General features: G+C 43.8%; 1 long non-coding RNA gene across 1 annotated transcript; it reads left to right on the top strand.

The window, feature by feature from the left end:
• Nucleotides 1-54,001: 54,001 nt before the first annotated feature.
• Nucleotides 54,002-111,741, top strand: LOC144381519 (uncharacterized). The gene is made up of 5 exons (XR_013446786.1): nucleotides 54,002-54,049; nucleotides 67,610-67,776; nucleotides 109,682-109,856; nucleotides 110,947-111,194; nucleotides 111,364-111,741. It is a non-coding gene; the product is annotated as an uncharacterized LOC144381519 (long non-coding RNA).
• Nucleotides 111,742-112,020: the final 279 nt, after the last annotated feature.

Here is a 112,020-nt window from a genome sequence, read left to right as displayed (position 1 = left end):
GAATTGCCCTGAAAAACTGCTGGTTCATTCCTAAATATCATTTCTAAATATCATAGCCCTTTCAAATCTGGTGTCTGGATTTTCCTCTAAACTGAGAGTCTTCTACAATTTTAAGTCCCTTTCTAAAAGTGTTTTCCTTAATTTTTTACGTGCTGCATTATGGTGAATTTAGAAAAAACAAACCCGGTGGTGGTGGGGGGGGATTATTCCTTTTATCTTTACCCCAATCAATCTAAATGTACAGTTACTTGAAATTGGATCAACCTGGGTTGAAATCCGAGAACTCTTCCTTTTTACTGGCTGTGTGATCTTGAGACACTTGCTTAACCTCCCTGAGAATTAAGTTCTTCATCTGCCATGTGGGACTGCTGTTATTTCACTGGGTGGTCGTGAGTATTTAGTGTGATACGTGCTTAGCAGGAGCTTGGCACATTGCCAGGATACTTCTTAATATTCACTCGCTATCAAAATGGTAATAATAGGCAGACCCAAAGAGGTGTTGACTTATTACTCTGGAACCGGGCTGATGTATTCAAGGGGAGAGAGAGACTCGGAAGTAAGAGTCAGGAGTCCCAGTTCTACCGCTGACTTCCCTGCCAGCTTGGCGAGTCACATCACCTCCCTCAGCCTCATGTCCTCCCCTAGAAAAATGGCTGTCGTCAGGATGAAATGAGGTGATATCCGTAGAAGCAGGTGGCTCTGTGCTTGGGACTTGGTGGCGCTCCATTTCAAAGACTGGGGAAAAGCTGTGAAGCTAACTTCTTGTTCCTTCTCTCGACCCCATTCACCTCCCCCCTTTCCTGCGGATGGAGGCCCCCTAGGAGCACCACCTTCTGTGCGATTCTAACTTAGTCCTCACCACCTGGGAGGTGCTTACTATTCCAGGTTACTCCTGAGGAAAACGCCCTGGGCCTGTATGCGATAATGTCCCACAGGACATCTCCACCACGTGTCACGCTCCTGAGATGCCCAGATCGGTGGATTTTGGCAGAAGAGCCTTGAGAGTTTTAAGCAGTTTGAAGCATGTGGGGGAAGAAGGTCTTAAGAAGGTGCTTTAGAAGGTGTCCTGCTTTTCCATGGGAGGTGTTTGGCTAAGTGAACTGGTGCCTGTAACAGGACCAGGGTCCTGCTGAACCACGGGCCACTTGACTTAACTCTCTGAGGAAGTGGACTCGGGTCGAAGTCCGGTATGAGAATCTCCATCCATATTCAGACTCTTTCCCTCCGCTTCCTCTCAGATGCTCGCTGAGGCCCGACCCACACTGATTCACACTGAGATACAATCGATCGTATTCATGCATAAACCCGGCCACAGCATCTTTCATTTTAACTTCTGAAGGAAGCCTCACCTTACAGGAATGCCTCTCTAATAAGTGAACCTTAGAAGTGAATTTTAGGCACTCTTCAGTGAAAGAAGTATTATTTCAGGCAACGAAACCCTAAAATTGCCCCAGCAATTCTAAAGGCTGGCCTTGTAGACATGAATGCCTTTTATTCTGAAATCTTCAACGAGATGACTGGTGACAGTAAGTATTGGTACTGTGTGCGTCCAGGACAGGCTTTTGGGAGAAAGTCCATCAAAGAGAGATTCACTCTTCAGATGGAGAAAGTCAGTGGCAGGTCCCAGGCCACCATTTCCAACAGGTGAGCCCTCCTCCACTGGGCTGAGGAACAGGTCTGGGGGTGAGGGGACCTCTTCTTTTTTTTTTTTTCTCTGGGCTGTCAGTTCCAAGGTTGTGGTCAGATGGCTTGTGCCAAGTCCTACTTGGGTCCCACATGTGGCCGCCCCTGCGGGCAGCTGGGGGGACCTCTTTTGTAGGGTCTTTTCTCTGTACACAGTTTAGTTTAGTGTTCCATGGGTTCCATGAAAGAAGTCATGGAGTTAAGAGTAGAGAAGGAACGAAGAAACAGTTCGGCTGATAAAATGGATGGAAATGGATGGTAGAATAAAAAGCAAGCATATATGGTAAATTGAATTTCCATTAAAGACAAAGAGGAAATGAAGGCGAAGTCAGGAGCCCTGTGATATAACCATCAAGTAGGGCAAACTGTTGCACTCTCCAAATGCGAATAACCAGTATCCCTGACAGCAGGAGGAAATGCTACCAAGGAGGGGACAGAGGGAAGAAAGGGGCCGTTGCAGACACACCACGGGTGGCAGAATAATGGCGCCTCAAAGATGTCCACGTCCTAATCCCTGGAATCTCTGAATATACTATGTTACCTGGCAATGAGGAATTAAGGTTGCTCATCAGCTGACCTTTCAATAGGGAGATTATCCTCGATTATAAAGATGGGCCCAAGGCAATCACAAAGGTCCTTTAAGTGTGGAGGAGGGAGGCTGAAGGTCAGGGTAAGAGAGGGACTGGGAGACGCTATGCTGCTGGCTTTGAAGATGGGGGAAGGGGCCCTGAGCCAAGGAATGCAGGCAAGCTCTAGAAGTTAGAAGGCAAGGAAACGGCATGTCCTGTCGAGCCTCCAGAAAGTAATGCAGCCCTGCTGACTAGCACCTCCCTTTTAGCCCAGAGAGACCCATGTTAGTCTTCTGACCTCCACAGCTGTAAGATAATAAATCCACATGTTTTGAAGCACCACTTTTGTGGTAATTTGTTACAGTGGTAAAAGGAAACGAATACACACATACACACACATACACGTGTGCGCATGCACATGCACATGCACACACACTTTCATGAGCTCACTGTTTTGCTCAGGCCCCTCACTGAGAATGTTGACGTCAGTCATTTACATATGCCCTCCTTGTAAAGTCCTAATTACTTCCACTGAAAAATGGGGTGGGTCCTCTGATGTTTTGAGCTTCAGTGAAATACATAATACTAAAACAAGCCCATTGGTAATATTTCTTTGCTAATTTAGAAGGCACTGGCGGTTCTAGATGTCCCTGGATCCCCGTTAAGAGCATTGATAGCCAGTGGGGCAAGCCTGCCAGCTCACAGAAGTTTCTTTTTGAAGGGATGCCAGCCGAGCCGACATGCATGCCACTGATTCAACCTTCCACGCAAGAGTGACAAACACACAGAGAAAGTGGCCACTGGGTCCCTTGCCTTGGAGCCCAAGCTCTGGGAAGCCAAGCTCATCATCTCCCGTGTCTCTTGAGACAAAGCCACCAAGTGGCAGAGATGCTTATTCAAGTGTTCATCAAACTTTCAAGAAGCAGATCCGCGTTTCCAAAAACAGGCCTCTGAAAGGGCTTCCCTTTCATACGTATCCCTTGATTTATGGAGGAGACGGGCGCATTAATCGGGGCTGGGACTGAGGGTGCCCCCCTTCCCCACCCCATGCTAACGCTCTTCCACGGGGCCACATTCAGCCCGGGTTTTTAAATACACATTTCCTCCTGCGTGAGTGAATTACTGGCTGACCTGTTAATTAGTCCTCTGGTCCTGCTAAGTCTTTTAGTTACAGGCCAGAATCTCTATTAGCGCTCCCAGAACGGTAGTCGCTCATTTTGCCCATTATGTTTTGCTGTGGAAGAAAAAGCATACTTTTTTTGCCATATCTTTTTAAAGGAAAGGAAAAGAAAAAAAAGCACACACACAAAGAGTGCAGCTCTGGGTGTCAGCTGTGGCCCATGTCTTGGAAAACTTGATTAGGTCCAGGGGATGAGCGACGTTCTCTCATGAAATGATTGTAAAAACTTCTTCTGCTAGAGCTTTCCCTCTGGGGACTTGTTGGCAGGGAGAATGCGGTTTCTCAGCAATAATACATTTCGAAGTTATTATGGGAGTGTAGGAAAAATACCGGGATTTGAGAGAATGTTTTTATGACAGGCCAAAGTGCTAAAAAATAACTAAACTAGCACAATCTCCAGACACAGTCCACATTTCCGAGTTTGCTGAAAGTTGGTTGATTGCAGAATAACTTGCTTGCCTGGGTTGTATCCTAAGATAAGGGGAGTAAATGATGCACTTTCACACCCGGGGACAGAGGGGGCAGAGACAAAACCTTTCTGAGACAATCGTGGTTCTCTACAATGTACAGAAAGTTTTGCCATGTTTATTTCTCATTGGCACCTGCTTACTATCTCCTTATTTTTAAGATGAGATTAATTGTCAAAATCAGTGAATCACTGTGTTGCTGGGAGGTCAAAGTGTGGGGTTTGGGGAATTTCCTTGAGCAAAGAGAAGGACCTGGCAGAGTGGAAGGACCCTCAGTGAAGGCTCAGTAGATCAGACTCCGCAGGGATGGCATGGTTTGGAAAATGGGTGTGTGCGTCCATCCACAGGGTGGGAAAGCAATGGATCCGAGTGATCGCCGAGCCTGAAGTAGGGGCGCTGTGCGGCAGAGCCTTCCTGTTGAGGGGCATCTGAAGGAAATCTCTCAGGACCTTGCTACCTGGCTCTGGAGTTGGGTCATTGACTCATTTGACCTTTTCTGGGGTCAGGATGTAAGGTTGGTTAGTTTTATTGAACAGTTCATTAGCTGTTGCTGAGGACTTAATTAGTGTCAACCGAGTCAAGGCTGTGCTTAGCAAGAAGGATGAAAACACTTGAGGAGTGTGCTCCTGATTTTCTTTGGCACCACAGAATCAAATCCTTTGTGGCCTTACACTCTCGATTCATTTGTTCATCCATTCATTCATGCATGCCGGTATGCATTCATTCGACAAACATTTCCTTTTGCACTGCAAATCTTGGGTTACAGTGGTACTCAATTGCTGAGCAGTCTAAACACTTCAGAAAATGGGCTTGCTGTTGAATTAGGTACAAGAGCTTAGCACAGGAGCAGGAAGAAGACATTCTGAAAGGCATGGAATTATGTGGCTGGTCTCCATTATGTAGATGCAGTGTTTCAGATGGGATTTCAATTAGAAGTGTTGTCAGTGACATTAGGCACTGAACCTTATCCTAAGCACTTTGGATGAACAAAAAAGTTATTGTGACCTAATGAATGGGAACAAGATGTTTCCCCCACCACCGGGGGATGTGATTAAACAGTCATCATCATTAATAAGGCATGCAAGGAGCAGGGAATGAGCACCTTCCCTGCTAGGGGGTTAAAATACATCTATTTCCTTCAGCTCAATATATTTTAATTTTTCACTGCACCTGTTACCTGGTCATGTTCTAGTCTTTTTACCTAGTTTTTTTTTTGGTAGCGGGGGGAGGAGTGGAATGAAGGTGTAGGTATATTTGTAGGAATGCGTTCTCTAGGGCTAGACAACACTGAAACCTAACATTTGTGGGGTTTGTACTGGGTTCCAGGGACTGTGTGAGGTCATCAGCTGTCTTTCAACCGGGATATGTATGCCTCTGGGAGTCCGTGGAAACTTTATAGGGGCAGGGATAGCTGTAAGGGCCTAGAATTCTGGAACCCAAGTTCCATAATCCTCCGTGCTAACCCAGCTCTACGAAGTCTGTCTGTGCTCTGCCAGGTTCTTGACTTTCTTTTTCTAATCACCTTCTCCCCACATTATAAAAGAAAAAAATTCCTCTCACCAATCTTAGATTTTATGATGGTGTATTTTCTCGGGAGATAGAATACCCCCAGGACAACCCTTAAAACGGAAAATTTAGTAGCATATTGCTGTTGAGCGTAGGCTCTCATGAGACCAATGCAAAAAAGAGTTTTCTTAAGAAAATATTGAAGGTGGGGCGCCTGGGTGGCTCAGCCATTAAGCGTCTGCCTTCGGCTCGGGTCGTGATCCCAGGATCCTGGGATCGAGCCCTGCATCGGGCTCCCTGCTCTGCGGGAAGCCTGCTTCTCCCTCTCCCACTCCCCCTGCTTGTGTTCCCTCTCTCGCTGTGTCTCTCTCTGTCAAATAAATAAATAAAATCTTTAATAAATAAATAAATAAATAAAATCTTTTAAAAAAAGAAATATTGAAGGAATATTTGCACACCCACATTCATTGTAGCATTATTTACAATTGCCGAGAGGTAGAAGGAACTCGAATGTTCATCAGTGGATGCGTGGGTAAAGAAAATGTGGTATATACATACAATGGGATATTATTCAGTCTTAAAAAAGAAGGAAATACTGTCACAGGCTACAACATGGATGAAACTTGAGGACGTTATGCTAAGTGAAATAAACCAGCCACAAATCAATAAATACTGCATGATTCCACTTATATGAGGGACCTGAAGTAGTCAGACTTACAGAAAAAGAGTAGAATTATGGTTGTCAGAGGCAGGGGGGAGGGGAAACAGGGAGTTGTTATTCGCTCAGTATAGAGTTTCAGTTTTGCAAGATGACAAATTTCTAGAGATCTGTTGTGTAACAATGTGAATGTGGTTAAGTATAGAACTGTACACTTAAAAATGGTTAAGGTGGTACAGGTCTGTGATTCAACAGTCTTACACAATTCACAGTGCTCACCATAGCACATACCCTCCCCAATGTCTATCACCCAGCCACCCCATCCCTCCCACCCCCCATCACTCCAGCAACTCTCAGGAAACAAACTGAGGGATCATGTGATACATGTCTTTCTCTGATTGACTTATTTCACTCAGCATAATACCCTCCAGTTCTATCCACGTCGTTGCAGATGGGTATTAAAGAGGGCATGTATTGAATGGAGCACTGGGTGTTATACGCAAACAATGAATCATGGAACACTACATCAAAAACTAATGATGTAATGTATGGTGACTAACATAACATAATAAAAAAAAAGAATAAAAAATGGTTAAGGTGGTAAATTTTATGTAATGTGCTGTTTGCCACAATTAAAAAAAAAAAGAAATATTGAGGGAGAGGACACCTTATTTCATCCAGGTGATAAACTCGTGGTAGGGCTCTAATCTATTCACCTACCCACCATGCATCCATTTTGGAATTAGATCCAGAACAAAGGAAATAGTCATGGGATCCTGTATTAACACATTTGTTTGAGTTAACAAGGTAAAATTAGACTTTTTTCTGACTTACAGTGAGTTTGACTTGATAACTGGTTTGACAATAAGATCTAGTTTTTCTAAACAGTTTAGATGAGAGACATTTTCCACAAATTGGACTTAAATTCTTAGCTCCAAGATTATGATTAAAACATATTTAAAGTATGCTTCTAATATACTGGAAAACATATCTTTTACAACTATTTAAATAATATAATAAAAATTCAAGGTATTAATTTAATGACATGAAAGAGGAAAATCAAATCTAGACCATGACTTAGAGGGGAAATATATTGGTCCTTCCCATGATCTGCCTCCTCATTTAGTAATTTAGCTAAGAGTTGAGAGAATCTTCTTTAAACCTATAAGAATTTTGCAAATATTTCTAATATATGAACATTTCCAAGTATAGCAACAATGATTTGAGGTTAAAGTCCATTACTTTTATCAACAGAAAACACTAATGAGGTAGCCCCTACTGATAATGGAAGTAAAAGATACTTGTTGTTCCGTCTCCTGTCTCCCAGTCCGTAGTTACCGTGTTTAGCAAGGCGACCCGTAAGCTGCTTATGGTTGTCCTCCTTAGCCTGAGGGCTTATCCTTTTGGCCATGAAATGTGAATTCAGGTCTGAGGGAGCCTCTGGCCAACTTAGAGTGAATCCCGTTTGTTCAGTAATATTTGGTGTTGGTTGAATGGCAGCGTACCTAGGGGCTTATTACCCAGACCCTGCCCAGTTGCTCATGGGCACCGTCTCCATTTGGAAGACATGTTAGTAGGGTGCAGAGCAAGAAATCAGATACCAAATCTGAAAGGCAGAATCTAAATCAGGAGGAACATTCCTAGACATCCCCAGCTTCACTGTACCCTCCCTGGGATCCTGTGCGGGCATGGTGGTCATGAACCCTGGGGCTCCTGTGTTCCAACCCCAGCCCCTCCACTTTCTACCTGTAGATCCCGGGGCACGAGAGGTACACATATTTGATTCTGCCCTCCGTTCATGGAAGTAAGTGTAAAGATTTATACATGAGGCTAGACTTTCTGGGATCGCCAGGATTTTGAAGATGTAGGCAGAGAGCATGCTCTAGGTCTAGAATGGTCTAAGCTCATGAATGATTTCTTGAACGGTAATTCAGCAATGCAAATGCCACAAACCCATCCATCATTTTGTTTCTTATTTATGTCAGGAGAACAGGGAAACAATGGGGGAGATAGGGATGGGGAAAATGGTAGATTCTGGGTACAGAAACAGAAAAGGTGTAGAGAACATTTTGAGACAGTTATGGTGAGTGCACACGCCGGTGTCTCTCAGCCATTAGAGGACTGAAGACACGTGGGGTACTTAGAGTAATATCGGGGAGCATGAATTCAAGTAATAATAAAAATGGCCCAAAGGTCTTTTTTCCTTTTGTCTCTTGATGAAAGTTCTTCTTCAGGGTCAGTCCCCACAGGAAACTGTGAAGTTGAGGTTTTGTCTTCTTGCCAGAGCCCCTGCCCGTGGCTGTGCAGCTTGCGTACCCCTAAAGGGGGCCTGGCTGAGGAGAAGAGTGGGAGCTGATGGCCAAGCTGAACGCCCTGCTGTGGCTCTGAGTTCGCCAGGAGGAAGGCGTGCTTCTCCCCATTCCACAAAATTGCCCTCTGGTCTCCCAGTGTAGCTCCCTGGACTGTGGCCTGAGCACCTGTCCAAATCTGGGTAGAGCCTCCACACAGAGCTGCAGGGACCCCACTCCTGACCTCCATTTCTGTTGCTCTTAGTTCACATTGCATCCTTAAATCTTCTTGATTTCTCCTTTGCTGAAGAATTTGCAAGTATTACACATGCTAATGAGCAAGGGATTCGCCATATACCTTCTTCTAGGAGGAACGTGTGGGGAAAGGCCATTCTCAACACACAGAGGTGAATTGATGCATCATGGGGAGGTTTTGTCTTGTTTTGTTTTGTTTTTGAGGGGCAGACCTTCCTTTTCTGCATTTCTTTGAGACTACCAAATGCTGTCTAGAAGACAAGGCCTGTGTCCTAGCCTTAAAAGGGTGTGTTCTCTGTAGACATGTGCAAAAACGTAGGATGAGAAGAATTCTCTAACAAAGGCAATGTGTTTATGTCCATAGCTTCCTGGAGACTTTGGATCTTTTCTTCTTTTGGCTCCGGCTGTTGCTTTTCCATCCCTCTCTCCCTTCTCTTCTTTCCTGGGAGTCCCTGAAGGAATATTGTGGCAGGGTTAGCACTGCCATCTTCCACTCTTGGTGAAATGGAAGCCTCCTTTATTTCCACGATGAACAGATGCGATCAAGAAGGGACTGAGCGGTTTCAAGTTCTCCAAGGGATGGATGAAGCCCTCTGTTTCCTCCAGTTCCAGTGAGTGAAGAAATTAATGTTAATTTTTGAATTCAATTCTGAATTTCATGTCATATTTTTAAACTGCAGAGAATATCACCTTTGTTCTTACGATCTGTTTAGCTTATAATAAGGATTTGTTCTGTGAATCAAAAGGTAAACATTTGGTGAATTTGGGAGTTTCCATAGCATAGACCATGTTCATCTCTGTTCTGTGCTAAGATTAGATTTCGTTATTGTATTAACCCCGGATCCTTACATACTGTTATTCTAAATCACATGTTAGGGAAGGAGAGAACTGCTAACATGCCGAGTGGTATAAAATATAGCTCTATCCTAACCGAATCCTTCTTGGGATGCATAGATAAAGGGTTTGGGGAAAATAGCCTGTGCTGTTTGGGGCTTGTCAGGCAAATCCATGTTCTGTGTAACAGTTGGATGAGAGTCCCAGGAGAGGCTTCACGGCTGCTGAGCCTCCCCCAAGTGTGACATTGGAAGAGAAACTGGGCCTGGCTCCTGATCAAAATGGCCATCCAACTGGCAGCCACTGAAATCTGCTTCTGGAGGGGACTTCCTGCCTGACCCAGAGGGTCCTGAGGGAGCACGTGCTGTGGGCTCTCTGGCTTTGAGTAATAAACATGGTTAATGACCTGGCTGGCTGGTTAGTGCCAACCCAGCAGAAATAAAACAGGGTAGGCTGAACTATCACCAGGAAAAGAAAGCTGTCTAATTCTATCAATTGTATTGAGCTGTTTGAAACAGAGAATGGATCAGAAAGCCCCCCACCCACCCCCCACCCACCGCCAACACCCCCACCCTTGGCTGCGTCTCAGGGCAGAGAGAACTCTTGTGACTCATAAGTGACCAAGCCTGTCACTGAAGGCTGGTGAGCTCACGTTCATGGTTGTGACTGCATTCTTAACCTTCAACAGGGGTGGAAAAATCATGATGTCTCCTCCCCATAATGGAGCAATCAAGTTACAGAGAGTGTGTGTGTTTATGTGTCTCGGAGATTTAGAGGGAGAGCAAACGCATGCATGACTTATATGCAGGCAGGGAGGCAGGCCAGAGAGAGGGAAGCTTAATAGCTATTTAACCGTTTTTAAACAAACCATAAAATCATATTGACCAAAGGCCTTCTGGGCATTCTCCACATCTGAGCATCGTCTAGCGAGGCTGTTTCCCTAACGGAGAATTGTTAGCAAAGACTCACCCATCGAAGTTGTCAGAGTCGGTGGGCTCGACATAAGCGTGTGATTTCACATTGGCCCTTGTTAATATGCTTATGTAACTTCCTCTGACAACAGCTGTCTGGGGTTTCTACCACAGAATCTTGAAGTGTTTCATGCTCTGTGCTCTGAGATTCCCTGGGCCCCTAACAGAGGGGTAGCTGGCTGGTCGCTGGAGGGTGATATACTATCCCTGTTGTTAACACAGGCAACCTCGAGATACGTGGGAAAGAATTTTCAGAGACACCAGGGTAAGGAACGAGCCACATCTACTTCTCATCTTGGCAGCAGGAGTGTTCCTGAAACAGTTTGTGTTGCACAAAATTGTAGTTTATGGAGAGCATTTTGTTGATTCAGCCATAAAAATTGACCTGCAATATGTTTGTTGAGGGGAATGAGCTCTGTTTCTTTTTTCTATTGAAGAACATACTCTTCGTGTTTGAACCCAGCTTCTAAAAGAAGTCTTCTGTGAAATTCTGGTCACTTCTTTATCAGGGACTGAGGAAGTGGTTCCTACAGAGTCTTATCTCACTGTTTAGAACGTGTTAACTTATAAAATCAGCTGACAGTGGACGCCCGTGTCTTAGGAGTAAGAGTCAAGGTTGGTTGTTGGAGTTGACTGAACAATGGCTCAGGAAGAGCAGGTTCTAGTCCCTGGAATGTGCTACCTTATTTGGCAAAAGGGTCTTTGCAGATGTGATTAAGTGAAGGATGTTGACCGGTGACATTATCCTGGATTATCTGGGTGGACCCTAAAAGTCATCACCAGTGTCCTGTAAGAGAGAGGCCAACAAACCTGGAAAAGGCAATGTGGAGGTGGAGGCAGAGATTGGAGTGAGGCACTCACAAACCAAGGGAAGTGGGCAGACACCAGCTCTTCAGCTGGAAGAGGCAAAGAATGGATTCTTTCCCAGAGCCTCTAGCGGGAGCGGCCGACACCTTAATTTTGGCCTAGTGACGATGACTTCAGACCGCTGGCCTCCAGAACTGTAAAAGAAGAAATTTCAGTTGTTTTGAGCCACCAACGTTGTGGTGATTTGCTCCTGCAGCCACAGGAAACCCTATTCGTTCATTGCATTTATGTGAGATACAGCTCGACATATGTAGGTGTGAATATAAACATAAATATGAATATAAATATTAATAGAAATAAAAAGAAATCTTTACAAAAGACTGGGTGTCTGTGTGTGGGTTGTGTTTGTGACTGTAGGCAGGCACGCTGCGAGGACTTGGGGAGCTGTTCTCCTTAGGACCTTCCGTCTAGCACCTTGGTTAAATGCAAGGGTCTCTCGAACTTACGTGCAAATCTGTGACTTATGAGCTTTGTGATCTTAGAAAAGTTAAATAACTTCTTTGGGACTTAGACAGTTCTTTGAAGATTCAGTGCACTGATCCATGTGGAAGCAGAGTGTCTGTCCCGAAGTTACCTCCAATGTCAGACGTCGGTGATGGCTTGATGGCTCTCTAGATTGCTTGAGCTACAGTCAAGGCAGAATCAGACATCTTCCATATTTATGGACTGAATAAAGTGCTTTAAGAAAAGAAAGGGAAAGAGATCACTTTTGGTTGGGGGATTAATGGAAGCATTAAGGACAAGGGGCATTTAGGTCTAGACTTGGAGGATGGGCAGGTTTACAATAGGCAAAGATCGGTGAGGTGGGGCCTCCAGAGACCATCTAGGTAAAAGAGACACTGTGGAAAAGGGGTCTGAGTGACAAAAAGCCCAGGATGTGGTCATGGTCTGGAAGGATGTATCGAGGGACAGAGGAGGTCAGGCAGGTAAGACAGGTCAGGCCTGGTAGGGAAGGGTCTTTGAAGACTCAGAATATGTGCAGCTCTACACAACAACAGCATGACTGATGAAGTCCCAAGTAATTAAACCTCTGGCTGGAAGCATGAGCAAATTCTTGGCATAGGTTGCTTGTGGAGTGGGAGGGGAAAAAGAGTCTTCCACTTGTAAAGTGTCGGGCTAAGGAATGGCCAGACACTCCCCACCAGTCTGGATAAAGGATTGCTCTGGGCCTGGCAATTTGTGGCCAGGTTTACAGTCATTGGAATGGCGCCTTCCTTATCTGCAAGGGAATCATTTTGCCCTGCCTTCAGCCATAGCTTTGGAATTTGTGCTGTTTAATGCATGAAACTCTGCCCATTAACTAGGTAAGTTTTATGCTAGGAGTTCTGGAAAAACACATGGAGGATAAATGGACTTTTTACAAAGCAAATAGCAAACCCAGTGTCTCTCAAAGGGCTAGCGGCAGGTTGGACTTCTCACCGCAGTCAACCTTCTGGGATTTAGGCGCTTGCACATGCAGAAGTCAAGGAGGGAAGACATTACACATTTAAGGGTTTCAAAGAGGCAACTGGGGCACGAGAGCCAGCTATTCTGGGCTGAAAGGATTGACTCTGGAAAAGCAACAGCCTACGAGCTGACACGGTGCTTGCCCCTGGAGCTCAGCTGTTTTAGCAAAGAGAAATATACCTGTATAGTCCTTTCATTATAGAGAATAAGACACGGAAGTAGCATCCCACTTGAAAAGGCATCGGTCCTGGGCTACCTGGATGACGTATTGAAATCAGCTTGCATTATAATCAGTGGGTAATGTCCCCTGGTTGGGTTGAGGTCTCGGAGATGTGGTGGGGGAGGCAGATGAAGCCAGGCATTGGGACCCTTATGTGGGAACCCTGAAAAGGAAATATTTGTCTCAAGTCACAGTGGATTCAAAATTCTAAACCCAGAATCAGTGGGGTTTCCAGTGAGACGTTTGAGTGGGAGGTAATTTCACTCTTTCTTGCTCAGCCGAAGGTAGGTGATAAAAAAAAAAAAAGGCTTTATTTATAGTGGAGGTGAGATATTTGGAAGAAGAGCAAAGTAAGTACTTGCAGTGACAGATGAAGATGAATTGGTGACAGTGGGTCTTGGGGAAGCACAGTGGGGGAGAGAGTTAGAGACAGAAGGAAATTCAGGAGCTATTTCCAGCTCTTTTTCTCTGTTCTCTTAGCTGTTTATCTCCACTTGTGATTTGTTCCTTTCCGGTTCTGAATCTTTCCTTATGGTGGGTTTCCTGTTGATATCAGGGTTGCTAATTCTAGAACAAATCTAGACAGTCTGTGTTATAATATATTATAAGAACCCAATCTTTTCCAATTTTTAGGATGCCCTCAAACTTTCAAGATAAGAATTTTAAAACTCTTAGCCTTAAATAAACTATTAACACGTGTGACAACATGTATGGAGCTCAGAATAATGAAGCTGGGTGAAAGAAGTCAGCGAACAAGAGTACATGTGGTATCATTCCAATATAAAATTTTAGAAAATGAGAACTAATCTATAGTAATAGAAAGAAGATCACTGGTTGCCTGAGAAATAGGCTGGAAGAAGGGGGGCAGCGGCTAACACAGGAGAATGGGGAAACTTTGGGAGCTAATGAATATGTTCACTGTCTTGATTGTGGTGATGGTTTTGTGGGTGAAAAAAAAAAGTATCTGTTTACCAAAATTGTACACTTCAAACACGTGCGATATCGTATGTCAGTTATAACTCAATCAAGCGATTAAAAAAATCCCAACCTTAGCTTTAGAAGATCAGCGGCTTACACATGGGGGAAAGCAAGGATCAGAGAAATAACCAGGAGGTCATAATGCGGCGTGGGGAGTGCTGGGGCAGAGCCACCGTGTGCAGAGAGGCGCCTCCAATGCAGCTTTGTGGGGACAGAGGGTGAGCTCACACACACTAGTGTGCCTGTGATTTAGGATCGTTTTCCCCTTCTTGCTGAACACACTGTTCTCTCTGGCCAGGTCCACATTCTCCATGGAAAGAAGGGAAAAAATTCACAAGCCAGGAAGCAGTGCTCGTTGGCTCGGAACCAGTAGTGACCCTTATGGTCTGTTCCCTTCTAACTGGTTCGTACATACTGACAGCCCATATGCTCCTGAGAGAGTGAACAGGCCCGCAGTGCTGGGCCTTATGTAGTCTCTTCGTTTTGCTGAGCACCGGTGCTCATAGTCTGAGGAATGAGGAAAACAGAGGGTTAATCTCTGGAGTTCTTGGTCCTGCTGTAACAGACCCTGGTAGAAAACTATGGGCACAGACTTTTGATGTCCTAAGACTTTTTCATTTATTTCAAAAATCTTTGTTGAGTATATATTATGTGCTAACATCCAGGCTTATAATCAGCAGTAAGGTGGCAAATAAGATGGACAGGGTCTCTCATGGCGCTTAATGCTTAAGGCTACGGAGATGACAAAAAAATAACCAGGGGATTACAATATGGGCTCTTTGTATCTAGAGAGGGCTAGGGAAGAATGGAGAAGACACCCGAGATTTGAGGGGTCGGAGGGAATTTCTTAGTGTATGACTCTGAGAAAATACTTAAATTTTTCTTTCTTTCTTTTTTTTAAAAATATTTTATTTATTTATTTGACAGAGAGATAGAGAGAGCACAAGTAGGCAGAGAGGCAGGCCGAGGGAGAGGGAGAAGCAGGCTCCCCGCTGAGCAGGGAGCCCAATGCGGGGCTCGATCCCAGGACCCTGGGATCATGACCTGAACCGAAAGCAGCTGCTTAACCAACTGAGCCACCCAGGCGCCCCTTAAATTTTTCTTTATGAAAATATGATGGGCGACCTTTTACAAGGAAAGCAACTGAGTCCCCTAGTAACACTTAAGAACTTGGAACAAAGACATGGAGCAGAGTGGCGTTCACCGGCCTTTGAGGATGCAGCCAAGTCCTGGGAGGATGGACCCCTCAGGTAGGGCCCACCGCGGGTACTGGACCGAATGACCTAGGGCGACTGTGCTGCAGCCCACTGAGGCTGGACCCGTAGGGTAGGACAGGCAGTACAAACATCCCAGTGCAATGGATCTGAGACCTCGTGACAAGGAGATGGACGCCCAGGTGACCCAAAGGAGGCATGAACACACACTCCCTTCTCCCAAGTGGAATTGTGAAAAAGTCTCAGGAAAAAACAAAAGGCTTGGCCAAGATAGGAAATCAACTGTGATAACACGGGCCATAGGCTGTCGTGGGGGAAAGAAGTCACAACTCAGCCGGTTTTTAGATCTGTCATTGACGAGCAGTTGAGCTGGGGGGATGCACAGTCCACACGGTCCCTCCTCCAAGTGTGGCTGCATCCAGGGCATTCAGCACGATCCGGGTGGCCCACGGAGGCCTCTGGGGCTGCCCCCGAGGAGGTGGGTGTTCTACAGTTTTCCATAAGCTGCTTTTTCTGTTATCAGGATGGTCACTCTCTGGCTAATGAAAAACATCTCTCTGGTCCAAACATGACCTTGAGGTTTATCTAAATCGTTTGTTGCTCAGCAGAACAACATATATCAGAAGTGAAATATATGCCAAAAGACACTTCTAATGTACCATTTATCTTTTCTGTAATTGATTCTCATGCAGGACAAATACCCGGTGGGGATTCACAGAGGGCTTAACACACTTTGCCATTATGATGACATCATCTCACATAAAGCAGCCCTTCTGGATGCCTGATAGATGACAGGGATCTTTTTTTCTTATTTAAGTGCTGCTCACAGCACTACATTTAACCGTGGGACTACAAGGAGCAACTGTTCCTATCATACTTTCCACCCTTCATTTTCTGCCCGCACAGTCAGGCTAGTCCCACACTCCAATCAAAATGAAATTATTTCAAAATCCATACCCAATTGATTGCTCTTGCCAAAAGAAAGTAGGTAACAATACATAGCCATCGACTTTCAGTTCTGGCCGGTGTTGAGATTTATTGTCTCTAGGCAAATATTGAGCTGGGTGAAGTTTCGGTCAGTTATGTCTTTCTCAGTCAATAAATAAGTGTTGACTTTGGGAGGAGTCAATGGCCACAATCAAGCATTTGTGTAGACTGATGCCTTTAAAGACTGTGAAGGTGATGGAGAGCCATGCGACCTAGTTCAAAACTTTCCAGGATCTGTGGGTTTTCAAGAAAGGACTTCAAGATGTACAGTAAAACTTATAAACCAGGCTGCTGAAGGATGCTCCTGAATGTCATACAGGTAGAACAAGGAACCTCCTTGCTCTGAAGGATAGCCAAGGAAGAAAAGGTCTCCAGCTCTGAAAACCATTATATGCAGTTATACATCATGATAATATTAATTACATAATCATTGCAAATGGCCCTCCAGGATGTCGTCCTCTGACCCCGAGGGCTGCTCCACACAAGGCTGTTGAGTAGTAATTGGTAGTTTCTCTAGATCTGTTAAGTGGAGGGGGTGGGAGGCAGAACCTTGCTGCTGAAATTGAGGTCTTCCAGTGGGCAGGGGGCCTGGAGAGATGCTAGCAAATACATTATAGCAGCTGGGTTTCATAGGTTCGTTGCAGACTGCGAGAATATCACTCAGCTGAGCATATTTGTTCTTTGAAACTTAAGCATTCTGTTTCAAGTCCTAAAATTGCATTAAACTATTCTTTTCAAGTTCTGAAGGAAGGAGGGGGAAAGGAGCATATTGCTAAGGCATGCAGAGACTCCGCTAAGGCAGAGTCCACATGTACCCTGTGTTAGTCAGGCTAGGCTGGGCCCTATGGCAGTAACAAATACATCTCCCCACCCAAGCAGCTTGGTTCAACTGTTTATTTCTCAGTCTGGTGTGATCCGAGTGGCTTTCCTTGGTAGGCTCCTCCATGCAGGGACTCAGGGATAAACACTCTTCCTAGCTTGTGTTCCTAGCATGTCGAGAGTTTAGCTCAGCTACTCCACGGTATTGCTGCCTTGCCATCCATTTTATTTGGCCCAGTGACCTGCAGGAACCTTAACCTGCCGCTAGTCCCTTCTGCAAGCACGTGCCCAGACAGTAGCCCGAGTGTCACAAACACACGTAAGTTTCTGCTGTGAATTCCTCGACCGTCCTTGTGATCAGCGGTCTCCCTACCCCCAGCATCTGCTTGCCTTACGCTTACTAAAACCCGACTCTTTTGATTTGAGTTGACTGATCTGGGAACCCCGGCCGGGGAACCCCGAAGCACTCTACCTGTGGGCCCTCGCGAAGGAATGTGCCCCAGGTGCCCTTGCTCCCTTTCTGTCTCCCCTCTGCCTTGACCTCCCCGTGTGGCCCCTCAAGGTGCGCCGTGTACTTCCTTCAGGAAATGTGAATATGAACATCTCTATTTCAGTTTCTCTTATGATCTGTGGTCGAACCGCAGCTCCTCATCCGGCACCCTGTGCTCCACCTGACACGTTAATTTAACAAAGTCACAACATGCCATTTAAAACACATGGCCTGCAAGGTAGTCGAGGAAGGCAAAACGAGAACTGGTGGACCACCCCGGATGTTTTGAAGGGCCAGGCTGGAAGGGACTTAGGTCACTTCTTTCTATATTCTCCTGGGCAGAACTTAGTCCAGTGGTAACCCCTTCCCCAACTTAGTTGTGAATGAGGTGGCTTAACGACAAGGGAGCTGGGGACGTGTGGTCTTCCAGTGTGCTTGAGGAGAGGTGGTATGGCGAGCACAGAGCCTTGTCTCTGCCACAGTGTTTTCAAAGGGAAGCTTGCCTCCAGTGGGGCAGGTGGTACGCTGCTGATGCCTGGCTCCCGGGCCCTTGGCCCACCTCCGTGTTCCCCTGCAGGGGAGAGGCAGTGCCCGTGCACACTAAGGGCTCCACACTCACATGCCCTGGTCTTGCTTCTCTGTCTGAGGCTCTGTCAGCCCAAGCACAGGGCAGACCCCAGGGGTCCCGGACTTACTGCCCTCCGGGGACGTTCTTAGCCAAAGGGTTAGGAATTGGTGGGTAAAGACTCCAACTTCCTTGGCCTCCCCAGAGACAACTGCAAGATGTACTCTCTACAGTTCTATGGTGAGTTCAAGCTCCAGAGTCCTCCCAGGGTAGCTCACTCACCAGCTGGCTCTTTATTGCATGTGTCCCCACGTTCTCCACTGGCTCACTTGTTCATCTGGGCATCATTCCCCAGAACCCCTTCCTTCTCAAGTCCTTGTCCCAGTGTCTGCTTCCAAGAGAACCCAAACTTGGGGTGGATGGGAAGAATTTAAAAGCTGATTGAAAGTGTAATCCTATGGGGAAGAGACCCCCAAGTGGATTCGTGCTGGTATCTCTTTATTGTGTTTCTCTTCGCCAGGAGAAGAACATGGTTCGGGGAGCAGGGAGTTCAGTGGGAAGGCTGGGATGGAGAGGCCAGGGGAGCTTCCCATCAGGGATCGGGTTGACAGGGTGGGAATACGAAGGGCTCTCTGGGCATATCACATGATTAAAGGGCTCTCTGGGCATATCACATGATTGAAGGCTCCCCATGGGGAAGGGATCCGAATGGTGAGCCTTGGCAAGTGCTGCTAATGTGGTACACTATCCAGGGACTTTTCCAAAATGCAAACATTTTGCTCAAAGTTCTTCACCTGCAAGACAAAAATGAAAACTCCAGCTTCCGCGACATGGCATACAGGGCCCTTCACGACCCAATCTCTGCTTCCGTGGCCTTCCCTGTAGCGTCCAGTCACACCACCTGCCTGCTCCCCCAGCATTCCAAGCAGACCCTCTTCTCCCACGAGGGACGTTTGTACTTTCTTCAAGAAACAATTTCTTCAAGACTAAGTTCAATCTAATGTCTTCTATGAAGCTTTCCCCGACTTCTCCAGAAAGACTTTCATTATTTATTCATTCAACAAATATTCGTTAAGTGCCTAAAATGATGCCAGGCACTGTTCGGTATGGAGGGAAAAAACTGACGAATATCCCTGCCCTTGTGAGGTTTGCATGATGGTGTGTGGAATTAGAAAGAAGCAGCTGTCTTTTCCTGGCCTTTAAGCCCCTCTCGGGCAATGGCCACAGCTTTCCATCCACTTATTCCCAGTGTCCAGCAGAGTGCTCAATACAGCTGCGTCCCGAACGTGTCCTCAGTGCTGGTCACGGAAGAGCTGAGCAGCGAGAACAGTTGTACTTAGTAGGAAACAATATTCATACCTTGTTGCCTAGATTTCCTTTAAATCAGTCTCCGTATTTTATTTTATTTTTTGTTTATTCATTTCTTAGGAAAAGCTGTTAACCTATTTAAAGTTATTTTATTAAGAAGAGATTTTAAAATTAAAAAAGTGTGACCGCACAACACTGTGCATGTACCTAATGCCCTGAATTGCACACTTTAAAATGGTTAAGCTGGTCAGTTTTAGGTTCTGTGTATTTTACCATAATAAAAGATAACAAAAATGAGACTCTGCATTTCATTTCACAGAGAGACACCCACTATGGACCAGGCGCTGCTCTCGGTTTGGGAAATAGAAAGGCAAGTAAGACGTGGTCCCCGTCCTCGAGGGACTCACACGTGTCGCAGCAGGAGACAGGCGCATGAGCCACAGGGACAATCAAGAGCTGTTTGCTTGCCTGGGGACAGCTCTCTGTCCAGCCCACAGCACCTAAGTCACTGGTGACGGCCACTGGATTTGGAGACACCGTGAGTGCCAGAATGCCATAGAGGAATTAATCAGTCTTTCAGGGCTAACTTTGTGTTTTCAAAAATGCCAAGTAATGGAAACATGATGGAACATTCATAAGAGCAGTTTTCCAAGCTATCAGTTCAGTGGTAAACTGAGGATCTAGCCCAGTGTATTCTCATGTGACAAAGCCACTTGATAGTAAGGCACGTCTTGGAGCCGTCGGACGCCGCCCAGGGAGGCACCGGCAAATTGCACGTGTCAGGAATATTTAGGAAAGGGGCAGCTGGTTTTGAGAAAATTGTCAGACTGACATCCGATTGAGAGAGATGCGGTGTGGAGAGCAGTCAAGGAATCACACCGACTCTTGGCTTGAGGCCAAGGAAGGCTCTCCCCCACCGGCTGCATTACGCTGCCTCTTAGCAACGCACATAGGGGCTGAGCGCAGTGGGCCGGCGTCCGGAGTCCTCCCACAGAGAGGGGTGCGTGCGGGCTGATGGGAGCAGGTTACTCCGGAGTTCATAGGGCCAGCCAGGAAGAGAAAACCAGATGCATATCAACGCCCTGTGGGGACTGCGCCTTGCCTGGGGGGTGAGGTGGCCGAGAAAGGGGGAAATTACAGAGAATGCCTTTAACAGAAGACAGATACATCATAATTGAGTAGTGTATTGGCTTTTCGTTCCCAAACCCAAGAAATACTGATGGTGCCCTTTTGATCGGCCCAGTGACGCTTCTATTTTTTGTAAAGAGAGATTATTAGCGAAGGACCATTGCAGGGTAGTTCTTCAGTGTGACAGAGTGGGAAGGGCTCTGAGTGTGCGTGGGACGTTTAATGCAATGTTTGCTGCTGTTCCTGTGTTCCTTTTGGATGACACTATGTGACTTGTCCCCTTTGGGGATGGTTTTTCTTCAGGTTGATTCTTACAGGTACCTCAACTTGCTAGGGCCTCAGTTTCTACATCTGTAAAATGGACCAGTTGGACCAGTTGATTTCCTGGGTGACTCTGGCTTTGCCTTTCAGTGATTAGCTCTATATAGATAATCCCAATTATATGCCCAACTGGTGACTTGTGTCTATAATTACATTAATGAAGCCCCAGAGGCTGAGACAAATAGTGAGAACACCAACTGTGGGATCACTTGGAACCAGGAAGATAATGATATGTTGTATGGATGTGTTTTGTACACACACATCAACTCTGGAAATTTGTTCAAGTCCTAAGAGGGTTAATGAAGCTCCAAGTTGCTGCTAATGTTGATAAATATGAGTAACACCAGAACACTAAACACTTCTAGTTTTGAAACAAATACTTTGGATTTTATGATCGTTAGCACTTTCTCTTTCATTGTTTTTTATTCTATATTTATTAGTTCAACAAACATTTACTGAGCATCTTCCATGTGTCAGGCACTCGTCCAGGTCCTGGGAATAGTGTGGTGAACGAGACAGACAAAAGTCCTTGACCTCATGGAGATTACATCAGAGCAGGGGAGAGAGCTGTAAAACGAGTTTCAACTATTCATAACTGCCATACCAGCAATAACAAAAAAGGGCATAAAATAGAGTAAAATGGAAAGGAGTGACTGGGATGAAGGAGATGAACAATAAACACACAGGTCAAGGAAGGCCTCCCTGAGGAGGCAACCTTCGAGCTGAGCTCTCCATGAGGGAAATACGTCTAGGCAGAGGGCATGGCAAGGTCAACGGTCCCACGAATCAGGTGGGACATAGATGGTCCCTCAATGTACACACGAAAAGGCTGAGGCTCAAATGGATTTTCTGAGTCCTTGTTCCTTGTTCTTCAAACGTTACCATGTTGGGTCGGATCAGCACAGATGTTTGACTATCAGCAAACATTTATGGAGAATTGATTAAATAGTAGGCTCTCTTTTCGGGGATACGGCAGAACAACACAAACAAAATCCCTGTCGGTATGGAGCTCATATTGCTAATACTCCAGGGCAACCCACGCAGGACAAAGCTTTCCATGTGAATTTGTCTTGGGATCGTCCAGCTAACGTAGGGAAGGCGGGTGAACCACTGGGTGGGCCATTTGGGTTTCCCTCTGCCGCTGCCTCGCTGGGGGGCTTGGAGTTAACTGACAAATCTCTCTGGGGCTCGATTTCTTCATCTGAAGTTGGCCCTTCTGGGAGTTAGATACCATCCAAGGCCCCCACCCACTTTGAACAACGTGGAGATGTAGTTTGGGATGGGGAGGAAGGTTTTAGGTGCCTTAGGCCTACTGAGGGCTTCTCAGCTGTGCACATGGGGACGTTCAGAACGGACTGCTTTGTGTTTCCATGGAGGCGACCGTTTCCCGGGCCATTCCACGTAGGTAGTTTGTGGGCTATTTTGAGGCGGGCCCAAGCGAATGTTTTCCTCAACCTTTCTATGGGGATGCCTGGTTACTGCATAAAAAGGCCAGCCACAGGCATTCAGACGGTTGAGATGTGTGGAGACAAATCTCCCTAAACAGAAGCCGTGAGTTTAATGAGTGGAATTAAAAATGCAAATGAAGGGCACGATTGCTGGGTAATTACATGATTAGAGCGGCCCCGTCAGACTGGGGCTCCAATGGTCTGTTTGTGGATCCGTGTCCTGTTTATGTCTAGGCAACTAGCTTGAGGCCTCCCCTTGCCTTGGGCTTGCCGTGTGGGGGGACCCGCTCACCACCTACCTCCTTCCCAGGGGGCTTATGGGACTAATGAGGGAGCCTTTGAGAGTCACTGATGAAAGGCACTGTAAAAGTACAAAGTCTCATTACGCTCTTAGGAAACCACATTTCGGCATCTGTTCTCCACCAACTCCAGAGTGAAACTCGACAGCCTTTCAGCCCATTTGTCAAGTGCCAGTACTTCCCGTCTCGGCACAGGTGAAACAACAATAAATAGAAATTGAATGTGTATCCCAGGTATTTTAATAAAGTCGATAAAACACAGTTGTGCTGGCCCTTTCGGCTCTTGCCAACCCTCGCTCATAAACAGAAACCCCTGTGGGGATATTCACTGGCTGGGGTGGGTGCATGCAAGGTGCATGCTCAGATCCCGAGCTCACTATTTCATTTGGAGGAAAGTGCTTGGTGGATGCGCTTGGGTTACCATGGCGACCGAGGGACATTGCTCTTGGGCGTGCAGACCCCATGTTTGCAGCATTATGCTTCAGAAGGGGGATTTAGAGATGCAGAACAAAACATAATAAAGAAGCGTCAAACCTAATAAGACTAGGGACTGAAAGAAAGCCAGGGACTTCTGTTTAGACACCACAGCGTTCTCGCGTTGTGGGTCTGGGAACCGATCCAAGACTGAAGCTTGTTCATTATACCTCCCAGGCCGCAGGCATTCAGAAGGGCTCTCTGCATTGAAATTGCAACTTTTTCTCACCTGGCTGCAAAGAGAACCCACTGAGTTTAGAACAGTACACGAAGGAAGAGATTTTCTCATTTAAACAACATCCTTTTGTACCTGGTCGATAAGATAGAAGGAAAAAAAAAAGCCCAGCTTGACTATTGAGCAAGTTGCCAAAATTGAGCCCGGAACAACCCCATAGTGTCTTTATCGGGTAACATAAATATCATTCTTGGATATAACCTCATTAATCAAAGCCACAAATGCTCCACGAGTTCTGATGGAAAGGATGTAGCAAAAGGTGGCTTTCATCATTTACATAATTAAAAAAAAATCCTGGATTCTTGTCCCTTGTTTGATGCCTCTGGGTTATGGACAGCTGACACCTGCTTTCTGGGTGCACATTGTTTCTTCCTATAACTTCTCTTTTCTTATCAAGGAGTGGGCCCCACACTGCCTTGTAGGGAAGGGAAAGTTAAAACAAAACAGCGCATTGAATGGGAAGTACATTAATCAAGGAAGCATGTGGGTAGAGAAAAGAGATTAGGAAGTCAGGACACCTGATTTCTAGTCCCTTTACAGTCATTCGTTTGGTGCGCACAACTTTGGTCAAATCATGGAACCTCAGAGTCTTGGTGTTGCTCATCATATGAGGCTGGGAAGCTGATGCTACTCAAATGCAAGCTCTCTGATGATCACTGTTACTCTTTTGTCTCACGTTGTACATGGTCAGCAAGATCTAACTGTGTCTTGAATGGTTGAATACCCAAGATTCTGCCCGTTTTCTATAAGATGCTTGCCCAGAGTTGACCAATAGAAGTCATTTGGCACCATCCTGTTTGGGTGGGCAGTGAATGACGTTTCCCATGGACCTCCATCATCTGAAGCTGCTTCAGAGGCTCCTCAGGGCAGATGCAAATGGAGACAACTGAAGTTTGACCTTAGAACCTTAAAACCAGTATTTAAATATTGAATTCCATCTTGGAGACCCTGGCTCCCCCTCTGGTTCGTGTAACAAATTGCTGATGGAGCTTGGGCAGGGTGGTATTGGGGTTTTAGGAGTAGACTTCAAGTTATTCCTTCAGCAGGACCCTCCCAATATTTTAATTCTGAAACTTTCCTTATTATATCTCCCTCTAGTATTTGCTGATTGAGAAAGTCTACAAAGTGGTAGGTTGCATTCATGTTCATGATGTTCCTTCTCATAAGAGGCTTATTTTTTTTAAAAGATTTTATTTTCATTCTTATTTATTTATCTGTCAGAAAGAGAGAGAGAGCGAGCACAAGTGTGGGGGAGCGGCAGGCAGAGGAAGAAGCATGCTCCCCACTGAGCAAGGAGCCCGGTTCAGGACTCGATCCCAGGACCCTGGGATCATGACCTGAGCCGAAGGCCGACGCCTAACCGACTGAACCACCCAGGCGTCCCCTTGTAAGAGGCTTATACGTTCCTGCCCTTCCTGTGCCTTCTGTGAGGGCTGTGGATGCTTGCACTCCACGGTTGCGCCAGATGTGACCGTATAACTTGACTAGGTCTCTTGCAGCTTGTTATAGTCAGGGCTGCTCCTTCAGCCCAACTCCCAGAATGAGGAGACGCACGGAACGGAGCAGAACTCAGCCTCAACCAACCTGCAGCCCACGGGTAGTCCGAGTAAGAAATACATGTTGGTTGTTGTAAGCCACTGAAATTTGGGGGTTGCTTGTTACCACAGCAGCCAAGCAACACTAGAAAGCAACAATACAATGAACTGTATCTTAATCATCTTAACATCTACAGGTGTTTGAAAAATAGTGGGATGGCAGTTGGACTGATGAATGAATGGATGATTCTGTAAGTCAGTCATACTTTTGTCTTTCCAAGTGTTTGGACCATGCTTGATGTCCCATCTGAATTAGATTTCTTGCCATAACTTGTCTGTATTCTTTGCCATAACTGGGTTTCTGACTCCCTCGTTTGGGAATATCCATTCTAGAGCAATTATTCTCCTTCAGATTTCTGGCAATTTGGAAAGAGAATGGATATTTGAGACAGTGGATGTGGGTTTGGGTCCTGGCTCTCTCACGTATTTCCTGTGTGAACTTGGGCATGACCCTTGGCTTTTCTGAGCCCCTGTGTTCACTTAAAACTCTTACGTACAGGGCTGTTTGGAGCATCAAATGGAACAAGCCTTGTCGATCCTTCTAATGTGAATTGTAGGTGTTATTCTTGGAGTAAGTAACCCAAGGATAAAAGAGCTCCTAACACCTTCACTCCTCCTCCTGTCCTCCCCAACTCCCTTCTCATGTACCCCCCAAGCCACCAGCTGTGTGCTCCCACACATCTGAGTTTGAAAGATGGCATTGAGGAAACTGAAAGTCCTTATCAAAGGCACGGCGGCATTGGCAGCTCTGGTTAGAGCAGGGCAGACCTTTTGTTTGAGATGAAAGTTAATTCAGAATCTGACATCAAAGGAAATACCCAACTTCGTATTACCCCCCATGAAAGTCCCCTACAAGTTGACTAGTGGTGGCTTTCTCCTTCTCTGCCCCTGCTCCTCCCCAACCGTCATGACTCCCCACTCTTTGGACATGGCTCTCTCAATATCCAGTGCAATGGAACTTAGAGCAACTGAGTTAATTAGGACCGAGGGAAGAACCACAACCAGGCTGCTTAAATTACAGTCTCTGTGCCTTCCATTCAGTGGGAGGCACCTGCCTACAAGCCTGTGTCCAGGGTGAGCTGCTGAAGGGAGGGATCAGGGTTCCTGTCCTGACGTCAGCTCTCTGGGGTCAAGAGGTGAATCCTGCAGGGCTCAGATTCAGGGGAGAAGTTCTGCCTTATGAAAGTGATTTGGTGAGGTCAGAAGGGTCCTGGGTATGTGTGCGTGGGGGAGATGTCGGGAAGTGGCTTTAAAATGACAAAAGGGAGGCGGGGACCAACCTTTGGTAATGCTGTGTTTCGAGAGCCTTCAGCACCATTCTGAGGCTTCTCATCTCAGTCCACCTCGGCCTCCCTCATAGGCCCCCATGCCTTCCTGCAGCCTCCGCTCCCCCACTTTCCACCATTATAGCCCAGTCTGTGAAATGGGGATAAAATCGCCTTGAGGTTGAGGGAGCCCTGGCCACCCGCCAGCACTGTGCTGAGCACTTCCCACGCACAGGTTGAACCCCGAGAAATAGCCGGTATTTGCCCATTTTTGACCTGCATCAACAGCAATGTCATACAGTGCCATCATATTTCATTTCTCCGCCATCTTGGGAAGTATAATGACATCTCCACTTTACAGATGAAGAAATTGAGACATTGAGTCACTGGCTCTAAATCGTACATTAGTAAACCACAGAGTGAGGATGTCTGTTCAGCGTCCTGACTCCAGGCCCAGCCCAGAACCATCACACTCTGCTGATAAACACATTTATATTAATATCTAATTGATTAGTAACAGCTTCTAAAGTCACCTCGTCCGCGGGACTGGGCTGGTTCATTAGGGAGTTGTTCTAACGCTGGCACCGGAAGCTCTTGGAAACGAGGGGTACTTTTTGCAACCAGCTTGAACTTCCCAGGATGTCTCTGATTTGGTTTTCCAGGGTCTGCCTGGCCCACCTGGCCCATGAGATATGTGCTGGAAAGGGGCTGTGGGGGCGGGGGGAGGCGGGATGGCAGGGCTAGCGCAGAAACTCATTTCCTTTAAAAAATTTACTGTTTTTCTGATTTAAGGAGTAATACCCATTCAGTGTAGAAAATGCAAAAATAAAATAAAATAAAACAAAAATGACCAGCAGTCTTCACCTAGAGGTAGTCCCAATGTCTATGATTGTTGTGTATCTTGCTCTTCTCTCTCTTTTTCTCTCCACATGCATATATAAATTTTGGAATGAGGGATCTATTGTAAACATTATTTCCCTTATTTATTCTCTATTTTCTTCCAGCAAAGATTTAACATGGTTGACAAGGATGCACAAAATGTGACATGATAGCACAAATTAAAAGTGGGGTGAGGAAAGAAAAATCCATAACATGACATATTCAGATGTGTATTTTTTCCAGCTTTATTGAGATAATAATTGACATAATATCATGTACAACACATTGATTTGATACATTTATATACTGCAAAATGATGACCGGTATAGCATTACGACTTCTTTTCTGTGGCGAGAACATTTAAGATCTGCTCTCTTAGCAACATTCAGGTATATAATACAGTATATAATATGGTGTGGATTCAAGTATATAATACAGATTGGTAATTTTTAAAGAAAATTTTTATTAGGTAAGATAGATTTATTTATTTATTTATTTATTTTTAAGTAATCTCTACACCCAACAGGGGGCTCAAACTCATGAGCCTGAGATTAAGAGTCACATGCCCTATCGACTGAGCCAGCCAGGCACCCCAGATTTGCATTTTAAAAATTTAACATAGCACCCAGAATATTTGCCTATGCCATTAAATATTCCACAGCATCATTTTAAAATTAATCCGTTTAAAGTAAGTAGGACATATCAACACAGAAAAGTACACAGATTAGAAGCAAATGGCTTGATACAGTTTCATTCTTAATGATTCTGTGCCATTCCACTGATTGGTGACATGGCTCTTTACTTGATCACTTCACTCCCATTGTCCCTTTAGTCTGTTTCCAAAATTTCCATATTATAAATAAAGCCGCAAAGAAGGTACATTTCTAGGACGGTTTTCAGCAGCACCAGAAGCCATGGAGGTATCGCTAGATCTGAATCCGTCTTTGAAATGAATACCATCTTCTGGGGCATGAATCCAGTGGTTGCCCCAACTTCTTTCTGCCCAAGTATGAACACTTTTTATCCTCAGCCACGTCAGCTCCCTTCCCATCTCTGTGCCATTTCCTGCAGGATGCCCATTCCCTCTGCCAACTCCTGTCCCTGCCAGATCGCCCTCTGTGGGGTGTGCGGCTACAGGCAACCCTCTCTGTTGGGTGTGGTAGGGAAAGAGAGTCAGGTACTTGCAGCAGGTGAATGAGGTTGGTGAGGGAAATCGCCAGCCCTTTCCTTAATTCTGTTTGATCCTCACCAAGTTTTCTAAAACGAAGACGCTTCAGATTCCTCTTTCTTAATTGCTGAAAAGAAAAGTGTGTCCCTGGTAGTAAAAAAGCAACGGGACTCCAAAGATCTACAGCGCCAGTAACTCAATGACCCACAAGATGGCGCTGCTCCTCCATCGCAAAGGACTTGGGCGGGTCCTGGCGTCGCCGGCCCGAGGGGGCTCCTGATTTAGCGCGTGGTGAGGGGAGGTGGCCAGAGGTTGTGGGTGGGCAGGGGGCCATGTTTGTCTTTTCTGTCATTCTCTTCCTTCTCAAAGCTTTTCCTCTTTCTCAGTGACTCCACCCCTCACATTTTTTTCTTGGGTATCTCTGGGACGCCGCAGGGTCAGCCCGGCCCCATCTGCAGCTCCATCTCTTTGTTCTAGGCGTTTGTCCCTCCTTCCTGTGGATTTCTTTCCCCTTTCATCCTTAAGTGGCTATAATCAAAATATATTATCATACAAAAGGCATTATTATAAAAATAGTATAGTCTTGTTTGTGTACCTAATGTAAGTTTTAGGTGCCCTTCTAAAATTTTAAAAAGTAGGAAAATTGATCTCTTTGTATTCCTTTATTCGTTTTTCCTCTGTGAACAGAGACACACAAAACCGAGATTAAGTTTTTCCCTCTTATGTGAGGTCCCTGGTTGCTTGTTATTTTTATATTTATTTATTTATTGTGGCTCCGTGGAGCTGAGGGGAAAACGGATGAGAAATATAACCAATAGTCAGTAGGTTCTTGGTCTTGGATTCATCACAGTAAGGGCTGTAAGCACATCTGCATGTGGGTGGAAATAAGGCGGTGAACTAATTCACAAAGCACAGCTGGGGTGTATGGAGTGAAGCGTGTGACTGTCTTCTCCCGTGGTCCCCGCCCTCCAGGTGAGGACCAGGAGGCTCCGTGAGTGGGAAGGGCTTGGCCAGGGGGGCCTGGACGAGAAGGGGGTGCAGCTGGGATTTGATGCCAGGTCCCTGCGGCTTCCACGCCTGTCCCCTGGGTGGCTCCGGAAACAACCCGGGAGGCCAGGCCGGTGCTCAGACCTGGGCAGTGAGTCCGGCCCGGGAGGTCTGGGAGTCCCCTTGAGATTGGAGCAAAGTAAGGAAAAGGGTGGTTCTGACGTAGGTCGCACACCTGCAGTCGAGGCCCGTTTCAAGCAGGAAATCCTGATTTCCTGACTCAGCCCATTCCCTGCCTCCTTCTCCTCCTCCTCTGGGAATGGGGGCATGATTGCATCTCATGTGCGGATCAGAGAGGGCTAGGAAGCTATAAACAGCCAGCAACCCAAAGAAGATTTGGGGTCGCTCCTGTGGGACGTTAAGGTCCAAGAGGACCCAGGTGAGTCCAAGGCTTTGGTTCCTTTTGGAGGCTATGCCGCAGAGGGAATCCAGGTGATGCCTTTGTTGGAGTTAAGAGAGCTGTTCTCAGTACTAGCGCCATTCCTGTGAGCGCAGGGCATCGGGCACCCAGCGGCGGACTGACGGCGGGGAGACAGGGGACAAGGGAATCAACCCACGGGACCCCGAGGGTTGTCTGTGGGGCAGGACTTAGGAAGGAGGACTAAGCTACTAAATAGTGGACCCCTCGATGGAAAAGCCCCCTCCCAGAGCACCCCACTAAGATCCTTGATGTTTACACCACGGTGTGAGAATGGAGACTTGTCCCCCCTCACCTCTGGTCCAGAACTTTGCATCTTAAGCTTTATCTCATTGAAATGAGAGTTCCTATCCTTAGTTCAAAGCGTTTCTGGCAACTTCAGGAGGCTCAGGAGCTCTTTCCGGGACCCTTGAGCTGGTGCTGTGGAGGTAGCTGTGTGACTTCACGGCTCTCCTCAAAGTGAGAGTCGTGACCTGGTCACACACGCAATTCATATCCACTATAGAAAATTTGGAAAATACCGAAAAGCACAAAGAGGGAAATAAATTACAACTCTTTTCAGCTTAACATCTTGAGTTTCTCCAAAACAGGGAGTGTAGCAAGAAGGCATTAAGCTAAAGATGATTCACATAACAGAAAAGCCTCCAACTCCTCTCTAGCTGGGCTAGGGCCTGGAGCCCAGTCTCTCGCTTGAGACAAGTCACTGCCCACCAATGATATTTTCTGAGACTGAAAAAAAATATTCCCTCATTGGCAAACGTTGTCACAGGGCATGGGGGCACAGAGATGGGAACATTTTTGTTTTTGACCACTACAGTCTACATTTTTCGTTTTGTTTCATTACATTCCATTTGTTTCCAAAAATAATGCTTTCCTGCTTTGCTGTATTTGATAAAGTACACTCATATTTGAAAAAAAAATTTTTTTATAAGCATTTTCATGAGTTGTTGCATACACATTCCTCAGAATCCGTCTTCACAGAGAGAAGACCTTCTTCCAGACTGCCTGGAATGCAAGCAGAGAAGGAAAGGTGGGCGTGAGCCTGAGCCCCTCGCTGGGGTGAGAAGAGGCTTGGAGGGTGCAGGCCCCCGGGGAGCGGGTTGGCAGCAGGGTGCTAAGAAAAGCCTTCCTATCCTCTTAGTTATTCCCAAAAGTTGCTCAGCCGTTCTGAAAAATGGCATTAAGTTCTTTCAAGGCACCATTTCAAAATATGTAAATCACATTTATTAACCAAGAGATTATTGTAGCTATTCTTCCCAACTGCCCAGAGATGACTGCTCATAATATTTTAGTAAATCTACAGCATCTTTGTTATATAGAATATTAAAAATTCCCCTCTGTTCTGAAGCCAGCTTCTTAAACTTTAAAATATGTTGTGAGCCTTGTCTCATGGATGTTCTTACAACCTAATTGCCAATGACTGCAGAGGATTCTGTCATCCCTTCTTTAATTCCCATTGTTGGATATTTAGACGCCCTTCTCTTCAATTTTTGCTAATTATTTACAATGTTGCTGTTAACATACTTGGGTGTATGTCTTGGCACATGTCCATAATTATTTCCTTAGGTACCTTCTTGTAAGTGAAAGGGTATGTATGCTTTGAAGGTCATTAATAGGAGTTGCCTTAATTTGCTTCCGATAGTTTGCATCAATGTATGGTCCTATCCTTGTATGAAGGCTATGCAGACAGGCTGCGTCCAAGAACCCAGGGGAGGGTCCCACAGGACCAGCCAGGAGGGCCCGTGGTTTCCCGCAGGATAGAAATCAAATGAGAGCCGGAGGAAGTGAGAGCAGAGTTTATTGAATGGGGTGAGTGACAGAGAAGAGCAGTCAGAGGGTCTGGGAGACTCAGAAAAGAAAGGAGAGTGAGTCTCGTCATTGCTTAGGGCTGGGCCTTTATATTGGGAAAGGGTCTAGGGTACACGTTCCTTCAGGAATCCAGGGTAGGGTCCGATCAAAGGAGAGTGTCGGTGAACAATAGGTGTTATTCCATAAATTGCCAAAGGTAGGTGATATTGATATCAGTGCCAGCCGAGGTTTGTTTGGAGCTGATGTCCTGGAACACGATCTGGCTCTTCTTAGCTGTTATCCAGTATCTGGGACCTAGAACAAACCTCGCAGAATGATTCGCTTTCCTGCTTCCTTCTTGAAGTGGGAATATAGCTTCTTTGGCTTATTCAGAGGCAAAATGTGGACCATGAGTAAATGGGGCCTGGCACAAAACAGCAGAGATGGAGCCTTTCTAAAATGGAGTCCCCTCAGCTTTCCTACGTCAAAAGGACCACTTCTCAGCAATACTAGGAATTAGACATTTATTAGTGTCTGTCAATGGCAGTAGATAAAAAAATAGTATCTCATTGGTTCAGTTTCGATTTCTAGATAAATATGGAATCTATTTTTAAGCCATGTCTGCACCACTTTTAACCCCTAGGGGGCACCATCCTCATTGCTAATGTTTATTGAACATTTACTTTGCGTCAAGCACTAGGAGGTATCGCTTCCGTTATGTCTTGGAGGAGGCATTATAGAGATTGCCCTAGGTTACAGAGGTGGTAAAAGGCAAATCTGGAAATTGGATCCACGTTTGTCTAATATTCTTTTTAATTTTTTCAGCCTGCACCCAATTTCCTTGGGGGTTTGATTCTTATTCTTAACCACCTTGCCGGCCTCCCTTCCTGCTAGAATTTGCCAGGCTAAACCTTGGGTCTTGTGTTGAGCTCAAATAGTGTCAACCTGAGAGGAGAGAGAGCTGAATGATAGAGAAATGGAACCAGGAAGCAGAAACAAGATATGGTGAATATGTGTCTCTCTTGTCCCTTCTCAAGCATAGCTTGTGGCCATGATTAGCGAATCGCAGTGTGTGGGTGGAATTAGGCAGAACCTTCCATGACTTGCGGCTGCAGAGTAAGATGGGTGGGGCCATGAACAAACCCAGGAGGAGGATGAAGAACACCTACATCTATTTCTAAATACTTTGTGTATTTGCTTCTATTTTAAGTGGTATTTATTTATTTTTTTAAAAGATTTTTATTTATTTGACAGGGACAGACAGCGAGAGACAGGGAACACAAGCAGGGGGAGTGGGAGAGGGAGAAGCAGTCCCCCCGTGAAGCAGGGAGCCCGATGTGGGGCTCGATCCCAGGACCCCGGGATCATGACCTGAGCCGAAGGCAGATGCCCAATGACTGAGCCACCCAGGCGCCCCTAAATGGTATTTAAAATTCAAACTATTTTTTTCTCTGTTCTGGATATGAAGAAATACAATGATTTTTGCATTTTGATTTGTGTGTCCAGAAACACTGTTAAATTTTCTTGTTTTAATAATTTTAATACATAAATTATTTCAATAAATAAATCTCAGTAATTTATGTATAACATCTTTTGAGGGTTTTTATGTAGACAATTATATTAACCAAATGATGACAGTTAAATTTCTTCCTCTCTCACTCAGGTATTTATTCTTTTTCTTGCCTTAGTGCTCTGGCCGAGACTCCCAACACAGTGTTGTACAACCTCGGTAATAATGGGCATGCTTTTACTGTTTCACCCTTGAGGACAGTGTTTCCTATAGATGTTTTACAGATACCTTTTGTCAGTTAGAGAAACCCACTTCTATTCCTAGTTTGCCTTTATGCTTTATCATGAATGGGGTTCATTTTATTTATTTTTTTATTATTATTTTTTTTAACTATCAGATTTTTTTTTCATTTTAAAAATATATATATATTTCGCTATGTTTTCTTTTGTCATTGTACTTTTTTTTTTTTTATGAATGGGTGAATGGGTGTTACATTTTGTCAAAATATTTTTCCATCTTACTTAGGAGGCTTTTTCTTCCTGGGTTTGTGAATGTGATTAAATGGTATTGTTTTCTGCATATACTTTTTTTTTTCATTTTCTCAATCTTTTTAAAAAAGACTTATATATTTATTTATTTGAGAGAGAGAGAGTGTGCATGCGTGAACACACCAGCAGGTGGGGGGTGGCAGGAGGGCAGAGGGAGAGGGAGAAGCAGACTCTCCACTGAGCAGGCAGCCCGACGCAGAGCTCGATCTCACAACCCTGAGATCATGACCTGAGCTGAAGACAGATAACCATCTGAGCACCCAGGCGCCCCCATTTTCCCAACTTTTTAAAGATCAGTATTAACCTCCCTTTGCAGATGAGAAAATTGAGGTGCAGAGAGGTTAAATCATTTCCCAAGGGCTTGAAGCTGTAAGTGGGTAGGTTTAGATTTGGAGTCTAGCCCTGGTCACCCCAAACTTTGTGGTCTTTATAGATACTCTTCAGCGGAGGGCACGTGGTGTCATCTCAGGGCTTGGAGAAGGTGCCTCTGCAGGATGGACTGTGGGTTCAGGTGCCCTCAAAGGCTTTAATGCTATTCGACTGGCAGTGGCTGCCAGATGAGGGGGAGGAGAAAAAAAGATTTGCAAATATTAACAAGAAAAGAGGGTGAAAGAAGTGCCGAGGAAAAGAAGAAAGCAAAGGGTTATCTACTCTGCACTCCAAGGTGGCTTTCCAGCTCACTGAAAAGTACGAGTGCTGAAGCGTTCCAGGTATGGTGGGCCCTACGTTTGCCACTCTGCGTCCTCCCTGCTAGAGTCAGGCTACTCAATGTCTGCCTTCACTCCCTAGGACCTCAAACAGGGTTTTGGTGCACTATCTTCTGGAGCTGCAGTAAAGACGTTCGCTTGAGGTAGTTTGGGGATGGGCGTTGGACAGTCAGTGGAGTCCCCCATCACAGGGGACCATCCAGCAGGGACAGGCAGATGTCTCATGGCGGGTAAAGGGTGGCATGAAAGATGTTCAATGGGAGGTGTGACTAGTTCACCTCTCAGGTGCTTCCTATGCCAAGATTTTCTGATTCTAGTGAAAATTGGTAGCATTTTCTATTTTCAGTGAAAACATATAGAGATTAGAAATAATGAGACTTAAACATTTCCCCAAAGTGGGGGGCAACATATGTTAACCATACATTAACAGTGGGAGGTTGGTCCTTGCCCTTGAAGGTCTTGCTCCCTTCCCGAACCCTATCCGTGGGCTTAGTGAGGAGGACTTGGCAATGAAAGGTAGAATGTGCTCTGTCATTCTAGGCCCTGGGAGTGACCACACCCCTCTGGGGTGCCAGGCAGCTGTGATAACTCAGCTGAACAATTAACATAAAGTGGGAAGTTGATTTGCTGCTCAGTGCAGAGGTGGCCCCTTGCCAATGTCCCAGTCGGCAGGCCAATGACAAACACCTGTGCCTCATCCCATTGGTGCCTCACTCCACCACGGGACAGGGAAATCTGGAGGGGATGAGCTGACCACACCGGCTGTCAGATCCAGAATTTATTTTTTTCCCTCTCCACGGGTGCCTATTCTCTGTAACGTGACCATTTTACAGTGGCTGCTTGAGAACCCTACAAATCTCAAATTTGCCAGTAAGCAAAATAAATATATAAATAAATAAAGAAATCCATCATCAGCTCCTGACCTCCTGACCCAATCTCAAAATGTGTTGCAAAGACCCAATCTCAAAATGTGTTGCAAATACGCTGACACTGAGGTTGGTGCATTTAATGGCAAACAGCATCAGACTCCAGCTTACACCTGGGCTGGGCTGGCCTCCCACATGAATAGGCTTTAGGACCTTCTTCGGGCTGTAAACACCACAACACACTCAGAATGATAAATCCAGGAGTAGGTAGGGAAGGCAGAACAGTAGAAGCAGGGGTCTGCCTTCTTCTAATTCCTTCCTTTAAACTTAAGCACTAATAATGACAATGGCCCTAATTATATCTTGGAGCTCCTCTCCCCTATCAAGGATCTCAAACATACCAGATGCCATTATCTCATTAATCTTTACCTATGGCTGATAAGCATTCAGTTTTAATTTAAAAAGGCAGCCAGGAGGGGAGATCACTTATCCAAGACTGAAGACAAGATAGAAAAGTGGCTTTAAACCCTGGCAGCATATTAGAATCTCCTGGGGGAACTTAAAAAAATACATGAATAAATACATGAATATTACCCAGACCAGTTGTTCCAAACATATTTAAAAGTTTTCCAGTAACTGAATTAAAACTCTCCAAGACAGGGCTGCCTGGGTGGCTCAGTTGCTTAAGCGTCTGCCTTTGGCTCAGGTCATGATCCCAGGGTCCTCAGATCGAGTCCTGCGTGGGGCTCCTTGCTCAGCCGGGGAGCCTGCTTCTCCCTCTCCCCCTGCCACTCCCCCTGCTTGTGCTCTCTCTCTCTCCATCAAATAAATGAATAAAATCTTAAAAAAAAAAACCTCTCCAAGATAATTCCATTATGTGGCCTCAGTTGCAACCAGTGTTGAGAGCCACTAATATATATCCCTGTGGATAGGCTAAGCAAGCAGCCTTCCCTGAACCTACCAGTATGTATCACAACAACGTGGAGGTAATAGTCTACTGATCTGAACTTATGTACCCTAGGTGTCTTATCATCCGAGGTTTTTCTCTCTGGATGCTGAGGGGAAGAGAGACCTATGGTTACTGACTGCTTACTCTATGCCAGGCACTCTGTACGTATGAACCCATGTTGGTCATCATAGCAACCCTATGAAGTGGCCGTAATAAATCCAACTCTACATGTGGGAAAAAAATGTGAGGCTTGGGGAGGTTAACTTCTTGCTAAAGGCAAGGGGTTGGGGGACATGGGGAATTTGAACCCAGTTCAGAGTCCATTGAGGCAAAGCTGGAAATGTGTACTGTTGTCCCTTCCATGTGAATGGAACTGTCTCCGAGCCTCTCTTCTGATAGGGATGGGAAGGAACACATTTGTCAAATCAAGTGTCGCATAACACGGATGTAAGTCACCATTAATCTCCTCTAGAAAAGAAATCACACCTGACACGATGGCTGCATTTGGGGTCTCTACCTGTTGAGTTTGCGGTAGTCTGTAGAACCCTAGGATCTGTCTGTTTTTTGCAGGAGCCAGACTGCTGAGTTAAATGGAGATATAATTGGAAAACCACAGCCTCTGCATCGTTTAGACCAGTGCTTTCCACTGCGTAAATGATATGAGCCATATGTAATTTAAAAATGTTTAATAGCCACATTAAAAAAAGCAAAAAGAGGCAGTGAGATTAATTTGAGCAATATATTTTATTTAACTCAATCTATTAACAATATTTTAATATGTAATAAACAAAATACCATTGAGATATTTTACAGTCCTTTTTTGTTACTAAGAGTATTTTATATTTACAGTACATTCCAATTCAGATGTTAAGGTTTCGTCAGAAATACTTGATCTATATTTAGGTTTCATAAAATTTACAGTTGAAAAAGTAGACTCATATACTCAAGTTTTTCCAAACATATTTAAACATTTTCCAATAACTGATTTGAGTATGTTTTAAAATTTTATTAATTAAAATTAAATAAAATAAAAAATTCAGTCTGTCAGTTGCACTAACAACATTTTAAGTCCTCAGTAACCACAAGTGTTTAGGGATAAGAATCAGATAGTGCAGTTTTAGATCTTTAGGAGAGGTCCCATTTTTTGGCATATCCCCTTGGGTATGATTTTATTTTATTTTTTTTTCTTGTCTGGGAGGTGGCAGGTAGAAGTTTGTCCACTATGACAGCTCATACCTCTCAGTCCCAAAATGTAAGGTAGGGGTGGTGCTCATCACTGAGGATGTCTGTGCTGATTATACATTTGGGAGCTGAAGAAATGACCACCAGATGAGTTTGCAGACTCAGTGGACCCACTCTTGAGTTAAACTTTGGCCAAGATTCCGTTTGTTACCTAGTTTCCACAGGCCCCTACTATAATAGGCCTCTGGGTATCATTGTCAATCTGGATCCTACGTTCAATAGTCTTCAAAATGTTTGGGTATGCCCCCTTCTCTAACCCGAATAGTTACCTGACCAAGTGGCAGAAGATCATTTTGAAGAACGGGGCTGGGGTGGGGGAGGCGGAATCAGAAGAGTGTGTACTTGCTGTGGTATTGTGGGGTCTTTTCCTTGGGGACCTGGCCTCTTCTTCAGTCATTGGGCTCTGGGTCATAACACTGGGCAAGAGATTATGATATTAAAATAACTGCCCCTGGTCTCCTAATCATCTGTGTGATTTCTTTAGTTGGTACAAGTTGAGTAGTACCCTTGTTGGCTGCCTGTCTTTTTTGCCCCTGATGCTTCATGTTTTATGAACCATCAGCAGAAACTCTTTGCAGGGCTATCCCCTCTCTCTGCCTCCCTGCAATCTTGCTGCTCATTATGACAAATGAATTCACCTAGCTCCTAAGGGTTATGCATTGCCAACTTGCCCCTCTTGTTTTGGAGTCCTTTCATCCCCTTATTATCAGTGGGTCTAATGCTACCATGACCTTTCCTACTGTTAGCCTAGGCCTAGAGAGGAGAGCTACCACTGCAGTTCTTAGGGATACTGGTGACCCTCCTACTAGTACATTCTTTGGAGTCTTCCCTGGGAACATAATCATCTTGTAGATTTTCCAGCCTTTCTTAGTATAGCCATTCTAGCATCTCCACTTTTCTGAGTCTTCTACTTCCTTCTTCCACCACCAGCCTTGGAAGTTCTGGCATTTCAACCTCACTTAATGTGAGCATTGCTTTTTGCATTCTTCCAGCTGCCATCTTGTTGTAAGCTTACACCATCTTCCAGGGTTCTTGCCAACATGTTAAATCTTTCATCCTGGGAGAGGATCTCAAATTGACAAACTCTTATTTATCCAATCTTATATGCCAATTTTCTTGATTAAGCACCTCCAGAATACAGTTCCATGAATACTCTCCCAGCTTTTGCTGGTGCATGCTAGCTAGGTCTTGGAGCTCCTTAAAAATATAGCTCCTTTGGAGCATCTGGGTGGCTCAGTTGGTTGAGCATCCAACTCTTGATTTCAACTCAGGCCTTGATCTCAGGGTTGTGAGTTCAAGCCCCATATAGGGCTCCATGCTGGGCATGGAGCCTCCTTAAAACACACATACACATATACACACACGAAAGTATAGCTGCTTTTTCCTTATCAGGCATGGCATGTCCTCAGCAAAGTTATGTTATGACTTAACTAAACCTAGTTGTAAGATTAGTGATCAGTAAGGGAAGTGGGGGCAGATCTTGAGTGGGACATTTGTGGCTTTGCAGGAGTGAAGACTCTCATAATCTCCAATCACTGATGGAGTACTGTTTCTTATTGGGAAGGGTGGGCCACTTCTGTAGGCTCAGAAAGTTTAGGGAATCCGTGGATTCAAAATTTGTAGTAAGGGGAGGGGAGAGGAAATAACTCGGCCATTCCCACCCCTGTGTCCGGGTTTAAATTTTATCCTACCCACAGCCCTGACCTTGACAGAACAGATCTTCCTTGGCTGGAAATTTATAGTTTGGGCTCAGCTCTTCTGACCATTGTGTTCTGGTCCTGGCCTTCAGCCTTTTCTGCCATTGCCCTACATGAGATGAGGTTCTTTTTATTTGCTACCAAGGAGGTCTTCTGGCTTTCATGCTTAGATTTCAATTGGGATTAGTCCTCTCAGCTTTTTTCTTATATTTTTTCAGGGTATCAGTGAAGCCTTATAATAGCCAACATTGGTCTTATAATTACTATTACCACCATATTTCTCAAACACCTGTTCCCCTTCCACTGGTTTCCATCTTAATACACCCCCAGTGGCTGTTTTTATAATGGGACTGGACTGCTCCGTTGTGCCAGGGGTTAGCAGTGCTCCAAATTCTACCAGTGAGTGATGGGGTCTTTTTGCCAGCCAGGCGGGAAATGATGTACCACCCAGGCCCCTAATGAATCCCCTGCTTTCTCTTACCACTTGTTCTACTAATTTTTGCAGGTTGGTTTCCTTGGAAAGGAGGCTCTGAGGTTGAGTTTAGCATGCAAGAGGTTTATTAAGGGAGGCCCTTGGGAGGGGAGTGGAACAAAGATGTGTATGCAAGGAGAAATCAAGCTTCCATGCCGGCATAGGGCAGTCTCAGCTGAACTCTGGTTAGTCTCTGCAGCTAAATGGCTCTTAGACTTATCTAGAACTGATACTAGATGGCTGGGCCTCTATACTTATGCATTGTCCAGTCATTTGATGAGGACTATGAGGAGGGACTGTTACGTGGAGACTGTCTGCAATGGTATTTAGTACTGGGGCAACAAGTCCTTCATTGATGGAGGTGTAACCCTACGTCCACCACGATGTCCAATCCAGGTGATCCCAGACCTAGTAGCTTTATCATACCTTTCATACCTTATCATACCTAATCATATCTTTATTGAGGTATGATTGGCATATAACATTAAATTAGTTTCAAGTATACAAAATAATGATTCGATATTTGTATGCATTGTTAAGTGATCACCACAGTAAGTCTAGCAAATATCTGTCTCTGTACATAGTTACAATTTTTTTTTTCTTGTGGTAAGAACAGATTCTTAAACTTGTAAAAATGAAGAGATATTGTATGCCTTCTTTCATGCACTTCTATTGGAGTCAGTGGCTTCTAGAATTAGAGCTGATTGTGTGTTTCTTTGTTTACCATTAAAGTGAATTCTTTGAAGGGAGGAACTTTGTCTTCTGTATTCCGTATCCTGGGTCCTGAGTAAATGGTAAAAGGCCTAGGTTTAGACACATAGCAGGTATTTAAGATGTGTTTGTTATTGAATATTGACTGAGGTTTTATGACTGATCACCTTGGATGGGCTGATAGGCTTTTGGGAGTGAAGTTGTTGGTCATTAGAGTTCAAGTCTATAGCTAAAATGCTCTTTCCCATTGGCAATCCTGGTAAATTAATTCAGCAAATGTTAATGAGCATTTGCTTAGTGCCAGGCATGATTCTAGATGTTATGAGAGATATGATGATGATCATGACATCATTCCTGCCCTCAATGGGGTGACAACTTTGAGAACCAGGGCAAGGGGATTGGAGATGTATGAGGTCATACTTTCAGATTCATCAGTAGGTTTTGATTTTTGATTGGGCATCCCCAGTCTGATTCTTATAATTCTAATGGAGTGAATTCAGGCCAGGTAGGTGTGACAGGCTAGACAAGAAGAATTTGTGCAGTTCAAGCCTGCATAGTAACGTCTTTGATGGTATTAAGTAGCAGTACACTGAGGTATCATGTAGAGTTGTGCACAGTGGTTTACACCTGTGCTGTCTAATATGGTAGCCACTAGCCACATGTAGCTACTTAAATATAAAATTAAAATTAATTTAAAACTAAATAAAATTACAAATTTAGTTCCTCAGTTGCACTAATCACATTTCAAGTACTTAATAGTGGCATGTGACTAATGGTTACTCTATTGGGTAGAACAAATTTTAGAACATTTCCATTCCTACAGAAAATTCAACTGGATGGCAATGGTTTAGACTATCACTGACTTATAGAACATTAGAGCAGAAAATGCCTTTCTTATTTATTAGGTAGGGACACTGGGACCTATAAAGCTACTAGGTCTGGGATCACCTGAGTCTCAGTTCAATGATTCTTTGTTTACAGATTTCTTATAGTTCATAGGCTTATGGGAGCCTCTTTAACAGCTCAAGATACCTAATATAATACAAATTATCCATCCATCCATCCGTCCATCCACCCACCCATCCATCTGTCTATCCATTTCTCCTCCTATCCTTCAACATACTCTACTTCTTCTTCTGTCTGTACCGGTTGCTGGATCTATACCAATCAGTAGGACACGGCTGCTGCTGAGAAGATGATTTTATGATTTAACAGAGGAGATGAGAACATGATGATGCAACATGATTCGTGCTATAGTTGAGTAGGAGCCAAGTGCATAGAGCCCAGAGGAGGTAGGATGAATTCTTCGAGAAGGCTTGGGGTAAGTATTACATAGGGAGTGACATTTAAATTGGGTCCCAAAGGATAACAAGAATTTATCGGGCAAGAAGGAGGAGAAGACATTCTAGGAAGAGGAAAGAACATGTGCCAAGGTATGAAGGCATGAAGTGCACTGACCTTGGGAATGGTGAGTAGTCTTTTGTGGTTCCAGTGTGGTTGTGGGAGCCATGGTAGGAGACAAGGTTGTAAGAGTAGGCTGGGCCCATCTATATAAGAACTTGCATGCCAGGTTGAGAGGGATGGGCTTTATTTAGCAGACAATGGAGGGCTTTGGTGGTGGCTAAGGAGGGGAAGGATATGACTGGATCTGTGTTTTTAAAAGATCAATCCATGGGAGCATGTAGGGAATGGATTATGGGTACAGTTGGTTCAACTATCTGGATTTGTCCAAGATGGAGTGAAGCTCCCAAACCTAGCACAGTAATGATATTGCTGCTCTCTTCTTGGGGTTAAATAATAGTTAACATCCCTCCAACTAAGAATTTTCAACATTTCCATCCTACTTTTGCCCCTTCCCTTCCTGACCTCCATACCCATCAGCCTCCTACTAAACCACATTTTCTCCAGCATCAGATCACATATAAGGGTGGATGGGAGATGGGAGAGGTGCCAGGAAGCAGCCACCCCCACTGCCTGAGCTACTTGAGACTTCTGTAGCCCTAATGCCTCTGCGTCCCTGGTTGTCCTTCATGAACCTTGTTGAGAGATGCTGCTCCTGTGGTTGCATTTTCCTGGTGGATTCTGGGATGATGGAGAGTCGTCCTGACTTCTGGCTGGAAAAGAGTTGAGGTCATGCACAGAGACGAATAGAGCCTTCCCTTGATTTTCTCCAAGAAAACTAAAGGCAGAGAGCTGAGAGGGACTAGGAGGAACCACTTAACCAGTGGGAAAAGATTAGGCCAGGTTCCCATCCCCTTCTCCTGAGGAGAGAATGCTTTGTTGGGCTAACAGTTATGTTGGACTAAGAGCTATGACAATATGCAATTAATAGTGAGTTTCTTTGTAACAGATAATAGTCAAAACATCTTGAAGCCCATTCAGAGAGGCAACTTTGAAGGGAGCTTCGGCTGTCCACACACTCATCGAACACTGTCATTAAGCCCTCCTGGGATGACAGCAGCTATAGTTCATTATCCTGGGTGGTGGCTGTGGGGGGACTCTATCCTTTAAATTTTCTTTGGGAAAAAAGTGTCTTTTAAAAGTTAATTTGCAACACAACACATGCAAATAAATGGAAGGGAATGTGGTCTGGTGATTCATGAAGGAACCCAAAGGAGGAGGGGCGGTGCTCAATTTCTGACAGCCGAGTGATTTATTGAAAAATAACTCTCCCTTCCCCACTGGATACTTCCACTGGCCAGAGGAGTAGGAGAATTTCTCTGTAGGTTCTTATGTAAACAAAATTAAGTCATGTCTTCACCTGTGGATAGAAATGCCCAAACACATCTTTTTAAAACTTTATTTCTATGAATAAAAACAGGCTGGTCTTTTCATTTTGATCAATGTCAAGCGCTGCGGTTAATGATCCAACACCTATTCTGTCCTTCTTCCTTACTAAGGAACCCTATTTTGTTTGGGGCAACCATGTGCCTAGTTAAAAATCTCCCCCTTTCCAACATGGATTCCATTACTCAGGGGATGGCTAAGTGACTCAGCTTTTGCCAACGAGCTGCTGTAAGGGTAGCTTACTGGGTGGATATTTTAGAATTGACAGATAGTATTTTTTTTTCCTGATAAAAGGGGGTGAACTTAGCTGGCGCATACCTTTTTTTCTCCTTATCTTTGCTCCTTTTTCCTCTTTATGCCTGAAAACAGATGAGATACCCAGGGCGAGGCAGCCAAATGGTAGCGCTCTGCTAGGTGCAGGGCATATTGGGGTAAACAAGAGGGTTTCTAGTGTGGCGCTCTACTGGAACATACAAATGTGTAGATGGGTAGTCACAACCCAATATCCTGAGTCCTGTAATAGGAAGGGGGGGAAGTAAAATATGAGGCTTGAACCATGAAAAAAAAACACTCCAAATTTATAATGGAAACTCCCAAATTATAAAGTTGATGTCTAGTGTTGGAACATTCCTCATGCTTATCTAAATCCTGGGAATGAGGAACCTGGAGAAACATGGCCAGCCAGCATGTGTTAGAGCAGTGCTGAGCCCAACTCGGATGTGATTCTAGGGAGCATGTGACCCTTGGCCCTTAGGAAATGTCTCTTTTGAGAATGATTGAACTGCTATACTAACCTAGGAAAATGAGTGGATTTGACAGCTCAAATTGGTGGAAGAAACACTTGGACCAGCCTCAGGCCCTGCTTGGGTACTTGCCAGCTGAAGCAGGCATGACTAATCACGAAGCTCATTTGGTGGCATAAAAGGGACAGTTCCATTAGGGTTAAGTGAGGAGCTTGGGGAATATTCTCAGGCATGTGCTTCCCAGAATCGAAGGCAAAATGATTTTTTTTTTTTTAAGCAATGACAGAGTGGGCTGCATGATCATTTCCACTATTGTTCATTTTGTTTTTCCTCCCATTCTTTATATTCCCAGAGGGGTTGGTAAAATACATATATAACCATCAGTATGGCAGTGGGGCCAAATCAGAAGAGAGGTGGGGTGTAACGTGGATGGGGCCTCACTGTATGCCATCTCTGCATTGTCTTTGGGCTTCTTTCTCAAAGCCTCATGTTATATGTGCGAGTCCCAGAGCACACTGCTGTGTGCTGTATTTCCAGGACACATGCACACTGTCCACTGAACAGCTGTAAACCAAGACGGCAACAGTGGTACGGGCAAGTGGCTCGGTTGCTATGGCCTAAGGGGTGTTCCGTGAAACACGAATCCTGCAAGGCAGTGTGTGAGACCAAAAACGCTTTTTCATGATCAAACAGACTTGGGGAAATGCTTCATCCTCTGTTTTTGTCTTGGTGATCCACAATGAACATTTTTTTAAAAGATTTTATTTATTCATTTGAGACACAGAGATACACAGAGAGAGAGAGCGAGCGAGCATGAGCAGGGGGAGAGGCAGAGGGAGAGGGAGAAGCAGGCTCCCTGCTGAGCTAGGAACCCGATGTGGGACTCGATCCCAGGACCCCGGTATCATGACCTGAGCTGAAGGCAGACGCTTAACCATCTAAGCCACCCAGACGCCCCATCCACAATGAACATTTATGGGCTAATAGCTTTGAGAAATCTTGCAAGAATAAAATCCTTTGATTTACCAGCATTTCCCTCTTCTTTCTTTCTTTCTTTCTCTTTCTTTCTTTCTTTCTTTCTTTCTTTCTTTCTTTCTTTCTTTCTTCTTTCTTTCTTTCTTTCTTTCTTTCTTTCTTTCTTTCTTTCTTTTTCTTTCTTCTTTCTTCTTTCTTTCTTTCTTTCTTCTTCTTTCTTTCTTTCTTTCTTTCTTTCTTTCTTTCTTTCTTTTTCTTTCTTCTTTCTTCTTTCTTTCTTTCTTTCTTTCTTTCTTTCTCTCTCTCTCTCTCTCTTCCTTCCTTCCTTCCTTTCTTTCTTTCTTTCTTTCTTTCTTTCTTTCTTTCTTTCTTTCTTTCTTTCTTTCTTTCTTTCTTTCTTTCTTTCTATCATGGAGTTTTCCTGCTCTCCTTCACCCCAAGGAACACCTGTCCTTGGGACAAACTTTGGCCATTGTCCTCAGATACATAAATAAAATAAACACATTAAGACAAGATACAAATAAATAGCAAAAGTCTGTAACCATCTGCAAGTCAAGAAAACATCTATTTTCATGTTGGATTTGGGTTGGGTATTTAAGGTCTCCATGATTTCCTGTCCATCCAGGACTTTGAGGTACTGTTCAGCTAGAGGTAGTATTCTGGTTATCAATTTCTTTTTTTGTTTTTTAAAGATTTTATTTATTTATTTGACAGGGAGATAGAGAACACAAGTAGAGGCAGAGGGAGAAGCAGGCTCTCCGCTGAGCAGGGAGCCAGATGCAGGGCTTGATTCCAGGACCCTGGGATCATGACCTAAACCAAAGGCAGCTGCTTAACTGACTGAGCCACCCATGCGTGCCCCTGATTATCAGTTTCTGAGGAACAAACAACCCTGGGGCAAAGTGGCAGTAAATGACATTATAATGCTTAGGATTTTTGGGGGGTCAGGGATTAGGATAAGGCCCAGTGAGAACAGCTCATCTCTGTTCTGTGATGACTGGGATCGCTCACATGGCTGGGGACTTTTTGACCAGTTCAGCTGGGTTCATATATCTGAGGCTGTGATTTCAGCTGTCAGCCGGCTTCCCAGTTTTTCTCCATGTCACATCTGCTGGGGATGACACGTCCGAGATGCCTTCTTCACTTCCATGTGTGTCCGGTGCCCGAGCTAGAATAACTGGAGCACGTTGCATTGGCCAGTCCTGGTGCCATCTTTGCTCACCTACCTGTGCTACCTCACAGGACGGCAGGCCCAGAGGAGGCAGACTGTCACAGCAGCTGACTTCTCTCGGATCCAGTGTTCTAAGAGTCAGGGTGGGGGCTGCAAGGCTGCTATGACCTAGCCTCGGAAGTTCTAGAATAACACTGCCTCTGAATTCTATTGGTCAAGCAAGTGACGGCCAGCTCAGGTTCCAGGGCCAGGAAATACACTCCACATTTTTGACGGGAGCAGAAGCAAAGGACTTGTGGTTATCTTTAATTTACCACAAGCATCTTACTGATTGGCTCTCTCAGGTGTCAGACTCTTAGCTGAAATGACAGTTGGGTTCCACCTGGTCTCAGATTTATGTTAAGCAATGCCTGGAAAAGTTCTTCTAGTTCAGGATGCCATTTAGAGAACATAAAAAATTGAGATGACCAACCCAGCTAGACACAGAATGGAAAACAGTAGTTTAAATGTTATAAACACAACAAACAAAATTGCTATTGCATGTGGCTCTGGTGTTAAGGCCCATCATCCCGTATGATGGATGAACTGCTAGAAACTTTCTCCAAACTGCAGGAATCCTGGGAAATGCCTCAGATTTGGCCTCCTCTACTCTCCTAACATGCTGCTCCCATCTATCTATTTTGCTGTGATTTTCGTTAGTTTGGGCTAGCTTGGTCACATTTAAGGGTTTTATATAAACTTCTGAGAATTCTCAGTTTTTGCCTAGAATTGCTGTATTTTTTGAGGGAAAAAAATACAGTTTACAGAGAATATATAACCAACATCCTTATTCTCACTTCCTAGAATTTACAAATATCAACATGCTAATCAATTTTCTGCAATTTTTTTTTAAATAAAGGAAAAAACAATTAGAAAGTTGGTCAAATTTTCCTCCCCCACATCCCAGAGGCAACCATTATTATGAATTTAGTGAGTAGGATGATATTTTAAGAATAGTGTTTTCATCAACTATTTTACAGTTCCATCCATCCTTCCCTGTCTACTTTACAGCTCTGCAGATATGTAGCTGACATTTAAGGAGGCTGACCCTCTCAAAATTCTCTGCCGCTTTATCATCTGTGACCAGCTTCACTCTAGATAGTGTGCTAGCGAGAGGGTTCTTACCCAGGTGGACGAGAACTACTTCTAGGAGGAGGCTCCCTGCAAATATCTCCAAGACTGAGCAAAATCAATGTTATGTCCCATTCTGTGTGGTCCAGACCCTCACCCCTCACCCTGGATGTTAGCCAGGATTTAGTACTCGATTATTTCAAGGCCACTACACATGTAACTTTTAAGCTATAGGTATGGAAACCACAGAGCTCTACCGGAAAACACGTATGTGTAAACAACTCAGTCCTGGCCAGTACTTCTGGTATCAAATGTCATCTCGTTTCCACACATGCAGAGTGATGGCATTTCACTGATGTGATTCAACGATACATTACAGAATGCTTACCACATTAAGTGTGGTTACCATCTGTCACCATGCAAAGTTACTGCAATATTATTGACTGTATTTTTGATGCTGTACTTTTCATCCCTGTGACTTATGTATTTTATAACTGGAAGTTTGTACCTCTTAATCCCCTTCACCTATTTCTCCCTTCCTCCCCCCTGACAATGTCCCTCTGACAACTAGTTGTTTGTTCTTTGTATTTATGAATTTGTTTCTATTTTTTTGTTTGTTTGTTTGTTTTTTAGCTTCCACATACAAGTGAAATCATATGGTATTTGTCTTTCTCTGTCTGACTTATTCACTTAGCATAATACCCTGTAGGTCCATTCATGTTGTCACAAATGGCAAGATTTCATACTTTTTTATGGCTGAGTAATATTCCATTGTGTATGTATACATACCCATCTTCTTTATCCATTCATCTATTGATGGACACTGGGTCATTCCCTATCTTGGCTGTTGTGAACAATGCTGCAATAAACATGGGGAGGCATGTATCTCTTCCAATTAGTGTTTTCATTTTCCTCAGGTAAGTACCCAGAAGTGGAATTACAGGATCATATACTATTTCTCCTTTTAACTTTTTGAGGAACCTGCATAATGATTTCCACAGTGGCTGCACCAATTTACATTCCCACCAACACTGCACGAGGGTTCCTTTATCTCTGATGCTTGTTATGTCTTGTCTTTTGATAATAGATATTCTGCCTGGTCTGAAGTGATAGCTCATTGTGGTTTCAATTAGCATTTCCCTCATGATGAGTGTCTGTTTCATGTGTCCGTTGGCCATCAACATGCCTTCTCTGGGAAAATGTCTATTCAGGTTCTCTGCCTTTGTCCTATTTAGAAAGTGACTGCTTAATGCATATGGAGTTCTCTTTTGAGGTGACCAAAATCTTTAAGAACTTCTTTTTGGGTTCCTGGACCCAATTCAGTGCGTGTGAGCCTGTGTGTGTGCCTGTGGGCTTCCCCACACCAATAAAGAATTTTCCAACACTTACCAGTGTCTGAAATTCAACTCTGATGCCTATCTACCTGGACATAGTCTTAGACACCACAAGTTAAGAGTTTGGTCCTACAAGATTATCCCCCCGGCACCCTCCCCCTGCCCCCCACCTTCCAATGCTCGGCACAAGTCCAGGTTATCACTTGTGTTTCGGACCAACCAGCTAGAGACTGGAGGTTCCGCTGACTCCCTCCTTGAACGTCAGATGATAGTTCCAATCCAGGTTGCTATCTGTACTTTTGACAGACTGGTTGTAAATCTGCAGCTTCCACAACCCCCTCCTTGGGTTCAATTAATTTGCTGGAGCAGCTCACAAATTCGGAGAAATATTTTACTTACTATATGACTGGCCTATTATAAAAGGATTTAACTCAGGAATAGCCAGCTGGAAGAGATGCAGAGGGCAAAGAATGGAAGAGGGTGTGGAGTTTCCTGTCCTCTGAAAAAGCATGCCATTCTCCCTGAATCTCCATGTGCTCACCAGCCAGGAAGCTCTCTGAACCCCATCTTTTTGGGTTTTTATGGAGGCTTCATTTCAGAGGCATGCTTGATTAAATCTTTGGCCATTGGCAATTGATTCAACCTCAAGCCTCTTTCCCCTCCTGGAGGTCAGGGGGTGGGACTGAAAGTTCCAACACTCTAATCACATGGTTGGTTCTCCTGGTAACCTGCCCTTAACCTAGGTGCAGCCCCAAAGTCACCTCATTAACATTACACCATTGTTGCTGTTAATTGCTTAGGAAATTCCAGTGGTTTTTGGAGCTCTGTGTGGAGGAAGACCAAAAATATAAATATATTTCTCATTACAAATCACAATATCATACAACTCTATAGGACAACAATGTGAACATACATTTATACCATTAGTGTGCAGATTTGTACACTTGAGGATGGCTGATTTATGTTATATGAATTTCAGCTCAAAAAAAAATAGTACAATCTCCCCTAGATTTACATGCTAAGTGCATTTTCAGAATTCAGTGAATACTAAAACCATGCAAAAAATGCTGGATGTCTATATGTAAATCCAAGTTAGGGTCCCGGCTCAACTACATTATAAATAGGTTTTTCTCCTACACGACTGTGTGGTGAGACATTCAAAAGTTGGATAGGATTTTGTTGAGCAGGATAGCCCCTTCGAAGCATGGCAGAATGTCTAGAATCCGCATCCACAAAGCAATCTCACCGCGTAGGCGGAGGGAAAGCCGAGGCCCGAGGACCAGGGGTGAGTGAGAGCGTCCTGTGTCTTTGTCCTTCCGCGGTCCACAGATGCACCTGCCAGGTCTCTGCGTCCAGTACCTCCATGCTGCCTCACTGTCCTGCTCCAGGAATGCTTAAAAGGAATCACCGTGAGACCTGTGGGACAATGTTGGAAGCATTCTACCCTCTCCTCATTCTAAAAGAGAAAGCCTGGTACTTTATTCCTATGCTGTCAATCCTAGTGCTGTGAGCAGACCTTTGGCTTGGAGATGTTGTTACATTTTGGTTTTGTTTTCTAAAGCGCTCGTGCCAAAGCGATGGTGCTTAAATTCACTGTTCCTTTGGCTCCTTTTCTCTTTGGCTTTGGGGAGAGATGCTGAAGCTAATGCTGTTTGGCTTGATCTGGCTGTCTGGTCTTCTAGAAACCACTTGCTCTTTGCTTTTCCTGCTTCACTCCCCTGACTGTACCTTTTTGGCCAGCCTTTCTCTGGGGGTCAACAGCAAGACAGCCTCCTGACAGTTCGCCTCTGGTAAGGTCACCTTGTTTAACCACAGACATTTGGGGAAGAATGACCAAAGTGGAGGTGGTGGGGGAGAGAACAGCTTGGAACATGGAGGGTCTAAGTGGTCAGGTTAGGGTACCCCTTACGAGTACTCTTTCCCTGTTCCTTTCTCTAGCTGCTTGTCTGAGGGACCCTGGGAAGGGCCAGGCTGGGAAGGGCTGGGCACGGGAGCTCCTCTGGGGGACAGAGGCCTTGTGTTGTTCCCTTGCGACTAGGTCAAGGGGACCCTGGGTTGTGGAGAGGATGCCGGCAGGAGGGGATGGTGGGGACGGAGGACCCCAGCCCAGTCCAGATTCTGCCGGTGCAGCGTGATGGAGGAACCTGGGGAGGACCACATCCAGGCATCTGGGAATGATTTCCTCTGTCTGTCAGACCCAATGCATGTCTCAGATGTTTTTACTCCGAGCGCAGCTTTCTGCCTCTTGCCATCAGTCTCTTCAGATGTTTACCAGGAGCTCTAGGCCAGCCACGTGGCAGCGGCCTCATTTGCTTTTATTTAGTTCATATGAATTTGAGCTGTTTTGCACATAAAAAGAACCAAAGGAACATTAACTGCTAACCACTCATAACCCTCCATGTGCACGTTCGAGCTTTGTCTGTGCACATGCTCGCACTGTGGGAACAGACTGTGTGGGGCTCTGCTTCATTCATTTTGCATCATTTCATGTACACCTGGCTCGCACACTTGCATTTTGGTGCCCAGGTAGGGCTCTTTCATGAGAAAACATCACAACCTGGCCATTCATGTATTGCATGCTGCCTCGAGATACCAAATTTCCTTTCATATAAATAACAACTTGTTAACCTTCTCTATCGTGCTTTTAATGGATATTCCTCCCAAAAGGAATTGCCAAGTTCAATGGTATAAACTCTGTTGCTCCATCTACATGCTCCTAGATTATTTCAGGATGACAGGCCCAATACTCACTGCCGTCAGGGAAGCAGGCTATTTCTCTTGCTGCCATCACTCCATCATTCATCCGGCACGGGTGCTTGCTGTGTACCTACTGGGCACAGCCAGACGCTGGGGGAATGGTGGCAAACAAGACACAGGCCCTGGTCCCTGGCCTCCTGGTGCTCCCAATTTCTGTGGTTTCTCAAGATGTGGTCTTAGATCATCACACTGGAATGGACCACATGCAGGTCCTGGAATCACCTGGGGCAGGTGCCTATTAAAAATGCAGATCCCTGGGGTGCCTGGGTGGCTCAGATGGTTAAGTGTCTGCCTTCAGCTCAGGTCATGATCCCAGGGTTCTGGGATCGAGCCCCGCATCGGGCTCCCTGCTCCGCGGGGAGTCTGCTTCTCCCTCTCCCACTCCCCCTGCTTGTGTTCCCTCTCTCGCTGTGTCTCTCTCTGTCAAAAAAAAAAAAAAATTAATTAAAAAGAAAATGCAGATCCCTGGGACTCGCCCCCGACGACTAAATTAGAATCTCTAGATCCGGAGCCCCAGAACCTGCATTTCCAACGAAATCTCCCAATGCACATCACATGTGAGCACCACTGATCTCAGAGAATGAGTGAAAGTTCCCTTTTGCTTAGGAGGAAACACGAAGGACCCAGGACGAGGTGTGGGAGACTGGCTTGATGGGCCAGCCGGAGCAGGGAGATGACAGAAGTGTGCAGGTCTTCCTGCCAGAGTGTCACCTCCCTCAGGACACAGACCAAGCCACCAAACCCAGGACAGGCTGTGACTAATGAGCAAATCAAGTAGATAATTTTTTGCCGCCCCTGAGCAGTTCCCTCCCATGGGTGGAGCAGCCTGGGCCACAGAGCAGGATTAGAGCATTTTTCTGGTGTCGAGATCACTGTTTCAAATTAGTTGAGTGAAGCCAAGCAGCTGGAGAGGGAACATGTGGTTCTGCTCGGGGAGGAGCCACGGGAGGCATGCGGGCTCACCCCTCCCCTGTGTGCAATCCGACCAGGCGCGCAGAGCAGATGAGCCAGGCTGCCCAGAAAGATCGCCGTGCTGGTGGGGACCGAGAGAGAGGCAGCGCCGGCTGAGGGACATCAGGCCGCTCTGCCAAGTTAGGGAAGAGTGCAGCCTTCAGTGGGGGGGGGGGGGGGAAGAGGGCTGGAACCAGCTGTGTGGGAGTGGCGTGGCGAGCAGGATGGGCAGGGCTCACTGCAGGCCGTGGTTCTGGGAGAGAGGAGATAGAAACGCGCAAGTGTCAAGTGTGTGGCCCCGGGAACTCCCCCAGGCTTGTGACGTCCAGTGGCCAAAAGTGAGGTGTCTTTAACTTTCTACAGATAGGGTTGACCTCCGACGTGATATACCAACCTGGAGACTTGGTGTCTTCCATGGCACACAGCCTGGGTCTAAATGTCCAACATTCTGCAGGCATTTTCTTGGGTGCTGCCATGGTGGGGTGGCCCTGGGCCCACCGGTGGTCTCAGCTCTCATTTCGTTCCCTATTTGGGACAGTCTCCTGAAGGTGGTGCAGGCATGCTCCCCCCACCAAAAGTAGGCTGGGGCCTTATTGTGCTGCTCTTGGCAGATGCCAACGTGCTCTCCATGTGTCCCACAAGTCAGGTTTCTGCCTTTGCTCCGAGCAGCGGTCCGTTGAATGTGCATTTTCATTAGGCCTGGGTCACTGCACGTGTTATAGTTTGAGTCCCAGTTTGGAAATGCTCCGAGTGTGGCTCTATTTCTTAATTCAGGAAAATGTCCCTCAATCACTTTCTTTCTGGCCTGATCCCATAAAGGCAAAAACAGTTGAGCCAGCACAGGCCAGTCTTTGGATGATACCAGAGTGGCTTCTGAGTCAGCGCAGGGTTGAAGGTGTTAGGTGGATAAGCCCTCAGGACCTTTCTGCTGAACACCAGGATCCACTCACATCATCTGATGGAGGACATCTCATGTTTTCCAACGACTCAGGATGTTGGTGGGGATTAGCATAGCTATGGAAAGACCACACCAAAATACAAGGAAGAATCTGTGACCTCATTTATACAAACTCAAACTGCTCACCATCTCTGCTGGGGAACAGGATGTGTGTGCATGTGCGTGCGTGTGCGTGTGTATGCGTGTGCATGTCTCCCTAAAAAGCACAACGGTAATATTCGGCTGAAGAGTAGAGAACAAAAGCAAACAATTGGGGAAGACCATCTATTGATCAGCCGTAATGCTGTATTTGGTGTTGGCTTGAAAGGAATCATTCATCAAAAGTAGTCAAAAAGAGAACAGAGGAGAGAGCAAACACTTCCCGCCCTTAAATCTCTCACTGTTGCCTTTCACAGGAACAGTTTCTCATGCAGAAAAATCTGTTTTCAGCTGGACTGAAAAACTGCCCCGTGAGTCATAAACGTCTCTATATTTGTAAGGCTCTTCACAGTTGACAAAGCATTTTTGCAGAGTTTTTTTCATTTGATCCTACCCACAGGGGTGGAGTGACTAATCCAAGACCGCACAGATAGAGAATGGCAGAGTGGGGCTGGATTCTGACTCCAACAAGGCCTCGTTAAGTTCACAGGGAAGCTGGATCTTGAGGAGCAAGGCAGCTGCGATTGGGGGTGGGGGGCTGTTGAACTTGACATAAGAGATGTTAATATTTTACGTGTTTTTTTTTACACGTAAAATATTTTTTCCTTGCCCTGATTTGGGGTCTAGGGAAACTCTCAGCCTTGTTTTCCCTCCCAGGCTGAGGGTGGCGACATGGATCTGTCTCAGCAAGCAGAAAGGGTCAAGTAGGCTTTCTTATCCTACGGGGAAAGGGATTGTGTAAATATCAAAACAACAAAAAATGGATTCCTGGAATAGTTTTTAAATACAACCACTCATCTGACTCATTACTCTCAGGAGCAATTCTGTTTCACCTCCCCAAAGGTGGGTCATGCCCCCCAATACCTGTTAGTTCACACAAAGAGGGATGAGCCCCACTGAACAGCACAAACCAACTATCAGCAGATTTGCTTTAGTGTGGATGTTTCATTTTTTTAAGTTTTTATTTTAATTTCAGTTAGTTAGCATACAATGTTATATTATTTCCAGGTAGAGTGATTCAAGAATTCCACACATCACCCAGTGCTCCTCACGGTAAGTGTACTCCTTAACCCCATCATCTGTTTCACCCTTTCCCCCACCCATTTCCCCTCTGCTAACCATTAGTTTGTTCTCTATAGTTAAGAGTCTGTTTCTTGGTTTGTCTCTCTTTTTTCCTTTGCCCATTTGTTTTGTTTCTTAAATTCCACATATGAGTGAAATCATATGGTATCTGTCTTTCTCTGACTAACTTCTTTCGCTTAGCATTATACTCTCCAGTTCCATCCATGTCATTGCAAGAGGCAAGATTTCATTCTTTTTAATGGCTGCATAATATTCCATTGTATATATATACCACATTGTCTTTATCCATTCATCAGTCAATGGATACTTGGGCCATTTCCATAATTTGGCTGATGTAAATAATGCTGCTATAAACATAGGGGTGCATGTATCCCTTTAAATTAGTGTTTTTGTATTCTTTGGTTAAATAGCCAGTAGTGTGATTGCTGGATTATAGGGTAGCTCTATTTTTAACTTTTTGAGGAAGCTCCATACTGTTTTCCAGAGTGGCTATACCAGCTTGCATTCTCACCAACAGTGCAATAGGGTTCCTTTTTCTCCACATTCTTGCCAACACTGTTGTTTCTTATGTTGTTGATTTTAAACATTCTGACAGGTGTGAGGCGATATCTCATTGTAGTTTTGATTTGCATTTCCCTGGGGATCAGTGATGTTGAGCATCTTTTCCTGTGTCCATTGGCGTCCTGTATATCTTCTTTGAAAAAAATGTCTAGTCATGTCTTCTGCCCATTTTTTAACTGGATTTTTTTGGGGTATTGAGCTTTATAAGTTCTTTATATATTTTGGATACTAACCCTTTATCAGATATGTCATTTGCAAATATCTTCTTCCATTCCAAAGTTTGCCTTTTAGTTTTGCTGATTGTTTCCTTCACTGTGCAGAAGCTTTTTATTTTGATGGAGTCCCAGTAGTTTATTTTTTTTTTTTTTCTTTTTAAGATTTTATTTATTTGAGAGAGAGAATGAGAGAGAGAGAGAGAGCACATGAGAGGGGGGAGGGTCAGAGGGAGACGCAGACTCCCTGCTGAGCAGGGAGCCCGATGTGGGACTCGATCCCGGGACTCCAGGATCATGACCTGAGCCGAAGGCAGTCGCTCAACCAACTGAGCCACCCAGGCGCCCCCCCAGTAGTTTATTTTTGCTTTTGTTTCCCTTGCCTCAGGGGACCTATCTAGAAAAAAGTTGCTGCAGCCAATGTCAGAGAAGTTATTGCCTGTGCTCTCTTCTAGGATTTTTATGGTTTCAAGTCTCACATTTAGATCTTTAAGCCATTTTGAATTTATTTTTGTGTATGGCTTAAGAAAGTGGTCCAGTTTCATTCTTTTGTATGTGGCTGTCCAGTTTTCCCAACACCATTTGTTAAGGAGACTTTTTCCCATTGGATCTAGGAAATCTGCTTTGTTAAAGATTAATTGACCATATAATTGTGGGCTTATTTCTGGGTTTTATATTCTGTTCCATTGATCTGTCTGTTTTTGTGTCAGTACCCTACTGTTTTGATTACTTCAGCTTTGTAATATAACTTGAAGTCCAGAATTGTGATGCCTCTAACTTCAGTTTTCTTTTTCAAGATTGCTTTGGCTATTCAGGATCTTTTGTGGTTCCTTACACATTTTAGAATTGTTTGTTCTAGTTCTGTGAAAAATGGTGTTGGTATTTTGGTAGGCATTGCATTGAATGTATAGATTCAGCATGGACATTTCATAGTTTCTAGGAGATCATTACCATCCCTGGGGCATAGAGGTCATCCTCAGAAACATGGAAGTTAATAATATGAATATAAATATGAATATGAAGCAAAGGCCTTTATAAAGTAGACTCAGTGTTTTGTTTCAATGCATTTTGATATTAAATGAATAAGTAATGTGAATTACATCTAAACTACCAAAATCTGCAAGTCAGCATCTGTTCTTTTTGAGTCAACACCTTGAACTTATTATTACTATTAAAGGCTACAGACAGGGTGTTTTTCTCTGCTTCAACCAGGAATGTAATCTGAATTTGCCACTATTTGCCTACCCCTGACTTGTTATTGGCTTCCGATTTGTATGTGTGTTCAACGCCTGTTATCTCTGGACATAGGCGAGCAGCTAATATTGCTAAGACTATCACTCTGAACAAACTTGCCATTTCTTTGTTTCCTTTGTAAATAATTATGCTAGATTTATATCAGTCACTTCCCCCATATGTCCCTGAATTTTCATGTATGGAGCTGAGCTGATATAAGAAAGTAGACCGGAGATACAGATACCTTTTTTTACTTCTTGTCTGGCTAAATTTACCATAGGATACCTCAGAGGTAACCAGCCATACAGGACACAGGGTACTTGGCTCTCGCATGGGCATGTTCAACTTCCTAGCGTTGACTTCCCCACTGTTACCACCGACAGTGAACTCCTCGGCGGGCGAGAGGAGCAGCCCCCCTTCACTCACAATCAGCACCAGCTGTAGTCCAATTAAACTCAACAGTGAACAGGTGTTCACTGTAATGACTTCCACACAGAAGCACGCTTCCATTTAATACTCTTTACATCTGATACACTAACAGCCCCAATGAAAGGGAGTAGTAGAAAAAGAGACGGAATTTGATGGAGGAAAAACAGCAACCCCCAGACTCCTTCACAATCAGCATCAGAAGCCCCAATTAGCCTCAACATTTCACAGGTGTCCGCAGGAGGGTATTTTTATGCAGAACATACTCAAGTCAATTGTCTCTTAAGAACTTCTTTGAAGACATTTTGAAGTTTTTCAAATTCAGGCAGCTTGCTCATATTACTGTTACTACCACTATTTAATGGCTTTCAGGATTCTACCCTGCTAGACATGCATGGGCAGAAATATTAATTATACTTATGTAAATCCTAAAAATGCTCTCGGCCCATTCATTGCTTTTTCCCCCAAATTCTTTTACATTTGAGGTCTGTGCTCCATTTGAAACAGAGAAATCTAGAAAGCACTTCTTGGGAATAGATTCCTAGTAGTGTTATTACTCCTATTGTGTTCCAATCAGTTCTGGAATGTCCACAGTGTGCACTGCTGGGAAGAGAGAAATGACAAGGGACAACTTTCCTGCTGCTGGGAATCGATGCAGGACTGGTTGCCAGCTGAGGACCCAATCAGAGTCACTGCTGTGGCTCACCCCAGGCTCAGTGGAAGCTGACTAATTACCAGAGGACTCTGGTAGATGAGTTGGTGGCACTTTGTTCAGACCCCTCACCCTACGGTATGGTGGCTACCAGCACTACCAGTTGGTCCTTCTTTGACTTTGCATTTAACAGAGATTCATTGCCTCCGAGGACAGTGGAGAAAAGAGGTGAGTAGGTCTGAGGTGGGGACTTTAGAATTCGGCCTTCTCGATTCAGTCACAAAATAAGGCACCTTCCTCAATGTACCACACCTCATGGTGCAGAAAGCCATTTTTTAACTTTGCCAGAACCAATTTGATAACTCACACCAGAAAGAAACCTAAGTCAAAACCAATCCCAGATATGGAGCACATGCTGGTGAAGGTGTCAACTGGTAAAATTACTAAAACCAGTGGATTTCCATAACTGAAGCTGGACTTGAGAACAGACAACTCCATTCCCAGTTATAATCCCAGCAGAAATCGTGGTAGGCAGACACTAAGATGGCTTCCAATGAACTCCACCTCCTGAGATTCATGCCCTTGTGAAATCTTCTCCCCTTGAGGGTGAATGGTACCTATGACCTTCTTCTAACTAGTAAAATACAACAATTATGATGGGATATGACCTCTATGATTACGTTTCCTAAAATTGTAACTTGTCTTGCTAGCAGACTCTCTCTATTGCCTTCTTGGCTTCCATGCTTTGATGTTGGAGAGGCTTCCACGAGAAGGAACTAAATGTGGACTTTGGCCAACAGTGAGCTAGGAACTGAGGCCCTCAGTCCAGCAGTTTTCCAGAAATTGAATTATGCCAACCACAGTGGGAGCTTAGAAGTAAATCCCTCCCCAGTTGGGATGTCAGATGAGATCCCAGCCCTGGCTGACACCTTGATTCTGCCTTGTGAGGGACCCTGAAGCAGAGGATATAGCTAAGCCATGTTCAGACTCCTGACCCACAGAAGCTGTAAGAGAATGTATGCCGTTTGAATTGTGTGGTAATTAGTTACACAGCAATATATAACAAATTCAGAAATGTTTACAAATGTGCACCCAAGGACCTGTATAAGAATTTTCATAGCAGCATTCTTCATAATACCAAAATAAGAAACAACTCAAAAGTCTGTGGATGGTAAGGTGGATAAATAAATTGCAGTATATTTATATAGTGGAACTGTAAGCAATGCAAAAATAACCAGCTCTAGCTATCTGCAACAATATGGGTGAGTCTCACAAATAATTGAGTGGAAAAAGCCAGACAGACACAAAAGAGTACATGCTTTATGATTCAATTGACCTAAAGTTCTAAAACAGGCAAACTTTGAAACTTAGGATGGTGGTTGCTTTTGGGGTTAGGTAGTGACAGGGAAGGGACATAGGGAAGTTTTTGAGGTGCTGATGAATGTCCTGTTTCTTAATCTGGGAGCTGGTTACAGGACTGTTTTGCACCCTTTTATGTATGTATGTTATAAATTTACAATTTTTTTTAAAAGCCCCCTTTTTTCCAACAGGTGATCTTTTCAGCACATGATATTGATAGATGTGTGCTCAGAGGGGGGCATTATCTTTATAGACACAGTGTCATCATACATCAGGAAAGGAGAACACTGATTTCAAATGCCTCATTTAACAGAAGAGGCAAACGGAGTTGCAGAAAGGCTCAGGGAGGTAAAGTGAGTTGCAGAAGTCAAGCTTCCAATTACTGACAGAGTAGAAACTGTAAAGCAGGTCTCTTGTATATTCTGGTTAGATGTGAGTGCAGAATAGCTGTGGACTGTCTTTCATGGTTCCCCATGCTTGAGGCCCTTTCTTTACCACCCTATGAGATTGCCTGTTGATGTCACAAACTGAGTTAAAGATTACTTTCCCAGATTGCCTGATGCCCGGCTCAGTGTTGGCCTTTAAACTGGACAATATCCAATAGGAAGGAGCCTTTTGGTATCCTGTTTCAAGCTTCCACCTTGTTCTGTTTCACTGGAAACCTCTTTGCTATTTGTTTCGAGGCGTGTGTCTTACACCATGGCTAGTGATCTTTATCTGACCCTCCATCCACAGCCTGGTTCTCGCCCAGTGCAAATGAAACTCAATCCCTTTCCCTGGTGCTGAACTTGGCGAACTTTCTTGGCTTTGATTAGGACTCATCTTTCGGTGTGTATTTGCTGCTAGCAGCTCTGGGTTACGACCTTGACAGGGAAGCCTATAAGTATCTTGCTGGGTGTGCCTCAGTCTCTGCAAAAGAGGAGAGAAGCATTTTTTTTTTTTTCAGTCAAAGACCTACAAATATCGAATCTCTCCATATTCCAAGTAAGTTCTTACATTCCATTTTAGGAAAATATCAACTGGTGTAGGCAGAGAGGAGCATGAACTACCTGCCCTTTCCCCTGTTCTCCTCTTCCAAGATCTGAGAGGTAGGTTATAAAATTAACACAATGAATGAGACCATACACACACAAATGCACATTAGAGACAAAAAGTTGGCCATGTCAGAAGAAGGCAGATGATGGATGTGACAGTAACCCCACTGATGGTCTGGATGGGTCTAAAGAGAGAATGTGTCAATCAGAAAGGGAATTGGTGGGCATAGAACTCAGAGGACAGGCCAGAGGGAGCCCAGAAAAGCTGGTGTGAATGTTCCAGGGGTGATGGCTTCATCAGGTCCCAGCCGTGTGATGCCATCAAGCTTTCAAGTCATCTAACTAAACTGCCCTTGCTCTGATTCCAGACTCACTGAAGAGCTTTCCAATTATAATTGACTTCCTGTGTAGATTTTCTTCAGGGAGAAAAAGTGCTGGGGAGAAGAGTGTGAGTATTTGATCTTTCTGACAGCTGCACATCCCTTTGTCAATAGAGGTATTGACATTTTGGTGAGAAGTTTTGGTGTTTTTTGAGTTTAGTTCACATAAGTCAGCCCTCCCAAGTCAGGCAAATCCTGGAACACTAACAAGATTGAATTTTTGGACCTGTAAGTCTTCTGGCCAGACCTTGGACTGTGAAAAATTCATTAAGATAATGCCACTTTGGAAAGCCTCTTGGTAGACTGCCAGCCAGCCATTTCCTGGTAATATTCAACATGGCTTTGGGCCCACTTTCAAAAATCCTGATGGTACCTAACTGGATTGAGAGGATGAGAAAGGGAGCAGAGAGGAGAGGAGGTAAGTGGGGCAGTCCATTCAAATTGGTTTTCATCGAGGCTACAGATGGAAATGGAATCTTATTGAAAATAGATTTATGTGTTTCTTAAATGGGGATAGATACCCTTCTCAGAATATGCAGCAGTGTTCTTGGGATGAGTAAAGATAGGAGATAAAACTCAGCATGACTTTCTGGATGATTAACTCTTCTCCCTGATTTGGGGAGATAGAGAAATTAAGACGTTAACTAATGAGGTAAAGTTACCCAGAGTTGTTGCTGGGTAATTAGGGATTATATTTCCCGGCTTCTATTGCATTTAAGTGGGGCCCTGTGATGACTTTTTGCTCAAGGGATGTAGGGAGAATGGCTATGAATTCTGGGCTCAAGCAAGTAAGAAGCACTCCTTTCCTCATCTCACAGTTGAATGGAGAGGTCACAGAGACCCTGAAGGAGGGTAGAGTCACAAGACCATGGGGCAGGCTGTCCACTTGCCAGCCATACCCACATGGACTTCCTGTGAGTGAATCCATGTCTAAAGCATTAAACCACTGAGTGTTTGGGCTCGATTTGTTACAGCAATAGCATTACTTTCATAGAACTGAGCAGTGATTTAAATATTTCTACATGAAAGCAAAGAGTCATATAATAGAATATAAACTTTACATGAATTCTTAAGTTAAAACTGAGGCTTCAAAGACCTGTTTTGCTCATGGCAGGCTGTTGGCCCCTGGTGCCTACAGAGTGACATATTCACTTTCCTCTGCCGGGTGAACTTGGTGGGAAAGTTTGACAAGGACCAGACGAATTCATGTACTGGGGGAGTAAAAGCTGTGGTTGTCCTCTAGACTGTGGAATCTGTAGGACATACTGACTCAAGGCGAGACTGAAGTAGGGGAAGTTAGGTTTCAGATAACCTTTCTCCAGTCCTTTACCTCCAAACTGACATGGCTCATACTGTCTATCAGTGGTTTACACCCTGGCCTGCTTTTTAGGCAAACCCCTCATGTTTTAGACCCTTCCTAACTTGTGAATATTCATTCTGGTTTACATTCCCTTAGGAGCCTGTAAGGTGAAGCTAATATGTCCAAAGAACTCAGGCTACGTGACAGGGATGGCAAATATGTGGCATTTCTCATACCAAGCCCCTTTCCACATCCCTGCAGATATCAGTGATTTGGGCACACACTACCTTCTGCTGAGCCAGGTGGGGCCTCAGAGCCTTCTCAGGCCAGAGCCCCAGGCAGCGCCTGTGAATCTATTAGTGCTGGCTCTTGAGCTGGATTCAACTTGCCATCCTGGATGAATGGTAGATCATAGTAGCTTCATGGATTATCTCTCCTGGACAATATTTGCCTTCCAACACTTCTCTTTACTCCATTAATCTAGTAGAGGAATCTGGAAATTTCTAGCACACTGGCAGCTCCAGTAGAAGAGAGATTTGGGACAGAGACCATATTCCATTGCTCCTCAAATTATACCACTAACCTACTGCCTTTCAATTCAATTCAATTCAATTCAATTCAATTCATTTCACTTCACTTCAATTCGATTCAGTAGATACTGTATTTATTTCACTGACAGTAAAGCAGGCTTTGTCTAGTAAGTCACACTTAACTCCATCACCAGCAAGTTTTTATTGAGCACCTGCTGTGTACATGGCAACAAACTAGGTGCTCAGATGTTTCTTCTGTGATTATGTTGATTTATAATCATCATATAGAGTAACTCTGTTCTCTCTCTCTCTCTCTTTCCATTTTTCCTCTGGGGAGCTGACCTCCTGGAGGAAACTTCTTGTTCTGCTGTCTACACCACCTGGGCTGTTTTTATTGCACTCAGACCCCTCTAACTGCCCTTCCCCAAGCATGCTGAGTGGAGGGAGCCCTTCTTCTTCACTGTGGGGACTGTCAAGATAGGTTTGCCCTACCCTCCCCCTCCTCAATGTTCCTAAGCAATGGATTTCTGATGGGGCCACAACTCTCCCTGCCGGGACCCAGAAGTCTCTGCCGGTGGCTCATCAGGCTTTTTTGTCACAACCTCCTTTCGGGCTGCTTCACTGAAGTGCTGTTGGAGCAAAAAGAGCAAAGTTTTAAAAATTCTCTCTGTCTCTGTCTCTGTCTCTCTCTCTTTTTCTTTTGAGGGGAGGAGACTTCAGTGGGTAGGACTTTTTTCCTACCCACCCATTCTACATCATGTTCTAGATTGGTCAGAGCTGATAAATCTCTCTCCCACCAGTGAAATGTGTTTAACTAGGTGACCATGGCTGCCAAGCAGAGCAGTAGCCATCCTGGCCACTGCAGGAGAGATTGGGGTAGGGGAGGCAGCTGCCAGGACTCAGGGCTGGACATGTGCCTCTAGGTGACAGCCACATGCATAGACCCAGTTACTAATGCTTCTACTTAAACCTTGGAAATAGAGTTAGAAAGGCATGGTTAGGTGGGCAGAGGGCAAAGCTCAGCTTTCCCCAGCTGGGGCTACCTGATGGGTGTTGGGATTCCATAAAGCTGGGCTATGGGGGGAATGGGGCTTTGGTGCCTACCCTGCTAGCTATGGATACCACACCACAGTGGGAAGGGCTGCAAACATATGATTAGTTAATGAAAACTTGGATTTTGCAGAAAACAGCCAAATCTGTGGAAGGGTGGCAGCTGCTACATTGAGCTAAAGCCTCAGGAAAGCCCTAAAGTTGTGGAATTTGCATATTTCCCTCACCCCTACCTAGGAGGCCAGCACAGAGCAGTCATTACAGGACTTTCCTGGAGGCATCAGGAAGTCAGGGGTAGTGATTTGTTTAGATTTGTCTGAATAGTCGCAGGTTGCCAAATTGCACAGACAGCTGCAGTCAGTTGCTTTCTTCATGCTGTTCAATCCATGCCATGCATTTTATCAGCTGCATCTCTTTTCTCCCCTGGACATCTTGGGAAATCATCATAACTTCATAGGTAGAGTTCTAAATCTGTTCGTTTTCTGCAATATTGCTACATTTGCTCAACTGTATTATTAGCTGGAAGATGACAACTGACTGCAGCTTCATCATTTTTCCAACTTGGGTATTTGTTTATGGAATCCAGGTAGGAGAACAATGAAGTATGTACATCACTCTTTCCACGCCTCAACATGCCTTGTTCCAGAAGTAGTGGTGATGGCAGTGAAAAGGAGAAATTCAATTACACATGCACTAGGAATTTGATATAATAGGAATTCTGTGGGCAGCCTGGCTTTATCTGCCCAGAATTCCTTTGGGTAAAAGCAAAACACTTTTTTTTTTTTTTTAACAAATCACTCTTTTTCACAGTAGGGTAGGGGTAAAATCTGGGAGCTGGCTTTTGTTGTGGTCTTTCTATCTTTTGGAGGACTCAACCTGCAATGATCCTGGAGCTTATTACTATTTATAGAAGGCGGCAACACTTGCACAGAGTGGAGTCTGTAAGTCAGGTTATAGGAAAGAGTTTATAGTTTCCCTTGTTTGATCATTAATTGGCTTAAATTGAATCATAGAATCTTAACACTGAGTGGAAACTTGGAAATAAATCTATTTCAATCCTTTCATGTTATAGATGAGAAACCTGAAGTGCAGAGAGATGACTTACATTTATAAAGACCCAGATCAGTGGCAGCGATGTCCAGGTGTATCAGGTATCCAGGTGTATGAAGTATCCAGGTGTATGGAATCTCCAGGTGTACCAGTTATGTTTTCTGGTTGCAAACAACGGAAACCAACTCTGGAAACTTTACTGGAAGTTTATTGAAAGTTTATTTGGAAGGATACTGGAAGCTTCCAAAGATAGCAAGAAACCTAGAGAACCAGATTTAGAAATGGATTCAAAACAATGCATTTCTAGAAGGCTAGGAAGGGAGCCACCTAAGGAGCATCTGCTATCAGAAGCAATCTGGTCAGGGCAGAAATGGGCCTCAACTTTTTCAGTCTTATGTAACTCTATTGACTTTTCAGTTTACTTTTGCATGAGCTAAATTAAGACATGTCTCTTGCTAGCTCCTTGGCTAGGGGAAAACATGTACCTGATAATAGTCCCAGAGAGCAGATCCAATGAAGAGGAAGTGATTCTCCTAAAGAAAATTTCAGTGCCTCTAGGAAGGTCCTTTGGGAGGACTTCAAAACAAGTATCTGGCAGGCCACCTGTCATATACCAGTTTCATACATGTGTGGCTCTATATTAGAGCTCCATATTCTTTGTTTTAAATTTGAATTCAATTAGCCAACTTAGAGTACATCATTAGTTTCAGATGTAGTTCAATAATTTATCAGTTTCGTATAACACCCAGTGCTCATCACATCGAGTGCCCTCCTTAATACCCATCATCCAGGTACTCCGTCCCCCCACCCTCCTCCCCTCCAGCAACCCCCAGTTTGTTTCCTATAGTTAAGAGTCTCTCATGGTTTTTCTCCCTCTCTGATGACTTCCCATTCTGTTTCCTCTCCCTTCCCCTATGGTCTTCTACCCTGTTTCTTATGTTCCACATATGAGTGAAACCATATGATAATTGTCCTTCTCTGATTGACTTATTTCGCTCAGCATAATACCCTCCAGTTCCATTCATGGCAATGTAAATGGTAAGTATTCATCCTTTCTGATGGCTGAGTAACATTCCATTTTATATATGTACTACATCTTCCTTATCCATTCATCTGTCAATGGACATCTCATGAGCTCCATATTCTATTCCATGCTCTGTTTGTCTGACCCAGTACCAATAGCATCCTGTCTTAATTATTGAAGTTTCACAAAAAAGCATGATAACTGGTGGGGCAATTCTTCCTTGCATGCTCTCTTCTTCATTAAAGCACAGGGTATTTTTTTCCCTTTTACTCTTCCTTTCAAATTTTAAAATCAGCTTATCAAGTTCCATGAAAGTGCATGTTAGTATTTTGATTGGAACTTTATTGAATTGGGGAGATGGACAACACTCTGCTATTGTCTTCCTATTCATAATGTGACTTATCCTTTAATTTATTTGGGTCATTTTATTGGCTACTAATAAAGTTTTATAATTCTCCCTGTAAAGGTTTTACATTTATATTTAAATTTACTTCTAGGTTCTTGGTATACTTTGAAACTATTGTAAATTTTGTCTTCTCTTTAATTACATTTTCTGGTTGTTTATTCCAAGGGTACAGAAATGCAATTGATTTTCACTAAACTTGGTTACTATTTCTAATAATTTGCTCATAGATCTTTCTTGCTTTTCTGGGCAAACAGTTATGTCACCTGAAAACAATGACGGTTCTATTTCTTCCTTTCCATTCATTCCTTCTTTCTTTTTCTTCTCTCTCTCTTTTTTTTTTTTTTTTTTTTGCTGGTTGAGGCCCTAAATATCATGCAGAACAGAAATGATAAGACTAGACTGTCTTGACTCACTTCTGGTTTTAGAATTATTCTAATTTTTTCGCATTCAGGATGATGTTTTAAAGTTATTTTATAAGCACTCCTTATCAGGCTAAGGAAGTTTCCTCTCGTCTTAATTTGCTGAGGTTTTTTGAAAATTTTTATTATGGTAAAATATATATAACATAAAACTTGCCATTTTAACCATTTTAAGGGTACGATTCAGTGGCATTACCTTCACATTGTTATACAACCGTCACCACAATGTTTTCCCAAAACTTTTTCACCACCCCAGAAAGAAACTCTGTAACACCCCTTCTGCTCTCCCTCCCCAGGCCTTGATAACCTCTACTCTACTTTCTGTCTCTATAAATGTGCTTATTCTAGATATTTCATGTAAGTGGAATGATACAATATTTATTCTTTTGTGTCTGGATCCTTTTGGCTAGTATCATGTTTTATCTTTGTGTGTGTGTGTTTCAGGCAGGGCTTGAACTCATGACCCTGAGATCAAGACCTGAGCTGAGATCAAGACTCAGATGCCCAGGCAACCTCTTTGGGTCCCCTCCCTCCTTGGGAGCTTCATACTATCACTTTGCTATCGCTCAATAGACCTTGCTTTGCTGCCCACCAACCACTCTGTCTGGTCTACCTCTTCATTCTTCAAAGTGGCGTGACCAAGAACTGTGGGCACCAATGGAGAAAAAGATCCTGTAACATTATAAAAGCTAGTTTAAGGTTAATGGTTTAACTAAAACAAACATGTCTTTAGAGTTAGCAACTCTAAATATAAAACTTTTATTCTACCTAAGTTTACTAGCCAATTAAATTCATGTTCTCTTATAAGCTCTGTCAACAAAATATAATGATTAGGATAATGATTGACTTTGTCTAATATATAATAAAGATTTTATAAGTAGTGAGAATGTAAGTGTTAAGAACAAATAGATTAAATAAAAAATTTTGGGTAAAAATTTAAAATAGCTTTAAGTCTTTTTGATAACTTAAAATCTTAAAGTTTTGTTAAGTTAAATGATGAGTTGAATTCATTAAATATCTAAATCATTTCCAACTGAGACAAAATACTAAATCGTTAATTATTAAACATAGGATTATCTACTTTTGGCTTCTTATTAGAGAAAAACTAAAGATATGTGGACATATTAATGCTCCATTGGAAAATTAAAAAGGCATATACTTCTAAACATTTTTAAACGTATTCATAAATTTGCAAATTTAAAGTACACTAGTATAACAGACAATCCACGATTATTTGCTCCTTAGTTTTCACCAGAAACTAAGGTTTCTAAGGGTTAAGAATTCTAATTAACATATGTGATTAAAGCTACTAAAAGTAATGAGGGACACCAGGATGGCTCAGTTGGTTAAGCGTTCACTTTTGATTTAGGCTCAGGTCATGATCTCAGAGTTGTGGAATCAAGTCCCGCATTGTATCGGGCTCCCCTCTCAGTGTGGAGTCTGCTGTTCCTCTCCCCCTGCTCCTCTCCTCTCTTTTTCTCTCTAAAAAAAAAAAAGAAAGAAAAAAAAAAGACTCAGATGCCCAACCAACTGAGCCACCCAGAAGCCCCCGCCTGATACCATGTTTTGATGTTTCAGAACATGTATGTAGCATGTATCAGAATTTCAGTCCTCTTTTGGATGAATAATATTCCATTCTGTGATTCTGGGTCTAAACTACATTTTGTTAATCCCTTCATCTGTTGATGGACACTTGGATTCTTTCTACCTTTTAGCTATTGTAAATAATTATTTAATAAGAGTTTCTTTTTAAATCATGAATTTATGTTGAATTTTATAAATGCTTTGTTTGCATATGTTGAAATGATCATGTGTATGTATTGCCTTTTACTCTGGTATTGTGTGAATGACAGTTCAAGTCATGCAGGGTCTCAATCACTTTACTTGCTGTCAGTCCTCTCTCAGGAAGCTACTGGAGGATATTCTCCAACAAATTGAGGATGTAAACCAAGAAAGAGGAAGACAGGGGAGACAGGAAACAGAAGACTCAACAAAGGAAAGAGGAGGAGCCTGGTGACAGCCACACACCCAGTACCAAGGTGCTGAGGGCATCTGGAACAGGTCAGGAGGACCCAACAGGGGTTTATTCAATAAGATGAAATTGAAAGTCTCTCTGTTGCATTCAAACACATGGAAAACAGGAGCCTGTGGAGTTGAATTAATGCTAATAATAGGAAAGCAAAATATTAACATCAGACAAAACAAAAAATGTGCATGGGCAAGAAAAAGTAATCATAGGATAGTTCATGGCTCATCTGTAAAGAAAATTTACTTAGAGATATAAACATAGAATATTAATCTACCTAAAAATGTGATGCAATGTCTTGGAGAATTGAGGGTAGGAGCAGGAGGAGTGCATGTGTGTGGGAGGGATGAAGACATTTGGCAAAAAAAGAGCTAGATCTTCACGTTCCATAGTGGGAAGTCTGTGCATAATGCCTCAAAAAGAACAATCACATATTAGAAATACAAACATGTTATTTGCTGATATGGACATAAACTCCCAGAGAACTCATGGAAAGAATTGAAATTAGTTGCCTCTGGGGAAGGGATAAAGGGGGCAGTGACTGGTATTTGTAGCAACAAAAAGTCTTACAAAACGATTTGACTCTTTAAATTTTGTGCCTATATAACCTTGACAAAAACTAAATTAAAAAGAAATGAAACACTTTCTTCTCTATCATCCTCATAGCCAATCAATCACCAAATATCTCCAGAATGTACTTCAAATCCATCCTCTTCTTCCATCTCTTTTGTTTACGTGGCTCTTTTAACTTTTGTGTATTTCAAAGGAAAGTTGAAGGGACTATTCAAATAAGTACGTGACAATTTAAAATCAAGAGAAACCGAGGTTTAAAATTAGATTTCAGGGACGCCTCGGTGGCTCAGTTGGTTAAGTGCCTGCCTTCAGCTCAGGTCATGATCCCAGAGTCCTGGGATGGACCCCCATCGAGCCCCGCATTGGGCTTCCTGCTCAGGGAGGAGTCTGCTTCTCCCTCTGCCTCTGCCCCTCCCCCTCCGGCTCGTGTGCTCTCTCTCTCTCTCTTTCTCTCTCTGTCTCACTCTCTCTCAAATAAATAAATAAAAATCTTTAAAAAAAATAAGATTAGATTTCAGAAGGAGAACAAGCCCATAGACAGGCGCCCTGTCAATTTCCTGCCTCTAAACCTGAATCCACACCCATCCTCCCTCCTTCCCTACTTCAGTCAAGAGGTTGGCTCTCTTCCCACCTGAGAACCATTTCTTCACCTGCTGTCACTCTCTTAACCTCCTCAGGTATTTATTCCACTTTCCTTTTTATCTCCTCTCCTCTGGCCCCTTCATATGAACATTTCAACAAAACTTTGCCTCTCTCATTTTTTTAAAAAAAGCCCTTCCTTGATGTCTCAGCTCCTTCAAGCTACTATTGTCCTCTGTTACTTACCCATTTATTTATTTATTCATTCAGTATGTGTTGAGTGCCTACTACGTGTCAGTCACTGTTTCAGACTCAGGGGCTCAGTCCTTGCTCTCAGGGTGCTTTTAGTCTAGTTGGGAGTTTATAGTCAAGTTGGGGAGATCATCCTTAAAAATCCACACAAATAATTCATTGCACTTGTGCTAAGTGATACAGAAGAAAAGTGCAGTGGACAAGAAGAGAGTAAAATAAAGAAACCTAACTTCATGGGGAATTGGAGGAAAAGGTGGGGCATCAGGAAGCCTTCACGGAAGACACGCCATTTAAGCTAAGCATTGAAGGATGAGTAGAAGTTGGTTGGTCTGGGGATTGGGATGGGGCAGAGGGTAGAATGAACTCTAGGCAGAGGGAAGACTGTGAGTGACTGACCCTGATTTTGAAAGGGTGCCAAAAAGAAGACCATGTGCTGAATTATACTGAATAAGGGGGTGGGGGCACCAGGTCAGTTTGTGTTTGGTTAGAGGGATGGGCAGGGGCCTCTGCAGGCCCCAGTAAGGACTTGGGATTTTAGCCCAAACTCTTTGACTCGGCATTCACTTCCTCACCCAATATTCGCTCATCCCACCACACCAGGTTCCCACTTTAGTGAAAGTCCTTTTTCTAGATCACTTACGAGCTTTGTTGCTAAATTCAGTGGACTTTTTTCTTTCATGTAATTCACTTATTTTCATTAAACAACCATTTAGGGAATACTGTTCTGGGCACTGAAGATACAGTCTCCTGACACCAGTGGACCCTATCGACATGTCTCTTAAATTATTTATTTTCCCTGACCTCTGTTTTTCTCTTAGATTTTAGCTAGTATTTAGTCTTTTTTTTTTTTTTCAGTCTTTTTTCTGCCCACTCTTAAAACATGGATGTTCCTGTGAAGTCCATCCTAGGGGCCCTCAAATCTTCTCACTGTCCTAGATGTATTTTAGATGCTCAAATTCTCTCAGTTCTGGTCCTGTAAATGTGCTGCTCCTTTCGTCTTGAATGCTTCTCCTCTCCACCCTTCTGCTTCATTTGGTAATTCTCTCCATCCTTTTGCTTCTGCTTACTTGTAACCTTCAGCAGGAAGTGGTTTCTCTAAGTGGATTTATTAACTAACATGGCTTCAAAAAGCACATACATGCTCTTGACTCTCAAATGTGGTTATAGAGCCCAGACTTCTTTCCTGAGCTGTGGACCTACACGTTCAACTACCTACCTAACAACCACATATGAATGTCCTTCTGACACCTATAAACCAACCTGTGCAAAACTGAACTTGTCTTCCTTCTAAATCTGCTCCTTTTCTGGGCTTCTTTGTGTGCATGAATTACATGATCATTCACTTGTTTGCTTGAACCAGAGCGTCATCATTACCTCTCTCCCCCAGGCTCCCATTCACCCTACTATCAAGTCCTTTCGCTCCAAAAGAACTCTGTCCTCTTTCCCCATACCCACTGCCATTTATTATCCCAGTTGAGGCAATTATCGATGATCACCCATCTGGTTTTTTGAAATAGCCTCTAGCTGGTGTCTATCTCTGTTATCGCTCTCCTGTAGCGCACTGTTCACGCTGCAGTCCAAGAGAGCTTTGGAAAATGCAAATTTCCCTTTCTCCTGTTTCAAATCTTACTCTGGTTTCTCAATACCCTTAGAATAAATGTCAAACTCTCTGAAGTAACTTACACAGCCCTATGAGGTTTGTCTGCTACGTATCTCTCCAGCATCATCTCTCCAACACTCTTTTCCCCTCAACCCGGTTTAAACTTTATTTTAGTTCTTCACGTTCTTTTCCTGCTGGTCTCCTGAACATGTGTTCCCTTTATCTTGTACACTTCTTATTCTACTCCATTCACTTCACTTCTTAATTTCTACTTATCCTCACCTTTCTGCTTAGATGTCACTTCTACCGGGCAGCCTTCTCTGACTTCCCCTTATAGGAGGGAGTGGTCCCTCCTATGGGCTCCTAAGGATCCTTTATCTCCCTCATCATAGCAATTACTAAACTGGATAGTGATTGAGTTATTTATTCTCAGCTAGGCTGTAAACTCTATCAGGACAAAGATTAACATCAGTCTTGTTCACCATTTTAACATCAGTCCCCAACCCAGAACTTGGCACTTGGAAATGCTCTGCAAATATTTGTTGATGGACTGGCTGGATGTATTACCCAATTTTCTTTTGGGACTTGGGGCTCCTTTGAAGGGCTGAGCCAGGGGGAAGAATGTTAAAAGCTCTATCTGTGGTCTCATTGTTTTTAAAGCCCACTTGTGGCCTCTGATTGTTTTAAAGCCCCAGAGCATCAGAACTAATGGACCTAGTTTGTTAGCTCCAGATGTGCTCAGGCCAACACATGTGCAAATGGGGAACCACATCAAAAAAGGAGGAAGATGGTACCAGCTGACAGAGGCACCAATGGCAGGGATGGTGGAGTGACAGAGTACAGAGAGTGGTGAGCTACCCATAGCAGGGCTGGCTCTGCTGTTGGTTAAAAATGATGCTAACTTAACTGGACTGGGTTTCATCTGGGACCACAATAATAGAGTCAAGGCGGTTAGCAGGAAATTCTCAAATCCTCTTAGAGAGATGTTCTCGAAGTGTGGTCCAGGTTCCCTGGTGGTCTGCAAGGCTGGTCTCCTGTCGGGTGAATGTTAACATTAGGCTTTTGTTGCTGGTATAAATTAGTAAGTATTTATGATGGGCATCCTTTGTTGTTTCAGTCAAAGCACTGCCATTCTTCTCCTGAATTCTCCATTTCTCTTAGGTTGGTGAGTGGGAGCTGCGAGGGTGCGATCTTTGTCTCCCTGTGAGCAGGGAAGTCTGAGAAGCATGGCTCTGAGTGGTGACTTGGCCAACAAAGGGATAGAAGCCAGGAAATCATCCCACGTCTCTCTCTGTTGCCCTGCAGTCATTCTTCATGGGGCTGGCTGCTAGCCTCTAGCTTCTAGCTGCCTGGAGTGCAAATTGTAGGAGGAGAACTGGAATTACCCAGAAAGTGTGTTTTTTTTCTGAGACTGCCACAGCGCAGCCACCATTAGGTCAGCAGGAAGCCGCTGTTGATGATAGTGGTGATGATAAGGGTAAATGAGTGCTTCGGCTCATCTGAACAATTTTAGACGAGGCTCTCTAATAGCAGAAGGGTCCAGTTATTGTCTCCCACTCCTTCTGCTCTGGAAGATCCATCCATTCATTCACTCAGCCATCAATATTTTTTTGAGAAACTATTATGTAGGAAGCCTAGAGCTCGACTCTGAGATAACACTGGTAAAGAAAACAGATTTGGCTCCTGACTTCATGGAACTTACAGTCTAGCAGGGAAGGTGAATGTCAGCCAGATAAAGACTCAACTGCTTAATTACAAATGTGATGTGTGCTATAGAGCAAAATAACAGCGTGCCCTGAGAAAATGGGGCAATGTAATTTAGATTGAGGGGTCACGGAAGGCTTCTCTGAGAAGGCAAAGAGGGGAGGAGAGAGCATCTTGGGCAGAAGAAACATGTGCACAGGGTAAAGCCTCAAAACGAGCCAAGAAAGATCATTGCATCTGGAAAAAGTGAGCTAGGAGGAGATGATGAGCAAGATGAGGGTGAAGCAATAGGCAAAGGCCAGGTGATGCAGGTCCTTGAAGGTCATGTTAAGGATTTTGTACTTTATCCTAAGCACAATGGATAGCTGATGAAAAGTTTTAGGCAAGGGAATGATATACTTTTAAAAGATTACTTTGGCATCTTTGTGAAAATAAATAGGGGGCAAGAGTGGAAGCAAGGAATAAAAAAGGAGTGAAATACTGATTCGTGCTGCAACATGGATGAACCTTCAAAACATTCTGCTAAATGAAAGGAGCCAGACACAAAAGGTCACATATTGTTTGATTGCATTTATATGAAGTGTCCCGATAGATAAATCTATGGAGACAGAAAGCAGATGAATGGTTGCCTGGGGCTGAGGGGAGGTGACTGCTGAATGGAGATGAGCTTTCCTTCTGGGGTCATGAAAATGTTCTGCAGCTAGGTAGTGGTGATGGTTGTACAACATTGTGAATGTACTACATACCACTCAGTTGGGCATTTTGCAATGGTTAAAATGGTGAATTTTATCATGAAATAAAGGTTTAAAAAAAAGAAAAGAATGAAAGCAAGGAAACCAGTTAGGAATCCATTGCTTCTGTCTTTGTGAAAGCAAGGATGGCCTGGACCATGGTGGTGGGAGTAGACATGGGAGAGAAGTGAATGGATTAATATTTTGGAGAAAGAACTAAGAGGACTTGGTGATGGATTGGTGGTGGAGAGCGATGGAGAGAGAGGTTTAAAGGACCTCCTCCAAGTTTCTGGCATGAACCCAACTAGCTGGCCTGGATCTGGGTTGGGTGGGAAGGCCAGTGTACAGAGTGGTGGGGGAGGGCAGACCCAGAGCCCATATTTGGACAAGTTAAGTTTGAGGTTCCCATGAGACAACAGGAGAGATGTCCAGTCAGCAGTGAGTCTGAGCCTGTAAGTGGGCTCAGGAAAGGGACCTGGGTTTGAGCTGTGGGCCTGTAGGTAAGTGCAGGAGACAGTGCAGGTGAGAGAGGAGAGGGCCAGGTCTGAGCCCAGAGAGAGTTCAGTAGATGAGGAGGTGTTAACAAGAAGATTAAGAAGGGAGACAGGGAGGATGGTAGCAAGAAAGTCAAGAGAAGAGAGAGCAGGAATGCTTAATGAGAAGGAAGATGGCAGCATCTGGAACCTACTATGGGCTTCTGCGCAGAGAATAGTAGTAAGGACAATAATGAACATTTAAAGACTCATAGTCTACCAGACACTGGGCTAAATGCTTCACATGACTTCTCCTGGTGAATCTTCACAAGAACTCTATAATATCTTCTTTTTATTAATGAGGAAACTGAGGCATAGAGGAGTCGAACTTTCCCAAGACCCCACAGCTAGTAAGCAGTGGAGCCAGGTCTCACACCTGGTTCTTGCTGACTCCAGAGGATCTACAACTAATCTCGACCCTCACTGTCTTGACTCTTGGCCCATATGGATGAAGATGGATGTGCTTTAAACTCACCATTGATGTATTAGAGCTTAGATTGAGAGGTCTCACCTTATTGGCAAATATACCTGAAAACAGCTTTGTTCTTCCAATAACTCCGGCCAGCTGTACTCTGTCGACCATGAGTCCCTCCCTACCTGCTGGAGCAGCAGGTTCCCTTAGCAACTTCTCGGTTGGATTCCATAATTTTTCACTCACTTCTGCTTATTAGAACAGTCTCCTTCTGGTTGTTAGAATTTGCCCTCATTCATTTTGCAGTTTCAACTTCAACCTCAGATTCTATTCATAGCTCTTTGTCTTCCTCCCAGCGCTGGTTGAGTTCACGGCCCCAGTGGCTCAGAGAGGAGGGAAAGGTGTGGTTAGCTGTCTTGTATACCCTCTCTTCCAATGCTTTTCCCTCTGTGGTGAGAAGTGGGGCTGGGAGGGATGGGGGTAGTCTCTTTCTACCTGATTGCCCCATGAGGAGCTTGTTTTTCTCCTTTCAGGAGATCATTACACTGGTGCAGCTTGTTGACCTTGGGTTTGGTATGGAGAAGTGGAAACACCAACAAGCCCTCAAGGGCCTATTGATGGGAGCTCAGCAGCTTCTAAGCTTTGGAATCCTGGACTATATATTTCAGACATTCCCCAGGTAGTACCCTGGAGCCACATTGCCCTGATATTGTCCCAGTTTGGCCCATGCCTTAGTGGTATCAGGTAAGCCTGCAGCTCAGTGTCTACACTCAGTGGCCTCATTGCAGGGCCTGTAGGCAGGGGTAAATCCATCTTTAGTTCTTTTGGAAACTGGCACTTTCAGTCTAGCCATCTGTTCTCATTTCCTGCTACTAGGGTTAGTCAGGAAGTCCACGGGCTAAGAAGTCAACCAATCAAAATGCCAGCCTCCTTTTCTTACACATACCCCTAAATGTGATGAGTGAACCTCTGAGGGCACCCACTTCCCTGGCCCTGAGAGGGAACCCTCTCTCTTCTAACAGCCTCTCTGAGTTTCCCTGCCTTCTCTTTTATCTCTTTTGCTCCTGAGCACCAGAGACTCTGGAAAATGTGGAACTTTTTCTTTCAGTAGGGATTTCTCTACATCTGGTGTCATTTTTGGTTGGGAGAAGACCCCAATCAGTGTCTCACACCAGCTTACTATAGGTGACTATATGACTTTCAGAAAGCTGGCTGCCATGAAATCTTTCAGTTTTTAGATCCAGAGTACCCATGAAGGAGTGGAAAGAACCTGGGATATGCCCCTTTAGGCTGACATAGAGGGGATTAAGGGGACACAGCACTGGACTTTTTTACCTCTTTACATTTTTTTCCCCTCAGAGATAAGGAGAATGAATAAATGATGTAGCTAACCCTCTGGACATCTAGGGCTCCTGAGGGTAATGAGTGAGGTCCTGGGGCCTAGTTTCTTTAGTTACTCTGAGAAAGGCAAATACTTGTCACATCTTCCTTCAATACAAATTCTACTGCTGTATGTCAAAGGCACCTGCCCCAACATTAGCTTATTTGATCCTCACAGGATACTATGAGGGAGACAGGATATTTCACAAATACTGAAGGTCAGCGTGCTGATGTGTTCTACCAATGGTCACCCAATAAGTAAATGGCTTGGAGTTTCTGGCTTCACATCTGATACTGTTGGCTACCTCTCTGAGGAAGTAAGGAGGTGAGAGAGGGAGGTAAGATTGGCCAGGAAAGAAGCAGTATATGTGTATGTGTGAGGGTTGTGGGTACACATGTTGTGTGCATGCGTGTGTGTGTGTGTGTGTGTGTATGTTTTGTGTGTATATGCTTTGTGTATGTTGTCTCATGTGTGTGTCTTTTATTCATTGCAGTAAGTAGGCCTCATGATGGAGTCACTGGTGTTTCTGATGGGTGTAATAACTTAGAGGCTACCTTCAAAATGTCAGCAAGGTGGTTAAAAGCGCGGACTAGAATATAAGTTTAAGTTCTGGCTCCATTCCTTACTAGCTGTGTGGCATTGGGTAAGTTACTGTACCTCTCTGAGTGTCCTTATTGCTTAAATAATATGATCTTCTTAAAGTCTTGTGAAAATTAAATTAGTATATGTAAGTGACTAATAAATGCTATTATATTTAACATAATAAGTGCTATTCTTCTTAGTAATTACATCTCCATGCAAGATCACAGTCTCAATAATCAAGGTGGTATTATTTTAAAAATATTCTGTTACGTATACTCTGCAGAGTTGCTATTGAAGCTACAAAATCTGCAGGACAGTGTTTGGCCTCTATTTGCAAAGAAAAATTAATACATGTAAAATGCAAAGCTAGGGAAAAGCCCCAGTCAATCAGTAGTAGACTATTTAAGGACCTGTGTGTATGTTATTAATAAAATATTAATTTAAACAACTTTCCTGTTAGTCTTACACTAAGATGAGAAAGATTACAGATGCTAAGATCACAGAAGTCAGACTGAAATTCTACCACCCTGAAAATGACTCTGGACTGGTCCTGAGCTGCAACTTTTTCAGTGTGATGCAGATAAAGACATGAGCCTGCTTTGCTCTAAGGATCACATGCCAGGAAATATTGTAATACAATATCCTTTAAAACACTTGTATTTGCAGTCTGCCTCCTGTGCATTCCAGTTAGGGCAGAGATTGGACTGCTCTACCTCACTGGTCCTACCAGTAGAAGTCAGGTGTATGTTTATACTCTAATGAAATGCAAAGCTTGCAATAGGAACTATATGTCAAAACTGTGCCAAATCCAGCTATGTAATCATAAGGACTAGAATCATCAAAACCAAAAGAGCTTCAGCTGTTTGTTGTCATTTTAGAAACTTTTCAAAAGGCACCATCTGTGTGGTTGGATATTTAATTAAAGTTCATTATTCAACCTTGGGTACACCCTTTTTTTTTTCAGATTGGTTTAAAATAATTTCCAATGATCATAATAGAGCTTTCCTTTCTTAAGCTCAGAAGTTTTAACAACAACCTGCTTCTAATTATACTTTTTACCACTGTGGCGAATCCCAACACCCATACCTACTTCTGTTATCGGCATTTCAAAATTCCTTAGGGGGACCACAGCACATGCTAGTCCATGTTTCAGGTGAGTCTCCCCATCAACCACCTAGAGATGAGTGTGGCATCCAGGTCAGATCAATCAGAGAGTCTGTTCTCCAGTCCACTGTGATTGAGTGATGAATAAATATTCTGTTTTTGGGAGGAGTGTTCTTTAGATGTCTGTTACATTTAGCTGGTTTATGCTGTTGTTCAAGTCTTATAATATCCTTGTCAGTCTTCTTTCTAGTTGTTATATCCATTATCAAAATTGGGGTATTATAAAAGAAATGAAATCTTGCATTTGCAACAACGTGGATGGAACTAGAGGGTATTATGCTAAGTGAAGTAAGTCAATCGGAGAAAGACAATCATCATATGATCTCATTCATATGTGGAATTTAAGAAACAAAACAGGAATTTAAGAAACAAAACAGAGTCATTTACTGTTCCACACAGTAGAGTCTCTCTTTATCATAGGGGTAGAAAATAAAAAATATAAAAAAGTAAAAATAAATATAAAAAGAAAATAAAGCAAGACAAAATCAGAGAGAGAGAGACAAACCATAAGAGACTCTTAATCATAGTAAACAAACTGAGGGTTGCTGAAGGGGAGGGGGGTGGAGGGATAGTGTAACTGGGTGATGGACATTAAGGAGGGCACGTGATGTAATGAGCACTGGGTATTATATAAGACTGAGGAATCACTGACCTTTACCTCTGAAACCAATAAAACATTATATGTTAATTAATTGAATTTAAATAAAAATAAATAAATATTTTTAAAAATAAATAAAATAAATTTAAGAAGTATAACTAAAAAAACAGCAATTTTGTAAGAGTTTACTCATAGCCTAAATTTGGAGTATACATAAGCAAAAAAAATTTTTTTCAAAGATTTTATTTATTTATTTGTCAGAGAGAGAGCACAAGCAGGGGGAGCAACAGGCAGAGGGAGAAGCAGGCTCCCTGCTGAGCAAGGAGCCTGATGTGGGACTTGATCCCAGGACCCTGGGATTATGACCTGAGCTGAAGGCAGACGCTTAACCAACTGAGTCACCCAGGGGTCCCAATATGCAAAGTTTTTAAAAATAGTATCTTAATGTAGGATCACAATAAAGTCTCCTAAGTCCCCCCCACCCCCCCAAAAAAGACTGGGGTATTGAAGTTCCAACTATTATCATTGACTGATCTTTTTCCCTTCAGTTTTGCTAACTTTTGCTTCATGTATTTTGAGGCTCTGTTGTTAGGTGCATATGGGTTTTAATTGCCATAGCTTCCTGATGAATTGATAATTTTATCATTATAAAATATCCCATTTATTTTAGAAATCATAGATATTATAAAATGTATTTTTTATTTTATAATCTAGTGACATTATTTGTTTTAATGTCTATTTTGTCTCATATTAGTATAGGCATTCCTGGTCTTTTTTGGTTTCTGGTTGCATAATATATCTATTTCCATCCTTTTACTTTCAACCTATTTATATCTTTGAATCTGATGTGTTTCCTCTAGACACCATATAGTTGAGTCTTGTTTCTTATCCAGTCTGACAACCTCTGCCTTTTGACTGGATTGTATATTCCAGTAATATTTAGTGTTTCTATTGATGTGGTTAGATTTATGTCTAACAGTTTGTCTTTTTTTCTGTATGTCTCATATCTTTTTGATTCTGTTCCTCTTTTGCTGCTTATTTTGCATTAATTGAATATTTTCTAGTGTAACATTTTAATTCCTTTAGTTATTTTTAAACTATATTTTTATATTATATTTTTTATATTTTATATTTTTTAACTATATTTTTAAAATTTTCTTAGTGGTTGTTCTAGGGCTTTCAGTATACATATTACATATATTAAGATTTAGTAGATTTTCTTAAATGAATGCTTCTCCATTTGAATCTCTTAGGAAAATTTCCAGAGACTTTAAATGGTTTTTCTTTTATAACTTTCAGTACTTAAATGGTATTTACCTGGGGAGAGGGTCTTCAGCACTCCTTACATTGCCTTTCTACAATCAGTCTGCACCTTACTACTTTTAAATCTGTTTCATGCAGCAACATCCAATCTGGAAACATCTTGGGCACAATTTGAACTAATTCCTGTCTAGAAAAAAATACCAGAAAAGGTTAAGTCATTTACTATTCCACACAGTAGAGTCTCTCTTTATCTTGTGCCAGCCACTTCAAACAAAAAAATTTAAAACCACAACCAAAATGCCAGGGTGATGGATTAATCTGATGATTCCTTTATGATCATAGCTCTCCAGTGTTACCTATTCTTACATTTAGAGGCACACTAATTTATTTCTGCTTTGATCTTTGAAAATTATTTTAAAGAGCATTTTGTGCCTACTCCTCGCTCTGTGAGTGTTGAGAGAATCTTTGTCCAGTTGTGTTAGAGTTTAGATCTATGACAGAAATTCACATGCAAGGAACAACTAGTGAACTATTAGGAACAAAAGTGGGCAATCCTGTGTTGAAGTGCAGTAGAAGTTCAGATACAGGAGATGTTAGTGTAAGTTGGAGAATTTGGTGGAGGCTCCAGAGGGACCCAAGCCGGGCCTTGAAGGATGGGTAGGATTAGTTCAGCAGTAAAAGGGAAAGATAAATATCTGAAGGACCACAGATTCCTTTCTTCTTACCTGGGAAAAATTGGTTTTCAATTAACATGTATTGTTGACTTGATTGAAGAGAGAGTAATGACTTGACCTCTCCTGATAGCAGTTTTCTTAAAGGTGGTGTCTTACTCAAGGTGTAATCTACAGACCAACAACATCGGCATTACCTTGTCAGAAATGCAACTTCTTTTTGGAAATGTAGATTCTCAGACCTTATCCCAGATTTGCTGAGTCAGAATCTTTTGGGGTGGGCCTAACAATGTGCACTTTATAATTTACCAGTTGGTTCTTATGCATGGTAAAGATTGAGAACATTTTCTCAATGTGTTTTTCTCAAGTGTTTTTCCTGGCCACTCTTGGCATCAAGGGCATATCTGGAATGAAATAGCCAGGGTTAGCATCTAGGACCTCTAACCATGGATCAAAGCTGGGCAGGTATGGATATCCAATTAGCAGATCATGTAAATGGAAAACCACATGATTGTACTCAGGCCAGAGGAGTAGTTAAATAAATAGAAAGATGCCTGGCTCTCATCTCCCACAGCTGCCTCACATTTTTCAACCCCAGGCACTGGGCAGCCAAAGTAGCAGGAGTGGTGCTGGCTCCCTGGCATGAGGCAGTCTGGTTATCTAGGGAGAGAGAGCAGCTCACTTAAAGTGCCCTTATGAAAATAACTCACTATCAGCAAGGTTATTACCCGAGCTCGTTCTCCTGACAGCAAAGCAGAACCATAACCAATACTCCCAGTCATTTTGTCAACCTAATTGTATACTTCCCCTCTATTCTTTTTGTTAACATTAGTTTAGGGAAAATTTTCCTGATTCGTTGAATCTCCAAGCCCACAAATCATTGAGTCTTTGCTCCCACTCTAGACAGGCTCTGGAGAGTGTGATGAGAACCACTCATGTATTCTCAAAATAGTATTGGTTTCTTAATAGTCTCTTTTAGCACAATAATGCTAAAAGGGGCTTAGAGGAAAGGGTCTCCAGGGGAGGTCAGAGGCCCTTAGAAAATGGGCTGCCCAGATGGATGGGCTGGGCTTTCCAAAGCCCAGCAGTTTGGTTTCCAATGGTGGTTGGATCCAGCTGCCAAGAACCCAAATTAGGGAAGGTTTTGTTGACAGTTCATAAGAGGACACTTTGAAAGACTGATTGAAGGTTATTGCCAACCCTAGACAATAAGTAGATATATATACAACCCAGAGAAAAAACATGTGCAAATGTGTATTTGTAAGTGTATATATGTTGCTGTGTGTTACCAAAATGAATGTGTTTCTCATAGTCTTTGCCATGGCTGAAATGATCAAAACCAGCTGCTCCATGTAATTCTTCATTGCAGGGAATAGAGGGGTGGACCTGGCAGTTCAGGGGGATCCGCAGGCACACTTCAGCATCAGGCTGACTTATCTCCTCTCTGGAAATGGTTAACATGCTTGGCTCAAACCACCCGTCATGTGGATGTTATGGGCCTCTGAGAATTTCTGTAGATGACAGGTATTTATTTCACCCCCAAATCTGTGGGGCAAAGGGTCACATCACAGGGGAAGCCAGTTTGCTTCTGAGCCAGTTCATTTGCATTTCTCATTAATCCAGGCTAGACCCTTTTCAAGTCTCCACCATAATCTATTCAAAACAGTTCAAACATTTGACTTTGTTTTGGTTGAGTTTACTCTAATGTGGTTTCTGCATAGCTCTCTCTTTTATGGTAATCAAATGTTCTGCCAACATTTCTCCTGCTATGTGCACCAGCTAAGGAAACCAGATGCTTCGGGTTGGTCTTTTCAATGTATCCGAGTGTTGTTTTTGTTTAGAATTTCAGTGATTTGGCAAAAGACCACTGTTTTCTAAATCTGACCCTTGATGCACTCCATTTCCCAACCTACTAATAGTTTTGGCTACTGCTCACATCTTGATTTGAAATTGCTCCCCATCACTATGCAGATTAGCATGTGGAAAGAGAAGCTCACTTAATTAATCTTGTTTGATTTGCTTAATTTTCCCGTTCATCATTTATTCCATTTTGTAAGTTAAAGAGGATGAGTAGAAGAGCTGGACAGTTGACCCAGAACCGCGCCCTGTATTGTTTCTCAACCAATCACAGCCCTGAGTAGGATTGCTCTTTGATGTGTGGGGTGTTATTTTCCCCTCTCACACCATCAGTGTGGGAAGGAAGCAAGCCAGCTCTCGTGGGAGTGTTGGCTTATAGTACAGACTGAAAGTGTTTCAGAAAAGTAACTTGGCATTGAATCAAACTAATAAGTGGAACTGCTTGTCTGTATGGATTGAAAGAAGACTTTCTTGGGCCTCAAGACTTTATTGGGAGAGAGAAGAGGAAAGAGCTGAGGTGAACTCTGTGAGAGGGAGCTTTGTAAAATATGGAGCTTGAAGTCAACTTACAGGGAACAATCCTTCAAAAATGGGAAGGTATAAAAGAAAAACCACCTGGGAACGTTAGCCCTCTCCAACCCTGGTCCTACCCTCTTGCTTGGTTACTATGAACCTCTGGTCTGATTGATTCTATACTGAAGACAGGAGGGAAAATTAGAAATTCAAATTCAGTAACTGAAGAAAACCAAAAAGGACCTAATGGTTCCCCACATCTGAGCATAGGATAGGATACCTGAACATATATCGATGGAAGCAATGTTTGAGATTACATATGGTTGTTAATAATTGCTGAGCCATGGAGAACAGAGAGGGAAAAAGGCTAGACTTATGCTAAACAAAATCAGAAGGATTAGTCTTCCCTCCAAGGGTCGTCAGTGTTGGCCCTGAGACCTAGAAGTTGAGGCTCTAAAAGACACAGGGTGAGGAGAGTATAAAGAGAACCAAATTCCAAAAAAAAAAGAATAGAGAGTAACTGTTAATGGATTGAAGTTAGTTTAAAGCTATGAGTCTAAACTAATCCAAAGAAAAAGCACCAGACATTGGTTTTTTGAGAACAATTGTTATAACCACACACATTCAAACTCAAAAGAAAGACAAATCTGAAATCTCCAGGGAAGAGTGTTCAGACCAAAGTCTTGGCATGTATTCCAGATGTTCAAAAGACTGCACATTTTCATTGTAAGTTTGTGTCTTTGTGAAGTCCACTGACAAAGAGGTGGTCCATTTGAAATGGGTCTCATACTATCACTATAAAGGATAAATAGTTAAGTTTCAGCTATGTGCCAAGCAATGTTGGGAAGCTTGGAGAATAGAACAGTGGTGGGGACCAAGATCTATGCGTCTAGAAATAGGTTTAATAAGAGATAAGGTAAAGACATGGGCATTTTTAGAAGAACAGCAAGCAAGGGTTGACAATAAAAATGAGCAAATACATGAAAGATGTTTCCATTTTTTAGCCCAAATAGGACATTATACTCCAACTACAGCTTTTAGTTCTAGTAATTATTCATTGTGTTTGGATCTTTTCAAACCTACTTTTGAAAATCCAGGCACATTTTATTTTCCTCATGGGCACCAGTGAATTTAACAAAGGGAAAACCATCTTGCTTGGGAAGAGATGATTAATTTTGACAGTAGCTATATCAGTAAGATCTGGATTAATGAGTTTTCCAACAATTATGTCTGTTTGTTTTAAGTAGTCAGAGATGGATATACAGCATGATGATTGGATTGAGGATGTTGATATGTCATTTTCAGAGTCTTCCAGGATTTGGCTCAATTAGAGGAAATAGATAAACTAGATTTCAACTTTTGTGCCATTTAATTTAGTCGTTCCTTTTCTTTCTTTTTCTATTAAAAAAATTATTCTTCTATTGATTCCTTTCTTCTTTTAATTTTTAAGATGTGACACACCAACCTGTGCATAGATATGCAAATGTTTGTGGAGGAACATGACCAGGAGCAGAGATTTTTATCAGCGGCTGAGAGGGTCAAATGATGTTCATAGAAGGGGAATGCAGGGCTCCATTTAAGATGACTTATAGGAAGTGAGGGATCCCTGGAAATGTGGAAGTTTGTGAGGAAATGACTTTAAGAGCCTGGGTGGGATGTGATATGAAGAAAAAAAGATTCAGAAAATGCTGGAATTTTGAAGTAAGCTGAATGATGGTTTTAAATGCCTACACTTAGGGAATTTAGGGATGCTGTTAATACTGCCAACAAAGTCAGGCACAAACGTTAGCTTTTTCTTTGCTTGGCCTTATATGATGGCAGGACAATTATGGTGTAATAGACTGATTGGGAAAACGGCAGATATATGAACACACCCAGTTGAGATCAAACAAGTCAGGCCCACATCACAAAACTATCCAGAGCACTCATATACTCATGAGCAATAAAAATTGGTTACTGTTTTAAACCACTAAGTTTTAAGGTAGTTTGTTATGCACTATTATTTTGACAATGGATAACTGACACATGTATCTTGGACAGAATTTATGCTGCAGATCTAAAAGATAAGGAATAACAGCTGGAGATCATACATGTAGTTGATAGGAAATATACATAATTAGATGAAACACTTATTGGAAAAGCTACATGGAGAAGAGTTAGAAGGGATGGTCATTGGGCAGGAGGAGATACAAGAATCTGCCAAGGAGTTATCAGAAAAGTTGGAGGTGATCTGTTATATGGATGCATCTCTGAAGTTTATATTTAAACTCTCACAGTACTAGAAAAAGTGATAAGAAGAACACGATTTCTAGAAAGATTTGTATATAGGGGAAACTACTGAGTTTGACACAAAGAGTCATATGTGGTGATGGACAGGAACCAGATTATAAGGTGTTAAGGAAGGAGGAAGAAGAGACAAATCAAAGTCAACAAGATTCTCTATGCATTCTAGAGGAACAATATGGTAGGGGCTCTAATGGATGGTGGAACAACAGGACGGCCTTCTAGGAGTAGGTGATTAGATGTGTCCTTAAGCACAGAGGGATAAGACCAGACACAAGAGAGTGATGACTTAGGAGAGGGGGTGATAGTACCGGGGCTATTAACAGTTACTCTATAATGATAATACCATGAAGTCAACATTCAACCCGAGGCCCTTTAGGATTTGCAGATCTTCATTAATTCTGTGAAATTCCTCTGTGAGATTCAGTTACACATTCAAGGTTGGAAGCAGCCCAAGAGCCAAAAATAACATGGCTATTATCTTGTTTTACTCATGTTACAGATGAGTAACTTTAGATATCAAGTAGTTAAATAACTTGCCCAAAGTCCAACAGGAAGCCTGTTATTGAGTTGCTGAAAGACCCCAGTTCTGCAAATAAACTTGTAGTCTACCAGCTTTTCACCAAATGAGTTAGTTAGAAGTCAGATTAAGTTCATTTATTTATGGATCCATCAACTTAAGCAAAAAAAAAAAAAAAAAAGTTATTTCTTATTGGAGGTCCTAATATCAGAATTTCCTTACATATGAGGTGGTGTTTACTTTTCCATTATTTATTTATTTTTTTAACTTTTTACACACCTTTACCTTCCACAGAGACCTTTTTGGCTTCTTTCTATTTGAAGATAGTACATGCTAGGTCTGGGTCATAGCAGCCAGTTTTTTTGTGATCCACATTGAGTTTATAACACCTTAAGGCATTTATTAGGTTCTAGAGTGTAAGATTCTTAACTTTTTGTGGAAATCCCTTTAATCTGCTGGTGAGTCCAGGATGTGAAAAGATGATCACTATCTTTGGGAAATGAATTCACTCCTGAAGTTTATATCGCTTATCACTTTGAAGCTTAAATTTCTTCCCCAAGATTATCTCTTAACTTTGCTGATCTCCCCTTTCCTTGGTTAGTCCAAGGAAAGTCTCAACCCCCTCCCCCACCCTTGAGCTTTCAGGCTTCAGGTTCTCCATGGAATGAGAGTTTCATATTAAAAGTACAGTCTGCTAATCAATGAGTCTGACACATGGAAAAGTAGCATTTTTTTCTATTTTTACTACAGGTTAAGAAAACTAATGAATATTAATGACCACATGTATTCACCTATGAAATGACATTGCATTTGAGATGGACTCTAGTTTCTGAGACAAATGGGAGGCGTGAGAAACTGAGGAGAGTCAAAATGGCAGACAAGAGAAAAGATGGAAGCCAGGAGAGAAAAGTGGACAAAAATTTGATAAGAAGGGAAGAGCCGCCAGGAAAAAGAAAAGAAATGCAGAATGTAGAAAATGAAAGGAATGGAGAAGAATGTTAAGGATGGAGAAGATATATTGATTTTCATATTTCAAAAAACTGAAAAAGTTGCATTTCGTAAATGCTTGGATAGATGTATACATATACAGCCCCATTACCACTGCGTCAACAATTAAATCTTAATCTCAAAGGTTTGAAGTATACCATGGAGCTATTCACTCAGTTAATCCTCTCCTGCAATTGTGAAACACATCCACCAACTTCCCTTCCACGGTAGGGGGAAGGGTGGGGGACACCAAGACAGAGGCAACAATGCTTCATTCTGGGACATGGGTGAAGCTGGCACAAGCCCTGGTGACCCCCCCGCCCCCCCCCCCCCCACAGTGCCAGTCCTGCTTTTCCAATCAGGCCTACCCCCAGGGAAAGGCCACTGAGCTTGGCATTTTAATGATAATTCATGGTATGTTATTTTCAGTTGCAGTGGTTTTATGTATTTTAATTAGTGTCTTCACATATTTTACTTGGGCCCCAGAAGGAATAATCCAAACACACAAAACCCCAAACCCCAAAATACGACAGAATGAGGGAGTGAAAATTAAAGACAATCCTGGGAGTTCTTGGCTTCCCAGCCTGTGTTGTAACCAAGTGGAAACTCCTGCCCCTCCCCAGCTCCCCCTCCACGACCTTCTTCAGCCCCCCACCTCCCATCTCATCTGTGCAACCAGGAGCATCCACCTCTTTTCTGTTTCCTTTCTTTGGGGATCAGTTTCAAAGGTCCCCCCCACAGCCAAAGGCGTGTCGCTGGTGCCTTTGTTGGTGGCCTCTGCCAGCGAGCTGCCCCCTCTCCCGCCCCCACAATCTGCAGTGCGCGCTGCCTTCCTTATTTGCAGTCCTCACTGCGCTCCTTCCCCACCATGCCTCTGCGGCCGGCCTTGCCTCTCTTTTAAGTCCAGGTTGGACTCTTTTCATCACGCCCATTTTTTCTGCTCCCAGCTTAGATTTATGGCCCTTGTCAGGCCTTCCTGCTGTGGCCTCTGACAGCCCCTGCCTTTCCTAACATCAGATTCATTGCTGTTCCTAAGGTCCTTTAAGATTTTAATGCTAAGTCTATAAATTTCGTTTCCTTTCTGCTTTAACCTTTCTTTAGACCTTCCCATTGTCTGATGGGATGTCCCCTGGGCATTGATTTGCAGCCCCATTTCTCCACTCCCGGGGAGAGCTGCAGGAGGAGGGGGCCGGTTGGAGCCCATGGAGGGGGAAATGGGGAAAGGAGCTGATGAGTTTAGATTTCCATCAGCTCCAACAATTCTTCGGGGTTTGATAGGGATTGACATTTTCCTTCAAAGCTGTGATTTGCTGAGGACTTGTGGTGGCTTTTCATTAAAATAGTATCTGAGAGTTTAAAAAAAAAAAAAAGGAGGCTTGGCTGAACAGATATCCAACCTCCCTTAATAAATGCATCTGAGCTTACATTTTTCCTCTCTGATGTGTCAGCTGGAGATTCTCTTCTCCAACACACATGGGCACTGCTTAAATCACTCTGATTTCTCTCCCAGGCAGACTTCTGCTGAAGAAACTTTTCTCACCTTAAGATAATAAAGCCCCCAGTTGAGAGAGGTGGAAATGGCAACCGGCTTGAAATTTCAGGGGAGAAGACTAGGTCACTGCAGAGAAAGAAAGAGCTTGCCAGCTCCGAGAAGCACAATGAGTACTTTGGAAGTAGGATTTTTGTATTCATTCTGTCTTTCGTTGGCCTTGGAGGTGTTAACAGCCTCGCGGGCCTCACTTTTCCTTTACTCCCATTCAGGGCGGCTGTAATGAGGGGAAGGTTGGAGAAAGAGTGGGAGAGAAAGACTTTTGTGTCCAAATCACTTTGATTACATTGCTTGTTCAATCTTAAATTTATTCAAGGTGACAGTAAAAGTCTAGGGAGCAAGCCATTAATGGAACGGTGAATTATGTAACTTACATGGAAGTCTTGCTTCCCCAGGCCAGACTTAAGTGGAGTCAAGGCTTTTGTCATTTGATGGTGCCTGTCTCTAAGAACTCACTCCGTTTTCTTGCTTGGATTCCAGGCATTGGAATCCTGTGGGTCACTGATGCTTCCCATGCTTTTTCTTTAAGTTTTGATGTAGTTTTCCATTCCTTTGAGCTGATTTGGGTCTGTTTTATTGCTGTCGCTACTTTTCCAACTGTTCAATGTCCTCAAATCTAGTGCCAGGACTCCCCTCTATTCTTCCAGCCAGGAGGAGTGGTCCCCTAAACTCCCAACAACAAAAGATTCACACTTTGTAAAGCCAACTTTAGATGGCTTCACATTCAAGTAAAGGCAGCTTAATATAGAATGTGGCAGAGACTAGCTAACCATTCCCTTCACCGGTCCCGTTTTCTTCTTGGGCACACAGCTCCATTGCATTTCCCAGTCTCCTTTGCAGCTGTGAAAGTTGCAACCACATGACTCAGTTCTGGCCAATAGAAGGTAGAAGTGGTGTCGGCTACTTCCAGAACGGGCCCATGAAATTCCTACCCGGTCCTCCAGGTCCTCTCTCTTCCCTTGAGTGATGGTCAGATTTAAAACCTGCCACTGAAGATGATGGAAGACCTACACACCTGAAAATGTGTAATATGATAGCAAGGACTTTGTAATTGCCTTGGAACCTGTCGATTCCACCTGCTACCCATTAGCGAAGCTTGGCTAAGTTTATAAACATTCACTTTGATCTGTGTTTTCTACAACTGAATAAGAGTTACCTTGAGTGAATTGGGTCACATTCCTTAGAAGGAGGTCCTTTGCTTTAAAGAGTTATAAAAGCTGGTGGGAAAGATATGGAGCAATTCTTCCCATTTAGGAGAATAGAAGGAAAAGGTCTGTGTAGAGAAAGAGCTGTGATAGATTGGATTGTAGCTCCCAATTCTTTACTCCTTTCTTTGTCATTGTGTTTCATCATTCAACTTCTAAAATTATTCTTATGCATTTATGTATTTCCATTTTTTATCAAGGTATGATTAACAAATCAAATCATATATATTTGAGTTGTACAATATGATTTCTAAAAGGTGTACAATGTGATGATTTAATGCATGTGTATATCATGAAATGATTGCCACAATCAAGTTAATTAACACATTTGTCACCTCACATATTCACGTTTGTGTGTGTGTGTTAAAAACACTTAAGATTTACTCTTTTGGAAATTTCAAACATACAATACAGTATTATTAAGTATAGTCACTATGCTGTACATTAGATCCCCAGAACTTATTCATTGGATCACTGAAGCCTTGTACATTTGACCACCATCTCCACATTTCCGCCCACCCCTAGCCCCTGGCAACCATTGTTCTAGTCTCTGGTTCTATGAATTCAGCTTTTTCAGACTCCACATCTAAGTGAGATCATACAGTATTTGTTTTTTGTGTTTGGCTTTTAAATTTGGCATATTGTCCTCCAGGTTCATCCATGTCATCACTCAACTTTGCCTCTCCTTTCACCGGTACTGAAGATACTGGAGTGTGCTTCCCTGCCCTTTGTCCTCGAGCTCAGCTGTGTGACTTGCTTTCGCCAATGAGATGTTAATAGGCATTATGTGGACCAAGGCTTTAGATACATTTGAGTATATTGGGTCTGCCCTCCTGTGCTTCTGCCATCACTATGGGAAGAAGATGCTTTGCTTAGCTTACCAGTGTGAGGGGGATGAGAGACATGGGAGCAGACTTGGCTCCAGCCTGTATCCCAGAACAAAGCTCAAACTAGCTCACACAAGGTCACCTTACCCATAGATGACCTACAGATGAATGACTGAGTATAAATGATTTTTTGAATAGAGATTTTTTTTTTTTTTTAAGTAGTCCTTACACCTACCATGGGACTCAAACTTACAATCCCAAGATTAAGAGTTGCACACTCTACTGACTGAGCCAGCCAGGTGCCCCAGGAAGGTTCTAATTTCTTTACATCCTCACAAACACTTATCTTCTTTCTTTCTTTCTTCCTTCCCCCACCTCTTTTTCTTTTTTTAAAAAAGAATTTTTTATAAATAGTCATCCTAGTGGGTATAAAGTAGTATCTCATTTTGGTTTTGATTTGCATTTCCCTAATGACAATGATGTTGAACATCTTTTCATGTGCTTTTTGGTCATTTGTATATCTTTTGAGAAATGTCTATTTAAGTCCTCTGCCTATTTTAAAATTGAGTTGGTTGTTTTGTTTGTTGTTGAATTTTAAGTGTTCTTTGTATATTCTGGGTACTAGACCCCTATTAGATATGTGATTAGCAAATACTTTCATTCTGTGGGTTGCTTTTTCACTTTCTTGATAGTGTCCTTTGTTGCACAAAAGTTTTTAATTTTGATGAAATCCAATTTATCCATTTTTTCTTCTGTCACTTGTACTTTTGGGGTGTCATACCTAAGAATCCATTGCCAAATCCAAGGTCATGAAGATTCACTCCTATGTTTTCTCTAAAAGCTTTATAGTTTTTGTTCATATAGGTGTGTCTTTGATCCATTTTGATTAATTTTTATATATGGTATGAGGTAAGGGTCCAAATATTATTTTTCCATGCTGATATCCAGTTGTCTGAGAAAAAGCCATTAGGTCTTGGAGTTATTTGTTACACAGCTTTGTTGTAGCAATAGCTAACTGATACAAAGTTTGTCTTTTCTACTTCACATTTTACACATCCTTACTCCTGACATATACCACATTCTGAGGTACTATGCTGAGTTCACATTTTGGGGGCTCCTTTCAGATGAGGAAGTGAGGTGTAGTTGTCTTGAGAATTCTCCCACATCCGTCCTCATACATGTTATTAATGGTGTTGGAGAAGAGCTGACTTGCAAATGTTTTTCACTGTGATTCTCAATTGGATATGGATGAGGTTTGAGAATGCTAAGATAAGTAAGCCCTATTAAAATTCCTTATATAATGATAATTATTAGGATGCAACAGCAGCTCTGTTAACCTTTGGGCCAGTTTGCAATATATCTGTGGCCACTTGTATTCTCTTCCTTCCCCACATGCAGCCCAGAGCCCAGAACAGAACTGAAGATGGTGGTGCCAGCCCTTTGTAAAGCTGGTGACTAACTGAAGCATCTTTGGGCATCCTTATGCACAGCTGAATAACATGGGGCAACTTTCTTAATGATTTTGCACTTTAATCTCTTCACCTGTAGAATGGAGAGCACAATAGAACCTACCTCAAGGGGACATTGTGAGGCTTTGAAGAGCTGGTATTTGAAGCACTTAGACCAGTGCCTGGCACAGAGCAAGACCCATGCAAATGTTTGTTAGCTGAGTTTTAAAAAGCCTTGTGATAGGAGTCATCTGCATTGAAGTGGCTGGCTTGGCTTGAGCTTCATTTCCTGACTGGGTCCTCTTCATCCTTAAACTTCTTCCATAGCCTTTCTGGTTCTTCCTGACTCCAGAAGGCATTGGGGTAGTTCTTTTCCTTATGGCCTTTTGTGGTGTGGAATGAATCCTGTATTATTCTGTCCCTGAGCCTTCCCTTTCTCCTCCAACTGAGCTTGAAGCCAAGATGGCAGGTTCTTCTTTGTAGGTCTTTCACCGGAGTTGGGATGAGCCCATGCAGGTGCCTGAATCACATCAGAGGGTTGTCATATGGCATTGTTGGAACCCGTAAAGGGAGTCAGATACATCCTTTACCTGAGGGAAAAACAAAGGAAAGGTTTTCTTTAGAAATAGAATTAAGACACTGGTTTCTCCCCAGCTCATTCATTATGCAGTCTGTTTAGAGAACTACATGGAAAGAAAACAAATGGTTCATCCCCACTTTTTCCATTCCTTTTTTTTTTTTAATTGTCAAAGTTTAATACAGCTGTTTTGCTTTCCTATTCCAGGGCTGGCATCTGATTACAGCAGAACTGATTTATGGTGGGAAAACCTGGAGGTGAATTATTTATTCTCCTCATGTAAAGGATTAGCTATTTCTACTTTTAATGGATTTTTGTTGTGGTGTGTTTATATATTTTTAGATGGATTAAGAAGTCCTCTGACCTCTCATATCATATCACACAAAGCTATTTGCAAATCACATTAGAAGTCTGGATTTAAACTGATGAAAGCAAAGAAATAAAGAGTTATAATATTGAGTCCCTGACCCAAGAGATTTTTCTTAGTTTATCCTCCTGTGTCCCAGAAGGAATACATAGATGTGAGAATAAGACCATAGCCCAGCAGACTGTGTTAAGCTAGCTGACACAAGTGTCCAGCTTTCCAGGCACAGTGGCTCATCTCAAAGGCTGCATCATCCCCCAGTGGGTGAGGGAAGAGCCTGGAGGATAGGGTACAGACTGGGCAAAATGTTGAACTTTCAGGGCATCGACTGCCAGTATAGAGCACCAGCAGATGAACATGCTCTTTAGATTGTCAAAGACTAGGCTTTCTTTTTACTTGAAAGCAAGGTGGGTTTATCGATCTATCTTGAATAGATAATTTAAAGTTTCACAGTAAAAATTTTCCCTTCAATCCTTACCTTCCCCCGAAGATAAGAGTTCTCCATTCCCTGCCATGGTAATTGTTCTTAGTTTCCGTCATTTCCTTCCAGAGTTTCTTAATGTAGAACAGTTGCAACTACCTATTCTTATCCCCTCCCCATCACCACTTTTATACAAAATCTGGCATGTTTTATACACTGTTATTCTGTGCCTTTAAACAAACCCTTAGCAATACATCTTGGAGATCTTCACATAAAAGTACACAGAAAATGTCCTCATTGAAAATGTCTTCATTCCTGTATAGTATTCAAATGCTATGCTTCTACCAAGGTTTATTTAATGAGTTCCCCACTGATGGATGCTTAGCTTGTTTCCATTTTGCCATTTCAAACAAATCTGCAATGAACAACCTTGTACTTATCCTCTGCCACATGGTTGTGAGTTAATCTGTAGGAGAAATTATCCAGTGTGACCTGCTGGGTTGAGAAGTATTTGTAATTTTGATAGATGTGTTCAAATTGCCCTCTGTAGTTGCTGTGCTGCTTACGCTCCCATCAGCGATTCTTGAGAGACCATACTGTGTGTGTGTGTGTGTGTGTGTGTGTGTGTGTGGGTGGTGGGGAGAGGTGTGGTTTAAATTTCTTTGAAAGTTGTGATAGTATTTAAATAAAGGGGTGGAGTGAGAGAAGGAAGTGGGAGAGGTTCTTCTGGGTTCCCAGAATGTGAACAAAGAGCAACTGGGACTCCAGATAATAATACTAATTGTTAATATTTATATGATACTTGCTATGACACTAAGTGCCTTACTATGTTCACTCATTAGATTAGGATGGCTCATTTTCATTTGATTTTCTTCTGATTTTTTTTTAAAACAAGTATTGAGTATTTACCATGTGTGAGACATTCTGCTAGGTGTTGGTTGATGTAATGTTTGTTGACAGAAGTCCTGCCTAATGTCAACAGAAAGGGAATTTTGGGGCAAGCTCTTACCATCACTAACCAAGATTGTATGAAAAATACTAACAGCGATCTAGTTTTGGGTGCTGTGTAATGTCTCCCAAAGATGTTTGCCTTGGAAGCTGCAACACAGTGAGCTGTGTGGTTGACTCACCTGGTGTAGGCTGAGGCAGAGCAAATTCCAACAGCTGCTTTACCTCGACGTGCACTGATGGTCTGCTTTGTTTCATGCCTCTGTTTAATAATTATAGTTTGGGGTTGGATGAGTAGGAAGGGGGAGGAAGAATTTGATTTTGTGTGAGTGAGTGAGTGAGTGAGTATTTGTGTGTGTTGTAATACTAAACTAAGAAATAAATCCAGTTCAACCACATATCAGATTTAGTCAATAGCTGGCAGTTATAATTAGTACACGCAATGTATTACTTCAGAGGAATATTGAGAATGCAAAAAAAAAAAAGACAAAACAAAACTGAATGCATATAAATGGAAAATATCTTCCAGACCTGCAGGGAAATACACTGGTACTGATTGGCAAGAAAAAAAAAAAACTGGAGACCAGAGTTGATTAACATTGAGACCTAGTGCCTCTCATTATTTTCTAGTTTCTCTCACTTTCTTTTCTCAGCCCTAGGCCATCCTCAAGATTACTTCAGAACTCTGTTGTCTTCACTCCTGCCGCTGGCTCCCAGAGATTGTCCCTTCACCTCAGCTGGCCTATCTTCCTGGTTCTTAACCCAAATTATTTTATAGTGCCAGGAGATGGTTTAGCCTCTGTTGGCGCACTGTGGGGCTCGAATGCCAGTGTTTCCCTTGTCTTCAGGGTGGATTCGAATAATAGAGGGGGTTTTAGGGTGGGCCAACTATGGTTAGAGTGTTAGAGATTGGAAAATAGTTTTAGTGATAGTATTTATTTATTTATTTATTTATGTTTAAAGATTTTATTTATTTGAGAGAGGGAGAGAACAAGTGGTGGGGAGGGGCAGAGGGAGAGGGAGAGAGAGAAGCAGACTCCCCACCAAGCAGGAAGCCCAAGGTGGGGCTCCATCCCAGGACCTGGAGACCATGACCCAAGCCGAAGGGAGATGCCCAACCAACTGAGCCACCCAGGCACCCCAGGGATAGTATTTATAGCTAGGGAAAGTGTTTGGGGTAGAAGAGTAGTCTTTTGGAGGTATTTGGAAATAGAAAAACAGGGGATTTAGTAGGAAAATGATTTACAGTAGTTCAAGATCGTTTCCAAGTCAGAAGCGGAGAATTGGGTTCTGACTCTAGAAATCTGGGTTAAATACCGTTTCAGTCAAGGTCCATTCAGGTTAATGTAAACCACAGTAGTTATTTCAAACAGTGGGAGACTTAATAGAGAGACATGGATACAAGTATCATATCTGGGAATAACTTGCCTGAGCTTGGAACCAACTACACCCTTTATTTTTTAATTTTTATTTATTTTTTAAAAGTAGGTTCCATGCCCAGCGTGTAGCCCAACGTGGGGCGTGAACTCATTACCCTGAGATCAAGGCCTGAACTGAGATCAAGAGTCGGATGCTCAATTGACTGAGCCACCCAGGAGCCCCCACTACACCCTTTAGAGAGGACATGTACTTTGCTTCATACCATAGTCCCTGTTTTGCCCATTAACTGAGTATAGGCTGGCTAGACCCCTGAGTGTGTGATCCTCACTGTAGAGGAGTTTGTAGCAACAGAATCAAGATCTGTTTCTTGGATTAAAGCATTTTGCCTTGTTGATGTTTTACAGACAGACTATCACTACCTTTTGGTAGCTGTTGACAGGTGGCTCCCTGATTTTTAGACCTATGCTTTACATGCCTTAAGAATAAGCCCAAGGCCTTCTTTTTCTTCTGAGGCTATTTGTCCCTAAGAAATCCCATTCATATGATGGCTTCAGCTGTATAAGAACTATTTTGTGCCTCTGGCATAGTCTTCTCTTCTGAGCTCCAGTCCTCATGGATGCTTCAAAGGCCACTCATTTAGCACATGTGAGACTGAGCTTACCATGTCCCTACAAAACTTGATTTTCTCCTGGTGTTTTCCCAGGGACAGGCTTCACTATCTACCCAGTGCCTTAAGTCAGAAACCTGGGAGTCATCTATGACCTTACCTCATTTCCCTACATCTAATTCATCGTGAAGTCCTCTTGATTTTTTCTCCTAAATATCTCCTGAGTCGGTCCTTTTCTCTCTATCTGCCCCTCCCTCCCTAGTCTAAGCTACCATCAACTCCCTCCTGAATAACTCAGATGGCCTCCTCGCTGGTCTGCCTCCATCTATTTTGATTTCCCTCCAGTTAATTTTCCAACTGACTCTCGTGTGCTCTTTTCAAAGGCATATCTCATGCTAACATATTTTTCCCTCAGGGATGCTTTCTCTGCCCTTCACGTCACTAATCACAGTGGCAATTTTACAGTTCTGAGTGTGATTCCTCAATTACTGTCTGCCTTTCCCTGTGGATTGTCAGCTCTCGGAGGGTGGTGGCCATGTCTGTTTTTCCTCACGTTTCAGAGGCCCCAGCCCTCAGTGTGATACATAGCACATAGCTGGAACCCAGCACATATTTTCCATAATGCTTAGCCCGGAGTTTTGGACTTAGTCAGTGCTCAGTAAATACTAGATATTTATAAATACCAAATAACAATTGAGCAAATTGACTTTCAGGTTCCAAAATGGATTGATATGCAGTTATCAGCCTATCTAAGACTATAAAAGTGAGTCTGTGAAGCTCTATTTTCTATGGGATGTAAAGGAATACTTGTCAGGGATTTTAGCTGCAAGTGACCGAAGCTGTGTCTGGCTGACTGGGCAGAGAAGGGTTTGTTCAAAGGGGACAGAGGAGTTCATAAGGTCATTGAGAGAGCTGAAGAACCAGGCTAGAGGCTAAACCTATAGAAAGATGCCTACAACTATGCTGGTCTGATGGGGAAAGATGCCTACAGCTATGCAAACTGGTCTGATGGGGAAGCCATTGCAGCCACCGCCACGGACTTAGCACTAGAATTTGCTCTGTTGCAGCCTCTGCACCAGGAACTAGGCTTGCTGCTCCCTCGGTTGCATCTGATTGGAGGAGCCTGGGCCACATGTCTGCACTGCAGCTGCAAGGGAGATAGGGAAGTGAGATCCTCCCCAAACATAAGAAGCATATGTGGAGCACCTGGGTGGCTCAGTTGGTTAAGCGTCTGCCTTCAGCTCAGGTCATGATCTCAGGGTCCTGGGATCCAGCCCCACCTGGGGCTCCCTGTGGGGAGTCTGCTTCTCCCTCTCCCTCTCTCTGCCCTTCCCCCAACTTGTGTGCTCGCTTTCTCTCTCTGAAATAAATAAATAAAATCTTAAAAAGAAGAAGTATATGTAAAAGATGTCAGGCAGCCACCAACATGACGAAGGTCCTCTACAAATGGGCAGTCATAAAATAAATTCTTCACCTGCTCCTAGCTTGTAATTGTGTATCTGGGTGTTGGCATGTACTAATAAACAGTCAGAGCTTGACCCAGCGTACTCTAAACTCTTTTCTTACCTTTGCAACTGATTTTGCATTTTGCCATTAAATGCTTTAGCTTAACCATCTAGAAAACTAATGTAACACTAGCTACCAAATGCTAAGAATCAGCAGTAATAGTAATGCATTTTGAGGACCTTGGATAAAAAGCACTCCAAGGATTTGCTGTATCATTATTCAAAATAGATGATTTCTGATGAAAATGGTAAGTTCAAAGGGCTTGATAGCTTCTCAGGATGCAAAAAAGGCAATGCCCGGCACATACGCTTAATAAAACCAGTCCCGGAGATGTTTGCCCAACTCTCCTTCCTGCTCCTCCGTGGGCTTTCCAAGGCAGGAATATGCAGGAATTGTAATGGGCGTAATCAGTCACAACATGCGAGCTTATTATATTGGCTGCTTTCACAGCTGGAGCCTTCCGAAACTAGTCACAGCTTTTTTCCAAAGTTCATTGGGTTGTACTTTCTAGCACATCCTCATCCCAGGTAGGCTAAGAGGCAGAGAAACTCCAGATGAGGCCCCTGAGAGCACCATTTACTTATGTATGATGCAGCTTGAGAGAATCACACGTGATAAACACACATCTCTTTTCTTTCAGTTGTGGAATCCAAAATCTCTTCCAACAGGGTAGTGTCAGCAATTGGTTTCCTTTTAAGGCTCTCCTTCCTTTTCTTTTCTAGTTCTTTTATTTTTTAAAGCCTGGTAGTCTTAGTTCTCTTCTTCCCTGGGGCTGCCAGCCAGTTCTTTGTCACTAACTCCTCTGCAAAAAATGGCTACTCTAGCTTCTTCATCCTTCTCAAACTCTTGCAGCCTATGCTGGTCTGGTGCATTGCTCTCCACCCCAGAAATACCTTTATGGATGCTCACCCTTCCCCCTTAACACTCTTGCCTCCTTTTCCCATTTATTGGCGGAGTCTTCATGGATCTCCAAGATAAGGTCATGGTGCGCCTATGTATCTCTTCTCTGCCTGGTCTGTGGTGAGCCCTGGTCTTTTCCCCTTTACCCTTTTCTCTCATCAGCTGGAACACATACCCTGTTCTTCCTGTAATGACCATGGCCTCCATGTTACGAGGTACTTCACGCAGCGGGTTCTCTTTGCCTGTCAATAACATGGGGCACATAGCAGGATGGATGCATTAGCTTCCTGCATCCCAGTTACCAGATGAGCTGATCTCAGCCTAGGAATAATCTAGAGAGACTCTATCAACCCCAGGACACTCACGCTTACTTGGTGGCAAGCTTATTTGGAGGGAGAACAGCATTAAGAATTCCTTTTTTTGGAGCAATCACTAGATGCACGCACTCAAGAAAGGTTTTTTGAGCTGAATCTGGCCTCTGATCAGTTAGTGATTGACTATGACAAGAGAGGGAAAGGCACAAAGCTTTCCCAAATGGCATACAAATTATAGTGGGGTGGTCATAGACTGAGAGGATGTTGGAGAAAGATTGAGTATTTATTAAAATATCTTTTGTCAGCCAGATTTATTTTCGTCTTTCTTCATAGGATGTGATAGTTTTGCATCAGCGCATCTAAATGAAATAATTTGCTAAAGGTCAAATGCAATTCCCTCCAGCCAGCTTTCATTTACCTTCTAATTAATAACTAAATGTTCACACATACATTTGCCTGAGGCTCATGCATGAAATAATAACTACCATTTATTGAACACCTATTATATCCCAGGCATTTTGAATACATTATCTCACATTCTCACAAACCCAGAAGGTAGGAATAGCCCTTTGATAGAGGAGGAAAATGACGCCTGGAGAAGCTAAGTAATTTGTCGTTGGTCATGCAAATTAGTATATGATGCCAAATGCTCGGTGCTTTTTCCTACCACACTGTAGGCCAGTGGCTTCCCACACAGATTTGATGTCTCGTGCAAGCTGCTGTTACTGATGAAAGGGAAGATGAGAGATTGGTATGGAAGACTGTGACTTTGTGAGTCAAACACTTCCCACTGGAGGACGTCGCGTTGCCCAAAGCTTGTAGTCCTTGATGGTTGTCATGGTGCTAATAGCTGGGTAACTGAGGTAGGGACCTTGAGGAAAGGGCTGGAAGAGCCTCTGAAATGATGAAAGCTTTAGGAAATGTGCTCTCTGACAAATCTTTGGCTCTCCTGAGCCAGTATGGGCTGAACTTCTCTAAGAGAGGATGTGTCTTAGTATGTCTCAGCTCATATTTCTTCTCTGAGTGAATGAGTGCCACGACGGGTCAGTGAAAAACAGATCTTCCTCTGTAGGATCCAGGTAAGAAGTCATTCCTCCTACTTTTCTATTGACCTCTGGTGGCCACAGGCTTTCCACAAAGGGAAATTACAAAAGTTCCTGGTATTAGGGCCACATTGCTCCATGGAACTCTCATAGTGATGGAAGGAGAGAGAGAAGGAGGTATGTGAATATTTGGGAGGGACCAAAATGCTGTTCTGGGCAGGGTTCTTTAACATTCAGTTCAGTTCACCCCTCCTCCCCCAATGCCCTCTCAGTTGAAGGAAAGGTTGCAATTAAATCAGAAGAACATGCTTTGTACTGGGAAGGCAGTTTTGGACATGCCTCACCTGGAGAGGTGGGTGAATAGGTCAAAATAGAGACTGGCCACCAAATGGTGACTTCATAATGCAGGTGTTAACAGTTTAGCTTGAAGTGTATTATCAGGTCATTACTTCCAGAGAGAGGCAGGTGGAACTGAAAAGTAGATAGAATTTTTTTCTGTAGCTCTCCAACCATTCTCCCGACTCCTGTTTCCATGTGTCCTGGACTCCGAAACTCTACAATATATTAGCCATTTAAAAATCTAGTACTTGCTTTTCTTGCACATTACTTTTGGTAATGAACTTGTAAAAATCATCCAAACCTCTTATCATTCTCTTAATATTTGAAATTTGAACAAACCAAGTAAGCTTTGAAACATTTATTGAGTAGTTATTTGACTACATCACATTTAAATGACAAAATCACCACCTTCTGACCTCTCAGAGCTCTCCTTTCCATTATGCCTGTAATTGTGATAAATTTCCACCTGGTGGTGATTCTCTGCTCTAGCTGCATAGATCCAGGACATTACCTGGTACATAAATCATAAGAATAGCTTCTCAATAGTGAGATGTAAATCCCTTGCATCAAATTACCTAGGACTTATTTCCTGTCCCTTGTTAAAACACAGATTCCTGTGCTCCAACGCTTCATGTACCTAATTAGACTTTTTGGGGCCTTGGGTTCAGGAAATCATCATTTTTCAAAAGCTTCCTTGGTGACTCGGATGTAGATAAGTTTTGAGAGTCACTCGTTTTGAGAAAAATAAGAAAATCTCATTATAATTTTTTAAAATAGTAAGAATAGTATAAAAAGTGATACTCAAAAAAGCATACCAAGAATTAGTGTACAAAAATCTATGTGCAGCATACGTTCTTTGTCTCACTAGACTTTGATTATCAAACAGGGTTTATTTGTGACTCTACTTTTCCCTTCTTCCCTTTAAGTAAAACTGCCCAATTTTCAATTATTCGTAGAGTGTTAGACCAATTCCTTGATCTCTCCTCACAAGCTGCTGGGGGGTCCTCCTCATCCTACAGCTATTACTGGATACCTTTAATACTTTGGCCTCATCACCTGGCTGAGAAGTTCAACTAGTATCCCTCCCAAGAAAGCCTGGCTTTGTTAGTCTTATAAAAGTCCCCAAACCACCTTCCTGCTTTCTGTGTTTCATTGCTCTGAATCTGAAAAAAAAAAAAAAAAAAAGACTGCATGGCAATTTGCATAAAATTAAGATTTCTTTTTTTTTAATAAGGAAAATGTTCTGGCAACCAAGCCACACCTTCCCATCCATAACTGGTTCCTCCAGATGTGGCAGAGAGATTTTTTTTTTTTTTTTTTTGCTTAGATGGATGATTATTCTTCAACTAAATTAGCAACTACACAAATTTCAGCTGTTTTTATTTCCTTCCACACTACCTTGGGTATTGAATTTGTAAAACTCAGCCAAACCTCTTTTCTCTCTTAATATTTTACATTTAAACAAGCCAGACAAGCTTTAAAGCATTTATCGAGTCGTTACTTGACAATATCGCACAAATACATTTAGGCACACTCAAGGGCAATATATTAAGCTGATCTGCAAAATGTTCCTCTTTTACTACATTCAAGACATTTTGTTCTCACTTTCCAGCTCTTGATGAAGAAATTTGACATTGGTTCTGTTTCATCTCCAGCTTCTGCCTACTGGGAATAGAATTTCTAGCAATTATCACGAAGTGTCAATGGAATAAAAATCATTTGAATATTTCATTGGTTGGCTGCAGAGAGGGGTTGGATTGTTATCATGAGATATTTCTTGTCTAACCCATTGTAGGGTGATGATAGTGTGTCAATTGACTGATGAGTCATTCATTCATTACCATTTCCACAAACATATCAAGAACCTATCTTCTGCCTTGTCGTGTTTCCGGTGCTCAAACGCTATCCGAAATTGGCTTTTCCATTCCAGTAGTCATGACAATTTAGTGGAGGAGAAATGCATGGCAATGTAGATGGTCCCGGTGTATGTACGATTTTCTCACACAGATACTTGTTCCTGGTGTCCCAGGCAGTTCAGAAAGGCTAACGTTCCCAAAGGAATGTTGTGGTTTGGTCCAACCTGGATAATATTTTTACAGCCAGTTTGAATTGAGTCCTAGAGTCTTGTTTTCCTCAGCTAAGGGATGCTAACATCTGCCTCTGATCTCCACCTTCTGTGACTCTCGATTATTTTACTGATTTATCTATACTCTTGGAAGTAATTCTTCCTCACTCTTTTTAACTGCCTTACTGCTTACGTCACCTGGAGAGCTTATGGGTAAGTCTTGAGAGAGTTGCTCCCAAGAGGTGTCAGGTTGTCAAAATTTAAGAACTGTTTCCCAAAAAAAAGGGAATCCAGAGCCATACTAACCGTCAACGTGGGCCTCAAACAATGAATGGTGAGCCGCGTGTTCATTTGACTTGATGGCGCAAAAGAATTCATAGCCAAATCTACCCAAATGAAAGTTGGCAGCCCTTACTTCCAAATTAGCCCTATTGTGTCTGGATGGAAGAGCCTGTTAAGTGGAACAGATGAGAAGTATTATTATATTTTAGTTCGACATCATATAGATCATTTACATTAACATGTGGTTCATGGTGAACAATGTGGGCTTTGGAGCCTGGGTGTCTGTTCCACCCTGGCTCTATCCTTCACTCACAGGGTAATATCAGGCAAGTTACTTTTCCTCTTCGGACTTCTGTTTCCTTATCCACAAAATGAGAAAAATAGTGGAATGTGCCTTGTGGGGAATCGTGAGGATGAAATCAATAATTCATTTAGCGCGTGGTAGGACCTCGATATGTGTAAACTATGATGAGTATTTGTAGTTCAGGAGCATCTCAGGTTCTGCTTCCGTTTCTTTGGGTTGTACCCTTCTGGAGACACATGGATGTGTCTTTTTAGTTAAACTTGAGACATCTTGTTATTAGGGATTCTTACTGTTGTTACTGATACATTCATCCAACCCATGCATTTAATGAGATTTGGAGTCCCTCTGCTCACTTATTAGCCTGGAGGATGGCCTCGAAAGTAGACACTGGCCCCTGTGCCCAAGTTCAGGAGGCCAAGGAGATCCTCACAGAGATCACAGAGAGAGAGAGAGAGAGAGAACATTTTCTATTTTATCTGGCTTCTGGAAGTCCGAGTCCAGTGGCAAGTGAGTGAGTGTTGAGAGAGGACAGTTGCGGCTTTTGTCATTTCGGTCAGATGCTGCTCTCTCTGAGCTTCTTCTCATTCCTAGGACTTCCATGGAGCAACATGGAATCACTGAGAAAAGTGAATGGAAACCTACATATTGTTTATAGTCTCCGTGGACTTTTTTAGAGTCCTGAAAACTTTTTCTTAACTATTTTAATTTTTGACTAGGTAATTCATCCACATGGTTCAAACATTAAAAAATTGAAATAGGTGTATAGTGGACCTTCTCCTTTCACCTAGTTCTCACCCACCCCTCTGTAGGTACAGCTTATTATTTATTACTTATTTAGTATTTCAGGTTCACTGCATGGTAGCCGACCAGCAGGACTGGCTCTGTGGGTGTGGAGAATGCATGTGCAGTCACACAGGGCCCTGCGTTCAGGAGGGCCCTGCCTTTGATTGAACGTTCTGCTATTGCTGTCTTGCAATTCTTAGTAATTGTTGACCCCCCTGCCCCTCCATTTCATTTTTGCACAGGGCCCTGCAATTTATATGGTCTGGGCTGCATGCTTGACGTGGTCCTTCAGTTTGCTTTTTGGCTTAACTGTATGCCTTAAGGATCTTTTCATATTTATATATAAAGAACTGTCTTGCTATTATGATTTTTTACAGCTGCCCAATAGTCTGTCCCTGAGGATTAAAAACAAAACAAAACAAAACAACTATATATATGGCTGCTTTAGAATCCCTGTATTCCAGTCCTTCGATGCTTCCAAACTTGGGAGAGAGCAAAAGATTGATTGAGAGACGTACCAGAAAATCTTCCCTCTGGCTGGATCCCTCGTTCTGCCCGCATGATTTTAGAAGCCCTCAGAAGCAACTCTCATTTCCTTCTGAGCTTCCTGAGCAGCAGTGTCCCCACTCCCCAGGGCTACTTCCCTGCCACCCCCCAACCCCGCTTTACCTTTCAATTCACGGTTTCTGAAATGCTTGACAGGGAATCATCTGGGCTCCATCAGTCGCAGCAAACTACTTCTGTCTCTGCCTCGATCTGGAGACAAATACTTTGGGCTGAAGGACATAGTGGTCACCAGAGACACACTTTTAAAACTCGCCTTCCATTCCTTCTTTATTCTTCCTGATCATTATTTCTGGATAAATCTATGGTCATGGCTCCACAATGTGGCTGCTTTTCAGAAGACAGTCCAAGCCCTCCCTCCTAAGGAGTCTCCCAACTGTTGCAAGGCACCAGAGTAATGTCCTGAAGCCCATCACTCATTCTGAAACAGCCAATAGCCCTGGCTCCATTACAGACCTGCGTCCTTGAAGCCCTCTCTCGGAGTCAGATAGGACCCGGCGCTCATTCAGGAACAATCGCGGGTCGTAGGAAGCGTACTGCGCCCTAGCTGTCAGAGCAGCCGTCCCTCCGGGGAGAGCAGAGCTCTATGCGAAGTCCACATTCCCTGGGAGGCCAGTGCCGGGGCTTTGTGCCTGAGCACGTGTCCTGCCCGTCACCCCTCCTCTGGCCATAGCTTGGGTTTGAGGACGTGGATTTGGATCGTTGTGCCGGACTGAGCTGTTCAGGTGCGCAACGGGGAAGGCCGCCCTCCCGCAGAGCTGCGGCGGTGCGGGCCCCCCAAGGCATGCGGCGGCCAGGAGGCCTTGGCTAGCACAACGGCTGGCACGCATTCGCACGGTGTAGACACGCCGCAGAGGTGAGCGGTGGAACGGGCGGGTGGGACAAAGCCCGCAGCCTCGCTGTGTCACCGCCTCTGTTCCTTACCACAAACCACTCGGTGGTTTACTGCTCCGTGTTTCCATCAAGCCATACCCTCGGCACCTGAAAGGAAGATTAACTAGATGCTAAAAATGCACTTTTGGAGTCGAACCTGGCTGCCAGGGAAGGCTTCCAGGTACCCCGAGACTCCACCGGGAGAAAACAAGGCTACAATTCCAATTAAACGCCGTATTGAGCACTTTGGTCTCGGCACACTCTATTTGTTTAGTTTATTTGAATATTTGATAAGAGGAGTGCTGGGGTGGCAAAAAATTAATTAAAATAAGAAAGAACGATCTTAAGAGAGAAAGGGGGAAAATTGCTAAGAAGCTGTAGATGGCTTCTCCCTGCACCTGCCAGCAATTAATTAATCGCTAATCCGTTCATTATTTCCAACGTAGGAATCTCTGTCCCCTGGACAAAAAAAAAAAAGGTTATTATTTTTTAAATGTCTAATTAAAACAGGTTGAAAGAATCTCTGAAATGGGTTTGGCCAATGCTAATCACATCTGCAATAGGGTTGGAAGTTGCTGAAGTGCAGTCTTGGGGCTTTCTGGAATTGGAGAAATCTTTTCTCATCAAAACGCTGAGCCTTGGAGGCCTCTTTTCCTTACAGTTCACCATGAGCTGTTTCTCACTCCAGGTATCAGTGGGCAAGGACAGGCTTGAACACCAACAACGATCTCCTCCGTCTTCCTGCGGTGGGGAGGAGGGGAGGAGGGAGACTTTCCACCGCAGTCGTCCTGGGCAGCTGGTTGGAGGATATGTATTTATAACAGTGTGCTGGAGACATAATTTACATACTCTAAAGTTCACCCTAGGTTGTATTTAACCCTCTGCCATTGACTCAGGAAAGTGCCGTACTTCTGCTTGGGCAGAGGAGGGGTGGACAGAGTTCTGAGGTTTGTGCATCTCTAGCTAGGCCGGGCCAAGTGTCTTTATCCCAGAGCCCCGGGCCCACACAGGTGCTTGTCCCCCTGTTTTTCTATTACCTGCTCACCCTTCTTCACTCTAGCAGCTGGGAATCTTTACCCAAGGTGATTTACCACCGTGTGTGTCAGGATGGGTCTGACACTGATTGAGTCCTTGATCGCCCCGCTGTCCTCCCTGCTGACAGCTTCCCCCTCGGGTATCAATCAGGGCATCAGTTCCCTCCTTGTGGGTGAGCCAGGGTCGGTCAGGGATGCATTCGAACTGTCATCTTCGTCCGAACTGCCACCTGCCCTTCATGGCTTAAAGTCTGTTTGAGGCGTACACTCTTCCCAACCAACCGGCCACGGCTCGGGATGATTCCACGTGTTTTGGACAAATTTGGGGAATATGGTTTCTAAGAGGCAGTGCAGGGGACATTTACTTGCATCTGCTGTTCAACCTCCGAATCCCCGTCAGGGTGTTGATGGGGGTGGTGACAGCTTCACCTGGCAAGCCCCTTCCCCGACTAAAAATCAGCATCATGTCCCCTTAGCTGGGGCTGCAGTCAACAAGAGCTTTGTGAGTTCTAAGGCTGATGCTCTACAAGAATGCATGTGAGGAGCGAGCAACAGAGGGGACACAAAACGACGCCAAGTGAACAGAGGAATGAAGGGGGTGGAGGGGCAGCCCCTGAAGTTTCCACGGGAGATAAAAACATGGGGGGGAGAATGAAACCGAACATCTGTCTAAGCCTGGCTTTTGAATCGGCCCCAAATGCAGTGACATTTTCTTTCTTGGCTGCTTTGAAAAAGGAAGTGAGGAGAAAATGTAGACTCTGACATTAAAGATGGATGGGGCTTAGACAAATTGAACGGTTTTGAAGGTTTCCCCAGGGCGGGGAAAGCTGAGGGCACGTGTCCACGGCGCGCTCCTGGGAGAGGTGCACTCTTGCTGCTTCAGCCCGGAGAAAGCTGCGTGATGAAACGGCAGCTTTCAGCCCAGGCCAGCTGTAAGGGAGGTGAAATGCACGGCATCCTGTTGGCTGGCGAGCGTGCCGGGGGTTTGCTCAGCCACTGTAGGGTGACATTTGCCACAGGAGCTCGACCTGGCCTCTTGGTAGTGAGGAGCTTGGCGCAGGGGTGAGACCAGAGTACTGCGCTTTCCGGGCTTCTGCAGAAGGCACCTGTGGAGAGCCCCCTCCCAGGCAGAGCCTGTCTGTTCTGGGCCTGGCTGTGCATTTGACTTTAAAAGCAGGTTCAGCGGGCTGGCCCCTGGGCATGTGAATGGCATGTTGAAGGAGCAGAAATCCCATTATTGAAGAACTATTGACCCATCGGTCTGCATGCTGTTGACTCTCCGCTAACCTTCCATTTGTGGCCTGTGATTCTTTCATGTGGGGAGTGCTAATTGGAGAAGAGAGATTAGAAAGAGGAATTAGACAGTGACTGCATGTGACACTGGACAGCAAGGACTTGAAGGCCACTTGATCTGTCACGTCCTCCTGGCCACCACAAAATGGAGACTCCCTGTTCCCGTTGCCCCAGAACTTGTTGGTCCAGAGCGGCTCCAAACCCAGCGTGTCTTATGCATCTTGGTCACTCAGCTGTCTCCAGCACAGGCTCTGTGCTAGCACCTGCTAGTCCTCCATCTGTCTGTGTCTATGTCAGGGAAGGTTAGACATGCAAGGGAACCTGGGGGCCAACAGGGACGATGGCCAGGCACATCTACAGGGACGCAGGTGCACCCAGGATGAAAAGCAAGATATAGGAGCAACCCCCACCCCCCAAAAAAATCCTCATCCTGTTTTAATGGCATAGATAGGTGCTAGACTACAGCGGTCATAGCTGGTGCAAGCTGGACGTAAATAATTTCATGGAGCGTGCATGAATCTGCTTCAATTGGCTTTGGCTGCCACTGTGGCCCCCTTTTTGATTAGGATAGCTGAATTAACTTCCCCGCCTTTGGGCTCTGCTCCCACCATGCAACACAAATTGAAATAGTGGGGTGGCAGGCAGTGGCTGTGGTGGGGAGGGGACGCGCAGGGACCTTCCATCTTGTTAATGTAACGCTTCCTTATGTGATGGGAGCTGAGAGCAGCCTGTAATGAATTTCTCCTCTGGTAATCATTCACCAGTGCATTGTGACCCGTGTGTTTTTGCTGTGCTACACATTTCCAGACTTGCACAGTGACTTGTCAGCACCCAGTAAAAATGAATTGGACACGACCCATCTCTTCGTGAAATGCCCTCCCCAGCTGCCTTTCGTCTCGGTTGAGAGAAGGAGTAGGTGGGACCACCTGGAAAGGCAGCCGTGGACTCCAGGGCTGTGGTCTGCTTCCAGGCCCGGCTCGCAGGCAGATTAATGCAGGCGTGCCAAGTCTGTGGGCGCTCTTGTTATACTGAGCCATGTTCTCTGGTCCAAATGGTTCCAAAGTGGCCTTTGCCTTTTGCACCTGTTGTTTCTTGCTGCATGATGAGCTATGCAGGCAATTTCTTTTGTCGAGAAGACATGGGTGCAAGCGGTGGTACAATTAGGCATCTGGGCACCCCATGGGTTCTTACCAACTCTGGTGTGAAGACGCATTGATGGCGGGGGACAAGGCCATCGTCTGAGTCATCTGCATGAGCGTCGCCATCTGCAACTGTAATTCTAGCCACGTGGTCAATCATAAGAAGGGGTTTACAACCAGCTTTTACTGCATTTGTGGATCATGATGATTAAACAACAGATGGGAAACCCAACCAAGATTTTTAATCTCTACTTCTTCACTGATGGAGCGAGTGAGGGTTGAGGGAGTCACTTTGTGGCCTCTGTCTAGGGCTGAGTCTATAATTAGGGCAGGCACCCTCCTGATTTCCTGTGCCTATCTTGTACACTCATTCTTATCAGACCACAAGCACTGAGTTTGGTTTTGAAACAATGGTCTTTGGATCCTGGGAAGGTTCTAGGAAGCTTATGGTGAAGACGAAGCCCCTCAATTAGGGTTGCCAGATAAAATACAGGATACCCAGTTATATTGAAATTTCAGATAAACGATCAGTAACTTTTCAGTTTAAGTATGTCCCAAGTATTAGACGTTAAAAAAAAAAATGGGACTTCAAAAAAAAGACAAGTTGCTTTTTTAAATTGTGGTAAAATATACAGAACAAAAAATTGATGGTTTTAAACATCTTTAGGTATATAATTCAGTGGCATTAAATATATTCACAATGTTGTGCAACCATCTCTGCTATCCATCTCCAGAACTTTTTCATCATCCCAAATTCTGTACCCGTTAAGCAGTAATTCCCTATTCTTCTTCCCTCCAGCCCTTGGTAACTTCTAATCTACTTTCTGTCTCTTTGAATTTGCCTGTTCTAGGTACCTCATATTAGTGGAATCATATGATGTGTCTTCCTGTGTCTGATTTAGCATAATATTTTCAAATTTCACCCATGTTGTAACATGTATCAGAATGTCATTCCTTCTTAAGGCTGAATAATATTCCACTGTATGGCTATACCCAATTTGTTTATTCACTTATCTGTTGGTAGACATTGGGATTGTTTCCACCTTTTGACTGTAGTGAATAATGCTGCTGTGAATGTTGGTGCACAGGTATCTGTTTGATCCCTTGCTTTCAATTCTTTTGGTATATGTACTTAAAAGTGGAGTTGCTGGATCACACGGTAATTCTATGTATGACATTTTGAGGAACCGCCATACTGTTTTCCACAGTGGCTGCATGGGATATTTTAATTTGTTAACTCTGGCAAGCCTCCAACTTTTTCAACAGCATTTTAATCTGAATATATTTAACCTAAATCATTATATTTAAACAGAAACAGTGCCCATCTCCATGTTGGAACTTGTGGGCACAATTTCCCAGTGCAGACTCTAGGAAACCTACTTCCACGGTTTCCTCTATCATGAAGGATGGGTAGCAATGAGGAAGAATAAAACAGCTTCTCTAGTCTGCACAAACTGGGGAGCTTGATGCCTGTCAGAAAGGAGAATTTATACAAGTCATTCATTCATTCAATAAACATTTCTTGTGTTTGGATGGTAAATGCCAAGTATTCGAGGTCCTGATTCACAAAGGTGAATGAGACGCTTCTCCTTACCCTCCACTTTTGCTCCAGCCAGGTTTCCTTTGGGCTCCGAATCTCTGTACATGCTGGCCCTCTGTCTGACGTGCTCTCCCCCTGCCCTGCCCATTCATCTGACTCACCCTGGGATTTCAGGCTCCACCGGCTGTGGTGCTCAGGCTTCTCTGACCCCTACACTCACAGCTCTCCACACGTCACTTCATAGCTCCTGCCATGGTTGTTATGATGATTTGTGTGGTTATTTGATTCACTTATGTCTCTCTAGATTGTAAGCTCCCTGAAGGCTGGGACCATGTCCCCTACCTAGCACCTAGCAAGGCATATCATAGTAGGCATTTACTATAAAATGTGTCGACCATATGAATGAAGCCATGCATAAATTCTTTTCTCAAGAGCTACTGGGAGACAAGTAAGCACGTCCATGTCTACATAAATTGCTATGAGTGAGGGGCTCTGGCAAAGAGAGAGAGCACTTCTGCTGAGACGAGCTTGGATTGGGGCCAGCTCCGGTGGAATCAAGCCCGAGGATATGCTCCTGGGGCCTCTGCGGAAGGGAAGCGGCGAGAAGGTAGGGACGGGAGGCTCTGCAGAGCTTTGCCCTCACTGAGCTGTACGACACACAGTCAGACAACCAAATGGAGCCATTCCATGCCAAGGATGCCCGAGCTCGGGGCTCAGTGTGTGTTTAGCCCAATGTCCTCTTCCGAGGTGGGAAAGCCAAAATGTGTGTGACCTCCCCGGGGTCACAGAGCTTGAGGTGGAACTGAGAACCCTGGTCTCCCAAGCTCGGGGACCAAATCTCTCCCACCATCTGGGTGCGGCCACGTTCAAGGGGGGAAGGGCACTACCAACTTCAAAATCCTCTCAAGGTTTCTTTGAACTCCCACAGGATTGCAACATGGTTGGCTGGGAATAGAAATGTGAGCGCTCAGGAGCCGTGAGGTGAGGGCAGGGGGTGGGAGAGATTGAGAAGAAGGGCACATCCAGAAATGCTGCCTGCCCGCCGAGGCAAGGCCCTGGCAGGGAGGTTATGCGGTTATGTGAGAAGCTTGGCAGGCGGTGGGGCAGCCAGCGGGGCGCTCGGAAAGGCTGCGCTTCAGTTCCCAGCGGAGGCAGTCAAGGGCTTCAGGATGGAGATTTATTAGCGGAGCTGTGCTCCAGAGCACAGCAACCTGGCCCCGCAGACAGTGCTGAGTGCCGGCTGTGGAGGCTGCCGCCTGCACTTTGCAAGCAGAGCTACACGGGGCTCCAGGGGACTGGGTTTGAATGGGGCTGGAGGAGGGTCCACGCCTGACCACAGCTGCCCAGGCCTGCTGGTTTGGTGAGGGGCCCAGAGGAGAGCACCCCAAATCCTCACGTCCCAGGTCCTTGGCCCGGGGCCTTACCTCCCTGCTGGTCGAGGGCTTTTCTGGGCCCCTCTGTGTGGGGCCTCTGGCCCTCAAGACCTCAGGCTCTTTGCACCCTGTGTGGGACCTGCTTGGGCCGGGTCCTCCATGGAGAAGTGGCGGGGGGGCTGCTAACCTGGGGCCACAGGGCCAGAGGGGGGAATGAGGGAAGGCTCACAGGTGTGGGATGGGGTTTTCTGGCAGGGAAGAGAGAGGAAACAGGTGTTATTCCCTGGATAAGCGGCAGAAACAACTGCAGAACCTCCCTCACAGGTCTCTCACCTCGGTCTTCAGGGAGAACACAGAAGGCATGCTCTTCCTCCAGGAGCTCCTCTGAGGGTCCAACAAAGGAATGAGGAGGCCCAGCCTCGGAGGCTGCAAGGCCTGGGGTATTCTGAGAGGTGGAAATTCAGAAGCAAGCAGTGCCTCTGCCTCTCAGTCCTCAGGCTTCTCAGGGAGCGAGAGTTACAGTTCCTGTGAAGCCCACGGTGGACGGGAGGAGTCTCCGAGGCCCCACGCAGGTAGTTTCCTAGCCTGACCATCACCTCATCTCACACCCAGTCTCCTGGTGGGCTGGGGCGGGGGGGGGGGGGGGGGACACTTCCCCAGGAATTTGTTTAGCTCAGCCTGGGATTAGAGACGGAAGCCTGTAAGAACTGGAATGGAGTCATCTTTCCATTTCTTCTTCAGGCTCCCCTCCCTCCCCCATCGCTACCACCAACGTTGCAGAGACAAGGCACCTCAGCATCCAGATGGGTCCTGTTTCCCTCAAGGATGGGCCTGTTCCAACTTCATTTCTCTCCCTCCCCTGAGGATTGTATAAACATTTCCAGAAGGATGCAGATATGGAAAAAGAAAAAAAAAAAAGACCTTATGTAAACACTAGATGGCTAGGGATCAGGAGATACTATTAGTTTATTAGGGCTTTAAAAATCCCCAAAAGCTCAACTAAAGGAAAATAAAAATTTGCTTTCATTTTAACCTTTGTTATTGCTGCTAAGGTCAGTAATATGATAGAAGCAGGCATCTCAGGAGACACATGATATCATAAAGATCACAGAGGGGCAGAGAGGGAAATTGCAGCAATTTGACTGTGGTGACCTGACTGGTCAGTGAGGAGTGGGAAGAAAGTGGGGGTGGGGGTGAGGGGCCTGGGGGCGGGGGGAGCTGTCTTTTCTATAAACTAAGGAAAGCTGAAAAGTGATATGGATCAGACAGTGCTCTGCCCCCCCACCGCCCCGTGCCTGAAAGGGTCTTACTCTGCTCCCCAGCTTCTTCTCCACACTTTTCCCACTGCTTTGAGTTCCTAGGGGTGCAGCAGACTCTTTCCCACAGTGGGGATCTCTC

Source organism: Halichoerus grypus, chromosome 4 (genome assembly GCF_964656455.1).
Source record: "Halichoerus grypus chromosome 4, mHalGry1.hap1.1, whole genome shotgun sequence".
NCBI classification, from domain to species: domain Eukaryota; kingdom Metazoa; phylum Chordata; class Mammalia; order Carnivora; family Phocidae; genus Halichoerus; species Halichoerus grypus.
The sequence above is the reverse complement of the archived record's forward strand: the minus strand, read 5'-3'. Positions and strand labels throughout refer to the sequence as shown.